Source organism: Elephas maximus, chromosome 6, assembly GCF_024166365.1.
Source record: "Elephas maximus indicus isolate mEleMax1 chromosome 6, mEleMax1 primary haplotype, whole genome shotgun sequence".
NCBI classification, from domain to species: domain Eukaryota; kingdom Metazoa; phylum Chordata; class Mammalia; order Proboscidea; family Elephantidae; genus Elephas; species Elephas maximus.
The window spans coordinates 5,826,940-5,969,247 of NC_064824.1; the positions used below are offsets into that span (position 1 = coordinate 5,826,940).

General features: G+C 44.9%; 1 protein-coding gene and 1 non-coding gene across 2 annotated transcripts; one reads left to right on the forward strand and one right to left on the reverse strand.

The window, feature by feature from the left end:
- Window positions 1-32,435: 32,435 nt before the first annotated feature.
- TFCP2L1 (transcription factor CP2 like 1) lies at window positions 32,436-120,736 on the reverse strand. The gene is made up of 15 exons (XM_049889061.1): window positions 120,599-120,736; window positions 116,996-117,147; window positions 74,674-74,750; window positions 73,407-73,512; window positions 72,408-72,514; window positions 71,209-71,361; window positions 66,219-66,329; window positions 63,469-63,560; window positions 54,088-54,136; window positions 53,907-54,000; window positions 50,131-50,221; window positions 48,950-49,053; window positions 45,532-45,674; window positions 40,746-40,797; window positions 32,436-39,541 (listed from the first exon to the last, which is right to left on the reverse strand). Exons 1-15 carry the CDS (start codon window positions 120,658-120,660, stop codon window positions 39,495-39,497), a joined length of 1,440 nt encoding a protein of 479 aa, XP_049745018.1. The 5' UTR covers window positions 120,661-120,736; the 3' UTR covers window positions 32,436-39,494.
- LOC126078614 (U6 spliceosomal RNA) lies at window positions 95,355-95,460 on the forward strand. The gene has a single exon (XR_007518099.1). It is a non-coding gene; the product is annotated as a U6 spliceosomal RNA (small nuclear RNA).
- Window positions 120,737-142,308: the final 21,572 nt, after the last annotated feature.

Here is a 142,308-nt window from a genome sequence, read left to right on the forward strand (position 1 = left end):
TGTGAAGTCGCTCTCCTTGCTCTCCTGAGGCCTTCCAGCAAGTCTGGAGAAGCAGCGGTAACACCTTGTACTTCATTCCTGCTGGATGCTTTTCCCAGGAATTTCCACATCCTTCATGAGCACCTATGAGAGAGTGAAGGCCATGTGTGGTTGAAAGACCAAGGTCAATGTCACCCAGCTTTCACGGACTGCAGCTGCTCTGCCCTGCCTGCGGCTGTCTGGCCTGACCCAGCCAGGGGCTGAACTAGCTCAACACCATGAGCCTGCTGGTGGGGAGGAGGAGGGACAGCGGGAGTGGTGAGAGGTGGGGCCGTGTGGGGAACAGATCTCATTAAGCTAAGTCCATCCACAGGAGGTAAGCCCACAGTACGCCATCCCCAGAGCAGCATAGTCACAAGTGCAGAGGGAGTATTTGTCTGAGGAGAACAATGGGCATTGATGACTCTGGCAGCAGCTGCTGGCAGGCTCTGGAGGTGGTTCGGTCTGTGGCTTAGGTGTTTTTCACTTGGACACCAGAGCACAATTACTCATCATCCTTGCTCTACCAGGGCCCCTGGGCTGCTGGAGGGCACAGTGGGAACAGCTCAATAGCCCAGGGCATGTGCTGTTCCCCTGCCATCCCCTGCGGCTCCTTGGAGTGACCAGGGGTAGTGCACTGGCTGGACCCAGGCTAGCCCGACACGGCCTGTTTTAAGACTGGGACAGGGGCCTGGACACCCTGGGCCTGGGGATCCAAGGCCTGGGGGTCAAGCCTCTAGAGAGGACTGTATCCGCGGTCCATTTCCTAGCCATCTATGCCTCACTGCAAGCACATACACACTCACATAAACACTCTCACAAACCAACATATTCTCACAACACTCACAAACACTCACATACACACACTTACACACTCATACTCTCACACATTCACACACACATATACACACTCACATACACACTCATACTCTCACACATTCACACACACGTACACACTCACATACACACTCTCACACACATACATACATACGCACTCATAAAACTCACAAACACACACATGTTCACTCACACACATACTATCACACTCACACATATACACACATGCACACACTATCACACACACTCACTCTCTTACACACACACACTGTCTTACACACAATCACACATACACACTATCACACACACACTGTCACTCACACTCATACACACCTCATACAATCACACACACACTCACACAGTCTCACTCACATACACTCTATCACACAACTCACACACACACACTCCCTATCACATACACACACTCATAGTCTCACACATACACACACACTATCACACACACTCACACTCTGTCTTGCACACGCACACACACAGACTCCACTATACACAAAAAGACCAGGCCATCCCTGCCTCTCACCAGCATGGTCACCTCATCCATCTGGTCTGGGAATCAGGTGAACTCGAGCAAGTCCTGGAATAGCCCTCAGTCCCTGGCATATCAAGTCCCCTTTCTAGCCTCAGTGTCCCCAGCTGCAAATAAGGAGAGTGGACGAATCAGCCACTGTCGATGCACCACGTTGGACCCTCTTGCTTTACCACCTCTGCAGGGACTAACTCTGTACCTGCTGACTAGCTTCAGGCAGGACCCCCAAACACAACTTACCTGAGGCCCACGCGTATGCAACCTGGAAGGGGCGGGGGACAGCTGAGTAGGGGCAGGAAGGTGGGTAAATCCTCCTCTTTTTTCCCTAGGAGGAATAGTCCTGAGCCGCAGCTTGTGCGTGTTCTGGAGCTGGCCCAGGGGTTGCTCACTAAACAAGATCTCACACAGACACCAAAAGCCTCAGGCTCTGTTGGCTGCAGGCCAAAACAAAGGGCTATAGGACCACTGAGGTCTCATTCTGTGACACAGGAAGGGTGTTCTTCTAACCCTTTGGTGACCCAATTATTTTCTGCTTTGACCTTTCTGTTGATACCATGTGTTTTCATTAATGGAAGCAGGCTGAGTCATTGAGTGTGTCTGAATTTTTGGTAGATTATACGGATTTTTTTTTCTTGTCCCCTCCCACAAGCCTACCCTAAGCATTTTTATGAAGTACCCTAAACCAAACCAAACCAAACCTGTTGCCCTCGAGTTGATTCTGACTCACAGCGACCCTATAGGAAAAGTAGAAGAACTGCCCCCGTAGGGCTTCCAAGGAGCGGCTGGTGGATTCAAAATGCAGACCTTATGGTTAGAAGCTGAGCTCTAATTATACCCCAGAGTCTCCTCCCGGGTCTGTTGGTACATATGTGCAACAAATGAAAATTTTCAAAATTTCTATTTTTCCTACCAAAAATTCAGACACCTCATACGATACCCTGAGAAAACAGTACTTTGCGGCACACGCCCATTTCTTCAGTTTCAGACAGTCAAAAAGGCCCCTGCCTTGCAGCAGCATGGACTGCCAGTGGTGCAGCAGCTTCCCAGTGAACTCCAGAGGCTGAAAAATTCACGGTCACTGTAAGTACCACTGCACATGAAAGGGTTAAGGAACAATGGCAAGACCTGGGTCGTACGCATCTCACACCTGAGTTTGCACCCCTGCCTTCCTTGCTCACTGGATAACTATTCTGCCTGATTCTCAGTTTATTCCTCTGCAAAATGGGGCTAAGCCCTTGCAGAAGTGCTTAGAGGATTCTGTGAAATAATGGATATGATGCACCCTGCACAATGCCTGGTGCCAGGCAAATCTGAGGCTTGCCTGGACATCCCTGAGGCAGCAGTAGCTCCAGGCAGTTCCCCTGGGAGGGTCCAGCTGTCTCAGGCAGCACTGCCTTCCCTGGCTGGCAGCAACAGCAGAGGAGCCCCATCCACCCAGAACCACGTGTGGAGCTCCAGCCTTGGCCCCCTCCTTCCCTCACCCGCAGATCCAGGTCCACAGTGCATAGCACATGCCTTGGGTAGAGAGCCTGGCATCAGAGTCAAGATTCCGGCAGACACTCAAGATCAACAAGCTTCAGTCTTCGCAGTGGAAGTTGGGCACATAAAACACGTTCCTTCTTTCCAGAGGGGGGAGCAGCTAAACTCAGTCCTCATGCTTCTCCGACCCCCTAAACCCCAGCCCACCCCTCTGCCCTCGGTTTCCCCTTACTGCCTCAGCTGTGCACCTGAGCAAATGGAGCGGGCTTGGAAGCACCTCCGTGTAGCTCTGGAGATGACAACCAACTGCTTGCCTGGCGCCTGCTCTCCTGCTCAAACCAGTTTCTCATCCTGGCATCACACAGCCCCAGGCTTCACTCTGATGGGACCGCGGCCAGCATCCCTGTCCATTCATCTCCAGCTGCACAGGAGGTCAAGGCAGGGCTGGAGCCATGGGGAGGTGGGATACTGGTGTGTAGGCAGAGGCTCAGGGCCAGCTTCTGCTCTACAGGTGGCACCAAGCACTTTGCCAGGCTGTCACGCCTGACAGTGTCTTGGCTGTCTGCCTGAAAGTACAGTTTGCCCAACACAGCCCTCTACAGCCAATGACCCACACTACAAATTCTGCTACAGCCTGCACATGCAGCTCCCTAGGAGGTCCTCCCAACACTCCTCACTCTCCCCATCTTCACTCCCAGCTCTTGCCCTGAGGACCCATAGCCGGAGCCTTTAGAGGTCAGTGCTGCCATTTCTCACACTTTCAGCGGTCCTCTCCTCTCACTGCCCTGGGACCCTCCACAGGAATGCCAAGACCCCAGCCTGCCCACTGCAGTGCACCCTCTATAAGTCTCCAGAATGAAAGTTCTAGAACGCAACTCACATCAGGTTGATCCTGTGCTCAAAATCTATGTGAGCTCCAGTGGTCGTTGCAGCACTGTTTACAATCGCCAAAAGGTGGAAACAACCCAAGTGTTCATCAGCAGATGAGTGGGTAAACAAAATGTGCTACATGCATACGATGGAATATTATTTAGCCATAAAGACACAGGAAGTCCTGATGCGTACTACAATATGGATGAGCCTTCAAGACATTATGCTCAGTCAAATAAGTCAGACCCAAATGGGCAAATATTATATGATCCCACTTAAATGAAATATCTAGAACAGGCAAATGCATACAGATCAAAGCTTGTTAGCAGTTACCAGGGGCTCAAGGGATGGAGGAAAGAATAGAGAGTTATTATTTAAGGGGCACTGAGTTTCCGTTTAGGGTGATGAAAAACATTCAGAACTAGATAGTGGTGATGGTTACACAATATGGTGAATATAATTAATGCCACTTAAATAAAGTTAAAAATGATATGCTGATGGCAAATGTGTTTTATACATATATTTATAATAAAAAAGAAGCACAGATTAGTGGAGGAGGGAATGATACACTGAAGAAATAGAATCTTTTTTTGTTGTAGGTTGGTTTTTTTAATATGTTTCGCCACAGTAAAATAAAAAAAAAAATCTTTTTGTGGCTCCCTTGGCTTCCAGGATGAAGTCTCCAGGTATGGCATAAAAGGCCTCCACCATGTCCTCTTGCCTACAAGGCTACCAAGCCTCACCTGCCCCTTCACGCTCCCTGTGCCCACCTTGTAGAGTTCCCCAAAAGTTGCACCATGCCCTGTCACCATGGATCTTACTCATTCTGTGTCTTCTGACCAAGATGCCCTCCCCCTTTTCTGTGACAAATTGATGCCTGCTCACCTTTCAAGACTCAAGCTTTGTCCTTAGAAAAACTTCCCAGATGCCTACAGGCTGGTCTGGGTGCTTCTCTCAGGCCCCACAGAACTTGAGCTCCTTTCTGTCCCATTATACCGATTATCTGTTTGCTTTTCTGACTCCTGAGTTCTTTGAAAGTAGCCTGCACGTCTCCTTCAACACCAGTGGGCCCAGCAAAGTTCCCTGGACATAGTAAATATGAAAAAATGTTTCTGAAATGCATAGGTAGATGGACAGGAGGATGGACGGATGGATGGACGGATGGGTGGACGGGTGGGTGGGTGAGTGGATGGGTGGGTGGACAGATGGATGAGTAGGTGAACGGTTGAATGGGCAGGTGGATGGATGGATGAGTGGGTGGGTGGACGGGTGGGTGGGTGGGTGGACGGGTGGGTGGGTGGGTGGACGGGTGGGTGGGTGGGTGAGTGGATGGGTGGGTGGACAGATGGATGAGTAGGTGAACGGTTGAATGGGCAGGTGGATGGATGGATGAGTGGGTGGGTAGACGGGTGGGTGGGTGGGTGGGCGGGCGGACGGGCAGGTGGACGGGCGGGCGGGCGGGCGGGCGGGTGGGTGGACGGGTGAGTGGGTGGGTGGACGGGTGGGCGGGTGGGTGGGCGGACGGGTGGGCGGGTGGGTGGATGAAGGATAGATGCCTATAAGCAGCAACCACCACCATCAGTTTCTATTGAGTGGACTCCACCTCATGGTGACTCCATGTTTATCAGAGTAGAACTGCGCTCTATGGGGTTTTCAATGGTAGATTTTTGAAGTAGATCACCAGGTTTTTCTTCTAAAAAGTACTAAATTTCTTTATATCCTCTTCAATCAAAAACTTGGCAAGTAATTGGATTTAAATAATTGAGTGGAGAAGATCCCATCAGAGGAAGAGTTCTGCCCTTGGATACCATCTATCATCTTCATTCTCGTGGTCAGCATTTACTGCAAGCCTCCTGGCTGCCCAGAAAGAGAATAATGTCCAGTAGATGGAAGGCCAGGCCCCTGCTCACAGGAAGCTGGTGAAATCACAGAGAGAAGACACAGCTGGGGATACTCACAAAAACTAGCAAGCCCTCTAATGATGAGTAGTGCTCAGTAAGTGCTGAGAGATGTGAGGGGGCAGGTCAGTGGGCAGCAGAGATGGTCCCCTCAGAGCTGCCCCCTGGTGAGCACTCAAGTCCTTTAAAACTCTGAATCCTTTTCAATTCCTTCTTCCACACCCCATCGGATGCACAAAAACATGACCCAAAACTTTGTAGCTGACGCTTTAGCCCTGGCTCTAATATTATATCTAAACCTTAACCATATCTTGGAGGCTAAATCTGGTCCTGACCTTAACCTAGACCCTGACCTAACCTCGAGAAACCCTTTTTTGGCAAGTAGCCATGCTGAACGCAGAAACTCTCTGAGAGAAAAGCCTTGGCAAATGCAAAGAAGATTCAAAGGGCGGCTCTGTTGAAGAAAACCTGCCTCCAACCCCTTACCACAGCCCAGGCCCTGTGCCAAAGACTCAACTGTCCCAGAGCGAAGCATCCCTTCACCCCTTCAGGAAATGGACTGAGGGTCACTTTGGGCACCTGGAGCCAGTCAAATTATCTAGGAACACCAGGGAAGGAGCAATGTCATTGCTATTCTCTGGGTGCCCCCTTGTCCTTTTAAGCCTCCCCATCTACCTGCTGACCAATTATTTATTTATTCCAACATGTATGTTGAGGAACTCCTACATGTGCCAAACCCCTGCTGGACACTCAGGCTGTAAGGGACCAGCACATGCAGACCTTGCCCTCAAGAGCCCCACTCTAGTTGGGAGGCAAGGCTTACCCACCCATTCATTCAGCATTTACAGGACATCTTCTATAGCTCCCAAGCTCAAAAGATGAGTTTCCCATAGTCCAATGGTTTAGAAGCCTGATTTAGGGGACACTCCAGCTGCAGCTCCATCTCTCTAGGTGGACTCATGTATAAAGCCTCCATGCTGATCTACTCACTATCATGAGCAGTCCTGGAGACATGGATGGAAACCACTTGGCCCATGACTGACACCTTCTCCCCCAGAGGCAGACCTTCAACAGAAATTCACAACCACCCATAGGCTGCTCGGTGAGCATGGTTGTGGAACACAGAGAGCTGGGTAAATTGAGCGGTGCTGCCAGTGGGCCCAGGACTCCAAAAGCGCATCGGCTAAAATGCTTTCCTTTTGTGGCCACTGCCAGTATTTGCCTCTATGGCCCTCCCTTTCTCAGTAGCAATGACTGAAACATTCCTTCTTTAGATGTTGTAGCAGGTAGGAAATACATCTAGCTTCAAAAACTATTACAGCCTTTTCCCTTACGCTTATTGACACATGGTGACAAGATGGCTGCTGCCCCTCTATGACTCACAGTCACATTCCAGTTAGAAAGAAAAGGGAAGGGCAAAGAGGTCAAACAATTTTTTCCTGGCAAAGTTTTGCCCTTCCCTGGGAACTTTTGCCTGTATCATTTGTCCAGGACCGTGTCCCATGTCTACTCCTAGCAGCAAGGGAGGTGGAACAATTGAATAATTTAGTCTTCTAGCCTCTGTATAGAGGAAGGCAGGGGGAGAGGGCTGCAGGTCGTAGCTGGGCAAACAACCAGCAGAGTCTGTCACAGATGAGTTATTACCTTGGTCAGAGTATAGCGGAGCGTCTCTTGTTTGGGAGCAACTTGTCCCCTTCAAGGGACTACTCTCTCCTTCCTGATCAGTGCTGTTTACCTGACACGTCAGTGCGGAGGCTGGTCTGCTCCCTCATTTTAAGTCTTTATTGAGGTACCTTACTAGAGATCTCAGGCATCTAAAGCAAGTCCTCTGGGCAGGTGCCCCTGCTCAGCTTTCAGGTGAGTGATGAACAGGTCTCAGTCTCTGCCTTTCCCAGGAACGAGTGTTCTCTGCTTGTAATTCTAGCCATTTGGTCTCTCCTCTTGCAATGCCCCCTGCTCCTGGCTGTGCCTGTGCAAATCCACTCACCCTTCCCCATTCACCCATGCCCCCTCCTCCATGAAGCCTGCCGGGATGGCCCTGCCTCTTCTCTCGACTCCCTTCTCTCAGCCCCTGACTGCCCACCCACAGCCAGGCCTGCCTCTGTCCTGAGTCTTGCTTCCACAAGCCTCCCTAAGGCGACTGAGAGTTTCTGTGGGCAGAACTCCAGGACCCAGCTGGGCAGTAAAACCCGCTCCTTCCCCACGTGCTGCCATACTGATTAGCCAGCATTTTCTTTGACTCTTCAAATGGCACAGGCTGAGGGGACAGAGGCTGCCCTGGGTAGCTCCTGGGCCTGGTCCCCATACAGCCTGCGTCATCTCAGGTGGTCTCTGAAACACAGCCTGGGTCTTAGCACATTCTCTTCTCCCTAAACCCTCTGAGAGCTCCACCTAAAACACCCATAACACAAGGCCACCCATTCCTCTGGCTGAGTGCCTTCAACTAGCCCTGCTGGCCGCCCCAAGAGTTCTGCCCAGGCCTTTTCACCTTACTTCATCGGTAAAGAAAGCCGGCTCCCATGTGTGTTCATCCCCACAGCAGGGATAATGGAGAAGTATTGGAAGGAGCCAGAGTAATACCCTGAAGTGCCAGGGAGGGAAAAGGGCCTGTGACCGTGGGGAAAGCTGTCCCAGAAAAGCTGGGAGGCAGTTATAGAGAGAGACTGGCCTGAATCCAGGGTGCTGAAGTGTCTCCCATGATTAAAGGGGCTTTATAAGATCTGCTCTAAATCCTTCTCAATGCATTTGGCCACAAAAGGTCCTACTGAGCACCCCCTGCCTACAGAAGGATGTCCTTGGCCCCGGGGGAGTCCAGGCTTTCACAGAGTTGCTCTCACTCGCTTCTCTTTTAAGAGTTATGGTTCCCCTCCTGCCCTTCACCCAGATCTCCTGACTGCAGGGCTCTCACACTCAGATTTTCAGGTTAAAGCAGACGTCCTCAAAGGGTTTGCCTTTTAACACTGGTGCCTGTGAGCTGTCAGAGTGGTGGTGGGTTGGGAGAAAACTCTGGGAGATTGAACGGGGTGAAAGCATCTCTGCACTGCAGACCTTTTCAGAGTCTTTAATGTGCTCTAGCATGCAGTCCTCTCCAAGGGGAGACACAACAGGCAGTGTTTCCCAAACTGACTCGGACTATGAAATGCCAAAGGACACCCCTGGAGCACAGTTTGGGAAACTCTAGAATAAAGTAATCCACTCATTCTTTCGTTCACCCAACTAATATGTGTCAGGCCCTGCCCACTTGCAGGGGATAGTCCTATCTACATACTATTTCTTTCGTTCAATACATACTGAGTGCCCCAGGTCCCAATCCAGTGCTAGACACTGGAGACAGAAATGGGTCAGACATGATTCTTGGCCCGAGGAATTTGGTAATTGGCCAAACTAAGGGACTCTTTCACTGGTATAAAATACAGGAGGTATAGTTTTTTGCAAAGGAAGTTTCATGTCTTTTTCCCTAATCCAAGCCACACCAACATTCTTCCCTGTTACTCCTTACACGCTCCTTGAGCCCCTCCACTGTGGACCAGGCACCCCTCTGAAGGCATCCCACCATAGCAGAGAGGGCACGTCCACCCGCACCTCTGGGCAGCCTGGTAGTGTTCCCTGATGGGCAGCCACCAAGCCTAGCTTTCTAGCCTCCTAGAGGCTCTGAGCTCCCTAATCTCTTTAAACCAACTAGGTGAGCTAGGGTGCTTGTAACCAGGCATCTGTCTCTCCTGGGCTCCCCAGCAGCAGCTGTGTGGTGGGAGATGCTCAGGCAGTACATTGATGACGGAGCACCCTAGAGTCTATAAGTGGCGGTGGGCCCAGTGGGGCAGCAGAAAGCAGGGCTGGGCAGAGGGAAAAGCTGGACTGCGGTGCAGTTGCAGCGGAGGTCTCAGCAGACCGCAGAGGCAGCTCTGGAGCTGGGAGGGCCCTGCCGAGCCTAGGGGCCTCGTGGTCACTGGATGATGGAGCTGGGAGGGCCCTGCCGAGCCTAGGGGCCTCGTGGTCACTGGATGATGGAGCTGGGAGGGCCCTGCCGAGCCTAGGGGCCTCGTGGTCACTGGATGATGGAGCTGGGAGGGCCCTGCCGAGCCTAGGGGCCTCGTGGTCACTGGATGATGGCTTCTCCATGCAGGCGGGGAGGCAGGGCCTGGGTGGGCCATTCCAGTATCCCCACATACCCTGACTGCAAGAAGCAGTGTGGCAGATGGAGAAGACCACGGCTTCAGGGTAGCCAGGCCTCCAGCCAGGCCCCAGCTCTCTGCTCTACTAGCTACTCTGCTCTCTGAACCTCAATTTCTTTGAAACTTTCAGGCTTTGGTGAGGTGAATCACGTCACAAGTGTGAACTGGAGGTCTCCTTGGAGGAGGCGATGCCTGAGCTGAGTGGCAAAGAGAAATGGGAGGTAGGAGTTGACCAGTCTGGGTGGGAAAACTTGCTCCAGGCAGAGGAGGATTGTGAGATGCTAGAGGCCTAGAGGGCTCAGGGAAGCTGGATGTGGCCAGAGTGGAGAGCGAGGGGGTTAGAGATGAGACTGACCGTGGGCAAGGGCCAGATCACGAAGGACTGGAGGGTCAGGCTCGGGGAGGCTGTCTCATCCCATCTTTGGGAGGGATCATCGAATGTGTCCTCATCCCATCATCATGGCTCTCATTTGTGTGGGGCACACAGTGTGTTGGGGCTCTTCTGAGCACTTTCCTGCATTAGTTCATCTAACCTTCACAACAGTGCTAGAAGTAAGGATTGTTATCATTCCCATTACACAGATAAGACAAACTAAGGCACAGAGAACTAAGTCCATTGTCCAAGGTCACACAGCTAAGTAGCAAAGTGAGGATTCCCACCAGGCCATCTGGCTCCGGAGTCCATGTTCCCCACCTCTGCACCATTTGTCACAGGCACACTCCTGGTGGCCCTGGGCAGTGATGTGACCACTCGGATTCTGTTTAACACTTGTTCAGGCACCTTCCCCTCTGCCAGCCAGATGGAGATTTTGGCCACCCCTGTGCCCAAAGCAGGTCCTCAGCCCTCAAAGGCAACCTCTCTTCCAGGCACAACACTGCCGACTCCAAGCCCCCAGGGGCTGGGCAGTAGGCCAGGGGCATGGTTTGGCTCCAGAACATCCCAGCAACTTGCAACCCTTCAAGCCTCATGGAGCAGCCGAGACAGGTGATGTGCAGGCCTGTAGGAGGATCGTCAGGTGTCGGGTGACTCCCCAGGGCATGGGCAAGGACCAGGCAGGAACAAGGGCCACAGCCAGAACTTCCAGCCAGCACACCTGCATTCTGTGCACTGCCAGGGCCCCCGCATTTGGGTAGGGTGTGCAGCCTGGCCCACCCCAGCCCCTTCAGCACCCCGTGTTGGTGCCCTGCTGCAGCCCTGCCTCTGACCACCTTCCATACATGTCAGTCATTTCTGCACCTATGGAGCACACACCCCCTGAGGGTGAAGATGGCCTGGCCTGATCTGCCCTGAGCTCCGATCAGCATGGGTGGGATAATTGACCAGGGCCACTGACCTCTCAGCGGATGAAATGGGTCATTCATAACTCTGGACAGCCAGTGCTCACTGTGGGCTGCCATGTGCCAGGTACTGTCATGGGTTTATCTTCCTTGTGGCTTCTGCAAACATAGTCTGAACTACTACGTGCCATGTACCCCGACAAGAGTGTACGGGTAAGACCCGGGCCTGCTGTCAGGACCCTCACAGTAAAGTGAGGGCCGCCTCACAGGCAGGGGAGAGAAGTCCCTGGGAGCTAACAGGACTTGCCTCACTCTGATTCACATGGCCAGTGAGTGCCTGGACCAGGCTTGCACACTGAGCTTGCTTCGTGCAAAACGTGCCATCTCAGTGAATTCCCCCACAGCCCTACAAAGCATGTATTGTCATTGCACTTTAGAGAAGATGAAACCAAGGCTCAGAGAGGTCAGGCTGCTTGCCCAAGTTCACACAGACAGCTAAGATGGGATTTGAACTCAGTTTTGAATGACTCTGAAGCCCGTGTGCCTTCACTCAACCCTGGGAGCATGTCCCAGCAGGTGGAAAGCTCAGACAGAACACAGCGGCTGGAGCAGGAAGCAGAGGTGGGAAGTGGACATGAGAGAGGCAGCCCTTTGAGAAGCAGGGTGACTCACCAGAGACACTGTGATTACAAAACAGGCCGGCCCGTGCCAGCCCTCAGCTCTCATTTCATGCTTTCCATTCCTTCCCTGCCCTTCCACTCCCTGTTCTGAGGCTCTCGGAGTACATTCTGTTCTCACTGAACTTCTTACCCAACAAGGCAACTCGGGTCTTCTTCGGAGGACAGAGGGCCTGTGCTGACTGGGATGACCAGCTCCTGCACAGGCCTCCACACAGGACGTGAGTGAGACTGGCTGGAGGGAGCGTCTACACCTGACACTCCCTGGCCTGCTAGTCTGCAGGGTCTCCAGGACCTTCAGTGTCAAGGTCAACCCTCTGCTTAGCTCCAGGCCTTTATGGTTAGTGATGTCCACTCTGCAGCCTGGTCTCCACTATCCTTCACCTACCCTCGGCACACAAGTGCTTCACAGCTCTCCTGCATGCTAGCCTGGCTGTGGGGGCCCAGGTAAAAGGTCTGCAACTGAGTCGGAAAGTTTTTAGAAAAAATTTAGATAGGTAGATCCATAGATAATAGATAGATGATTGATAGATGATAGATGGTAGAGAATAGATAGATATTTAGACAGATGGCAGAGGATAGATAGATATTTAGATAGATGGTAGAGAATAGATAGACAAACAGGTGATAGAGGATAGATAGATGATAGATGGTGGATGGATGGATGGATGGATGGATGGATGGATGGATGGATGGATGGATGGATGGATGGATGGATGGATGGATGGATGGATGGATGGATGGATGGATGGATGGATGGATGGATGGATGGATGGATGGATGGATGGATGGATGGATGGATGGATGGATGGATGGATGGATGGATGGATGGATGGATGGATGGATGGGTGGGTGGGTAGGTGGATGGGTGGGTGGATGGATGGATAGATAGGTAGGTAGATAGATAGGTGGGTAGGTAGGTGGGTAGATAGGTAGACAGATAGGTAGGTAGATAGGTAGACAGACAGGTAGACAGGTAGACAGACAGACAGACACATGGTAGAGGATAGATAGATAGGATAAAGAAAGGGAAGGGGAAAGGAGAGGGAGAGAAAGAAAGCAAACATGATAAAATGTTAACATTTTGGGGAATCTGAGTGAAGGATAGCAGAAATTCTTTGTACTCTTTTTGGAACTTTTCTGTAAGTTTGGAATTAGTTTCCCAAAAACTTTGCAGAAAAGTGGAGGAAAAAACCTCCAAGCTCACACCTCATCTCTAGAAAGCCCCTGTGCCCCATGGCTAGGAGAGGATTTTCTTGGAGGCACATCCCCAGTGCCTCCCTTACCTGTTTAGGTCCCATCACACTTCATGTGAGTGGTCTGTGTCCCACATTAGACAGCAAGCATTTTGTGGACAGGGGTGGTGTCTAATTCATCTCTGTGATCCGGATGAAGAGTGTGTGTCTCTGGTTCTGTTCTCAGAGCTCTGAAAAATAGTGCAGCACAGCACGAAGTTTACACTCGAACAGAGAACTCAGATGTGTGTATATGAAATGAAGGGGCCAGCGGTGGTTCAGTAGTAGATTTCTTGCCTTCCATACGGGAGACCTGGGTTCAATTTCTGGCCAATGTGCCTCATGCACAGACACCACCCATCTGTCAGCAAGGGCTTGTGTGTTACTATGATGCTGAACAGGCTTCAGCAGAGCTTCCAGACTAAGATGGACTAGGAAGACAGGCCTAGCAATCTACTTTTGAAAATTAGCTGATGAAAACCCTATAGATCACAATACAACATTGTCTGATTCACTTATTTTGGAGATTTCATCAGGAAGGATCAGTCAATGGAGAGGGACATCATGTTTGGTCAAGCAGAGGGCTGATGAGGGCGAGGAAGATCCTCAGTGAAATGGATTGGCACAATAGCCACAACAATGGACTTGAGAATGCTAGCGATCGTGAGGACGACACAGGACTGGTCAACGTTTTGTCCTGTTGTACTTATGGTTGCCATGAGTTGGAGATGACTGGGCAGCAGCTATCTATCTCTCTATCATCTATCTATCTGTCTATCTATCTATTACTGTATTTATTTTCCCTTCAGATTTCAAAAGAAATTAAAATTAAAACATGTTCATGGACAATTCAGAAAAGGAGGGTAAGAATATTTACACACTTGAAGAATGTAATCAATGTCACTGAATTGTACATTGTACGTGTAGGAGTTCTTGACTTGGTTATGCTCTGCTGTGTATATTCTCAACAACAAAAATAAAATAGACTAAAACAAACCTGACAAAAATCCATGTTCATGGGCTCCTAAATATATCGCAGGCCCTCAGCAGGCACTGTACCGAGTGGGGAAGCTGGCCTGGGTTTTGTGTCTGTGGCAGAGTATGGAAGGAGTGGGAATTGGTTAAACCTCCAATGGAGATGTAAGAGGAGCCAAGGAAAAGAGACCAGGCAGCCCGCCTGCCCTGTTCTGACCCTTTTCTTGTTCCCATGTCAAGGTCTACTGGACTGTCAGTGCCATGAAGATAGGAGCAGTGTCTGTCTCCATCACCGGGTCTCCAGAGCCTGGAAGAGCCCTGGCCCTAGAAGCCCCATTGGCTTCCTGCAGGGCTGCAGTCACCCCCACTGCTCCAGCTACTTAGAGGGCCTCCTTGTTCCTTGAAATCAAAGGGCTTCGCAGACCACCTAGAACTGGGCCATGAAGGAGGAGGAAGATGACAGGTGACATGGAAGACAGGAGCATGTCCCAGGCAGAAGAAATTCCATCACAAGGCCTGTCCCCAGGGAAATACTTGCACACCCTTACCACAGTGAGAAGAGGTGATTCTGTTAGTGGGAAATAGGGAGCAGATAAGGTGTCGGCCAGCTTCTAGGGCTAAGCAGATTCGGCAACAGTGGCCTCTATCATGGAAACAGCCAGACCCCTTTCTCAAGTTGCCTCCAGGAAGCTGGTGCTGGGTGAGCCCCCCTGCCTCCTTTCTCTTGCCATTTGCCTGGAGGGAAGTCACATGGGCCTTTTAGCACCCCTGGCCTGCACTGATATGCCCGCTGCCCATGAAGAAGAGGTCTTGGTTAAAGGCCAAAAGGGATTTCAGCCATGTAAGAGTGGACCTCAACTGTAGCCTCCATTACTGTTCCCAGCCTCCAGGATTGTCTTCTGCCCCCCATACACACACGCACACACAAGATCACTGATCCTCCCCAAGGTCACAGCCAAGGTCAGCTATAAGCATGGTACTTTGCTTAGTGGACTTGGGGGCTCCCGCTCTGCCCAGCATTAGCATAAGGCACTCAGAGAGCCATCATGCAGGATCAGAGAATAAAGCTGGGAGGAAGGAAAACGAGTCACAGACCAGTGTTTCAACTCTGACCCTCCATGATTTGTGACCTTGGGCCAGCCTTAAAACTCTAGTTACATCATCTGTAAACTGGACATGAACCAACTGCTCTGCAGGGTAGTTAATGAGTGTGAGCAGTCACCCCTTCCAGATGCCTGGCTTAGGGAGTCTCTCAACAAATGATGGCTGCTTTCACCAGGAGAGGGCTCATCGCAGTGGTTAGCAGTGGTTTGTTTCCCATCATTATCTTCCACAAGCCCAGGAGCCCCCCAAGTGTCTTACTGACCCAGTGTCTCCAGTGCTAAGCACTGCTCCTGGTACACCATAGGTGCCCAGTGTTTGTCATTAAGGCCCGAGTGTCCACCCAGCTTCCATTCTGCAAGTTGGCACTTGCATTGGGGATGTTTCCAATGGAACCTAACTCTACCCAGCTCTGACCCCATCCTCCCTGGAAACAGGCCCCTAACACAAGCCTTTCCTTTGTCAGGTGGTTTTCCTACCCTGTAACCCTTGCTTGTCGGCTTCAGAGGGGCCTCCGCCTAGATTTCACCCCTATCCACCAAGATCAGGATGAGTGTGCTGGTCAATAGAAAAACCTGGCCCCATGGGCTGGATTCTCTGGACAACCCTTCAGACCTACAGACAAGTTAGAGAGCTGGGTGGCAGAGGTGGTAAGGACTGCATGTGCTAGATGGGGAGCTAAGCAGCAGCATCAGTTCTGGGCACCTCTTCTGATTATCATCTTTCACCTCTGTTTGCTCATCTGGAGAATGGGTGCACTGACACTCATGAGGGTATCCTGAGAGAATGAGTGTGAAGCACCCACCACAGTGCCTAGCACAGAGTGGGTTCTCAAGAAATTTGTATGTGATGGGAGTGGTAAGCCCTGGTGACAGCCCAGAGGCCCCTTCAGAGATGAAGGACTTACTCCCCAGCGGCTGGGGGCACTGCAGTCGGGCCTCAGCTGTCCACACCTAGAAGAGTTGCCTCAATCAAGGTCATGCCTCTTCCCCAGTGGCAGGCACCCCATGACTGACTCACATCTAAAGGACTGTCCCAGCTTCAAGGTGCCCTATGCTGTGCACTGAAGCCTACATTGAGAAGATGTCACAGCTCAGCTGTCCCGCGTGCCCACACCTGCTTCCTGTGCCCTCACTGCTGTCTCAAAGGCTGCTTCCTGGGGAACCCAGTTCTCCACCCAATTCCAAAGTCTGAATTTATAGAAGGGAAAAACAGACTTTGTTACCTTTCAAAGGAATTCTTTACTCTCCAGAAGAGCTAACTCATCTCAGGCTTTCTGTAAATAATATGAAGAATCAAAGAAATCTAGCAGAGGGGTGGGGATTGCTCTGGACAGCTGGTCAACTGCTGTCAATGTTATGCGGCTTCTGGGCCTCCGGGATTTCATTTATCCCAGGACCACGGATCATTCCCTTACTGTGCCCAGGTCCTGGGCGGGTGCTAGAGCACCTGGAATACAGCAGAGTCAGAGGTGCCTGTGTTGCGGGGGCTTCCAGGCCAGTGAGAGGACAGAGGACGCTGAGCACCATGGCTGGAGTGAGCCCAGGACTGTAGGAGCCAGAGGAGGGGTGCTGTGCTACCTGTGTAGGAGGAGGTAAGGAGGTCTCCTTGGAGCAGGTGGAAGAGCAGCATGGCCAGGTTAGTGTTTAGACAGCTTCTCAGGTCTGCAGATGGGAAGGCAACCCTGGGCAAGGAAACAACAATGACTGGGCCCTCTCCAAGCAGGCACGGTGCCACGTGCTTTCCATGTGCCATTGCATTTAAGCCGCAACAGTCCTGGGGAAGTAGCTGTGATTATCCCTGTCCTACGGGCTGAGAAGCCAAGGCTGAGAAGTTGGCAGGGCGGATCTGCCAAGTCCATCCAGGTACCAGCTGGCCCAGGTGTGAGCAACTGGCACTTGTCCCGAACACCAGGGACTCTTGGGGACTGGACTTCCTGACACAGGTCGGGGCAGACCTGTCTCTGCCCCTGCACTACCAGCAGCAGTGGGCCTGGAAGGCAGAGGCCTGCTCCCACCCATTGTTCAGACACCCCATTCTTCAGAGCACAGAGGCAAGGTGGCACAGTGGGCAAGGACAATGGGAACCACCCCATTTTGCCTGGCATGACTGCCCAGGGCGTGAATGGGGCTGGGAAAGCCCTGGCAAGGCTCTGCATGGGGCTTCATGCGAATGCCAGGCACGTGGACCCCACCAAGCGCTGGAAACCCTAGTTTGTGGAACAAACTGGAGGGCAGGCAGTGGGTAAAGAGGAGAAGACAGAACCGCCCATCCCGGATGGTGGCCCTCCAGGGTGGGTCCTTGCACTGCAGAGTGACGCATTGCATTTACTGAGCATTCCTTCTTGTTTTTAAACATATTTTATTGTGAAATGTAAAACATCTCAGAAAAGGTGCAAACCAAACCTACAACTCCCTGACTTGTCACAAAGTGAACTCCCATTAAGTCACCACCTGGGCCAGGAAATGGAGCTGCTGGATGCAGACCACCTCCCAACCTCATGCCCCCTCCTCCCTCCCCTCCCCCGAAGTTGACCACTGTCCTGACATTTATGGTAGTGCTTCCTTGTTTTCTTCCGTAACCTTACAACCCTGGCACACATCCCTGAACATCAGTTGGTGCTTGCCTGCTTTACCCAGCAAGGAAATCCTACAGCACACAGTCTGGTTCCTGGCTTCTTTCACTCACTGTCCTGTCTGAGGCTCACCCATCCTGCAGTGTGGGCTGTCACTGGCTCATCACTGATGATCCCTACTGAGGTTACATCTAGACTATTGGTTCAGATGCCATCTCTGGAGCCCAGCAGCTTTCCCTCCCCAGCCCCTCCAAGGATCTTTGTCAGTAGATGACCAGGTTGCTGAGCCTCTTCGTGCTTCAGTTCCTCATCTGTGAATGGTTTCCAACTGCTCTCTAGGATCGCCAGGTGTTGGTCTGGCACAGGAGAGCATGGCTGTCTTAGCTTCTTAGTGCTGCTATAACTGAAATACCCCAAGTGGGTGGCTTTATCTAACCAAAATTTATTTTCACACATTTTGGGAGGCTGGAAGTTTGAATTCAGGGCACTGGCTCTAGGGGAAGGCTTACTTTCTCTGTGGGCTCCGGTGGAAAGTCCTTGTGTCTTTTTAGCCCCTGTTCCTCAGTCCCTTGGAGATCTTCATGTGGTATGACATCTGTCTCCCCCCTCTGTGCTTTACTCTGAGCCTAATCTGCTCTTTTTATATCTCAGAAATGATTGGTTTGAGACGCACCTACACTGATATGGCCTCATTAACATAACGAAGAAAACTCTATTCCCAAATGGATTACATCCACAGATATAGGGGTTAGGATTTACAGCAAGTATTTGTGGGGGGACACAATTCAATCCATAAAAGTGGCCCAACTAAAGATTTCCAGAGCTAACTTTGAATCCATGCTCCACTGCTGTCTAGCTCAGTTGTTTTAAGCAAGATGCCCACTTTCTCTGAGACTCAGTTTTCTCATCTGTAAAATGGTGGTAATAATATTAACCTTGCCAGAGGGTTTTAAGAATTACAGATGCTTGAGTTAAGTACAGGTGCATGGTAAGTGTCATTTCCTACAGCTGTTAGTATTCCCAACCAGATCAGCAACTGCTTTCAGAGAGGGACATATTTTCTCCTTTGTGTTTGACAGCATGATACCAAAAAAAAAAAAAAACCAAAAACACCCAAACCCATTGCCATCAAGTGGATGTGTTACTTAGTAGAACTGTGCTCCACAGGGTTTTCTTGGCTGTAATCTCTACAGAAGTAAGTCGCCAGACCTTTCTTCTGTTTTGCCTTTGGGTGGGTTTGAACAGCCAACCTTCAGGTTAGTAGCTGACAGCAAGCCACCCAGTGACCTTGAAAGCACCATAGTATCAGTGAAATGCCCCCCTCAGCAACTGTTACAAAGGAGGCCACCTGCAAACATGCTTTCTGCCCATACACATTTCCTGGGATTGAAGTAAATGGGAGTAAAAAGCCTACCAAGTCCTGTCCCAACAGAAGCCCCCCTTTGCCCTCTGAATTCCACTCCCTTGGCACTCAAAAGTGCCCACTGAACATGTTACACAGCCCTTTGTGCTCTGCAAGTGTGGCTGTTTCACACTGACCTGAGCGCTGGTGTCAGAAAGAAAGGCAGAGAGGGTGATGTGCCTAGACAAGGCTGGAAATTGTGGAAAACAGGGGGCTTGGCAGGACTCTTCCTTCCCCACCAATCCACTCTTCCCCACTGAGGCACCTTCTGATTAGAGTGCCAGGCCACCTGGGAATGGGTGCGCCCTTGGTCCTGGCCCTGGCCCAACCCCGGCCTCTGAGTTTGTCCTCAAGTCAGCCAAGATGCTGCTTTGAAGTCACAGTGTTGGGAATCATGGCCAGGTAGAAATGAATTTTAAAATACAGAGGACAATAGTAAAAATAAAATAAAGCGAGATGAAATACAACGTACTCTTTTACACGTGCAAGCTCCAATTGCATTGCCGACTCTGCTTTACAATTTCATTCATGGATGAAGGTGTTCCACCAATGAAGAGAAATGGAACTGGCACCCTGGTCCCTACATGTCCCTCTGGTCCTGTGCTGCTGCTGGACTCTGATGAAGATGGGCTGGAGAAGGCAGGCCTGGGTCACTTTCCTTAAACTGGAGATGGGCGGCATAGGCCTGGACCACAAACACTAAGCTAATTTTCTCCTCAAGTCAGGAACAGTTCTAAGCAGCTCACTAGCCACGAGTAGGAGGGATAGGGCGGAAGGGTGGGAGCCAGGGCTCTGCAGCCAGAAATCCCTCATCCAGATGTTGGTCCACACTGATATTCTTACTGCAAGTGATTGACAAGGAACAGGACAAGGATGATAGGCCCTAAGTCACAGGTGTTGCAAAGATTTGGTGATCAACTTCTGCCATGTCCTTAGGGTGATGCCTGGACTGTGGTAAAAAGTCTCTGAAGTGGTCTCCACAGTCCTAATATTCCTGTCACTCCTCACTAAAGGGCAGCTGCCCCACTGCAGAGGGAAGTTGGGGGCTTGCTCCCCTCCAAGCCAGACCACCTTATCAACTGCCGCCATCAGGCAGGTACGCTGGTCCCCTGGGAACCATCCGTAATGTTCCACCTCCAGCTTCCACCACCTCAGCCTTTCCAGCTTTGCCCTGCACCCCTAATTCTGGGAGGCAGCCCTCTCTGCCTGCTCTCCCAGGTCCAATGCCACTGCCTGTGCCAGCTGTAGCCCTCCTCGTGGCCGCACCGCCCAGGAATCACTCATTCTGCACATTCCTGATAACCTCGACGATTTAGGCTGCCCCTGGTGTGTTAGGGCCTGTGTGTGAAGGACCCTTGGCTTAGGGAAATGGGTACTTGGTTCCTTTGAGGCTTGGGTGGGCCACAAGTCACCAGGGGACCTAGGCATGTTGCCTCCTTTCTATGGGCCTCGATTTCCCCAGCAGCAATGACCATGACAACCAAAGAGGTTAGACAAGCTCCAGGTTTTTCTAACCCTGAACCACAGAGCCCTGGGGGTCCGCAAAGGCCCCTCCCTTAGCTCTGCAGGGTCTTGCCCTCCCACCTCTCAGGCAGTTCTGGGTTTTGAATATGCTGCCACATATTATTTCCTTTAATGAAGGTTGAAGGGCAAGTTTGCACACTCCTAGTCTGTAGGTTTCCAAGCTTCCCTGAAGCGAGGCTCCTCCAGGGCCATGTTAGGCTGGCTGTGGCTCAACTGTGCAATGTCACAGAGTGTCATCTGGGGAGCATCCTCTGGCCCACCTCCACCTCCTTTGGTGCCAGAGACTCTCAGGGTTGAAAACAAACCTGGGAGCAACTAGCCTTCCCAACAGTGGCCCTCTGTGTGCCACTTGCCCCAGAAGCCATCCTCCAGGCTCAGCCTCTGTTTTGTACACAAAGACCCATGGTGGGGCATTGGCGCCTGCAGGCCAGTTTTGTCTTCCCAACAACAATGCACTTTTTTTTCTTAAAGGCTCCTGTGCTCACATTTGGGTTAGGGAAGAAAGAAGACACAATAAAAAGGGTCTAGAGGAGGTGAGTGGCTACCATGGCCCTCTCATTACTCCTGCACCCCCCACACTGCACCCACCCCACATAGCCCAATACCTGACCCACCAAGGGCTCAGATGACTGTTGGCTTAAACAATGAATGAATACTTGGGGAGGAACAGCTCAGAAAAGGAGGGTGAGAATTGCTACATAACTCGAAGAATGTAATCAGTGTCACTAAATGGTAGTGAGACAGATAGGGTTAACTGTGCTGGCAGAACAAAAGAGCTGTTAAAAGATTACTATCAAGAAGTTGGGTAAACAGGAACCACATAAGGTTGAAACAACCCATGAATTATTATCTCCTTCTTAGTGTTTTTATAGTCCCTTCCCCCTTTACAGGCTTTCCATGAGCAGAAGAACAAAGTGTGAGGGCTGTTTCCATCTTGGATATCAGCGGATCCCATCTTGGATTCCAGAAGTGCCCACAACCTAATTATCATGCACCTCCATTCTGAGAAGTACCCATCCCTTGAAAGAAGCCCACTAAATATTCATTCCACCTAACCCATATAATCCCTAGCCCTACTTCCCTTTTCGAATCAGGCTTTTGGAAAGGCTTAGTCCCCCACTGACCCCTTTTGCTTGACTCAAGCAAAATAAAGCTTGCTGAAGATAGTTTGTCTTTTCGTGTGTACTTTTACTGAGGAAAAGACAAGGACCCTTTGTGTCAGATTGACAATTGGTAACAAAATTTGGTGACCCAGCCAGGAAACTAGAGGCTCAAATTAGCCCCCGGTTAGGGGACCCACACCAGAGGGACTGAGCCTCTGGAACAGACCTCTACTCACATACAAGTGCCTGCCCAGACCTTTTTGTCTGGTGTCTCTTCGAAGTGGTAACTTCAGGCGACTCTGCCCCTCAGTCCTCCTACCACCTTCAGCAACATTTATTATCCTCTTTTTTTTTCTGCGTACCTTGTCTCCATTTTTTTCTCTCTCTTCTTTCCTCTTTCCACCAAAAGGGGCATGAGCCCTAACAAAGGGGGGTTCACGGAGTGTGTTCCCGTCACTTGCCTTTCACGAAAGGAGAGTTGGGAACAAGGAGTGAGTCCTTGTGAGGGCCTGATCACCCCATATCCCAACGGCAGGTTGCAGATCTTGGACAGAGCCATGGAGAGCGCCCACCAAGTGGGTCTCGAACCCCACCAGGGGGCCGCGGAGAGCATCCCGGTAAATTGAGTGTGTTGCAAGACTCCGATAGGAGGAGGCCAAGGAGGGTTCTCTGGAGCGGGTCACATACCCCCAGGGGGAGGTCGTGGAGAGCACTCCAAGAGTCTACTTCCTTGACTTTTTTTCTTTCCTTTCATTTTTCAACTATTCTCTCAGGAGGCCCTTCTACTGGTGTCTATTGCTCCAATTTTTCCTCTCTTCTTCTTTCCTCTCTCCACCAAATGGGTCACAAGCCCCAATGAAGGGGGAGCAAAAGGAGAGTTGGGAACAAGGAGTGAGTCTTTGTTAGGGGCTGACCACCCCATACCCCAAGGACAGGTCGCAGATCTTGGATAGAGCTGTGGAGAGCACCCACCGAGTGGAACTCCACCAGAGGGTCGTGGAGAGCACTGTGGTAAATTGAGTGGGTTGCAAGCCACAGAGTGCTCTGGAGCAGGTTGCATACCCCACTGGGAGGTCAAGGAGAGCACACATATAGTCTATTTCCTTGGCTTTTTTGTCTTCTTTCCTTTCATTTTTTAAACTATTCTCTCAAGAGGGACTCTTGGTCTTGGGTACTGTAGAGTTTGGGCAGGCATATAAGTGGTGGCAGCCATTGTTTTGTGTGTCCAGATGTTGTCTGTTTCTGGTTGGTGCACCCTGGTTCTGAGGAATAAATGTAGAAACCTCTATCTGTTTAGATTGGGAGGTTGAAGCCCCTCCATCTGGTATTGGAGATAGGAGGTATCTGGAGGGTTGAAGTGGAGATTCAGATATTCCTAGTAAACTGTCAGACCTCACTAAGATCAACTTTGCTCCCCCTTTCCCTTTCTGGCTTGTCTGGTTGAGCACTGTTTGTCTGTTCGTCTTACGTGTAAATCTTATGTGTGAGTGGGATTTCTGGGAAGTTGAGATTGCAAGATTATCTCAGTCATCTTTGTGTGTGTCTTACGTGTGATACATAGAAATTAATCGGTGAAAAAATTTCAGGTTGAATTAGAACATACTTATAGAGATTCATGAGAATTTATTGACTGGGCTGAAGAAAAAGATAATTTTGTCTTAAAAGTAAAAGTAACAGTTCCAGAACAGTAAAAGGGAAAGAAATTAGTTCTCTTTTGCCTTTCAAAAATGTCTAGGTTGACTTAAACATAAGTAAATTAATTAGAATGACCTAATCTTGTCTTCCACCATGAGTTAAAAGGTAGGTAAGGGTGGGGAAAGATCAGGCCTTCTCAGCCCCCAGCCCTAGTCTCCAAGGTATAGCTCCAGCAAAGCTTTTAAAAGACCGTTTTCAACTAGGCGGAGACATTTTAAAAAAAGATAGGGAAAACTGCTGCTTTACTATAGTATCAGAAATTGGGTAAATCCTAATCCTAAAAGAACTGTAAACAAGTTCTCTCTATTGTAAAAGCACTTTAAGAAGCATATATGTGTGCATGTGTGTGGGTGCGTGTGTGTGTGTGTGCGTGTTTTGGGTGTGCTAATAAGTTCATTTTTGCCATTTAAAGGGATGTACTATAAGAGATATACAACAAAAAACGTTTAAAAGGTTTATTGAGAAAAGAAATTTATTTGATAATGGTCAAAAGTTTTATCCACCTGACTAAAGCTTAATAATTTATGAGATATTTAAGAGCTTTAATGTTAAATAGCATATAAAACAAAGAATTAGGTTTCTTGCGGTTAAAATAAAAGTTTCTTTGATTATTGAGTTGAAGAGTTAATCTCTTCTTTGTGTAATCTGCCTCTCTCATTAGAATAAGATTCCTGAGCCAAGCCACATGGCTTTAAGAAAAAAGAAAAAGCTAAGGTTTTTATTTTAAGATCTTTGGTTAAATAACTAAAAGTACTATTTCTTGGTGAGACAGATAGGGTAACTGTGTTACCATCTAGAAGTTGGGTAAACAGGAACCACACTCTGTCAACATAAGGTTGAAACAACCCATGAATTACTTTCTCCTTAGAGTTTTTCTAGTCCCTTCCCCCTTTACAGACTCCCGCATGCACCGCGCAGAACGAAGTGTGACCGCTGTTTAACCTTCCTTAGCCCTCTGAAGATGGCGATGAAGTGCCAAAGATCCGTGCACTTGCACTATATCCCATAATAAGTGATGTCAAGGGCTGCTGAGAGGACTCCTTCTTGCATGTCAGCGGGTGCCATCTTGGAATCCAGATGCGTGTGCAACCTAATTAACATGCACTACCACTCTGAGAACTACCTGCCCCTTGAAAGAAGCCCACTAAATATTCATTACTCTTGTTGTCCCCACCGAACCCACATAAGCCCTAGCCTTGCTTCCCTTTTCAAATCAGCCTTTTGGAGAGGTTTAGTCCCCTACTGACTCCTTTTGCTTGGCTCATGCAAAATCAAGTTTGCTGAAGATAAAGTTTGTGTTTCGTGTGTATTCTTACTCAGGAAAAGACAAGGATGCTTTGTGTCAGATTGGTAACATTGGTAACTTATGAAAAACTGACAAGTTTGAAAGTCACAAAAAAATTTTTTATTAAAAAAATTGCTAAAATAGTTTATTTAACATGTTGTAAATTACCTAGAACATATTGTTAAAATCAAGAGCACTATTAAGAGTTATGTTTATAAATTAATCATGGCCATATTAAGTTTTGTCATCTACAAACAAGTTTTAGCTGATTTTTTGAAAACGTTTGACCAGAATATCTCAACAAAAAAGATGGACTATATTGAAATTGTAAAAGACTGTGACTGGACTCAACCAAGATTTCCAAAACTCTCATACAGAAGCTGATGGTTTTGCAGACTGCAATAGACCCAGAATCACGTGGAACAAAAATTACCTACATAAGACTGAGTAAATGAAATGATACTGTGGGTTTTCATGTGAGAATGTTGCTAAAGTTTTAAAGTCTTTCTTTCTGGAAATAAGAAATGTTTTAAGGTTCTACATCCTGGAGATAAGAAACCATTTTCCTCTTTTCTTCTAACTCTCGAATTAGAAGTTTCTGGATTGGTAAACCTAGCAAATTTGTAAGTATTATAACCATAGAAGTGTCTGAAATTTGAGTTAAGATTTTACAAATTAGAATAGCATTAGATTTCCTGTTAGTTCGCTCAAAGAATAGTTTGTGCCTTAATAGATAAATGTTGCTGTGTTTATATGTAATCTTAGGTGTGGCAGAATGTAGTTGTTGCCGAGGCACATGAAAAACAGTTACATAAACAAACACTTCATGAGATTTGTTTCCTTGCTTCAAAGACCTTAGGATCATGGTTTCATTTATTATATCAGACAATTGGCCTAATATTATTGTTAGTGTTTTTATTCTACCTCCTGATTTACTGTATGGTGCCTGGGATCTTTAAAACCAGATGATGCCCAATTATCATTTATTGAGAATTTTTGATCAAAGATTCTATAACAAGATCATGATTCAAAGAAGGTAACCATGAGAGAGTTGTATGTAATTCTCCTAGAATCCAGATTTCTGACTTTCATGGAGGTTGGGGCAACCTACATATGCCATCTCTTTTGGGTGTCCTTTTGAACTCCGAGCTTTGAGAAAAACTGATTCCTGAAGCCACTTTGAGTCAAACAATTGTCCAGATAAACTAGCAAGGCCATTTTTCTCTGGGCATTGTGCCTTTTTTTTTTTTTTTTTTTTTAAGAATTCAGTCTGTTTTGAGAAGATTGGACTGAGAGTTATATTTAAGGTAACAGTAATTGTTTTAATCAGTCTTCAAGACAATGTTGTAAGAAATACCCATCTAATGTTTGTATTCAATCTCTCACCCTCTTGCTATACAGAAAATTATGTATCTTAAATCAGATTCTAGGAAGAGATTGATCTCATGGGTCAGATTCCATTTTGTCTCAGGCTCCACTTCTGTTTCAGAGAAAGTGACCCATGACTGTTAATAGGTAAACCAAGAAGGGGCAGCTTGCCCTTGGGAAAAACACTTAGTATATTTTAGACAGATTAACTAGAGACCTCCAACAGGAGAAGTCCATCCTGTATTATTTTGTAATCATGAATTCTCTAATGAAAACTTGGTTGTCACATGTAAGCTCTTCTATATTTTCTGTTTTCTCTAGACAAACTGTGTGTTCCCTCTAGATATGTTTTTATGTGATATATCCACCTATACTAGTTTAGATGATCCCTTTCCAACTGGTAGTGAATTTACGTGGACAATTTCATGTTTAAATTCCTGATAAATGCATACACAGTACACTTTGGGAACTTTAGGGTTATCTTTAGATATCCATAGTAAACATTAGAAAGGTAATGTTAAATTTGTTACCCATTGTAAAACAAGAGTCAGAAGAAACCCCACTGGTCCAACAGTAAGGGTATGTTTGGTAACTTTAATTCCTACTTATGGTATATTTGAACTGGAGAAATCTTTAAGAAATTTATCAATCACTTTGGGACAAATAACAGACAAAGTTGCTAGTCGGACACAACATTGATCTCTGACCTCATCAAGCCAGGTGACATGAGATAACAAAATAGCCTTAGACTTTTATTTACTGGCCGAAGAAAAGTGTAGCCTGTGCTGTAACAAATACCAAACCAAACCAAATCCAGTGCCATTGAGTCAATTCCAACTCATAGTGACCCTATACAACAGAGTAGAACTGCCCCATAGAGCTGTAACAAATAAAAAATACCTCTTGTTAAATAACACAAGAGAAGTAGAACACAAAGAATTGGACAACAAGCTACTTGGTTACACACTGGAACACCCTTACAAACACCAGATTTATTTGGTTGGTTACTATCAAAAATAAGTACATGAGCTAGATCACTACTGCAAGGGATAGTCCTGACAGTATTAGATGTATTACGATTTATCCTCTATTGTCTTACACACACTTAAAAGGCAAAAGAAAAGCCTCGGGCTAAAATGTTGATGTACATTGAGTCTGCAATTGATGAGAACTTTGTTCTTACTTAAGATCCTGGTGAAGAACCGGATGGTATCCAGTAGAAAGCCAGCACCGTGAGTTTAAAGGGCCTGCAATGGCCACCATCTAGGAGCTCAACTAAGTTCAGGTATTGATCATCGATGTGTTCCCTGTCCTTGAGCATGGAGAGTGCGACCCAGCTGGAGCTGGGCTCACAAGGACTCACAAAGACACGTCAACTGAGCCCTGAGGTAAAGACAATAGATGGGACAATCTTGAAAATTACCTTTTATGGAAGAAAAATATCTTTTAGGGAACTTTTCACATAAAGCCAACCAAACAGAACGCAAAAGACTTTCCACTCTTATCTCTTTTCTATTAGTAAAGAGGAAATTTGTTGGACCAATGAAGACTCCTAAAATCCTGACAAACTGTCACCTAATAACCCAGTCCCTGGAATTGATCCAGAGCGGGACTACTATTCGAAGGAGGGTATGAGTAGGCTAAGGCATTACTGAAAGTGCTTACTAGAAGGCCTTAAAACTGGGGTACAAAAACAGAAACGCCTCTCAAAAACTTAGGAAGTAATTCAGGCACCTAAAGAAAACCCCTCTGGGTTTTGCAAAACAATTTTTCAGGCCTTCCAGAGACACACTGACATAGATCCTGAAGCTACTGAAAATCAACAAATGGTTAATATCATCTTCATAGGACAAAGCTCTACAGATATCCAGAAAAAAACTCCACAAATTGGATGGAGGACCAGACTGTAGCTGGTGAGATAGTCACGTACCTCCAGTCACGGGCCCTGTGAACAAGGAAAAATACAGGGACCTGGTTTGTCAGTCAAGTACTTGAGTGTTATCTGGTCGGGTAAGATGTGAGTGAAGCAGTGATAAGGTCCAAGCCTACCCCCACCCAGAAACTGCAAAGCAACCACAGGCATTTGTTGGGCTCCTAGGATATTGGTACCCCATATAGCCCACACCCTATGGCCCCTATACAGGTTAGTGAAGAAAAAGTGAGACTAAAGGAAAGAGAAACAAAAATATTGGATGAGAAAGTGATACAGGAGGATAGAGAAAAGAATGGGTGACAGAGAGAGACAAAGATTGGAGAGAGAGAGGTGAGACTGGGGAGAGTTCTAGAAAGTGAGCGTGGGAGAAGAAGAGAGAGCCCATAAGAGAGACAGAGACATAGAGAATGTAAAGAAAAAAAGTGTGAGATTGAGAAACAAAAGAGAGGGAGGCCAAGATATTTAGTGGACAGTGTGGGAGGCACTCCCCTCTATTACTTGGTTTATACACTTTCTGGGCCCCCTAGTTGCTATACTTCTACTTCTGACTTCTGGGTCTTGTCAGCTCAAGCTTCTGATAGAATTTGTATCCTCTAGGTTACAGCAATTCCAAGATGATGCAGGGTTTCCAGCCCGTTCCTGAAACTGAGACCACCAGTCCTAACAAAACTTTAGACCAGATAAGGAGAGATTTCAACTCTGCTAGGCCAAGGACCTAGTGTCAGCTTGAAAATTTTACAGAAGAGATCTCAACTCCTACACCCTCATAAAGAATCCTGACTATGAAATCTCTCAGGGGGGATTGAGACAGATAGGGTTAACTGTGCTGGCAGAACAAAAGAGCTGTTAAAAGATTACTATCAAGAAGTTGGGTAAACAGGAACCACACCCTGTCAACATAAGGTTGAAACAACCCGTGAATTACTATCTCCTTCTTAGTGTTTTTATAGTCCCTTCCCCCTTTACAGGCTTTCCATGAGCAGAAGAACAAAGTGTGAGGGCTGTTTCCATCTTGAATATCAGCAGATCCCATCTTGGATTCCAGAAGTGCCCACAACCTAATTATCATGCACCTCCATTCTGAGAAGTACCCATCCCTTGAAAGAAGCCCACTAAATATTCATTCCACCTAACCCATGTAAGCCCTAGCCCTGCTTCCCTTTTCGAGTCAGTTTTTTGGAGAGGCTTCATCCCCCACTGACTCCTTTTGCTTGACTCAACCAAAACAAAGCTTGCTGAAGATTGTGTTTTCACAACTATTCTTACTCAGGAAAAGACAAAGACCCTTTGTTGTGTCACTTTGGAGACTGGTAACAGTATAAACCATTGAATTTGTATAGTTTTGCTGTGTATATTCTCAACAACAAAATAAACTGACATACAAAAAAAATGAATGCATGGGTATTGATGCAGTTTCCTACAGATCGACCCCATTTTTTTTTTTTTTCCTCTGAGTTTGTGTCTCAGAAAGCAGAATCCAGAATCGAGTAGTGGTTTAGTGCACAGACTGGAGTCAGACCACCTAGCATCAAATCCTATCTTGGGGGAGTCAACTAACCTCCCTTGGCTTCAGTTCCTCCTTCCTAAAGTAGGGATAATGGTGATGCCACCAAAAGGGGTTGTCATGAGCACTGGTATCTACAGTACTCAGAACAAACCTGGCCCAGAGGTGACCCCGCAAATGTCAGCAATTTCTTTTTTTATGCATTCTAGTGGGTTTTTTCTTTTTCTTTTTTTTTTTCCTTTCTTAAATGCAGTTGTGGCAGAGAATGCTGGGCCTGTAGCTAGAATGGTTCCCCTCTCCCAGCAACCCAGCCAAGCAGTTGGGTGGGGCGGTGTGACTGTGGTTTGCCCAACGTTTATGCAAACTTAAGTGATGACCTGGTCTTCAAAACCTCTTCCAACCTGCAGTTTTTGTTCCTCTACAAGGAGCAAGATGTTACATGGAGGACTCTGAGGCCCTGGAAACTGGCAGAACCACTAGATGAAGGGAGCCTGGGTCCCTGAAGGACTACATGGAGCAGACAACCCTGGAAACCCACGTTGGCCTGAGACATTAGGAAAATTGAGCCTTTATTGTGTTAAGCTGCCCATTTTGTGGTATTTTGCTATGGCAACCCTAGGCGACTAAGACACTAGGACTCTGGCCCTACCGTCATAGCCCTGCTTTCTGTACTCTAAACTGACAAGTTCATCTGAGGTCCTGGAAAGGCGTGCCAGCGTATTCCCTTTGTAATACAGGTCTGCTTTTGTTAAGACCTCTGGGCCTCACTCCCTCACTGTCCATCATTCCATTGCCACCATTTACTCATCTAGCAAACCTCCTGGATAGGCTTCTCTCTGCAGGGCCTGGGCAAGACTCCAGAGCTGCAGTGACCAAGCCAACCAGACCCTGTCCTCAAGGGGCTCCACCAAATGGGAGAGACAAATTGACAGCTACAGTTCAAGCACAGAAGCCCTGGGAGCCTGGGGGAAGGACACAGAGGAAGGGCAGGGACTGGTGAGCTCCATGACTTTGTTGGTGCCAGGAAAGCACAGAGTCCATCCCTGGTGCTCAGTAAACATGTGTGGAATGAAGGGAAGGAAGGTTCTCTTCTACCCACCTTTCTCCACCCTGGATACATGTATCTGGCCCGGGCCCTTTTGGAAGGGAGAGAGGAAGAGAGGAAATGAGGGAAAGAAGGAAGGAAAAAACAAGGGAGGAAAAGAAGAAGGGAGCGAGGGAGGAAGGGAGGGAGAAAGGAGGGAGGGAGGAAAGGAAGTAGGCAGACAGGCCTTCTTCTGCCCACATTTCTCCTCTCTGGACACAGGTTGGGGCCAACACCTTCCCCCACTCCCTGTCAGCCTATAGGGGTTATCAGATATCCCAATAGCTGCTTCTGCCAATAAGCCCTCTCCAGATAACCCCTTTCCCTTGTAATTGAGTTTAAATATTGATCCACCCAATCAAGGCAGGTTAATGTTCAACACAGGCAAGCCTCCCCACCCTATTCCCTGGGGCTGAGGGAGAGGCTGGAATGGGAAGGGGGGAGGGGGAGGAGCAGCCCTTTCCAGGGGTCATGTGCACTGGGGGCTTGGGCTGGGGACTAAGTCCTGGCTGTGGACACCTCTCCAGTGTCTGAGCATGGAAGCGGCCCCAGCAGCTCCCTCAGTGAGAGGACCGGTAAAGGGACGGAAGGGCCACGGTGCTGTGGGAAGTATACAGGGCTCCAGCAGGGGAAGGGCTCAGAAGAAAAGCCAGTTCTGCTCAGTTGGGTGAACCTGTCTAGACATCTCCCTTTGGGGACTCTGCTGTGGTTTTTTGGTGTCCACAGGCTGCCTGGATTCCTCAGAGCCATGCAGGATGATTTTCTCCTGCACACAGGGGCTGCCAGACAGCTGATCCTCAAGGATTGTAGGGGTTTGGTCCTCATGAGTCATCTTCCAAGGCCCATCCCCAATGACACGCGGGGCTGAGGCCAGATCCCACTCTGCAGGGACTTGGCTGGAGGGGCTGGGAACTTTCCCTGGTCCCTCCCACAGGTCCCTCCATGGGGACTGCTAGTCGGTAATCTGGGAGCCACTGTGCCCAGGATTTCCCAATTTGGAAAAAATGCCATGTTTGGCTGCCAATCCTGGGCTCAGAGCAAACAGTGGGGTGGAGGGCTAGTGACCTCCATGTGGCACCCAGGGGGTCCCTCTGCCTCCTCAGGGGCTCCATCAACAGCTTTCACAACTCCAATCAGGTAACCCTGAAAATGGGTATGGGAGGGTCCTAAAGCTTTGACCAGCTCCTCAGGAGCCAGTGGCCTCTGTATCACCTGGCCCTAACATTCTCCAATCCTCCTTCCCACTCTCAGCCTTGGTGCATCCTAGGTCCCACCTCAAAGCCTCTGCCCACACTGTTCCTGCTTCACTGGGAACCCTGTCCTGTGCCAGCCTGTGCTCACTGCTTCACAGGCCCTCAGACCACCTCACAAACTTGCAAGGCAGGCAGCATTCCCATTTTACAGATGAGAAAGCAAAGGTTTAGGAAGGTTAAGTAGCTTGCTCAAAATCATGCCGATCTGGATTCCAACCCAAGGCCCTCAGCCCCTCTCCCTGTCCATACCTTTCCCACTGCTCCTCTGGCAGGAAGCACAGGCAGGTTGGAAGGAGAGGGAGCACCTTACCAGCACGAAATGGGAAAGCAGGACGTACTCCACTAGGCCTGGAGGATGGGGGACAGGGACAGGAGACATGGGGGTGACTGTGTACACAGCCACGGAGGAGTTACAGCTCTGGGCACAGCAGGCATGCAAATTTTAATGGAACAGGACACTTTGGAAGGCGAGGTCTGGGGAGGGGGTTTCTGAGCAGGGGAGGGACTAGTTTAGGAGGGTCAGTGAGTGGCTCACTTGCAGAGGCCTGCAGCCCTGACCCCATTAGGAGGTGATAAGGGACCAGGGTGGTGGCAGGGCAAACACGTGAGACATGCATGCAGCACAGCCCACCCACTCATCCAGTTTCAAAGACCCAGACCCAAACCACGGGGGCTTCTTACAAACAGTTTTATTTGCCCTCTGACTCAAGCACAGATCCACAGACAGGTTTCTCATCTGCACACCAGTACATACAGTGACAAGTGCAAAATATGCTTTATTGCAGGTACAAAAATGTGGCAGTATGACAACTTCAGTGTGGAAGCCCACCTCCCCCAGGATGTCACATCCACTTCCCACACCCCAGGGCCACACCATCCTAACACATGCTCCCACCACCTTCTGAAAAAGAATCACCCAATCTGAAGACACACAGGGCAGGTGCATTCCAGAGAAGAAATCACTTTAAATACACAAACATTCTAATGAACACAGCAGCCAAGATTTCACATGGCAAGGAGGTCAGGGGAGAGGCACAAAACAATCCTTTCTCTTCCGTCTTTAAGCCTGAGAGCCATTTGCCGCCAGACACACCCACCCAGAAATGAAGCAAGCAGTGCAGCAGACTCAGAGTCTGCGTCAAGGCCACGGCACAGCTAGGACGGATGCCCGGGTTCTCATCTGGGCTCAACCATTTTCTAACTTTCAAGTCTTGATGCCTCGCCTGGAAAACTGGGCCCTGGGGCTGGGTGAGGATACATAGGACAAGGTAGGAAAGGAGAGGCCAGTCAGCACCAGCTGTGATGGCTACTACCTATAACTGTCACTAATGGGGGCTGGATAGCAGCCTCCACTGTCTACATGTGGTGGGGGCAGTGGCCCACCAGGCCAAAAGGAGGGTAAGGCCATCAGCTGGAAGTGGGACCACAGCACACAGGATTCACTGTGAGGCTGGGATTCAGGTTCCCTCTAGCTTGTTCCAAGGCATCCCAACTTGCAAGGGCAGAGCCAGATATCCGGGCACATGAAGCCCTTCCAGAATCACCAAGCTGAGGTCAGCACATGTGGTTCCCTTCCTAGGACGGCCTAGTCAAGTACCCCTGAAAGAGCAGCAGAATGTGTAAAGAGGGGTTTGTGGGGGCCCAGAGAGGCCCAGAGTACCATGGCCTTCACTGCACTAACAACAACGACAACAAAAAACCCATTGCCGTTGAGTCGACTCCAACTCATAGCAACCCTACAGGACAGAGTAGAACTGCCCCATAGGGCTTACAAGGCACGCCTGGTGGATTCCAACTGCTGACCTTCTGGTTAGCAGCTGAACTCTTAGCCACTAGACCACCACGGTTTCCCACAACACTAGCTGGAGGTTAATTCAGGCTGCACCCTCTGGGGACAAGAGTGTTCAAGTAACCTAAGTCAGGGAGCCACTACCAACTGCAGTCAGCGACGCTGTCAATACCAGACAAAAATCCTTCTTCGAACCACTTCTCTCCTCAACTCCCAGGAGCCAGTTCAGGTCAATGGCCCAAGAGGTCTCCAGGAGCCAGAGCAGGAGGGAGGAGCTATACGCCCACTCAGAGGCTAGGGCGGACTCCAAAAGAGCAAGCTGAAGGACCAGAACCTTCCAAGGTGGACTCGCCAGCTTTCACAGAAAATGAAAGATACACGACAGACAAGGGTATCGCAAAGACATCTCATCCAAATGCTTCTCTTGCTTCAAAGCTCAAAACAAAACTGTGTTTGCTATTATTTGAAACAGCTCTTATTGTCTGGGATTTTCTTCAGAATAATCCGCCAGGGCTAGAAGGTAATGGCGCTCTAGATCGCCATTCAACAAGCTCTTTTTGTAAAAGGCTAAATTGTAAATATTTCAAGTTTTGATGGCCAAGAGACAAAACAGCTACTACGAAGGTAGTAGAGGAAAAAAAATTCCAGAAACCTTTTATTAATGAAATTCAAAATATAATAATTGAGCACAATTTTCCATAACAGAGGTCTACTAATGAGAATGGGTTTTTTTGGCGGTGATGGGGATAACACTGCACTTAATTGGGCTCAAGAATAGTGTTCCTTGTCACCAAATCCACTGCAAAAACAGACAGTGAGCTAGGTTTGGCTGATGGGTTACAGTTTGCTGACCCCTGGTGACAGTGGACCTGGGTGGTTAATGCTTTTGGTTGCTAACAGAGAGGTTGGAAGTTTGAGTCCACCCAGAAGCACCTCTGAAGAAGTCTGGCAATCTACTTCTGAAAAGCTAAGTCACTGAAAAACCCTATGGAGCACGGTTCTACTCTGACACACGTGGGGTCACTGTGAATCAACTCAATGGCAATTGATTTTGCGGGGGGGTATCTTTATCCAAACCAACTTTGTCAATGGCACACTCTCCAGGAGTGTCACCTAAGGTAACCAAAGATAAAAAGGGAACCATTGTCTCCTGAGGCAGTTTGTCTCCCCCAAAATTCAGTAGAGGTGCATGCCCAGATAAAGGAAAAACCACACCTCGCTAAGCCAAGGCTCTTTGGGGCAAGCCCATACCAAACACGGGGCAGAGGAAGGGTCCCCTGTGCACAATTAAGCAAACATGCACACTCCCACGTGGGCATCTATGACATAGCCACAAACCCGGCTGATGCTGCAGCCAATCTCAGACTGGCAGACAGCTCAGAAGGCCACCCTGCACCTGCCCAAAGGATGGCTGGCCAGTTGTGAGATGCTTTAGTTCTCAGACATGGCCAAGACAATGACTCACACTGAACATACCTTGCAATGGGATTGGCCGAGTGAGAATATCAGGGTTACTACGTATAACTGGGATGAACAAACCTCCATCCATAAGCTGCCTGTTGTAGGATTGTGACGATGGGAACATCAAGAAAGCTGGGCCACCTCCAGTCACCACAAGACTCCCAAGGTCACCCAGCTCTTATTTTTAAGGGGAGAAGGCAGAGACACAGAGAGACAAAGTGACTTGTGCTGAGGGCAGGTTTGGGGGCCTAAGGCCCCTGGTTCTTGTTCTTTCCTCCTCCTGCACCTCTGGCAGTGCCAAGGTTTCATTAGTTTTTCCCCCTCCCTACCACACCCATCCTCTGCTTTTCCACCTTCAAGAGCCCAAGGGCTTTCTCCCTCTGTTCCACTGACAATGGCCAAAGAGGCTTTTCCATTTTTCATCAACTTGTTAATGATTTTCAGACCTTAAGTAACTCAGGCCAGCCCCTGCAGCAATACTGGACTTGGAAGCTTGTAACAGGCTGCTCAGCCGGCTCCAGTCTGTCCCCTGTAAAGCCCTATCTAGGTTAATGGCTCTTCTTAAGGGGGTAGGGGCTGCCTGGGCAAGAGGTCACTTGGGCAACCTCTGACCTTTGCTTAGGACTTCAAGGTAAGCCTAAGCTCCCCACCCCCAACCCCAGCAAATCCTACTGTTCCCCCACTCAGAAGTCTTTGCCTCTTTACTGTAAAGTTGTAATTTGGTAAACAGGAAAAGGTTTATCACAACCTTGCAAACAGACACTTAGGGTCTAACAGCAAAACACCGGGCATAGGCCTGAGCACATACATGTGTATCTTTTCCTCCGAGGTTCACTTTAATATGCTGCTGTCAAGAAGCCACAGCCTAGTATCTTTTTCTCTGAGGTTCACTTTAATATGCAGCTGCCAAGAAGCCACAGCCTAGAACACAGGGGTGAGGAGGAAAGACCTGGGGGGTAGAAGTGGAAGGGAGACTGACCTGCCCAACAGGTCCAGGCCTCTGGACTCAGAACTCACAGAAAAAAGAAAGGACAGGAGGGGAAAGGGTTATATAGCTTGTCCATACTTTAGTAAAATGAAAAATAAAACCTACAGCTTTAGCTCACCTTACCCCTTTGGAGATGACATCCTGCTGATATTTCAGGTACCCAATTATCATGTATAAGCTTTTTGGGTACTTATTATTTTCTACATCTTTGTAATTGGACCGGGAAGCATATTTATATACCTAAGGAATCATGCCGTAAGAGTTAACTATAACCATTATGAAAATGCAAGAAGAACAGACTCCAGCGGATGGTGTCACAGAATGGAAGATTCCACTAGCAGAAAGTTAAGGTGCCAGACCTTTATTAGACTCTGTTTCAGAATTAAGAAATAAAAAAAGGTAGCCCACATTTCTTTGAGTTAAGAAAATTTAGCCTGCCATTGTTTGGCTTGGATAATGGTATCACTTAGGTATAGTGACTTGAGGGACTGGAGGCAAAAAGACCAAGCAAGGTTCCAGGCCAGGTGTACCCTTGAGCACATTAGTCCACTTCTCCATGACTCAGCCTCTTCATCATCATTCAAGAAAAAAAATTATTGGTCCTGACCTTCCTTAGCATGGGTGTGTGGAGCTGGACTAGTGCACCAAGAAAGATTGCAGAGTAACATCATTCAGACAGGTAAAGGGGGAAGAGAGCAAGAAATAAAATAGAAAGCCAGTTGTAAGAATGCTGGAGCCAGGCATGGACTAAGTAAGAAGGTGAGCTTTCCAATGACAGCACTATGTTCCAGAAAAAAAAAAGTCTCCATGAGAATTAGGGGACTTTAACAAAGGTGCTGCTCAATGGAGAAATAGTCTTTTCAACAAATGGTGCTGGGGCAGCTGAATTTCCACAGGTAACAGAATGAAGCTGGACCCCTACCTCACACCATATACAAAAATAAACTCAAAAGGGTCAAAGACTTCAATGTAACAGGTAAAACAATAAAACTCTTAAAAAAAAAAAAAAGAGGGGTAAATCTTCTTGACCTTGGACTAAACAATAGTTTCTTAGATACGACACCAAAAGCATAAGCAATGAAAGAAAAAATAAATTGGACAATTTCAAAATTAAAAACTTTCATGCTCCAAAGGATGCCACCAAGAAAGCAAAAAAACAACCCCCCAAAAAGGGGGAAATTTTTGTAAATTATACATTTGATAAAGGACTTACATATAAAATATGCAACTCATACAATTGAAAAAGAAAAAGACAACCCGATTACAAATAGGCCAACTAGCACATGAAAAGATGTCCAACATCATTAAATATCAGGAAAATGCAAATCAAAACCACTTCACACTCACTAGTATAATCAAAAAGACACAGAATAAGTGCTGGCAAGGATGTGGAGAAACTGGAACCCCCGTACACTGCACGTGGGAATGTAATATGGCGCAGCCACTTTGAGAAACAGTTTGGCAGCTCCTCAAAAGGTTACCATATGATCTAGCATTTCTACTCCTAGGTATATTCTCAAGTGGAATGAAATCTTATGACCACACAAAAACTTGTGCTCAGATATTCACAGCAGCATTATTCATGACAGCCAAAAAATGGAAACAACCCAAAGGTCCATCAACTGATGAATGGATGAACCAAATGTGGTATATCTGTATGACAGAATATTATTCATCCATAAAAAGGAATGAAGTACTTACGCATGCTACAACGTGAATGAACCTCGAAAACATGCTAAGTGAAAGAAGCCAATCACAAAAGGCCACATATTATATGAATCCATTTATATGACAGGCAAATCCACAGAGATAGCAGATTTTCCGTTCCCAACAACTAGTGAAGTTAGGAGAATGGAGGGAAGGTGATTGCTAAAGGGTAGAGGATTTCTTTGGGGACTGATAGAAATGTTCTAAAATTGATTGTGGTGATGGCTGCACAACTGTGAGTATACTAATATATTAAAACCAAAGAACTGTACACTTTAAATGGATGAATTGTACAGTATGTGAATTATAGTGCAATAAAGCTGTTACCCTCTCCCCACCAGAAAGACAAAGAATCAGGGGCTGACCCTCACTCTGTAGGAATGCCACACTTGTTGTCCCAACATAATTATTAATAGAGCCTCCTTTCACTTTCAGAAGCGTCCTGGCTTGTAGGCTAAATTTGAGTTCCCCGTCACCTTACCACGTCACCCTATGACATTATCCCATCACTGTGACATCAGGCAGATGCCTCGCCTCTCTGTAATACAAAGTCTACTCAGTTCTGATCACCTTTGAGCCTAGTACTCTATTCCCCAAAAACTCCACTGCAGAAGCTGTAAGAAACTGCTCAGGTGGTCAGAGGGTTCACCACTCTTTGGAAGATGAGCCTAAATTAGCAAAGAGCCGAAGCCTGGGGCCAGTACAGATCACTGGATCCTAGGAACCAGAGGCAAGACAAAGACTAATTTTGGAGTCTACCATTTTTTTTTTTTTTTTTTACCATACTCAGTGATACTCGAATTGCCCTGTAGCTAGGCCATGAAGAAAGGTGGTCCGACTACCTTCTACAAATGAAAAAAGATAAACATTTAAATGTGGGGGGGGGGCGGAATATAATGTCCCTAGGAAACTTGGCAAATATAGCAGTGGTAACCAAACATCTTCTCCAAGTGGGATTTTGTAAATTCATCCAAGATGGTCTTTCCTATTCATGAGAATGTGCCTGAAAATGACTCATTCTCCCTCTGCCATCTATGTGGCTAGTCCTACATGCACATCGTGGGGGCTACCACACCAATGCAGGGATATGAGCCCATATCTGGTTTTTACAGTAGCAGATCCTTAGGACAAGGTCAAAGTGAAAGAAGCAGAAGGCACAGAAGTAACCCCATTCCCATCAATCTGGCCAAGAACAGGAGGGATGCTCACCAGGGCCACTAAGAACAAAAACAAACAGGATGACAGGAGAATGGTGACAGATCAGCCACCTCCATCCAGTAAGTAGGCCTGGTCATGGAGCCAGTCAGCAGAGAGGCAGCTGAAGGTACGGGGTGAGGCAGAGCTTTCTCTGGGGGCAGAAGAGGGGTCAAAAGGAGGTAACACAAATGGGACCCAGATAGATACCAATGACTCAGCCTTCAACGAAGGGGGCAAGGGGTCTCAGGGAGCATGCCCCCACTGTTTGCTTCTTTGAAACGTCAGGGTTGGGAAAAAGAACAAGGAATAGTTCAAAAGCTGAAGGCCAGGAGGAAGGGAAAGAGGAGCCTTTAGCTTCCTATAGTCCAGCGACTGTACGTCCGTGGGTGTCTGCTGGCTGACGATCTGTAGCTGTCAGGGTCTGTGCAAGGTTCCTCCTCGCCTCCGCTAACCAGGCAAGCTGCCGTTGACAGTGGTGCGACTTCTACATCCAGGGGTCTGTGGGGCTGGGAGTCGGAGGCAGGTGCACATCTGGCCTCTGCTCAGAGTCCACATTTCAGGATGACATGGTAGCCGTCATTGCTCTCAGCTACAAGAGAGAAACACTGGGTGTTCGGCAGGAAGAGAAGAGCAGCGTCGTGGCATTTGAGAGTCAAGGAAGACATGAGATTAGGGTACTGGCAGCCACCCTACTGTGCATATTGGCAGATACCACTAAAATAAGACTGTGTACAGCAAAGTGTGCTGGTAAAAGCTGGGACTTCAACCCACACCTTAGCCTCTATCTACTAGTTTCTTTTTCACAGTGGGCCCTTCCACCACAGCCCTTGGTCCAAGGACTAAAGGATGAATGTCCAGAGTGGCTTTGGACAACCTGTGGTTCTTCGGGAGGTTACAGCCCTCAGCCCCTGAGGGCACTTGTCTAAATCCACAGAGCAAGAGGGCCAGTGGTCTCATTCATGGCTCAGGGTCTAAGACCTGGTTAAAAAAAAAATCAGTTGCCGTCGGGTCAGCTCCGACCCATGGTGACCCAACATGTGTCAGAGTAGAACTGTGCTCCACAGAGTTTTCAAGGACTGATTTATTGGAAGTAGATCACCAGGCCTTTCTTCCACAGCACCTGAGTGAACTCCAACCTCCAACCTTTCAGCAGTTAGCAGCAAGAGCATTAACTGTTTGTACCACCTGAGAACTCCTATTGACAGGATGAGAGGGCTTTAATTCTGACACAACTCACGTGCCCAACCTCCCAGCCCTAGGGAAGGCCATCGCTTGTCTTTCCTTTCTCTACCTTCTCCGAATGAACTTGCTTCTGTCACGCATGTCCCTCCTTCAGGAGTGCAAACATGCTGATGCTCCTCTCACACCTTCCTCAGGTGGACCCTGTGCCCCTTCCCAAGTTCCTACCTGCTCTGACTCCAGACTCAGCTGTTGTACCCACCTTCGGTCTCCTAGGAGACACACATTTTCAAACAGCTCCAGGGCATCGTACTTCTACTCCACACTAGGTGACCTCACAGAGAGCACACTGCCTGGCCCAGGACTTCCCTTTCGTAGAAGACTTCGGGGTCAATTTCACAAAGCTCTAACATTTTAGGGCTGGGTTTCACAGGAAGCTCATGTCTGCTTTTCCCCAGGGGATCCTCCCAGCTAAGCATTCCCTCGAGGTGCCACCGTGCAGGCAGGCAGGCCCACCTCCCCCATCCAACTCTGCCCTCCTTCCTTCACTCCGAGGGGCATGGCCAACAGACTTCAATGAGAGAGAAAAAGTAAGAGAAGGCAGTGGTCTTTACCTTTTAACGTGCTGAGGATAAAACAAGATTCGTCTTGGAAATTCTGCACCATCTAAAGGGCAAGAGAGAGAGAACACATGCCCTCAACAACGAGTCCATACAGGAAAAGCCACTTGCTGAGTATGACACGGCTGTCAGAAGGGACACCGTCCCAGCGCTCACACAAAATAGGAACATGTTCGTGCTGTATCATTCACTGAGAAAAGGATGATACAAATAAGTGCACAACAGGATTGCCATTTAAAGCTGCAACTAAAAATGGAGCATAAGGGAAGGAAAGAAGCCTGGAAGGGAATCAAGATGCTAGCACTTTCTGTGGGACTATGGATGGTGCTCCTCCTCCCAGTTCCCCCGAGTCGACTCCGACTCATGGTGATCCCATGTGTGCCAGAGTAGAACTGTGCTCCACAGGGTTTCCCATGGGTGATTTTTCGGAAGTAGATTGCCAGGTCTTCTTCCTTTCAAGGCACCCCTGGGTGGTGCAAATAATTACTGGGCTCAGCTACTAACCAAAAGTTCGAGTCCACCCTGGGGCACATTGGAAGAAAGGCCTGATCGTCTTCTGAAAATCAGCCATTGAAAACCCTACGGAGCACAGGTCTATGCTGACACATGGGGTCGCCAGGAGTCAGAATCGAATCAATGGAAACTTTCCCTTTTTTAATGGTTGATGAGTGTTTCATTTGCTTGTTTCTGTTTTTCCTTTTTCTAATTATACCATGTATTTCTATTCCTATAATAAACATTATAGGAATGCGTATTTGTATAACAAATCAAACCAAAAACTGTTGCGTTGAGTTGATTCTGACTCACAGAGACCCCACAGGACAGAACAGAACTGCCCCACAGGGTTTCCAAGGAGCAGCTGGTAGATTCCAACCGCTGACCTTTTGGTGAGCAGCCGAGCTCTTCACCGCTGCGCCACCAGAGCTCTTGATAATTAGCAGTATCTGCATACCAGAGTCCAGGGGGGCAAAATGTAAATAGAGAGTGCTACTCCTGTGTCCGCATATACGGCAGGAATCTCAGGGTTACTCATGAGCCTCTTTGAAGATCTATCTAATTTTAATTGACCACCCAGTGAGTAACTTTGGACAAGTCAATGTTTTTTTCTTCCTCCATGGGTCTATCTGTAAAATGGGACTATTTCTATCACAAAAATAGAACTGGCAAAATTTTTCAGTCAGCCAATACCAACATTGCACAGGATGCAGGGCAAGGGTGGTGGGACTATCAATTTATACATAAGAGTTAAGATGACCAGGAATTAATACAAAGTTCAGGCTAGCAGTTTACCTGGGGTGCAGGGCTGGGATATGAAACAGTCCACAAAGGGGCTTTTAAAGAAACAGAAAACATCTATTTCTTAACTTGATTCTTTAGAATGTACAGATAAGCTTAATAGATGCTTTTGCACATGTACGCTGTATTTTGCAACATAAATTTAAAGAATATTAAAAAAAAGTACACATAAACATACCCACAAACCAAAATGACAGCAAAACCTCTTTCCAAACTACAAAGTGCAACGAGGTTGTATTATTGCCTGCTCTGGATTATTGCTCCAAATCTTTCGAACCCCGCCCCCCCATGGAGCCCTGCCCCTCCCCGAGGGACCTAATGATGCATGCAGTACATTTATTCTATGTTGCTGGCCTGCTCCCTCCAGGACTCCTGGCAGCCTAGCCACCTGGGCATGAAAAACCCTAAGCAGAGCCCACTCGGGCTTAATCAGTAACTCCCTTGTCTAATAAAGTGCCCTTGCACCCCAGGAGCCGGCTCTACGGCCGGCCAGGCTGCTTCCAGTGCTCCAGGCAATTAAGAACCAAAGGTTTCCAACTGATTCAGGGTTAGGAGACAAGGAGACCCTGGGGAATACGAATCGCCTATTTAAGCTGAGGTGGCATTTGAGCTCTGTTCTCAGCTTCACTTGCTTAGCTGCCTACTCTTCAGGGCACAGGGCAAGCCGGGAAGGAACTTCCTTAGGGACCTGTGAAAATACAAGGGTTCTGCACATTCTTACTTTCATCTTCACAGAAAGAAATTCATCCTTAAACGCAAAGTGACTACTCTCCCCTGCCACTACGACTGTCCATTGCTCTGGGCACTTTAACCTTCCTGGCTATTTTCTAAGACAAGCACTCAGTTCAGGGCTTCATTTTCCTTCTCTGTAAAATGTGGGTCAAAAATAAATAAATAAAATAACCGCATTAGATTTGAATTTGATAGTATGGAGGGAATTCCAATTTGGTAACAAAAATAGCAAGTGGCAGATAAATACATAGCCTGATCTTCATTGTGTGTTTTAAAAACCCACAAAACCACTGGGCCACATCTACCACGGCCTCCGCCAGACAACTACATGGTGCCTGGCCACCACCGCTGACTGCTCTGACAGGGATCACAATAGAGAGTCCTGGACAGAGCTGGAGAAAAATGTAGAACAAAATTCTAACTCAAAAAGAAAGACCAAACTTGCTAGCCTGACAGAGACTGGAGAAACCCTGAGAGTATGGCCTCAGGGCACCCTTTCAGCTCAGTAATGAAGTCATTCCTGAAACCCATCAGCCAAAGATCGGACAGGCCCATAAAACAAAACGAGACTAAAGGGGCGCATCAACCCTGGGGCGAGGACTGGAGGGCAGAAGGAGACATGAAAGCTGGTAATAGGGAACCCAAGGTTGAGAAGGGAGAGTGTTGACATGTCATGGGGTTGTTAACCAATGTCATAAAACAATATGTGTACTAACTGTTTAATGAGAAGCTAGTTTGTTCTGTAAAACTTCATCTAAAGTACAATAAAAAATTTTTATTAAAAAAAAAACCCCACAAAACCCACACCTACACATAATCCCGTATACAGAACACACGTCACCTGACAGGATACATGTCACACCTGACGGAAGCTCATCTAGGAAGAGACAGTGGTGAAGGTAAGGGCCTTTCACCTTTGCTCTCTGCTGTTCCATACCAATTGACTTCTTACACTAATTGTGAATTACTTTTTAACTAAAAAGGAAGGAAAAAACTACCTTGCCAATCTCTGAGACTGAAACGAAACTCCTGTGAAATAAGGAGGTTAAACGGGCTGATGACAATCGGAATTATAAGTGGCAATAGAGTTATTACTAATAATGACAATTTGCAAAATATCCAGACCATTAAAAGCTTCACATTTTATACACATCTAATCTAAAAAGATCTGTCCCCCATGTGCTTCCAAAACAACAAGTGCCCAGCATGAACATTGGCAATTACGACAAACCAGTTGTCATCGAGTTGACTCTGACTTATGGTGGCCCTATGTATGTCAGAGAGGAACAGGGTTTTCAATGGCTGATTGTTTGGAAGTAGGCTGCCAGGCGCCTCTGGCTGGATTTGAACCTCCAGACTTTCAGCTAGCAGTCAGGTATGTTAATTGTTTACATCCAGGGAGTCCATCGGTTATTTAGTGTCTGCCAGTGCCTGACAGTATTTTCCCATTTATCCTTACTACAACCCTACCTTGTGTGGAAACTGAGGCCCAGACAGGTTAGGTAAATTTGCCCAAAGTCACTCAGCTACCAGGAGGTGGTACGAGGTGGGGAAGCCAGTTCAATTCTAAAGTCCACATTTTCTTTCTTTTTCCCAGTCACTACTCTTGTACCCAGTCTCCTCTATAATGCTCTTGTTAGCTGCTCACGCATAACAGGATCGGACCTTTGGGACCCATAGGGTTTTCATTGGCTGATTTTGGGGAGTAGATCACCAGGCCTTTATTTCTATTTTGTCTTAGTTTGGAAGCTCTGCTGAAACCTGTTCAGTACCATAGTAGCACTCAAGCCCCCACTGACAAATGGATGGTTGCTGCATATGAAGTGTACAGTAGAGAACCGAACCTGGGTTTCCCACAGCAAAAGTGAAAATCATACCACTGAACCACCAGTACCCTCCTAGTGTCCTCTACACAGAAGCTTTCAGAGTGCCTGGACTTGCTGTAGACTTAAAAGCTCCATATCCTGGTGGCTCTGGCTCTGCAGCCTACCTGCCTGGGTCCCACCATAGGTCCACCCCACAGCACCTGTGCATGTATAATAGCCCCCAGCTCACAGGGAGGCTTTTAGGGCTAAGAGTGTACTGAGAACACTAGCCGGAACACAGCCAGCCCTCGATAAATGCTGGCACTCATTTCTATTGTTTATAGGAGGAAGGGTGACGTGGTCAAACAAGAGATTAAAGCCTCTCTCTAAATATGCAAGGGATACCTAAACTTGCCACACACCTCTTCAACAGCCCCCTCCTTAGCCATGAGTGGGGTCACATCACTCGGGCACAGTTCCACCAGGTCCTCAATTCTTGTGCCCTTCTGTCAGCAGCTGCTTTGCCCTGCACAGGTCTCTGTGGTACCAGGGACAGACCAGGAAGGCTGTGGCACCTTTACTGCTCCTGCTAGCCATGTCATCTACATCACCTAACCCCCAGTGCACTTTTCCTCCTCCCTTCTATAGCTTCTGGAGGGCAGAGGGAGAGTTTGTGCTCCTGGTTTGCCATAGCACCTATCCCAGGTACCGTAAAGAGCAGGTGCTCACCAACTGTTCAGAGCCCAGGGGTGTCCAGAGCACTATCCCTCTCCAGCTCTCCAGGAAGCCACTGCAATCGAGAGCAGGGGCCATGCAGATGAAGCCTGCTGCCATTTTTGTAAAGTCATCCCAACCCCCACTGGGTGCATCTCTGGTCCAGGGCTCTGCTGTTTCTCTCCAAGCCCAAAGCCCCAGACTGTCAGAAGGGGGTGGACGATGACCCTCACCTCATTGTTCACCACCACGTGGATACCTGTGGGTCCCTGCCGGTAGACTCGGTGAATGTGCTGGGGGGAGATGCTGTACAGATTGGCAATCTTCTCGATCAACTCCAAGGCAGTCAGCTCTTCCAAAAAGATGGCATGGTACACTGAGGAGGAAGGAAAAGGTCCTTTCTAAAGACCAAGTGCCTGGTTTTTAAGTAGTCATTTAAATCAGCATGAACATGCCTGCCTCACCCCCCACCTGAGAAATCAATACTCATTTGTAAGAATGCCATGCCCTGTTTCAGGGGACATCTAGGTCAAATTGGGATAACAAACTTTATTAAGAAAATGCACTGCATTTCACTTTGGTGAGTGGCAAGCAGGGTCTTAAAAGCTAGCGAGCAGCCATCTAAGATGCATCAATTGGTCCCAACTCACTTGGAACAAAGGAGAATGAAGAACACCAAAGACACAAGGAAAATATTAGCCCGAGAGACAAAGGGGGCCACATAAACCAGAGACTCTGTCAGCCTGAGACCAGAAGAACTAGATGGTGCCCGGCTACCACCAAAGACGGCTCTGAGAGGGAACACAACAGACAGTCCCTGACAGAGCAGGAGAAAAGTGGGGTGCAGAATTCAAATTCTAGTAAAAAGACCAGACTTAATGGTCTGACTGAGACTGGAGGAATCCCAAAAGACACGGCTCTTGAACTAAAGCCATTCCTAAAGCCAACTCTTCAGACAAAGAATAGACTGGACTATAAGACATAAAATGATACTCGAGAAGAGTGTGCTTCTTAGTTCAAGTAGATACATGAGACTAAATGGGCAGCTCTTGTCCGGAGGTGAGATGAGAAGGCAGAAAGGGATAGATGCTGGTTGAATGGACATGGGAAATCTGGGGTGGAAAGGAGGAGTGTGCTGTCACATTAGAGGGAGAGCAACTAGGGTCACATAACAATGTGTGTATAAATTTTTGTATGAGAAACTAACTTGAGCTCTAAGCTTTCACCCAAACCACAATTAAAAAAAAAGTCATGCTCCAATCGATCAGGTGGAATCTAGCTGCCCTGGGTGCTTGCCTAGAAGTCATACAGCTGAGGGTGCTGGTACCAGGCCCCAGGGCAGCCACCCACAGTGAAAAGATGCTGGGCTGTGGTTCTTATGTCTGCTTTAGTCTCTCTTGGAGCTCTTATGTAAAATGTAGGGATTCCTGGACCCACCCCAGGCCCAATGACACCCATCTGGGGATTGGGCTGGAGGGAGAAGGGCTTCCGGTGAATCTGGGATGAAGCCAGGTGTGCAGCTCACTGCAGGGAGGAAGGAACTCCCATGCCCCAGGATCTTTTTCATTGTTGAAAGGGGTTAGTGATGGCCTCAGGTGGAGGGCAGTAAAACTGAAAGGTGACTGCTACTTGACTCCAAAGACAGTTCCCCCCTCACCCCTTCCCCACCACATAAGCAGCACTCACTGGCCTGGGCCCGCTGACCACAAAGAGAGGGGGCAAGGGGGCGCGGGGAGGAGGGGCACCAGGAGTGTGTGCGCTGTCAACACGTCAGAAGGTAAAGTGTTTTCTCATACAAAACCCACACCAGCAGGGTATGAGCAACCTCCCCAAGTGGCCTGGGGTGGATAACACAATTCACGGGGAGCCTCAAGTTTCCAAAAGTAAAACACAACTGGATTAAATTAGAGGTTCCCAACTTCTTCCTTAACTAAGGAACCCTTGGTTGAAAAATTTCATCAGAAATCTAATATTTTAAAAATAAACAGAGTGGCCCCACAGTTAGAGCCACAAAACAGATTTGATTTTCCAGGATTTCAAACAGGATGACCCACACTTAGATTTGTGTTCAAAGAATATGGTTACTGCACTGTGTGCCTCCCAATACTAACACCAGCTATGAATCCCAGGCCTCTTTTACAAAGCTCCTTTTTATAACAGAATCCTAATTGTACTTCCTTTTTTCTTTTCCAACTTTTCAGAGCCAGTTCCACTTTTTCTGTCTTTACTCTAAAACAAATAGGACTGCTGGCAAAAAGAATCCGAAAGACCTCAGGCTGGCACTGGTGTAGTCTTTCATCACTGGTCTTTCCTGCCCCCAGCTGAACTTGGCCACCCAGAGGTGCCCAGAGCACTCTGGAAATGCCAAGAGGCCCCAGAGCAGACCAGGCTGGGTTCAGATCCTGACTCTGCCCCCCACTGGACACAAGACCTTAGACAGTCTCTCCACCTCCTGGAGCCCTACCCACTCAGGGATGCTGCAAGATCAACTCATTCGCTGGGCATCAAGTACTGCACGGAGCAGGAGCAAATACTGGGCCGCCCTCTGCATATGGGTGGGAGCCCTCACAGTCTAACAGTAGAAGAGGAGAAGCGAGGATTTGGACATTCGCCAGAGATGGACAGGGGTCGGGTGAGGACTCTGAAGCCAGATGCTGAGGTCTGAATGTTTGCATCTTGGTTCTGCCACTTACAACACTGTGACCTTAGGCCAGCCAACCACTCTGTGCCTCATCTTCCTCCACAGTAAAACAAAGACAACAGCAACGTCTATGTCACGGGGGCACTGTAAGAAGCAAGTAAGCGCATACATGGAAAACCCTTAGGGTAGTGACTGTGCTCAAGAGGTGGCTGTTCTTACTTATCTAGGGGAACTTCCATTCCAGAGAGGTAGACAGGCAGGGCGAGCTCATGCTCTCTCTTTCGCACTCTCTGCAAATGACACACGGAGTGCTTGACCACTCAGGCGTTGCAACAGGGCAGCCCATCAGACCTGCAGGACTCACGGGGCCTCAGAAGCAAAGAGCTTTACACACATCACCTCATTTAAACCTCACACCTCTAGGAGGTGGGCAGTGTTATCTATCGTACACATGTGGAAGCTGAGGCACAGGCCTTAGTACCCAGCTCTAAGTCACACGGCTAGTAGGTAGCATGGCCAGCACTGATATCTAGAGATGGCTGACTCCAAAGCTTGTGTCCTGTCTCTCAAACTGCCTCAACACTGGCAACCCCAAAAAGTTGCATACTCCTGAGGTCCTCCAGGACCTCCGGCTGTGCTCCTCAAGCCCCGTGCAGCAATCTTAGTAGAGCTTCATATGGCTGGGGGACAAGTGCAGGAGGAATCGCTCAGGTAAGGTAAGTCCAGCTTCAGAGTGCACAACTGTGGGACACTGATCACCAACAACAGGGGAGAAAGCCCAACTGCCAGTTCTGCTGGAGAGTAGCTAAATGGCCTTGGGGGAAGGGGACAGGGTACATCCCCTCTAGGGGCCTCAGTCTCCCCAGGTGTAAAATAGGAGGCTGGACGGATATTCTGGGAGAGGTCTCTTGTTCTAACATTTCAATATCATGATGAGGTCTAACCAAAACTCGTTGTACATGAAGACTGCTACCTGACCCCATGGTGGAGGAGCTCCCCAATAAACCCACCACAGAGGCCACTGTCCCCACCGCCATCCCGCTTCTGTTGCAGGGGGACCCGGTTCTGCTCCAGCTCCTGGCAGACATAGATGGTCATCTTCGGCCTCACGTTCCTGGCAAAAGAGGAAAGAAATGGCAGGTGGGTGGACCGGGCTCCAGGAACAGAGCATGGAAACAGTAGTAGGAGGGACCAGAGGAGCCAAGAAGGCTGTTCCAGAACTAAAGGAATGCGAAGCATGCTCCTTGGAGAGGAGGCGGGGGCATCCCACCCAGGAGGACCTTCATGGTTTCACACAGCTTGCCTGGAGGCGGAAAGCTGAACAAGATGACCCCTCCCAGATCCTGCAACTGCCAAGAGGTTGAATCTCAAGGTGAGACTCCCAGGATGGTAATGAGGTAAAACCCTCACTTGGGCTCACTCTGCCAGGCACTATCCTTAGGACTCCACGTACATAACTCATTTAGTCCCTGCACAACCTGTGAGGGAACTAGGGCCGCCCTGGCTTTACAGATGAGGAAACTGAGGCTCACAGGGGTTAAGGGCTTTACCCAGCAGCACAGAAATAAGAGGCAGATCTAGGATTCAAACCCAGGCTCTCTCACTCTAAAATTGCACTATCCACAAGTGGCTATTAAAATTTTAATCAAATGAAATTTAAAACTCAGTTTGTCAGGTACAATGGCCTCAGTTCAAGTGCTCCACAGCCACATGTGGCTAGTGGCTATCATACTGGACAGAGTGGCCATAGAATACTTCCACCATCACAAGAAGTGTTCTCGGTCTATGCTGGTAACTACCACATGATGGCTTCCTCAGAGAGCAGGTGGCTTTGAGACAAGCATCTGAGAACTTGAGGAAATGACTAAGGGGCCATGATCCAAACCAAATGCGGAAGGCTGCAGGTAAGTGGAGAAGGAAAGGGGCCTCAAGACAGGATCTTCTGCAGCCTGCTGTGTCTCATGTCACTGTCTCACCACACTGCAATGGCCCTGACCTACACCCCACCATGCCTCCACCTGCATTTGCCCCCACACTGCAAGAAGAAGCCAGCCTAAGGAGCACCTGTCCCACCAGGCAGCCCACTAAGCGTAGCCAGCTTTCTCGAACCCAAAAGACAGTGCTCTGTGCTTCCTGCCTTGTGGGGCCAGGTGACTACCTCCAGCAGCTCCCCCAGAAACCCAATACTCACCTGCCTTTAATGGCATTGAAGAGCCGGATCCCATCAGCAGGGCCGCAGATCTGAACCAGATCATCTCGGGACATCTTCAGCAAGTCAGCACCTAGGCAGGAAAACAGGTTCGCGTGTTACATGGGACACAGAGAAACGGCTCCATCCCCAAGCACCTTGCACATCCTGCACTGGGGGTAGGGGGTGAGAGAGAGGGGAAAATGAGAACCTGCCTCACCCTCAAGGGGCTCCAGGAAGTCCACGGAGACAGAAACAACAAAGAGCTCAACAACATCAGAGGGTCACAGCCCAAGAGGTTTCTAAGCTTAGTGACAAGACAGGCACTTACAGAAACCACTAGGTCCTCACTGCCTGTTTGCTGCCATGCCTCTACTGGTGTAAATGCGTGTGTTCACTCTGAGCACACTTCTGTGACCAACACGCAGACCAAGAGACAAGCCGTCACTGGCCCCCCAACTCTAGGGTAACCGCCATCCTGACTGCTCACATCACAGTTGAGTTTTGCTTGGTTTTTGAAATTCATATAAATGAAACTGAATCATGTGTACCCTTTGACATCTGGCTTCCCTCCCTCGGAGTTATGATTGAGGGGTTCATCAGTGCTGCACATAGTTATGGAGGGTTCATTCTCATTATAATGTACTATTCCACCCTGTGAATATAGCACAACCCAGCATCCATTCTCTGTGGGCATCTGGAGCAATGGTGATTAAGGCTCCATGGAAACTCTCACATCTGCCTTCTGGTTCGTACATGTGTACATATCCTGAGCCCAGGAGCTGACTGCGGGTCACAGGGCATGTGTATTTGGCTTTGGTTGCTGTTGTTAGGTACCGTCGAGTCGGTTCCGATTCATAGCAACCCTATGTACAACTGAAAGAAACACTGCCCAGTCCTGCTCCATCCTCAAATTGTTGCTATGTTTGAGCCCATCATTGCAGCCACTATGTCAATCCATCTTGTCCATGGTGTCCTTCTCTCGGGACTGATCCTTCCCAATAACATGTTCAAAATATGTGAGATGAAGTCTCGCCACCCTCACTTTCAAGGAGCACTCTGGCTGTATTTCTCCCAAGACAGAACTTGTTCATTCTTCTGGCAGTCCATGGTTCTTCACCAACACCATAATTCAAAGGCATCAATTCTTAATTCAGTCTTCCTTATTCACTGTCCAGCTTGTATGCATATAAGGCAATTGCAAATACCATGGCTTGGGTCAGGCGCACCTTGGTCCTCAAAGTGACATCTTTGTTTTTTAACTCTTTAAAGACATCTTTTGCAGCAGATTTGCCCAATGCAACACATCATTTGATTTCCTGGCTCCTGCTTCCACGGGCATTGATTGTTGATCCAAGTAAAATTAAATCCCTGATAACTTCAATAATTTCTCCTTTTATCATGATGTTGCTTACTGGCCCAGTTGTGAGGATTTTCTTTATGTTGAGATATAATCCATACTGAAGGCTGTAGTCATTGATCTTCATCAATAGTCCTCTTCACTTTCAGCAAGCAAGGTTGTGTCGTCTGCATAAACAGGTTGTTAAATGAGTCTTCCACCAATCCTGATGCCATGTTCTTCTTCATATGGTCCACAGCTTCTCAGATTATTTGCTCAGCATACAGATTGAATAAGTATGGTGAAAGGATACAAACCTGATGCACAACTTTATTTTAAACCACACTGTATTCCCTTGCTCTGTTCGAGCAACTGCCTCTTGATCTATGTACAGGTTCTGCATGAGCACAATTAAGTGTTCTTGAGTTCCCATTCTTCACAATGTTACCCATAATTTGTTATGATCCACACAGTCGAATGCCTTTGCATAGTCAATAAAACACAGATAAAAATCTTCTCATATTCTCTGCTTTCAGCCAAGATCCATCTGACATCAACAATGATACCCCTCCTTCCACGTCCTCTTCTGAATCCTGATTGAATTTCTGGTAGTTCCCTGTCAATGTACTGCTGCAACCACTTTTAAATGATCTTCCACAAAATTTTACTTGCACACGATACCAATATTGTTTGATAAATTCCACATTCTGTTGGATCACCTTGGCTTTGGTAGGTACTGCCAGTTTTTTTTTTCCCAAAGTGTCGTATCAATGTACAGTCCCATCGGCAGCCTATGAGGACTGACCTGATGGTTTAAGAAACATAGGCAGGTGGCTCTATCAAAGGGACAGAGAATTGTGGGTCAAAGAAGAAAGAACCCAGGGTCCTTGAAAAAAGCTGTAAGCCTAAACTGCCTTTTACTCTTACTACAGAGTCTGCAGGCTACAAAGTGACCACCAGGACTTTCGAAGGGCCAAGAATGACACCAGTCTTTTGCTTAGAACCTGCCAAAAGCCAAGTGGCCTGGAGCCACTCTTTCCATCTTCTGTCTCTTGCCACCGGAAAGAGACAGCCTTAGGGACAGTTCTGTGTGCACAACTCTTGCCTTTTCGTTGGGAGTAAGCCGAGTCCTCTACAATGGCCCAATGACCTGCCCATGGCCCATGCTGCCTCTTGGCCTCCCCTCACTGCAGTCTTCAAACTTCCCCTCTGCTTGGAAAGCTCTTTCCCAAACACCCACTTGGCTCACTCCCCACCTCTGTCTAGCCTTTGCTCCATGACCCTAACCACCCTACTTAAAACCACAGCCACCTCTGCCCTCTTTCCCTGCCCAGTCCAGATCAGGTCCTCTCTGAGCGTCCTCCATCACAGATGGGTCACACTGCATTGAGGCTGAAGACTGCTGGTATATGGGTCTGTGCTGACTCAAAATTGCACACTGCTGAGGGCAGGACCACCATCTTACTGCTGCTGCACCCCCACTTCTAACAGAGAAGGCTCTTAGAAGTGCCGAGGTGACAGAATGGATAGATGCTGCTTCCCTCCACACCACTGTCCTTCCAGTATCATTCAATTTCATTAACCAAGCAAAATGTGGTTGTGCTGTGAGCAGTCGGGATAGTGATTACCGTTGAGGTGGGAGCATGGCAGGCACGACAGGCCTGGGGGCTGGATACACAGATGCTGCCAGACTGAACACACAGCAAACTGCACACACACTGCAGGAACGTGCATGCACGCTGTATGTCAATAAAGGAGCCAGGCAAGGGGAGGCAGGCCCAGGCAGTGCAGACCTATTGGTTTCTGTAAGTGCCTGTCCATCCTACTCACTTTGGTGAGCACCAATCACTGAGCTCTGACATCTCCTCCGATGTCATTTGGCTCTTTGCTATTTCTCTCTCTCTCTGTAGAGAGGGGAAAAGTGAGGCTCCTCTAGTTTTGATCAAATTTTAAAACAGATGTTTCCTGTCCCTCTGGACTGACTCCATTGATGGCAAGGTGCACTGCTCAGTTCACCATTGTCCCCCCCAGCCCCTGGCTCAAGGACCATCAGCAAGGGCTTCAAAACCTTTCCAAGGGGGGGAAGAATCACCTTGCCTCCTCATCTGTGGCTTTACCTCCATCTCCCAGTCGTGACTCCAGAGACCATGCGATGAGCAACATTTTGGTTGAAGTGTGCAGAAGCCTCACCCAATGTGCATTAGGCTGCTTGGCTAGTAGGGGGGCTTCCCAGATCCCACCTACTTAGGTAAGAGTTACCCAGACTGTCTTCCTAAAGCCCCACTGGACTGGGGACTTCTAGGGACAGGATCTGTCTCTAACACTTGACTGAGGGGGCTACTCTGTGTTCTGTACAAAGCCACAGCCCTCAGAGCCATGAGGCAGCCCATCAGGTGCTCCTAAACCTCTGTGGCTCTCGACACAGTTGGAAGGTGCTCACCCGAGAAGCTGGCGAAGAGCCGGCAGAACTGGGAGAAGCGGTTGCGGTGGAGCCACTGCTGGGCATCCTGGATGGAGGCAGACGGGAGGAGGTGCTGCAGGGCAGAGAGAAGAGGGCCTGAAGCAGCTACATGAGGACCCAAAGGAACAGTTAGCCCCAGAGCCTGACTGCAAACACTTACGTCAATGCCAAGGGGCAGGGCCTCCACTGGGTGGGTTGGAGAGCTGTTGCTGCAAAGGAAGGAGACCCACAGTGAGAAGACAGGACCCTGCGAGGCTGCCCTCATCACCTGCTAGCGCTGTCCCTGCCCTGCAGGTGTGTCATACATTATTAAGTAGGACTTGTTTTAAATAAAGTGGGTTCTCAAGAATTTCCCGTCCCTAACTAGCACTTTTGAGTGGACGGGAAGCTCTGAAAAATGACACTGCTCCAGCCAATGACAACCCCTCCATCTCTGAGTAATCAGATTACAGCCAAAACTGCACATGTAAAAACTGTCAAGCAGGTGTCTGTTTAGTTGTACATATTTTCACAAATATAAAAGATTACAGCCAAGAAAACCCTATGGAACAGATCTACCGTGTAACACATAGGGTTGCCATGAGTCATGGGGCAACTTGATAGTAGCTAAAAACAACAACCTCCTACTCGGAGTTTCTACCCCCAGGCCCAGCCAAGCGATAGGCAACCTGACCAACAGGACACAGGTGTTGAAAAGGACACAGTAACTCAGAGCTTGAAGAGCTACAGCCAAACCAAGGGTCATAACCCCAAATATTTCTCTAACTGGAATCAGAACAGGTCACAGGAATCTCACAGGAATTATTCTTCAGTGAGTAACCACCCACGGTTTGCTACCCATTATCAAGCTGACAGTCTCAGTTTTTCCCCAAAAGAGAGGCATGCCAGTCCCTGCTATGAACTGACTCATGGGGTAGACACAGACCTCAGTGCCAGGGTTGATAAGCTGAGAGAAAGATATACTTAAAAAATAACCGTCCCGACAGGGAGCACAACAGAGAACCCCTGAGGGAGCAGGAGATCAGTGGGATACAGACCCCAAATTCTCATAAAAAGACCATACTTAATGGTCTACTGTGACTAGAGGAATCCCGGCGGTCATGGTCCCCAAACCTTCTGTTGACACAGGACAGGAACCATCCCCGAAGACAACTCATCAGACATGAAAGAGATTGGACAGTGGGTAGGAGAGAGATGCTGATGAAGAGTGAGCTAATTATATCAGGTGGATACTTGAGACTGTGTTGGCATCTCCTGTCTGGAGGGGGGATGGGAGGATAGAGAGAGTTGGAAGCTGGCAAAATTGTCACGAAAGGAGAGACTGGAAGGGCTGACTCATTAGGGGGAGAGCAAGTGGGAGTAAGGAGTAAGATGTATATAAACTTATATGTGACAGACTGACTTGATTTGTAAACGTTCACTTGAAGCTCAATAAAAGTTAAAAAAAAAAAAAAAATGTCCCAAGGACACTCCTGAGACAGTCATCAGTCAGAGCAGCGGTACTTCATAAAATGTCCACGGACACTGGGCATCTTACACACGCTCCTCCCGAACCTGCATGGAATTCTTCCTCCCTTTGGCAATAAGAGACTTAGAGAGCTGTGAGCTCCAGGAAAGTGCAGAGTTAAGGCTAGGTGTGCCTGAATTTAAATATGACACCTCTATTTCTCAGCCTCTCAGGGAGGCCTCTCTTCATCTTGGTAAAACCAAATTCATGGACAATCTCGCTTTCCCATGAGAAAAGTTCTCTGTCCACTAAGCACAAACTCTGATGAACCTACGGCAGAAACTGTGCGGTCCAAGTTCACCTGGTAGGCTGCCCAGCTTCTCCCTGCCTCCGTCACTGCCCCATGAAAAGGACACACCCGGGACAAGCCAGGAGGCTGCCTGCCAGCCCCTTGCCTGTGTCCTTCCCACATCATCGAGTAAATGAGTCCGAATGTTTTCTGAGCTGGGTAGCCAGCAGGAAGGCCAGTTTCTGTGTGTTACAAGCATGAAACCCAGGGCAAGAAAAGCCCAATCCGACCAATGCCACATAGTAAATGAGCACAAGAGAGTAAAAAGAATCAAGACAGCCCCTCCCAGCTGCTGCAGCCATCCAAACAGCTGTTTCCCAAGGTCCCATCTGTCCAGGAGGGCCATTCTGCCCTGGGGGAGGCCTGGCAGGTGTGGTCCTACCACACCTCAGACCAGCCCTGTTTTTAACAGGTGGGGCAGGGCAGCAGGTTCTGAGTTGCTGCCCACAAGACAATATTTATAGAAGTGTTTCCAAGCACAAAAGCTATACAAATGCTAGGAATGAAGGGACACTAGAACGTAATTCAAAGCTATACATAAAAAGAAAGATCCCTAATAAAGGGAAATGCATGGACAAGTATAAGGGCTAGTAATAAGGTATTCATGCTTGATAATTCTCAATGTTTTGTCCTTCATGTTTTTTTAATAACAAATATATAAAAGGCAAGAATAAAATTTTGTTACAGGGCACATGAAATACAAACGTGTAATTAGTAAGCCCTGGTGGTACAATGGTTAAAAGCTCAGCTCCTAACCAAAAGGTGGGCAGTTCAAATCCACCAGCTGCTCCTTGGAAACCCTATGGTGCAGTTCTACTCGGTCCTACAGAGTCATTCTTAGTTGGAATCAATATGACAGCAACAGGTTTGTTTTTTTGGTTTAATTAGTGACATCAACAACAAAGGTGGGTGGGGAGAGGAATGGTATAGACATAGAATTTCTTACATGTTACTGAAGTAAAGTTGGTACCAACTTACCCTACGATATGACAAATACAAGCTCTTAAATGTAATATTCATGGTAACCACTAAGGAAATATATAGAAAACATACACAAAAGAAAAGGAGATGGAGACCAAAAAGGCTCACTACAATAAATCAACAAAACACAAAAGCAAGGAGTAGTAAAGGAAAAAGGCAAAAAAGGCTTAAGACACACAAAAAACCAATAACAAAATGGCAGAAGTACATCACTTCTTATCAGTATTTGCAATGAATGTAAATGGACTAAATGTTCCAATCACAGGGCAGATAGTGGTAGAATGGATTAAAAAAAAAAAAACATGATGCAACTATACACTGTTTACAAGAGACACATCTTAAGCCCAAGGACAAAATAGGTTGAAAGTGAAAAGATGGACAAAAATATTCCATTCAAATAATAACCAAAAGAGACCCAGTGTGGAATTCTTAATATCAGAGAAAGCAGACTTTAAGACAAAATCTGTCAGAAGAAATAAAGATGGATATTATATAGTAATAAAAGGGTCAATTAATCAATAAGATTTAACAATCATAAATCTATATGCTCCTAACATTGAGGCACCTAAATATATAAAGCAAACACTGATAGAATTGAAGGGAGAAATAGATAGCACTGCTGTGATAGTTGGAGACATCAATACTGGACAGAACATCCAGAAAGAAGATTAACAAGGAATCAGGAGACCTGAATGACACTATAAAACCAACTAGACTTAGCAGGCAAATATAGAACACTCCACCCCAAAACAGCACAATCTACATTCTACTCTAGTGAACATGGATCATTAGCCAGGATAGACCACATCTTAGTTCTCAAAGCAAGTCTTGATAAATTCAAAAAGACTAAAATCATACAGAGTATTTTCTATGACCACAATGGAGTGAAGGTAGAAATTTGTAACAGAAAAAAACTTAGAAAATACACAAACATATGGAAATTAAACAACACACTATTAAACTACCAATGGGCCAAGGAAGAAATCACGAAATTTCTTAAGAGTCATATAAAAACGAAAGCACACATACTAAAACTTATGGGATGCAGCAAAGGTAACACTCAGAAAGGAACTTATAGCAATAAATGTCTACATAAAAAAAAGAAGAAAGATCTCAAATTAATAGCCTAACTTGACAGAAAGAGACTAGAAGGAGAAGAGCAAACTAAGCCTACCAGAAGAATGGAAATAACAAAGGTCAGAGCAGAAATAAATAAAATTGAAAACAGAAAAATAGAGAGAATGAATAAAACCAGGAGTTGGTTCTTTGAAAAGATCAATAAAATTGACTAACCTTTAGCAAGACAAAGAAGAGAAAAGATAAAAATAACAAAATGAAAATGAAAGAGTGGATATTACAAGAGGTCAGCATAAATGGACTAAACCAAAACCAAAGAAGTTTCCTGAATAAACTGAATGCTTCGAAGGGCAGAGTAGCAGAGGCAGGGATCTGGGGACCAGGGATTCAGGGAACATCTAGGTCAATTGGCATAATAAAATCTATTAAGAAAACATTCTGCATCCCACTTTGTTGAGTGGCGTCTGGGGTCTTAAACGTTAGCAAGCAGTCATCTAAGATGCATCAAATGGTCTCAACCCACCTGGAGCAAAGGAGAATGAAGAACACCAAAGGCACAAGGTAATTATGAGCCCAAGAGACAGAAAGGGTCACACAAATCAGAGTATATCAGCCTGAGACCAGAAGAACTAGATGCTGCCCGGCTACAACTGATGACTGCCTGCACAGGGAACAAGACAGAAAATCCCTGGTGGAGCAGGAGAGCAGTGGGATACAGACCTCAAATTCTCATAAAAAGACCAGACTTAATGGTCTGACTGAGACTAGAAGGACTCTGGAGGTCATGGTCCCCAGACCTTCTGTTAGCCCAAGACTGGAACCATTCCCAAAGCCAACTCTTCAGACAGGGATTGGACTGGACTATAAGATAGAAAATGATACTGGTGAGGAGTGAGCTTCTTGGCTCAAGTAGACACATGAGACTATGTCGGCAGCTCCTGTCTGGTGGGGAGATGAGAAGGCAGAGGGGGACAGAAGCTGGCTGAAGGGACATGAAAATACAGGAGAGAAGGAGCGCGCTGTCTCATTAGGGGGAGAGCAAAAAAAAAAAAAAAAGGTATATATAAATTTTTGAATGAGAGACTGACTTGATTTGTAAACTTTCGCTTAAAGCACAATTAAAAAAAAAAAAAAAAGTGTAGACATTACAACTGACCCAATAGAAATAAACAGAATTATGACAGAATATTATGAACAACTAAACGACAACAAACTGGATAACCTAGATGAAATGAACAAATTCTTAGAATCACACAACTTACCCAAACTGAATGAAAAGGAAATAGAAAGTCTCAACAGGCCCATAACAAGTGAAGAGATAGAATCAATGATCAAAAACCTCCCAAAACAAAACAAAGTCCTGATGGCTTCACTGGGGAATTCTACCAAACATTAGAGAAGAAATGACACCAATACTGTTTAAATACTTCCAAATGAAAGAAGGAAGGAATGCTTCCTAATTCATTCTATGAGGCAAACATAACCCTGATACTCAACCAAGACAAAGAAATCACAAGAAAAGAAAATTACAGGCCTTTATCTCTTATGAATATAGATGCAAAAATTCTCAACAAAATACTAGTGAACAGACTCCAACAATATAGTAAGAGTCATACACCATGACCAGTGGGATTTATTCCAGGAACGCAGGAATTGTTCAACATTAGAAAATCAATCAACATAATACACTACCATCAATAGAACAAAGGAAAAGAATCACATGATCATTTCTACGGATGCAGAAAAAGCAGTTGATAAAATCCAACACCCTTTCTTGATGAAAACCCTAAAGAAGAAGGGAATAGAAGGGAAATTCATCTATATGATTCAGGGTATATATGAAAAGCCAACATCACACTTAATGGAGAAAAACTGAGAGCTTCACCCTTGAAAACAGAAACAAGACAAGGGTGCCCACTCACCCACTTCTATTCAATACTATATTAGAACCCTAGCCAGAGTAATAAAGAGAAAGAAATCAAAGGTATCCAGACTGGAAAAGAAGAAGTAAAATTATTTGCAGATGATATGATCCTACATATAGAAAATCTCAAAGAATCTATAAGAAAACTTCTAGAGCTAACAGAGGAATTTGGCAAAGCTGCAGGATACAAAGTCAACAAACAAAAATCAGTCACGTTTTTAAACACTAGCAATGAGAAATCTGAAAAAGAAATTAGGGAAATGATCCCATTTACAAGAGCATCTAAGAAAAAAAATACCTAGGAATACATCTAAAGAGGGACATAAAGAACTTATATAATGAAAATTATAAAACACTGCTGAAAGAGATTAAAGAAGACTTAAATAAATGGAAACACGTTCCATGATCTTGGACTAGAAGACTTAATATCATTAAGATGTCAATACTAACCAAAGCAATCTATAGATTCAATGCAATATCAAAATTTCAAACATCCTTCTTTACAGAAATAAAAAAAACAATTCTCAACTTTATATAGAACGACAAGAGGCCCCAAATGGCTAAAGCAATGTTGAAAAAAGAGAACAACAAAGTAGGACTCACACTTCCTGATTTTAAAACATACCATATAGGTACAGTAATCAAAATAGGATGGTAATAGTATAACAACAGACATATAAACCAATGGAATAAAATTGAGAGTCCAGAAATAAACCCACACATCTATGGTCAACTGATTTTTGACAAGGTGGTAATTCCATTTAATGAGGAAAGAAGAGTCTTCAATAAATGGTGCTGGGAAAATTAGATTTCCACATGCAGAAAAATTAAACAGTGTCTGCGCCTCACACCATACACAAAACAAATTCAAAACGTGCAAAGTAAGACCATTAAATTATTAGAAGAACAAGCAGGGGCAACGCTGCCAGGCTTAGGTTTCAACAATGGATTACCTAATATAATAACAAAAGTACAAACAGCAGAAGATAAAATAAACAAATGGGACCACATAAAAATTTAAAATTTTGTTCATTAAAATACCTTACCAAAAAAAGTTTGGAGACAAGCCACCAACTGGGAAAATATCCTCAGAAACGATATATCCAACAAGAACCTAATAACTAAAATACATATAAAACTTCAACAACCTAACAACAAAAAGACAAACAACCCAATCATAGAATGGGCAAAGGACTTGAATAGACATTGCACTAAAGAGGACATTCAAATGGCCACCAAACACATGAAAAGATGTTCAGCATCATTAATCATGAAAGAGATGTAAATCAAAACCATAATGAGATACCATTTCACTAAATAAACAAAAACAAAAAAACCAAACCCATTGCCATCAAGTCGATTCCGACTCATAGCAACCCTACAGGACAGAGTAGAACTGCCCCATAGCGTTTCCAAGGAGTGCCTAGTGGATTCAAACTGCCAGTCTTTTGGTTAGCAGCCATAAGCTCTTAACCACTACACCACCAGGTTTCCCACCATTTCACTAGGATGGCTAAAGGAGCCCTGATGGCCAATTGGTTAAGAGCATGGCTGCTAACCAAAAGGTTGGCAGTTCAAATCCATCAGCTGCTCCTTGGAAACCCTAAGGGGCAGTTCTACTTTGCCCTAGAGGGTCGCTGAGTCAGAACTGACTCAACGGCAATGGGTTAAGATAGCTAAGATCTAAAATAAAAAAAAAAAATATTGGTGAAAAAATGTGGGGAAATTGGAACACTTATCCATTGCTGGTGGGAATGTAAAATGGTACAGCCACTGTGGAAAACAAAAGACTAAAAATACAACTACCATGTTATTGTTGTTAGGTGCCATCAAGTCAGTTCCGACCCACGGTGACCCTATGTACAACTGAACGAAACACTGCCCAGTCCAGTGCCATCCTTACAATCACTGTTATGCTTGAGCCCATTGTTGCAGTCACCGTGTCAATCCACCTCGTTGAGGGTCTTCCTTTTTTCTGCTGGCCCTGTACTTTACCAAGCATCATGTCCTTCTCCAGGGCCTGATCCCTCCTGACAACATGTCCAAAGTATGTAAGATGCAGTCTTGCCATCCTTGCTTCTAAGGAGCATTCTGGTTTTACTTCTTCCAAGACAGATTTGTTTGTTCTTTTGGCAGTCCATGGTATATTCAATATTCTTTCACCAACACCACAATTCAAAGACATCAATTCTTCTTTGGTCTTCCTTATTCATTGTCTGGCTTTCACATGCATATGATGCGATTGAAAATACAACTACCATATGACCCAGCAATTCCACTCCTAGGTATATACCCAAAACTCAAAAGCAGAGACTCAAAAAGAGGCCTATACAGCAATGTTTACTGCAGCACTATTTACAATAGCCAAAGGTTGAAACCACCTAAATGCTCATCAACAGATGGATGGATAAACAAAAGTGGTACATACATACAATGGAATACTACTCAGACAGCAGGAGAAATGAAGTCTTGATACACGTTACAGTATGGTTGGAACTGAAGATATTAAGCTAAGCGAAATAAGTCAATCACAAAAGGACAAATATTGTATGACCTCACTTACATAAAAAGATAAGACAAATGTATAGAGGCCAAAGTTTATTAGTGGTTACCAGGGGTGGGAGAGAGGGAAAGAAGCGGGGTTAGTTAAGGGTGATGGAAAACCGGCATTGATTAAGGGTGGGGTTGCACAGCTGATTATTGTAACGCTGTCAATAAGTTGTATACTTGTAAAAAGTTGTATTGGCAACAATGACCAAAAAAAAAAAAAAAGAGTAGCGCTGAGGCTGCTTATGTATAACCAACCACCTCATGGGATTTGGTTCCTTGGTTTGGTGGTTTAAGATCATGGTTTCATGGGACATCCCAGTTAATCAGCCTAATAACGTGTTTAGTGCTTCTGTTCTACCTCCTAGTTTGTTCCACATTGCCTGGTGTCAGAAAATCTTGCAAGGGGCCATCTAAGGCACAACATTTAGTCTCTATTTACCTGGAGCAACAGAGGAAGGAGACTCAGGAATAGGAGGAGGTAATGGGATGTGTGACAACTGTCTTCTTCAACAACTGCCTCCTTTGCTATGGGACCAGAAGAAGTGAATGGTGCCCAGCTACCATTGCTTATCATTTTGATCAAAGATTCTATGGACAAATCCTGATCAAAAGGGGGCAAATGCAGAACAGAATTTGAAATTATTACAGACCCTGGATTTTCTGGAGTCATTGAGGCTAGATGAACCCCCAAAATTATTACCCTGAGATAATCTTTAAGCTTCAAACCAAAACTATCCCCTGAAGTCTTCTTAAAACTAAGCAATAGTTTAGTTTCACCTGTAAAGAATGCCTTCAGCATTATGTTCTTTTTAGAACTATCTATATGGGATCAAATTGACAACAGCAACTCAAAAGTTTAGATAGGAACCTTAGGGGGCAGTGAGTTTATGTTAATGAGGGGGGAGCAACTCACAAAAGGCAGATGAGAATGGCTGCACAACTTGAAGAACGTAATCAATGTCACTAAATAGTACATGTAGAAACTGTTGAATTAGTATGTTTTGTTATATATGTTCTCAAAAACAACAACAACAAAATAAATAAAATTTAGGGGAAAAAAATGCTAGGAATGGTTGTTACTGCAACACCAGTTAGCTCCCTGAAGCCCAAAGTAATGCCAAGCTACAGAAAGGAAGATACAGAGGAAAGTCAGGAAGGGAACCTGCCACCGTCAGTATCCCAGGGGATCCAAGGGGAGAAAGGTTGAACATACCCTTCGCCAAGGCCGAAGCTGTTTGGAGAGCCGTTATAGCTTGGGGATGGGGCGCCGTTCACCTGGTAGGCCACCTCGGGCCACGGAGAGCACTGAGGAGAGAGCACAGGCTGCAGTGACTGGAGGGCCCGGGGACTCGTTGCCGAGGCCAGGCAGAGGGCTAAGAGCCTGCTCCTCTGGCCCTCCCAGGCAAGCATCCATTGACGCCAAAACAAGAAACCACAGACCCTTCGACACGCAACCCACACTGACCCAGTGCCCACAGCGAACCAGGGTGAGGACTCAGGCCACCCAGACGAAAGCAGATATGGTAGAGAAGAGACCTAATGTTCAGTAAGTCCTCCCCAGGACAAGTAAAGTGTGAGATGTGTTTCTCTGAGTCTCCTGAGAGTCAAACCAAACCATCATCAGTCACAAGATTCCTGGGTCCACAAGAGAAGAGAGTTAAAAACAAAACAGGGCAGTTGCTGAGAAGCTTGGCTTTCTTGGTACAGACAAATAGACAAATGTGTGTAAATACATGGTACTGAGAGCAAGGACCATGAACAACTTCCAAACAAAAAATACTCAGTAAAATATGCTATGAAAAGGTGTGTTTTTTTCAAATACAACCTGGGCTTCTCTAATAGCGTCCAAATGCTGACAGGAGCCTCGGCAGACAGAAAAGGCACCTCACACAGTCACCATGAGCAGCTCCTCTTCAGCACAATCCCACACTTATTTATTAATTTAGAACATTCTGCTAGGAGCTACAGGAGACACAGTAACACCTAAGATGTGATCTTTGTCCTCTAGAAACTTCTTGTACAGAAGTCAAAAAATGAACACATGTGGGAGTCTCCCAAAGAAAGCCACAGACACCCAGGTTTTGCCTATTGAGAGAAGTCTATGATGAAGAATTTCTCTCTGCCCTTCCCTGCAGTGCTGCCTCCTTGGAGAGTTTCAATTTGAAACATTCCTGAAGATTTACTATCACCCACCTAAGCACAGGGCTGGTAAATATTCAACTCTGCTGCAAGCGTGGGCTGGAATTTGTCAGTGCTGATGAGCTCACAGAGGTGGGAGCTTCATACGCCATCACTTCCCACCTGACTTCAGACAAGGTCACTGGCCAGGCGGGGATTTCCACCAACTGCACCACACAGTCACCAGGGCATCACGTGAGGTGTACCAGGACCTCAGGGGGGAGTCTGAGGATAGGAGGGCGTGAGACTCAGCCAAATGGAAAGGTGGGGGTGGGGTGGAGGGTGATGGGAGTGGAAGCACTCCAAGCAGGGTCTCCAGCACAAGCAAAGGTGTGGAAAGAAGAAAGTGTGGGGACAGGCATGGGGAGAAGCTGGTCTGACGTCTAACTCAGAAAACACAGGCCTCACATCCTGGTGCCCCTCTACCTGCCCAGCAATTAAAGGTCTCGCGCCGTGGCCAAGACTAGGGGAAGGCTCTTCCCACACCTGGTCTCTCTGGCCACTGGCATCCTTAGAGTCAGGTAAAATGCAGTGCACATCTGTCTGCCCACAAAAGTAGCTTTTATACTATAAAAAAAATACTGCAAATACTCTTCTGCATGTGGCTCATTACACACTCACATGTACGCACACATGTATATGTATACACACACATATGCACACACTCACACACACCAACACATGTGTGTATACACAGCTCGTCAGCAAGGACAGGCCACTGTTCTCTTAAGACACTCTGTGCCCGGGCCTTACCCTTAACCTTAACCCCCACACTCTTGGAGGGCCTCCTTCTGAGTAAGTCAAGTTATTCGCCGAACAAACACTAACACCTATTAGTTGGCCTGACTGCAAAACACAGTTGGGAAAATTTTGTTTGAAAAAAATAGGGCCTAGCAAAAGAGGAGGCGCTGGCTGTGACCTGTGACAGGAAAAGAGGAGCCTGTGACATGGGGCATCTCAGAAGTTGTACAGATGGTTGGAGCAGGCTGGTGGAGGGGCCAGGTTTAAGAGAAATCTAACAGCTATCGAAGAAACAAGATAAGTGCACATGCCCTCTGACCCTACTTCTAGAACCGAATCCTGCATATATTCTTACCTACGAGCGGAATCTCACGCACACAAGGTTATTCACTGCAGCACTGCCTGCAATGGCAAGATGCTGGAAACAACCCAGTGCTCACCCACAGGCCGTGTGTACAACCAAAGCTGCACAGCTAGATAAAGACCCAGAAAGCTCTTGGTGGACCGATAGGGAGTGGGCTCCACGGTGTGTGTTAAATGGAGAAACGCAAGCTGCAGGACACCGTGGTCAAGTGTGTTACTGGTGCAGAAGAGCAGGTGTGCAGCACACACATGTACGAGCTGGCTCTATGTGCACAGAAAGATCAGATAGAACACAGGAACTTAGAGATGTGGGCTGCCCCTGGGGAGAGAGACCGAGTGGCCGGGGACAGCAGTGGGAAGGATGCTTTTTGGAATACACCCCTGTACTTTTTCTAATTTTAACCATGTGAATACATTACCTATTCAAAAATACAAAAATCAACCTAATTTTTAAAAGTGCATTTGAACACAGCAGAGAGCTAGAAATGATTTCTGAAGCACCTCCCCAGCCACTGGGCCTCATAAGATGAACATAGGCTCCAGACACAGGGAACACACCACAATTTAATTGGAGCTCAGAAGAGAAGTACTGACCAATTTCACAACAATCTCAACCAACTGCAATGCCTAGCTCCTCACAAAAGGGCATTGGGGCTCTATCACAACAGTCCAGCCACTTACCTCTGTGAGGATGGTGGTTTCATAGGACGGCTGGTATTTCTCCTTCTCTTGGGCGGTTCTTTTCTCCATCTTCTCCCGGTCAGTTTTCTGTTTCCGGTCGGCTCCCTTTGGCTGCAATTGCAGAGCACAGAGGTACAATTAGTCCAGAGTAGGCAAAGGTGGGCTGCTGAAGGAAGACTCAATGCCGAGCAATGGCTCCACTGCCTGCAGGACCTCCTCTCTCTCTAGAGCTCCGGAACCCCAGGCAGAACCTCACAGACTAGACAGCATCTCTCTCATCTCCCAGCCTCAGACACATGTTCCGAGAACACTCTTCCCTTGGAAGCTCTACTAGGTCCTATTCACTCAGCTGCTTATGGGGTAATGCTTGGAAAAAACCTTTCCCAATGGCCACTTGCTTACAGAAAGGAACCTTTAAGACCCGTAAATCTGTTGCCATGGCATCGATTCCAACTCATAGAAATTCTATAGGACTGAGTAGAACTGCCCCATAGGGTTTCTAAGGCTGTAAATCTTTACAGAAGCAGACTACCCCATCTTCCTCCCATAGAGTAGCTGATGGGTTCAAACCACTGGCCTTTCGGTTAGCAGCCAAGTAGTTAGCCACTGTATCGCCAGGACTCTGGAGTCTTCAGGAGCCATGGCAAATCCCAATGCATCCTTGGGTGACTCACAGACAGTAAACGCAATGAAGGACTACTAGGGGCCACTGGTCAGCTTTTGGTCTACCCTTGTAGGCTATGAAATCCTGGAGACATGATGAAGGCTGCCACACCTCTAGCTCCTAGAACTCTGCCAAGCTTCAGTTTACACGGCACATGCAGGGTAGGTCTTCATCCTGACATGGCCATCACTCACATGGACCCACCATGGCTATATCATGGAGGGCACAGGCTGCCAGTCCTGGCCGCCTTGCAAACCCCAGGGACTTATAAAGGGTGTCCAGACCTTTAGGACAGTGAGGCTGAAATGAGCTTCAAGATCAGAGAGTAAGTACACCAGCGTTCACTGTAGCACTATTCACTGTCACCAAAAGTTGGAAACAACCAAGTGTCCATCAACAGATGAATGGATAAACCAAATACAGCACATACATACAACGGGATACTACTCAGCTATAAAGAGACATGAACGTCCTGATGCATGCTACGACATGAATGTACATTGAAAACATGCTGAGTGATACATCAGACATGAAAGGACAAATATTAGATGATCCCACTTACATGAAGTACCTAGAATTGGCAAATGCAGAGACCAAAGTCTATCAGTGGTTACCAGCAGCTGGAGGAGAAGTTACTGCACAGGGGCACTGAGTTTCTGTTAAGGGTGATGGGAGACTTTTGGAAATGGATAGGGTGATGGAGGCAACCATGGTGAATGTAATTTTTATCACTGAATTGTACACTTAAAAGGAGTTAAAATGGCAAACTTCATTATATGTATTTCACAATTTAAAAAAAAAAAGGGGGGCAAGAAAAAAAAAATAACAGAGAGTAAGGAAGTACTGGCAAGGGTTCAAGTGAGAGCACCCAGAAGCACGCCCACGACCAGGCTGACCCAGCTGGGCCACCAACAGGGACTTTTCTGACATCCCTGGACTACCAACTCTTGTGCATGTACCGTTCATGAATCCATGGCCTAGTTGGCAAATTGCAACAAAGACTCAGAGCACCCCGAGAACTGAGCTGTTTTACTGTGTATGAAGTAGGCTACACACATGGTAGGCAGTGAATGAAAAGCAAGTCAGTCCTCAAGTTCAATGGCTTTTTCTTCATTGTATCTTCACACCACAGGACGTTTGAGGATTTTCATCCCCGCACATGCCTTCCTCACCCTACAGCTTTTGGCTCCTGCTCAAGGGCTTTTGGAGAAATAGCTCTGAGGGTAATGCCCACCCTCAATCACAGACAGAGGCAGGCACACAGGGCTCAGACCAGGTCATGAATGGCAGAACCAGTGTCTAATGTGTGAGTCTAGGTGGAAGGCAGCAGGAGCCCAGGCATGCTGCAGCCAAACCCATGATACCTGGCCTCCCCGCTCCACCTCCAAGCCCCTGTCCCTCACAGGGAGGCCCTTCCTTCCAGCCCAGAAGCCACAGGGTACAGGAGGACCATGCCAGACTATGGCCAGGCATGCACAGGGTACAGGGCACTCAGCCCCAGTGAGCCTGCAGGAGCTGGCTGTCCCAAGAGGGACACTGTCCCTCCAGGTCTCCTGCCCCTCAGAGACTCAGGCACCCCACAGAGCTCCAGGGTGCTTCTAGTGATGGGGTGACCTGAGGTGGGAGGAATGACTCAATGTTTGGCTTTCCTCTGCCTGGCACTTGGCACTTGTTCACCCCCCGTCTCAAATGGTTCTGTGAATGGAACGGTGGACGGGGTGGGCACACCTCCTCAGGCATCTTCCAAAGCTAGTTTCAGGTGACCTGGGGCTCCTAACCTCCCTGCAAGAGAAGCCCAAGCCATCCTCAGGAAACTCACAGCAGGCAGCTTGCAGCCCAGCTCCCAGAATAATGTCTGGTGTGTGAGTGAGAAGCCTAGTGGGCATGGCCGTCAGTGTCCCCTCACTACTGAGCCTCTGACTTGGGTATAGAAAGGAGAGTGAGCAGGGGCCACGGGAAGGGCTGGGTACTGCATGAGGGCATAGGCTCCACATTGTTCCTCTGTGCAGCATGGTGTCTGACCCCCGGGGTATACTAGATTAGGAGGTGAGCCGCAGCCTGAGGGCAGAATGTGGCTGTCACGGTTCCATGGGTATGCGTCTGTCATGGGACAATGTATGACCAAGAAACATGGGAACCACAGAAACAGGCAAGACCACTGGCAGCGCAGCTGCAGACATGTCACAGTGGACCAGGATCCTAAGATCCCAGAACGGGCAATAACCAGAAGCTGAATACACACTGCACTGATGGATGTGGTGGGTACAACAACAGAGATGGCCTCATCCTACTCCCCAAAACCTGTGACTATATTAGGTTACATGGAAAATGGGAGTTAAGGCTACAGATGGAATTAAGGTTGCTAATCACCCGCCCTTGAGATAGGGAGGTTACCCTGGATTATTCAGGCAAGCCTAATGTAATCACAAGGGTCCTTATATGTGTAAGCAGGAGGCAGAAAGTCAGAGTCAGACAAAGATTTGAAGATGCTACACTGCTGGCTTTGAAGATGGAGGAAGGGGCCATGTGCCAAGGAGTGCAGGCAGCCTCCAGGAGCCAGAAAAGGCAAGGAAATGGGGCCTCTGGAAGGAATGCAGCCCTGCCAATGCCTTGGTTTTAGCTCAGTGGGACCTATTTTGGACTTCCGACTTCCAGAATTGTGAGATAATAAATGTGTGTTCCTTTAAGCCACTAAATTTTTCGTAATTTGTCACAGCAGCAAAAGGAAATTAATAGAGGGGAGACATGCTACTTCCCATGGAGGGTGATGTCAGTGCTTCATATCCTGCAGCAGGTTTCTGAAGGCTCTCACTGCTCTGGCAAGAGACAAAAATATGTTCTTACCACAACTTCGGGGGCACTGGTGGTTCAGAGGAGAGTTCTTGTCTTCCACGTGGGAGACCTGGGTTCAATTCCCAGCCAATGTTCCTCACGTGTAGCCACCACCTCTCTGTCAGTGGAGGCTTGTGTGTTGTATGATGTTATACAGGTTTCAGCAGAGCTTCCAGACTAAGATAGATTAAGAAGAAAGGCCTGGAGATCTACTTCCAAAAAATCAGCCAACTGGGTCTGATCTCATCGTGCCTGGGTCATCATGAGTCAGGGGCCAACCTGATGGCAGCTAACAACCACCACCACCTATTCTCCCTCCCTCACCTGGGCGAACACCACTAAATGGTCGTGCGTTCCACTCCATGGAGCCCGGCTGTGAGTCCCATGCCCACAATTCTTAGGCAGCCAGTTCCTGCCATTCGGGGCAGAGCTGCCAACCTGGTTATGTGACCTCTTCCTTGGTTCGCCCTACTTCTGCTGTGAGTGGCATGTTCCACAATTCACTGTGCCTACTCTCTACCAGGCTCTGAAGATGCTACAAGGAGTCAGACGTCATAGCCCACCTCCGGGGCTTCCAGTCTGGTTAGGAAATATCAGCCACCAGGATGGCGGTCTACCTGTGCATATTTCCACATCTCTCACCTCCAGAAGGTCCACACTGATGTGGTTTTCTCTCTAACAAGCCCTGTCTGAAAAGACTCACTCTTGGATGTCCAGCCCCAGCAGATGGACTTGTTCCTGAATGTAGCAAAGGGGAGGCCAGGAAGGTACTGGGGGCTAGTTACTCAGGCAACTCCTGCCAGCAGGCAGTCCACACCCTCTCCTCCACAGGCCACCAGGCAGGTCCAGCCTGCTGGCAATAGAGCTACAGCAGAGCCGCAGGCCTGCTCAGGCCCCCACCCTCACACCCGAGAACGAGGCCAGCAGCAACCCTCTCTCTGCCCGAGGCCACACTGGACTAGGAACTGGATCACAGCTGCCATCTCCAGGAAACAGTCCAGGCTGATGAGATGGAAAACAGTGATGGGCGACTACAGGGTTAGGCAAGAAAGGGAAAGAGGAGAAAATGTCTTTATCCCCAGCAGGAAGCCACTGCAGAAAGAAAAATGGCGTCAGGCCTTAAACATGAAGCTATATAGCCAGGGCCCCAGGAGGAGTCTCTTGATTTGATTCTTAGGGGATCCTTAATGTGAGTACCTATGGGCAACTAGAAAGTACTTGGGAGGACCAAAATCTAAAAATGCGCAAACCATTGTAAATTGAGCCGAGCACTACTACATCCAGAGACCCTGACATTTCCGGTGAAGGCTGAGTAGATGCCACACCTAAAAGAATATCTACAAAGGGGCAAAGGCCATCACCCCAGGACCCTGCAGCCCATCCTCATCCAGGGGTCCAGGCTGAAAAGAGTCCAGCCACGAGGTAAGCACAGGCAGGAAGTATCAACAGATGGGATCGCAGGGCTGGAAGGAGCACGTGAAGAGGTTGTCCTACCTTGAACACCTTGATCTGGCAGCTGGCAGAGTGCAAGTGCTCGGTGTATTCTCCATTTTCATTCTGCTTAAACGTATCAATCTGCACCCGGAAGGGCACACCCTTCTCACCCCCGTGCTTCCTTGGGGTGAATTCTGTGCTGATGCAGTGCACCTGGAAGGGGAGACATCGGGCAGGTAGCAAGGGTAACAGGTGGGGGGAGTGTGGGCTCGGTGTCTCTCTCCAGACGGAGGTCTCCATCCCTGCCTCACAAGGTGCAGACTTGCCTCAGCCTCCCAACTCTCCCCACCTCCGTCCCCTCCATCAAGCTGATGGCCCGTACCCTGCCTGCACCTTTGTCCCTTTACTTCAGAGACCCTGACTGACCCAATGAGGCCCACCCTCGCCCCTCGCCCTGAGACCTCTCTCTCCCTGGGTGACTCACACACATCCAAGCAGGGACACAGCTCAGCCCTTAGTCTCTCTATGGGCCTGTGTCCAGGTTACTTTAGGCAGGCTAGAAGAGTAACCACAAGACTAGAACCATTTCTGTATGTCTGTTACACAGAAGGCTCGTGATGTAACACTGACGACAGCAAGCGTCTACAGAGTAATTACAGTGGGTCAGGGGCCACATTGATGGCTTTAATTCATTATTCGATTTAGTCTTCATAACAAATCCCTATGATAGGTTCTGTAGAAAATAATACCACTGGCAGAGGGGAAATGTTCAAAGATGTGAAGGAACTGGCTCAAAGACACACAGAAGTGAGAGAACTGGGGTCCATCTAAAGCCACAACATCACAGCCAGGTCCTTCGCCAGCTCTGTCTATCACAGCATCTAGCACAAGGCTGGATACAAACCTGGTGCCCAAAACTAGTGTTGATCATTACAGACCAGAAACTACTATGAAAAAATGTTTTACTTTCCAATTATTTGTGCTACCAAGTGCCTGTTTTTAAAAAGCATATGTATTCTATAAGCAAAATCCAAGCAGACTTGGAATTCTAAAACATTCCAAGTCCTTTTCCCTAGCAGCCAACCAGCACCATGGGTCTGAGCCACACTCAGACTTTCTCTCTCTCCTTCAATTTCCTTCCCTGGAACAGGGGACAGGAGGCCACCAGCCCCCTACCCAGATAGGTTGGTTTTGAGGAGATGCAAAATAAACCCAAAGCCCTGGCTTCCCCACAGAGGGTAAAGTCCCCTTCCACTCACCTGAATGAATGCAGAAGCTCGCTTTGAAGGGTCCCACAAAAACTCAACTGCATTCAGCTGTGTCGGGCTGGCCCTGGGGTCCAAGATACCAACAGACAGTGGAATATCTGTACACACATACACACACATAAAAGTGCAATCGTCAGCCACTCCAGGTAGTCAGGAAGGACCCTCATTACATGTGCAAATTCCTTAACCACAATTTGAAATGCCAAAAGCTCAGGATTCAAAAGTTGTGTATAGTCATTTGGCAAAAAGCCTGACTTAAGCTAACATGAAGCTGTTTGTGGTTTTTATCCCATTTGGTATGAACAGTCATTTCGCCTTGCCACAGAAATATGACTGTTTGATGGTCTATTGAATACATGACGCTAGGGGTATGTTGTCGTGTACCACAGAGTTGATTCCTACTCATAGCAACCCTATAGGACAGAGTAGAATGTCCCCATAGGTATTCCTCTTTACGTACTGTTTATGGGAGCGAATCGCCAGGTGTCTTCACCCATGGAGCTGCTGGTAAGTTAGAACTGCCAACCTTTCGATTAGCAGCCAAGTGCTTAACCATCGTGCCACCAGGGCTCCTCCTATGGGTATATGTACCCCCACCCCACCCTCATTATCATTCTAACTTCTGAATTCCAACACCTATCTGATCCCAAGAGTTGTGCTTGAAGGACTATGGACCCAAATCCCAAAATTCCATTTTCATTTCCCATCTCTGTGATGCCCGCCTCCCCCTTCATCACTTATCAAAATCCTCTAAGGCATGCTTCTTGTGCAAATCCTTCCCTGACACCCCAACAGCAGGCCTTTCTTCTCCCGTGAAAAGGGGTCTCCATGAGGCAAGCCCAGGTGGCATCTTCACTCTGCAAGCTCCCACCACCACTGCACAGGGTGGGGGGCACTAAAGATCCCAGCCAGGCATGGGTACAGATGGTGTCCAAGAAGGGCCTTGCGTGACTTTGGGCACCTCATGCCCCACCTGGCCAGGCAACTCACCGATGTCCAGGATGCGGTCCCCTGGGCGGCTCCAGCGCCAGCCCTCCAACTGCTGGTGCTCCATGTACTGCAGCCGGCGGTCATGGAACACCACCCGGATGATGCTCTGGGGTGGGGGGTAAGGGAGAGCAGGGAGGTAGGTGAGGACTGCCCAGGAGCCTCACTTCCTCCCCCAGCCAGGGCAAGCCCTCCCTACCTTCGAGGCCCCTCCTCCTTGGGTTCCCGCAGTACTATATCTTCCTCAGAACCCCAATAATGCTCATAACAGCAGCAACGGTAATAATGAGGACTACTGTTATGGGTTAAACTGTATCCCCTCAAAATATGTGTTGGAAACCTAACCCCTATGCCTGTGGGTGCAGTCCTTTATGGAAAGGTGGCTTCTTTGTTATGTTCATGAGGCTATCTCAGTGTAGGGTGTGTCCTAAACTGAATCACTTCTGAGTTATAAGGAGCAGCAAAGACACAGTGACCAGACAACACAAACAGGGAAGACAGATGCCACGTGAAGATTGCCAAGAAGCCGAGGAATGCCGGGGCTTCGTAAGCGGAAACAGACCTGTCCCCCTAGAACCAATGACCTGGTTTCGGACTTCAAGCCACCTGAGCTATAAGAAAATAAATTTCCATTCTTTAAAGCCACCCACTTTTGGTGCTTCCGTTAGAGCAGCACTAGATACCTGGGACGATTACTAACTACTTTAAATACATTTCATATTTGTGAATCCCTTGGTACAGACGAGCGAAGTAGAGCTCGGGAATTCAGTAAATGACAAAGCCAGGACTTGGATCTGAGTCCTTCCAATCCAGAGCCCATTCCATCAGCACAAACCATGCTGGCTCTCAACTCTGACAACCTGTCCCCAGAGCACAGGACTGCATTGCATCCATGAAGTCCAAGTTGAACACCACTTCTTCCTCTGTAGTCTTCCAAGCCTTCCGGCCTATTCATGACCTCCCTTCTTCCTCTGTAGTCTTCCAAGCCTTCCGGCCTATTCATGACCTCCCTTCTTCCTCTGTAGTCTTCCAAGCCTTCCGGCCTATTCATGACCTCCCTTCTTCCTCTGTAGTCTTCCAAGCCTTCCGGCCTATTCATGACCTCCCTTCTTCCTCTGTAGTCTTCCAAGCCTTCCGGCCTATTCATGACTGCCCTTCTTCCTCTGTAGTCTTCCAAGCCTTCCAGCCTATTCATGACCTCCCACAGCAGCCCAGATGCTCAGACCCTAACCAGCACCATGTGGGAGGGGAGCAGCTCCGCCAGCCTTACCTTGACATATTTTGTGTTCAGATCTTGAAAGTCCCCCAGCTTCCGGTTCTCTAGGAGTCGGATTTCGTAAGACTGACCTAGAAGGGGATAATGGTACATTTTTCATTGCTGAATGTTCTCACATTTGGGGTTCACCCAGCTATGGGTCTTCTCAGCATGCTCAGCACCTGCCCAGGCCTTAGCCAGCTCAGACCACTCTTTGAGTTGGATACCCCCAGTTTCTATATTCAGCCTGCTCATGCCTATGACACCCCAGATAATGTGCCACTATGACAGAAGAAGAGGGAAAAGGGAGGAAAAACCTCTACAGCTTTCAAAAACATAGAATCCAACAAAATATAGTTAGCACTACAATGACACAGAACACAACTTCATCTTTCTTTATTAAAAAAAAATCTCCGTCTCCCCATACACTTGGATGGAGAAACAGGTCCTTAAATTCATATAAGGAGTAAATAACTGACCATGCCTTTCTGGAGAGTAGGCTTAAAAGCATGAATAAAAGCCTGTTAAACATTGTCTCTAATTGCAGAATGAAAAACATTTCCAGTTTAAAGAATTTCATGCATTTGAAAGGGTGTGGGTATTCCATTTGGTGACATATAACCAGCGCAAGCTGGTTAAAGAATGCAAACAGAAAAAAGACACATCTATAATAAAAATAAGAAACTTAATTTTTTTTCTATAATAACAATAAGAAACTTAAAAGTTATCTATGAATAACTGGAAGAAAACCACACACAGTTTACTGAAAGATGAAATACAGCCTAAATAAATAGGATACACCATGCTCCTAAATGGGACAACTGAATATTGAATGGTGTCGATATCAATTTTTTCCAAAATAAATAAGTATAAATAGGACTCTAAAACAACCTGGCTTATATCACAACTTAATAAAGGACACTTTACAAATAAGAGAGAATAAATTATTTAATAATTGGTATTAGAAAGTTTGATTAACGTATCTTAATTTTAATAATGATAAACTCACAAGAAGTTGTGAGGCCCCAGGCACCCTTCACTCAGATTCCCCCAGTGATGACATCTTCTACAACTGTAGTTCATTACCAACCCCAGGAAATTCAGGCTAGCACAGTACAATGAGCTATAGACAATTAGTCAGATTCTCCTGGGTTAGCATGTACTCATTTGTTTGTTTGTTACGTATGTATATACCAGTTGCTGTCAAGTTGATTCCAAGTCATGGTGGCCCCCTGTGTGTTACAGTAGAACTGTGCTCCATAGCATTTTCAATGGCAATGACCTTCCAGAACAGATCTCCAGGCCTCTCTTCCAAGGTACTTCTGGGTGGGTTCAAACAGCCAATCTTTAGGTCAGAAGCCAAGCACTTAACTGTTTGTGCCGCCTAGGGACTCCATATGTATGCATTAAAAAAACAAACAAACCAATTGCCATCCAGTCGATTCTGACTCATAGTGACCCTATAGGACAGGGTAGAACTGCCCTATAGGGTTTCTAAGGCTATAAATCTTCATGGAAGCAGACTGCCACATCTTTCTCCCGAAGAGCAGCTGGTGAGTTCGAACCACCAATGTTTCAGTTAGCAGCCGAGCACTTTAACCACTGTACCACCAGGTCTCCTATGTATATATATAAACCAAAAGAAAAACCAAACCTATTGCCATCAAGTCGATTCCAACTCATAGCAACCCTACAGGACAAAGGAGAACTGCCCTATAAAGTTTCCAAGGAGCAGCTGGTAGATTATCGAACTGCCGACCTTTCAGTGAGCAGCCAAGCTCTTAACCACTGTGCCACCAGTGCTCTCTCTCTATAAATAGGTCTATGGCATTCTTACACTTGCACGGATTAGCTATTTTTTTTTAAATCTAGATCCACATCTCATAGGAGATGTCAGTACAAGTTGCCACTGGATTAAAAAATCAATTTCTTAAGGTTTTATTTTATGTTAACATGAAGCAACTGCTTATCACTCAATAGGGATGGCCTTTGTGAGCCTAAAAATCAATGGAAAAAAAACAATTCTAGCTATACAAAACTTAAAATAGGTACATACGTGTGTGTGTGTGTGCGTATGTGCATGTATAAAACTTAAACACAAACTAGCAACAGCCACAAACCAAATGGCTAATGGCTTTAAGATAGCTAAAAAGCAATTGATAAAAAAGAAGAAAAAAATGCTCCCCGTGGCGGGCTGAATATTGACCTCCAAAAAGACCTGCCCACATGCTAGGCTCTCAGACCTGCCCACACCCTAGGCTCTGAGATCTGCTAATATAGCTTTATTTGGAAAAAGATCTCTGCAGATGTAATTAAGTTAAGGATCTTGAGATGAGGAAATTATCCAAGATTATCTGAGTGGGCCCTAAATCCAATGACAAATGTCCTTGATAGAGACACACAAAGGAGACAAACAGAAGAATGCAGCAATGTGATCACGGGGGCAGAGACAGAGTGATGCAGCCACAAGGAATGCCTGGAGCCACCAGAGCTGAAGAGGCAAAACAAGGAGTTCCCAAAGGGAGCACAGGGGAGTTCAGAATTCTGGCCTCCTGACCCGTATGGGAATACGTTTCTGTTCTTTTAGGCCAACACGTTGTAGTAATTTGTTACAGCAGCCACTGGAAACTAATACTCCGCCTGGTGAATGGTGGAATGGGCAAAGAATGTGCAATTAAATCATTCCTTCCAAGTGTTTGCTGAGAACAGCTATGCGCCCAGCACTGTGGGACCACCTCCTGAAGACAAAGGGAGAGCACAGCAGATGCAACGTGTGCGTCACAGAGCTCACTCACCCGACTCCTGCCAGGCCAGGAGTGAGGCTGGCCTCCCTTCTCAGGAGGGTGGGACCCTCCCCACCTGGTTTTTACAAACTTATCCTGCATGACCCACAAACATTGAATGAGTGCACCAGACCCCCAGCACTGCTAGGGGTGGTGTACCAGCCATCAGACAGAAGAGGCCCAAAGCCCAAACTCTCATCTTGCCCACATGCCTATTCAGAAGACGTAACTCATAAAAGGGTTTTGCTGACCTACTTGACCCTTATAAGCTTTCTGAAAAAGCCAGATTTTTTAAGATACGCTTCTGGGCTCCTGAACCAAGAGTCCAACCCTCCCTTGAACACTAAAATAAAATGGAATCTCACACACCTTAACTGTTTTTTCTGTGTCCTTTATCTGCCCCAATGGAAAATGTAAGCTGCTCTGGCATGAGGCTCAAGATCCAAGTTGTCATTACCAGAAGGTTACAGGGCCCCCAGGACACAATTAGTACTGACCCCAGGCTCTGCAGGGTAACCTCAGCTCATGCCAAGCAAGCAGCAACCCCTGCTCCATGCACAGCATTTTCCAAGCCCAAACATAAGGAGCACCTCCAACTCGAAGATCTCCTGTACCAGGCAATATGAGCAGGCAATACTCCTCCATCAGCAGCCAAATATTCTTTTTCATGGCTTCCTCTCACGCATACACTCTAGAGTTCCTCTCCAGCCATACCACACCTCCCCCCACTCAGGTCTCCACATTGGACTTGCACCTTCCTCCATACGCCTTCCTCAATGTCAAGTGCACTGTGGCCAGACTGACTTCATGACCCCACTCTCACAAGGCACAGTGACACCCAGGTCACTCATGGTCATGCCCCAGCTGTTTCATGACAGCTGAATCACCTCACGGCGCACAGGTATTTCTCTGCTTGAAGAGTACCATTTCTGGGCATGGATGGGGCTGTGGACAGTGGGCCTCATGAAAGTACAGTGGTGCCTGTCTTCTCAGAATCATACAGTCTGGGACATCAACTATGCGCTCAGCAAATCCTGAACTCTAATTTCACATTCTCTGCAACGTTATTCTAAGCTAGAACTACAGAATCTGCGAAAGTAAGACACTTCCCTGCCCTAAAAGGGTTGGCCATCTTCTGGAGTACATCAAACAGTACAGGAAAAACGCTAACATATGGTAGAATATGAAAAGTTCCCTGGAGAGACAGGAGAGCCAAAGGCTGGTAATACTCACCCAATTAGGAGTGGGGAGGAGTGAAAAGTGAGGAAAGGCTTAAACAAGGAGACAACAAGTGAGATAGGCTTGGAAGAGTGGGCACGACTTCTACAGTCAAGGGATAGAATTAATAACAAAGCAATCCAAACCAAAGGTACAAGCAAAGGTGAGTGGTGGGTAGGGAGAGACATGCCTCTAGAGAATAATAGCCGTAACATCTTTGGATGCTCAAAAAACAAACAGTTGCCATCTAGTGATTCCGACTCATGGCGAACCCACGTGTGTCAGAGAATTGTGCTCCACAGGATTTTCAATGACTGATTTTTTAGAAGTAGATCACCAGGCCTTTCTTCTGAGGTGCCCCTGGGTGGACTCAAACCACCAACCTTTGGGTTAGCAGCTGAGTGCTTGACCACTTGTGCCACCCAGGGACTCCGTTTGCATGCTTACCCTATAGCAAACTCTGCTTCTGTGCTAGCTCACCTTAATCGCAGAACAATCCTATAGCAGCAGTTACACTGACAACAAGCCTCAACTGACAGCAGGAAGCAGAGGCTCAGAGAGGTTACCTGACTCGGGGCAAGCTCACACAGCTCACACATTTCTCCTTTCTGGAGAGCCTCTGCCTCCACTGTGTAGACCAATCAGTTTTCCTACAGCATCCTATGGCATATAAGCATATAGATGGCCCGACCCCACCATCCCTACCCTGAGTTAAAATGGTCTTGTTCTTCCTTCTTGCCTTCAGGACTAGCAGTGAAGATGATGCCCAGAATGACCAGCTCAACTTGTCGGGTGACCCTGGACGAGGCATGTTGGCTCCAGTCTCTCCTTCTCTGTAAAATACTCTGTTTACTATGTTCTAAACAATGATCATGGAGGAAAAACAAAACACTACAGGAAGTGATGGTAAAGCCTGTTCCGATTTCAGACTTGTGAAATGCGGAAAAAGAAAAGGTTGTTCTTAGAATCAAGGAAGTAGGGTAAAAAATAACCAAAATTCATTTGCTGTCCAGCTCTGTACCCCAATATCGCTAAGCCCCTTACATGCACTATTTTATTTAGTGCTCTCAACAATCCAAAAAGGAAGATCCATGTTGCTCCCACTTTACAGATGAGGAAATTAAGTTCAGAGAGGTTAACCAACTTGTTGAAGATAAACCCAGATCTGTCTGCCTCCAAAGGCTGAGCACCAGCCGCTGGATTATCCATTTCACATTTGCTAAACTACTGCAAAGGATATCTGGTTGCTTCAAAGGTCCCTCCTAGCGCTAATATTCAGAGTCTGTACATTGTATTTCCTAATTTCCTGATATTCATTTTATTTCATGACCCTCTTCTACACACCTAAACTTCCCCCTTCCTTTAATGCTAAAATTCCTAATACCTCGTGAACTTGGTTCTCTGAATCAAGGTAGACCACAGAAAATCCGATCTATAGATTCAACGCAATCCCTACAAAAATTCTAACAGCCATTTTTGCAGAAATGGAAAAGTTGATCCTCAAATTATATGGAATTGCAAGGTGCCCCAAACAGCTAAAACAATGTTGAAAAAAGACAAAGTTGGAAGGCTAACACTTCCTGATTTCAAAACTTACTACAAAACTACAGTAATCAAAACAGAGTGGTACTGGCATATGGACAGACATATAGATCAATGGAATAAAACTGAAAATCCAGAAATAAATCCATATATCTATGGCTAACAGATTTTAGACACGGGTATCAGGTCCATTCAGTGGGGAAAAAATACTCTTGTCAACAAATAGTATGGGACAACTAACTGGTCACCCACCTCATATCATACACAAAAATTAACTCAAAATGAATCAATTGCCTAAATCTAAGAGCTAAAACCATAAAACTCTTAGAAGAAAGACTAGGGGTAAATCTTCATGGCCTTGGACTTAGTGATAGATTCTTGGATACAATGCCAAAAGTACAAGCAAAAAAAAAAAAAAACTAGATACTTCATCAAAATTACAAGCGTTTAAGACCAGACTTACTGGTTGGACAGAGACTGGAGAAACCCCAAGAGTATGGCCTCTGGATGCCCTTTTAACTTGGTACTGAAGTCACTCCTGAGGTTCACCCTTTAGCCAAGATTAGACAGGCCCATAAAACAAAACAAGACTAAGTGGGTACACCAACCTAGGGGCAAGGACGAGAAGGCAGGAGGAGACAGGAAAGCTGGTAATGGGGAACTCAAGGTGAAAACAGGGTGAGTGTTGATACATCAGGGGGTTGGTAACCAATGTCACAAAACAGCATGTGTATAAAATGTTTAATGAGGCACTAATTTGCTCTGTAAACCTTCACCTAAAGCACAATTAAAAAAAAAATTGTTAAGACCTTGAAATTTCCAGGTCAAAAACAATTGTGATTAATTATGATGAATAAATGTATCTACCCAACCAATTACAAAAAATTACAAACATTTGTGCATCAAAGTACATTATCAAGAAAGTGAAAAGACAACCTACAGACTGGGAGAAAGTATTTGCAAATCAGATATCTGATAAGAGCTTAATATCCAGAATGCATAAAGAACTCCTACAACAAAAAGACAAACAGCCCAATTAAAAAAATGCACAAAGGGCTTGAATAGACATTTCTCCAAAGAAGATATACAAATGGCCAATAAGCACATGCAAAGATGCTCAATGTCATTAGGAAAATGCAAATCAAAACCACAATGAGATCCCACCTCACACTCATAAGCCACCCTACAGGACAGAGCAGAACTGCCCCATAGAGTTTCCAAGGAGCAGCTGGTGGATTTGAACTGCTGGACCTTTTGGTTAGCAACCACAGCTCTTAACCGCTGCACCACCAGGGCTCCTCACACTCACTAGAATGACAATTATTAGAAGAATGAAAAATAAAAAGTGTTAGCAAGGCTGTGGAGAAATTGGAACTCTTATCTACTACTGCTAGGAATATAAAAGGGTGTAGTGGAAAACAGTGTGGTGGTTCCTCAAAACGTTAAGCGTAGGATTACTGTATGATCCAGAAATCCTACTCCTAGGTGTATACCCAAAAGACTTGAAAGCAGAGACTCCAAGCAAATACTTATATACAAGTTCACTGCAGTATTATTTACCATGGCCAAAAGGTAGAAACAACTCAGGTGTTCATTGACAGACAAATAGATGAACAAAATGTAGTATGTACATACAATGGAATAGTATTCAGTCATTTTAAAAAATGAAGTTCTGATACATGATATAACATGGATGAAACTTGAAAATATTATGGCAATTGAAATAAACTGGACACAAACATTGTATGATCCCACTATATGAAAAATCTACTATAGACAAATTCATAGAGAAAAAAGTAGATTAGAGTTTACCCAGGACCGGCGGAGGGAGACAGAGGGAGTTATTCCTTCACGGGTAGAGAATTTCTGTTTGGAGTGATGGAAAAGTTTTGGAAATAGAGGTGATGGTCACACAACACTGAATATACTTCATGCCACTGAACTACCTGCCCAGTTTAAAATGATTAAAATTGGCAAATCTTATATAATTTTTAAATATACGTGTGTGTGTGTGTGTGTGTATGACGCACCTTAGGGGGCTGATCAATATATCATCACACTATAGAACCACCAGAATGGAAATAAAAATGAGAATGTTCATGCATTGTGAAGGATGTAACCAGTGTCACTGAGCAATTTGTGTAGAAATCATTGACTGGAACTAAACTGCCATGTAAACTTTCACGGAAAACTCAATAAAATATCATTTCAAAAAAATAATAAATCAATAAATCTCCACAATGTGGCATAAGGTTTGATATTCAATTCCAACTCATAGTGACCCTATAGGACAGAGTAGAACTGCCCCATAGGGTTTCCAAGGAGCACCTGGCAGACTTGAACTGCTGACCTTTTGGTTAGCAGCCACAGCACTTAACCACTACGCCACCAGGGACTCCTAGAAAGAGTTAAACCAGAAGCAAATTTGGCAAGGCTGAGAAATCTGTGTATCGGGCACATGGGTAATTCTATTAATCTTTGTGGTATTCAATAGATGTGAAATTAAAATATTCCACACACTCAAAATAATGAAGTGGAAGAAAAATACTTGGAGCCAGTTGTCACTCTGCTTTGCACTATGGTTGCGTGTTTTTGACTTTCCGGCCCCACCTTATGGGCCTGGGCTCCACTGCTCAGCATTCGCTGGACAAACTCCCACCTACCCCGTGTCAGCTACTTGGTGGGTGCAGAACATTCCAAGCCACTAGCTGGAGCAGCGTTCACCACCCTCATTCACTCATCATCCATGATTCTGTCACATCAAGAACCAGCTCCACGGTGATGAACCTTTAAACTTTTTAAACTTACTTTTTTTTAATGTGTATCACACCTACCTATTGAAAATCATAATCATATGCCATAAGTAAACAGTCATAAAAATTACACAGATATTCAGATACCAAAGTTCTTCTACATACCCTAAAACTATCTTGGGTACCTGGTTAAGTGCCCAGGGTTGGGGCCTGGGTTTACATCTGGGCTGCACTACTTACTGATGGTGTTAAAACCCACTGGTGTGGAGTTGACTCATGAAGACCCCGTTAGTGTCAGAGTAGAACTGTGCTCCACAGGGCTTACAATGACTTTTTGGAAGTAGGTTGCCAGGTCTTTCTTCCGAGGTATGCCTGGGTTAGCAGCCTAGTGCTTAACCACTTTCCACCACCCAGGGACTCCACTGATGGTGGTGGTGGCTGTTATTGTAGTTGCCACGGAGTCGATTCCAACTCACGGTGACACCAAGCACCCTTGGATAAATCACTCTGTTTGGGAGCCTCAGTATTCACAAAAGGTGGACAATATTAATACTTAGCTCATAGAGCTGTCGGGAGTATTAAAGGCACACCTAGCAGAAAGCCTGGCACACTGGGGTCTTCTACCTCGCCCTCAAAAACCCCAGCCCAGTTAGGTGGAACCAGACTGTGAAGGTGAAACCCCCCCAGCCCAGTGAGGTGGAACCAGACAGAGAAGGAGGCCTTGCAGAAAGACATCCAAGGCAAGCTCCCACCCAGATGGTAATTCCGACCCTCCCAAGGTCAAGGTCAGGCTGCTAAAGGCCTTTAAAGGAACATTCAGCCAGGCTAGCAGGGAAGGAACCCCAGTATCAACACTTTGTGATGTAAACTGGCCCTTGGCAGGCAGCCACCACCCAGTCCAGAGGAACCAAGGTGACCCAGGGCCACACACACACTCAACCCCCCCTGCAGGGCCACAACCCTCTACCCTACCCCCATAGGGCCTGGCCCAGCACTATCAGCAGGAGAAGGGGCAGGAGCTCCTGGGGCACCCATGGGGACTGCAATGCCACACCCACTGGCATGGACCTGAATGGGTGCCCAGTCTTCCTTCTACCCTCACCTTACGGCTGTTCAGACTCCATTCTATTGCCTTTCCTCACCTCCACTCGACACAGGGTAGTAACAGAAAGGAGACAGGGGGCAACAGATAGAAAAATAGAAGAAAGACTAAATAAAGGATGCCTGTTAGACATTCTACACTGTGCCCAGCCCAAGGCAGGTGCTGGACAAACCTGTTTCCTTCCCCTTCCCCCATGCAATCCACAACACCTAATAAGTTCTAGCCCCAAACCCAAAACCAAACCCGCTGCCGTTGAGTCAGTGCCAACTCATAGCGACCCTACAGAACAAAGTAAAACCATTCCATAGGGTTTCCAGGGCTGTAAATCTTTATGAAAGCATACTGCCACATCTTTCTCCCAGGGAGCAGCTGGTGGGTTCCAACTACTGACTTTTCAGTTAGCAGCCGAACACTTAACCACTGCGCCACCAGGGCTCGTTTTAGCCCAAGGATCAACAAACTTTCTGCAGGGGCCTGAGAGTAACAGTGTTTGACTTTCTGGGCCATAAGATCTCTGTGGCAACTACTCAACTCTGCCCTTGTGGGGAGAAAGCAACTAGACAATAGAGAATAAATGGGTGTGGCTATGTTCCAATAAAACTTAATTTATGGACACTGAACTATGAATTTCACATCATTTTCATGTGTCATGAAATATTTTTCTCCTTTTGATTTTTCCCCCAACTGTATAAATATAAAAATCATGCTTAGCTAAAAAAAAAAAAAAAAAAAAAAAAAAAAAAAACTCATACCAAACCCTCTGCCGTCGAGGTGATTCCAACTCATATCAACCCTATAGGACAGAGCAGAACCGCCTCATAGGGTTTCCAAGGAGCAGCTGGTAGATTTGACCTTTTGGTTAGCAGCCGTAGCTCTTAACCACTGTACCACCAGGGCTCCGTGCCTTAAAAACAGGCAACATAAAAAAATTAAAAAAAAAAACAGGAAACAGACTTACATAAAATATCTAGGATAACTAAGTGTATAGAGACTAAAGTTTTTTAGTGGTTACCAAGACTGGACAGGAGGATGGAAAAAAAGGGGTATTTGGTGTTCAGGGGACATTAAGCTTCTGCAAGGGTTCTGGGGAAATTTGGAAACAGATAGTGGTAACGGTTGAACAACATGATAAACCACTAATATTACTGAACCGTACAAGTGAAGAACATTAAGATGGCAAACAATTTGTTATATATAGACCTACTCTTCATTTATTGACTATTTTGTTATCAGATATTTTGCATTTACGATGACAGTAAAAAAATCTACCATCCAGCTATTTGGCACATTAACAACGTATGCCTGGCAGTAATGAATGCGAAGGTGTGAGGCAGGAGTAACACTGGCTGTAATGGTTAATGTTATGTGTCAACTTGGCTGTGCCATAATTCAATGGTTTGGCAGTTAGTAATGACGTAGTTTGGTAGCTATGTAATGATGTGATTTTGCAGTTATGTAATGATGTAGTCATCCTCCAATTTTTGTGATCTGATGTAGTCATCCTCCATTTTCACATAACACCAATTTTAGCATAACGGCCTGGTCTTAACCATGTCAATAAGTGAGGAGTAAGTGTATGTATTTACCACAATTAAGAAAAAAACAGGAGGTGGGCTGATTGTGGATCACCCTCTGTTCTAGGTGGTTGGGGTGTGGTTCCACCACTCCCTGTTACTGGCCCAGGGACTCTCCAAATCCTTCTTCTAGTTCAGGGAGTTCCTGAGGAGTTTCTGTCTCCAAGACTCTAACTCCTGCTGATCTCTTCCTTCCTCCCAACTTCTTGCAGTGCTTGGTGACTTTGACTCCCAGCATTCTTGCACAACTGTCAAGTCACAGCTCCTCCACCAAACATGAAGCTCTCTGACAATAGACCTGCTACCAGTTCCTGAACCAGGTTCACACACACACCCAGCCCCTCATACAGTACTGGCATATGACAAGTTTTCAGTTAATGGTGGAAGAATTTGATATTAAATTCCCCAGAACAGTTAACTGGGCAAGGAGGGACAATTTGAAGAGTGAGAACGGTTGCACAACTTGAAGCATGTGATCAATGTCACTGAACTGTACATGCAGAAACTGTTGAATCAGTGTACGTTCTACTGTGTATATGCTCAACAACAACAAATTAACTAAATAAATAAATTCCCCAAAGCAAATAACAGAGCTGGAACTAGTCAGCCAAACCAAGAAGCACGTCAAAAGATGCTCAACCTTACTAGTGATTAAAGAAATACCAAATAAAATAATGCAATGCCAGTTTCATCTAACAGATTGGCCAAGATTGAACAAATGGCTAACATCCTCTGAGTACAAAGATGTGTGGAAATGCACCCTCCCACATGCTGAAAGTGGGAGATAATGTCATAGCCTATTGGGTATTTTGACAATACCCATCAATATTAAAATGCACATAGCCTATGACCTTGTCTCCAGAACTGCCAACACATGTGCTTAAAAATATTTATATGTGGTACAACCACTTTGGAAATCTATCTGGCGTTATCTTAAACTACCATACAACCCAGAAATCCCACTCCTCAGAATATACCCTAGAGAAACAAGAGCCTTCACACAAACAGATATATGCACACCCATGTTTATTGCAGCTCTGTTTACAATAGCAAAAAGTTGGAAGCAACCAAGGTGTCCATCAACAGATGAATGGGTAAATAAATTGTGGTATATTCACACAATGGAATACTACGCATCGATGAAGAACAGTGACGAATCTCTGACACATTTCATAACATGGAGGAACCTGGAAGGCATTATGCTGAGCGAAATTAGTCAGAGGCAAAAGGACAAATATTGTCTAAGACCACTATTATAAGGTCTTGAGAAATAGTAAAAACTGAGAAGAACACATACTTTTGTGGTTACGAGCGGGGGAGGGAGGGAGGGAGGGAGAGGGTTTTTTATTCCTTAATTAGTAGATAAGAACTGCTTTAGGTGAAGGGAAAGACAACACTCAATACATGGAAGGTCAGCTCAGCTGGACTGGACCAAAAGCAAAGAAGTTTCCAGGATAAAATGAATGCTTCAAAGGTCAGCGGAGCAAGTGCGGGGGTCTGGGGAACATGGTTTGCGGGGACTTCTAAGTCAATTGGCAAAATAATTCTATTATGAAATCATTCTGCATCCCACTTTGAAATGTGGCGTCTGGGGTCTTAAATGCTAACAAGCGGCCATCTAAGATGCAGCAATTGGTCTCAAACCACCTGGAGCAAAGGAAAATGAAGAACACCAAGGACACATGACAACTAAGAGCCCAAGAGACAGAAAGGGCCACATGAACCAGAGACCTACATCATCCTGAAACCAGAAGAACTAGTTGGTGCCCGGCCACAATCGATGACTGCCCTGACAGGGAGCACAGCAGAGGACCCCTGAGGGAGCAGGAGATCAGTGGGATACAGACCCCAAATTCTCATAAAAAGACCAAACTTAATGGTCTGACTGAGACTGGAGGAATCCCAGCGGCCATGCTCCCCAGACCTTTGTTGACACAGGACAGGAACCATCCCCGAAGACAACTCATCAGAAATGAAAAGGACTGGTCAGCGGGTGGGAGAGAGACGCTGATGAAGAGTGAGCTAATTATATCAGGTGGACACTGAGATTGTGTTGGCAACTCTTGTCTGGAGGGGGGATGGGAGGATAGAGAGAGAGGGAAGCAGGCAAAATTGTCAAGAAAGGAGAGACTGAAAGGGCTGACTCAAGAGGGGGAGAGCAAGTGGGAGTAGGGAGTGAGATGTATGTAAACTTATATGCGACAGACTGATTGGATTTGTAAACGTTCACTTGAAGCTTAATAAAAGTCATTAAAAAAAAAAAAGCAAGCTGTGGAATAGTATATGCACAGTGTGATTGCACTTCCATTTCCAAATAACTGTTATACACATATCTCTATATCTGTGGAAGAATAAAGAAAAGTCTAGTATGTGCATCTAAAAGTATGGAGAGAAGGATCTTTCTCTTTTAAATTATATAAACCAAAATGAAACCCATTGGCATCGAGTTGATTCCTACTCATAGCGACTCTACAGGACAGAGCAGAACTGCTCCAGAGGGTTCCCAAAGCTGTATATCTTTACGGAAGCAGTCTGCCACATCTTTCTCCCACGGAATGACCAGTGGGTTTGAACAACTGACCTTTCCGTTAGCTGTGGAGCACTTTAACCACTAGAAATATATTACATGTGAATTTGAAAAAACATACAAAACAAAGAAAAGGGAGGGGAGAGTCCCAAATACTGGTCCAAGCATATAACAGGCACTTGCAATAATAGTGATTGGGATTTATTCTTCTAATGTCAGGCTGGTACCCGAAAGTCAGTCAGAAAGATGGACATTTGGGCAAGAGTCTTCATCCAACAGAACGCTAAACACATGCAGACTATGCCAGACATATAAAAGTATTCCAACTCAGGGTCTCACTGGGACTGTGTCCATTCTAGACGGAAGGAAAGAAAGGTCCAGGAAGGTGGTGGCATGCAGGCCACACTGCTAGTTAATGGCAAAGACTCAGCAGCAAGCATCCTGGCCCAAAGCAAAAGGGGAGAGGGGAGCTGAGGTCAGGCTAGATACGGTGGGGTTGAGTCCCGAACTTCCTGCCTCCCGGCTGCCTGACTGTGGGCAAGTTCTTGAACCTCTCTGCATCTCTTCATTTGGAAAGTGGTGATAGCCACTTTGCAGACCTGTTGTGAACATTAAATGAGATTGTGGACTTCAAGCCTGGCATGTAATAAATACTCAACAAATGTCAGTTACCATTACCATTACCACTTCCAAGCAACAATAGTGTTACATGAACTGTTATCCGGCACCAACCACACACTGGTCACTGCGCTCAGAGCTCACAAATAAACTCATCCTCCAGCCCTCACAGCAGCTTCCTGCACTGAGTGGCCTACTTGTCTGGCCAAGGTCACCATGTCACAGGGACAAGAGCAGCTGTGCTACCTCCTCTGGACCACCAGCTGTCCTCTGGGGGTCTGCTGCTGCCAACACAGCAGTGCCCAGGGCCAGGCCTGCCCCTCCCTCCTTCCCCTTGGGCCATGCCCACCAGATGCTCTGCATCGCAGTGTCCACAGGCCAGCACAACTCTGCCCACCTAGTGGAACTCACACAGGGCCTCCTGCCCAGATCACGGTGTTCCCAAGAACAGGAGGCAATAGCCCGGGCCAGCAAAGATTTACAGGTTGTTTAGTCTCCAATAGCGATTAGTTTTGGTAATTAATGCCACATAAAACATAATGGAGGCCATCATTACCCCAGAGAATGGCTGGCTGAATGCCAGCAGTCCTGTGATTCCAGCAGATGGAGGAAAGCATAACAGTGCACTCTCTACGTCCAGCACAAGCCAGTACCGTCTTGTCACTTGCGTGTGTGCAGTGCTATGTGACAGGACAGAAACTGCATGCAATGGACACAGCATGTTGACACAGAACCCCCCACACAGATGGCGCACTGCAGGGAGACAGCTTTGCAATCAACACTCATGTCCTGATCCTATGGACCACAACCTGTGTGATCCTGCCCTCTCATAGCCGCTTAGGGCCACTGTGGACTAGGCCTGTGCCTGGCACCCAATGGATACCTAATCAGTACTTGAAAGCTTGCATGTATGTGTGTGTGTATGTGTGTACAGAAACAACAAAAAAGGGTAAAACATATTCTGGAGGTTCCTTGGAGAAGAGGCTGTATACAGGGCTGGAGCAGGGGAATACAAGATGAGCAGTAAACATCTTACAGTGCCAAAAAGTGAGAAATGCTCAAAAAAAAAAAAAAAAGAAGGGAGCATGTCAAGGACCACAGGAGCCAATCTGAAGGAGCTTCCAATCGCCTAAGCTGGAGGATTTGAGCAAGAAAATAAATAACAAATAGCATGAAATTTTAACCTATAGAATAAAAATAATATTCCTGAGCCCACATTGATATAATAAGTGCATAAACTAATAGCAGAAAAAGGAAAGCTCTTCCTTGCAGTAGAATTCCACTTAATAAATGCAAAAAAGAAAGGGGAAACAGAAAATCCCCATTAGGCAAACACTACAGTGCTCATTGGTGCCGACGGGAGCCCCCAATGGATGGTAAAATTATTGGGCAAAAGTTTGAGGAAATTCAGGATATCAGCACAGTCTCCAAGTGTTACCACCCCCCCCGATATTTATTAATTACAAAAAAGGAAAATAGTAACTTTACAGAGGACAAACCTGGCAGATATTATCTTAAGGAAATGATCAAATTAATATCACCAGTGTCTTAGCCATCTAGTGCCGCTATAACAGAGATACCACAAGTGGATGGCTTTAACAAAGAGAGATTTATTTTCTCGCAGTCTAGTAGGCTAGAAGTCCAAATTCAGGCCATCAGCTCCAGGGGAAGGCTTTCTCTGTTGGCTCTGGAGGAAGGTCCTTGTCATCAATCTTCCCCTGGACTAGGAGCTTCTCTGCGCAGGAACCTCAGGTCCAAAGGACATGGTCTGCCCCCAACACTGTGTCCTTGGTGGCATGAGGTCCCCAATTCTCTGCTTGCTTCCCTTTCCTTTCATCTCTTGTAAGATAAAAGGAGCTAGAGGCCATATCCCAGAGAAACTTCCTTTAGATTGATCAGAGATGTGTTCTGAGCTAGGATGTTACATCCCACCCTAATCCCCTTTAACCAAAAGCAGAGATTATGATTTACAACACATAGGAAAACCACAAAATGGAACATAGCCTCACAATAGTGGGAATCCTGGCCTAACCAAGTTGACACGTATTTTGGGGGACACAATTCCATCCATGACACTCAGCAATAAGAAATATGGGCATCACATATCCAGTAGGGTACACTGACAAAAACACGTCAATATCCTGTGGCATCCTTGCCATTAATACTAGTCGCTGTTGTTCGCTATGAGTCAGAATCAACTTGAAGCCAGTGGGTTCGGTTTTGGTTTGATTGTTGTTACTGACCTCAAGTTGGACCCTGATTCATCATGTCGACCCCATGCACAATGGAACAAAATGCTGCCTGATCCTGCGCCATTCCCATGATCTGTTGCAGATCGGACAGCTGTGATCCACAGGGTTGTCACTGGCTCATTTTCAGAAGTAGTACCAGGCCTTTCTTCCTAGGACATCTTTGTCTGAAAGCTTCACTGAAACCCGTTCAGCATCATAGCAACACACAAGCCTCCAACGACAGAGGGTGGTGGCTGCACCTGAGGTACATTGGCCAGGTCCTCCGCATGGAAGGTAAGAATTCTACCACCAAACCAATGTCCTCCGACAATGCATAACTGCAATCCAATGATTTAAAAAATCAGATAATGCTTACACAACATGGTGTCACTGAATTGCATACATAAAAATGGTTGAAATGGCAGCCATCCAAGACACAACAGTTGGTCTCTATTCCCCTGGAGCAACAGAGGAAGAAGGAGAGTCAGGAATAGGAGGAGGAAATGGAATGTGTGGCTAATTGCCTCCATCAACAACTGCCTCCTTTGCCAACAGACCAGAAGAACTGAATGGTGCCCTGCTACCTTTAATGAACATTTTGATCAAAGGTTTTATAGAAGAATCCTGATCAAAAGGGGAACAATGAGAACAGAATTTCAAATTCTCAGGGACTCCAGATTTTCTGGAGCCATGGAGGCTGAAATTATTGCCCTGACATAATCTTTAAACCTTAAACCAGAAATACGCCCCGAAGTCTTTTTAAAACCAAACAATAATTTAGTTTAACTAGTAAAGAATGTCTGCCTTGAGCATTATGCTCTTTTAAGAACTATCTATATGAGATCAAACTGACAACAGCAACTCAAAAGATTAGATAGGAGACTTAGGGGGCAGTGAATTTATGTTAAAGGGAAGAAACAACTCAGAAAAGGAGGGTGAGAATGGTTGCACAACTTGAAGAATGTAATCAATGTCACTGAATTGTACATGCAGAAACTGTTGAATTGTATATATTCTGCTGTGTATATTCTCAACAACAACAAAAATAAATTATTTAAAAAATGATGAAAACCCTATGAAGCAGAGTTCTATTCTGACACACACAGGGTAACCAAGAGTCGGAGTTGACTTCACGGCCATTGGTGATGGAAGCTGGACTGGTCTTATGCAAATCTATCACCACTTCTGGTCACTTCAGTGACCCAGTCTCCTATCTTGACATACCACTTCTTTTTTTTTTTTGTCTCTTGGTGTTCTCACTTTCTTTACTCCAGTTCAATACCCCATTAAAAACATGTTCACAGTAAACTAAAAAAAAAAAAGGTTGAAAGGACAAATGTCATAAAAAACAAGAAAACAAACCCAAATTGAGAGGCACTCTACAAAATAACTGAACAGTAAGTATTCTTTAATTCTGAAGGTTGTGAAAGACAAGAAAATACTGAGTCATAGACTGAAAAAGGCTAGGGAGACATGACAACTAATGCAATGTGGGATCCTGGAAGAAAAAAAGTAATAGAAAAGCTGGCGAGATTTGAATAAAGACTATAGGTAATATTACTGAAGCAATGTTAATTTTCTGGTTTCAAATAACTACTATGGTTATATAAGATGTTAGCATTAGGGTAAACTGGGTGAAGGAACTCTACTATTTTGACACTTTTCCTTAAGTCTAAAATTATTTCTTTTAAAAAGTGCTGGGTTCCCAAACCCCAGCCCCAGAACTGTGGAGAGCAGACCTAGGTGGGGCCCAGGGATCTGCATGTTCATAAGCACCCCTGAAATCTTGGTGGTGTAGCAGTTAAGTGCTACAGCTGCTAACCAAAAGGTCAGGAGTTCAAATCCACCAGGTACTCCTTGGAAACTCTATGGGACAGTTCTACTCTGTCCTACAGGGTCACTATGAGTTGGAATCGACTCGACAGCAATGGATTATTGTTTCTGAATCGGGAATCTTTGGACCATGCTTGATTTTCTAAAATTCTCCGATTTGCTCTCAGTACTGGTAATGGTACCCGCTTTTCCAGTTTTATTTATATACACAGTGACTGCTGGTACATAGGTGTCTGGGTGGCACAAATGGTTAAGTGTTCAGCTACCAAGCAAAATGCTGGTGGTTTGAGCCCACCCAAAGGCACCTCAGAACAAAGGCCTGGTGATCTACCCTTGGAAAATTGGCCATTAGAAACCCTGTGGGGTTGCCATGAGTCAGAAGCAACTCAACAGCAGTTGCTTTGGTATTTTTTGTATGTTGATCTTGTATCCAGCAATACCACTGAACTGAATCCTTAGAATCTAGTAAGTTGAAGGATGTGAAGCTGTAAATAATCAACCCATTTCTATTTACAAAATGGCAATTTCATATGATTCAAACTAAGATAATGGTTCTTGCAGATCAACAAGTAAAAGGCCAACTAAAAAAAGGAGACTGGGCATAAACGGTCAGTTTTTAGTAAAAGGAATACAAAGAAGGAGAAATGCATGTCTGGATTCACCAACAAGTGCCTCTCTTCCTCTCTTCCTGCTGTATTTGACACCCTCATTCATTGTGGTGGTTTTTTGTTATGCAAAGAATATCGTTTCTTCATCAAAAAAGAGGGAGGAAAAATACAAAGGGCTTATAAACATGAAAAGATGCTCAACTTCACTTATAAATTATCAGAAATTAAGTACATGAAGCTAAAATAAGATGCTAATTTTACCCACTTTTTTTTTATACTAGAAAAGACTCAAAAGGTTAATAATATAGAATCTAGGCAAGGGTATCAGAAACAGGTACCTTCCCAGCCAGGGGTGGGGGCGTAAGTAGGTGCCATCTCTTTAGAGGTGATCTGGCAGCATCTACAGAGATCTTATATGTATCTCTAAATGGCATTGATAACTGCTATTTGTGTGCACGTGCATGCATGAGTGTGTGCTTTAGAGGAAAGAACAGATATACACCTTTTACATATGCACAGCTGATAATATGAGCTGTTATCCTACAAGCAACTGATAATACCAGCTGCCTTTGAGGAGGGGAACTGGGTGTCTGGAGGAAGCAGTGAAGAGGAGGCTTTTACCATACATACCATTTGAATTTTGAACCAAGTGAATGTATTATCTTTCTAAAACAATCAATTTCAAAACCATAAAAACAAAACAAACAAAAAACCCTTGCCCAGTAAATAAATAGGACAAAGGATGGTAAAGGGTAGAAAACCAAATCTCTGAGATAAGGTCCGAACTATGACTCACACAGGCACCTCCCATCTACCCTCTTTCCACCCCCCTTCCCCACCCCAGCCCACAAAGGCTGGAGGCTCTGCCAGGAGGAAGAACCATGTACTGGGCCAAAGCATTCATGTGCCCATGATTGGCCAGGCCTCAGAGGTGGGGCCAGACCACTGGTCACCACTGTCTGCCTGCCCCCCCCCCCCGTTTTCTGCCCTGGCCTCTGGGGAGAAGAAGGACTTGCCCTGCAGTCCTTGTTGAGCACATAGGCCCTGTCAGGCTCCTGTAGCCAGAGCCCTGAGCCTCTTCTTCTCCCTCACACCCAGGCTTCCCAGAGGCGCAGACACCTACAGCTCCTCTACAGGACTGCCCTCCCCACCCGCGATGACAGGGTAGACAAGAGGGAAGTGGGAACAACCAGGCCGACAAAGAGCCCTTGGGCCACATCCCATCCAGGTGAGCCAGGTCAAGATCCAGGAGACAGGGAGTGAGGACAGCAGCCTCTTCAGGTGGCTGGGTTGAAGCATGTTCTCAGGAGCAGTGGGCAACCTTCTGGTCTGCTCTGTGGCCACAGAGGCAGGGAAGATGGTAAGCCATGAGCACAGTGCAGGAACAGAACTGAGTCAGAGAAGCCTCGGAGTCCCTAAGCCCCTGTTTCAGTTTGTTCCTGAGGTCTAGCTACAACATGCATTGTGTGACGCCAGCAGGTGTTCAGCAGTGGTCACCAGTAGAGGCCCCCACCACCCATTCCTCCTCCATCACATCACAGTGCTAATGGAACCCTGTGTAAAGATGACCAGTGGAACCTCTCAACTGTGTCAGATACTGTACTAGGCTCTCTGCCTTGGTTCCCACTTAACCCTGGTGACGTTCTATTGTAAGAATGATTACCCCCATTTTACAGGAAGGATACTGGGCATTGAGTGATGAAATAACATATCCAAGGTCACATGGCTACAAAGTCAGCTTGCATCCTGCCAGCATAGGCGAGATGAAGAGACAGAGGCTCCAGCCCAGTTCTGGCCCTGGCACGGCCCCTCGCCCTCAGCATGTTCGGAACATTCGGCCTCTGTTTCCTCCATCTATAGAAAGGCTACAGTTGCAACCTGATATTCCTTAAGAAAAAAGATGCTGGGTGCTCACTTTAGCAGCACATACAATAAAATTGGAATGGTACAGAGAAGATTAGCATGGCCCTGCGCAAGGATGACACGCAAATTCTTGAAGTGTTCCATATTCTTACTGGGAGTTTCTAAAAATCAAACACTTATGCTCATCCAAACACTTCACCAAAACAGTGAAAAGACGATCTACAGACTGGGAAAAAAAAAATTGGCTATGACAAATCCGATCAGCGTCTAATCTCTAAAATCTATAACATACTGCCACACCTCAACAACAAAAGACAAACAACCCAATTAAAAAATGGGCAAAGAATATGAACGGGTACTTCACCAAAGACATTCAAGCTAACAGACACATGAGGAAATGCTCACGATCATTAGCCATTAAAGAAGTGCAAATCAAAACTACAAGGAGATACCATCTCACCTCAACAAGGCTAGCATTAACACAAAAAGCACAAAATAATAAATGTTGGAGAGGTTGTGGAGAGACCGAAATACTTATACACTGCTGGTGGGAATGTAAAATGGTACAACCACTTGGGAAATCGATTTGGCCCTTCCTTAAAAAGCTAGAAATAGAACTACCATACAACCCACTCCTTGGAATATATCCTAGAGAAATAAGAGCCCTCACACAAATAGATATATGCACACCCATGTTCCCTGCAGCACTGTTTACAACAGCAAAAAGATGTAAACAACCTAAATGTCCACCAACGGATGAATGGATAAACAAATTATGGTATACTCACACAATGGAATACTACACAATGATAAAGAACAACGATGAATCTGTGAAATATCTCATAACATGGAGAAATCTAGAAGGCATTATGCTGAGTGAAATTAGTCACAGAAGGACAAATATTGTATGAAACCACTATTATAAGAACTCAAGAAAAGATCTAAACACAGAAGAAAATATTCTTTGATGGTTACAAGGGTGGGGAGGGAGGGAAACAGGTATTCACTAACTAGATAGTAGACAAGAATTATTTTAGGTAATAGGAAGGACAAAACACAATACAGGGGAAGTCAGCACAACTGGACTAAACCAAAAGCAAAGAAGTTTCCTGAATACAACCAAACACTTTGAGGGACAGAGTAGCAGGGGTGGGTGTCTGGGGATGATGATTTCAGGGACATCTAGGTCAATTGGCATAACAAAGTTTATTAAGAAAACATTCTGCATTCCACTTTGGTGAGTGGCGTCTGGGGTCTTAAAAGCTAGCTAACAGCCATTAAAGATGCATCAATTGGTTCCAACCCACCTGGAGCAAAGGAAAATGAAGAACACCAAAGACATAAGGAAAATATGAGCCCAAGAGACAGAAAGGACCACATAAACCAGAGACTACATCAGCCTGAGACTGGCAGAACTAGATGGTGCCTGGCAACCACCAATGACTGCCCTGACAGGAAACACAACAGAGAGTCCCTGATGGAGCAGGAGAAAAGTGGGATGCAGAACTAAAATTCTAGTAAAAAGACCAGACTTAATGGTCTGAGACTGGAGGGACCCCTGAGGACATGGCCCCCCAGAATCTCTGTTAGCCCAAAACTAAAACCATTCCCAAAGCCTACTCTTCAGACAAAGACTAGACTGGGCTATAAGACATAAAATGATACTAGTGAGGAACGTGCTTCTTAGCTTCAGTAGATACATGAGACTATGTGGGCAGCTCCTGTCCAGAGGCAAGATGAGAAGGCAGAGGAGACAGGAGCTGGTTGAATGGACATGGGAAATACAGGGTGGAGAGGAGGAGAGAGCAAGTAGGGTCACATGACAATGTGTGTATAGGTTTTTGTATGAGAAACTGACTTGAATTGTCAACTTTCACTTAAAGCACAATAAAAAAAGACAAAGATGCTGGGACACTCAGTAAAGATTATGGCCCAAGTGGTGAGACACCCTGAAAACAACATGAAAGCTTCTGAGTGACTGCTTCCCTCCTGGGTGGGTCAGCTTTACCCTCCTGCCTGGAGAAGCTGTGAGACTTCACCTCAGCAAACCCCACAGGAAGTGCCCCTCTCTGCAAAGCAGGCAGAGGCGAGCCTCACAGTGGGTGAGAATGAGTCTATCTTCTCTCCTCCTCCCTTAGGAAGACTCTGCAGTAACACAGGCAGGGCTTAGTGTGTTCAGCCCTAGCAAGGGATAAAAGGACTTTTTAAGAGACAAGGAATAAGGGAACTGGAAAATCAGCAAAAAATGTTTAGAATCTTCCCAAGGCCTCAGGAGGTAAGGCAAATGGGGAATATGCAGAGCTGGGGAGAGATAGATGGGGGAGAGGGGTAAAGGACAGGAGGGTGTGAAGGGGGAGAGACCAGCACTCTTACTGAACAGAAGACCCTAAAATCCCACATGAGAGAGACAAGGAATTCCAATTACGGAAGGGCATCTGGTCTGCTAAGTGAATCTGGTTAGTTTTCCACCTGGAAGTTTCCAGATGCTCCCATGCCACTGATATCCCTATACAGTCATGCGTTGCTTAACATTCACTATACGTTCTGGGAAAAGGACGCTATGTGATTTGGACCTGATGGGAACACCTGGGTGTTCACAGGGTGCGGGGCTCTTGGGCCCACGGGCTGCTGTGCAGTGGGGCCGAGGACGCCTCAGGTGAGTGCTGGGCTGGGTCCCATCTGGCTTGCACCCTGTAGTCCTGTGAAGGTCACAGTGGGGAGGCTCCCCAGGGGCAGCAGGGGAGTAGTCTCAGCAACCCAGTGCCCCTGCCCCCAGCCCAGCCCTGGAATGCCTGCTGACTTAGGTGCTCCAGAGCAGGTGGGAGCTGCAGGGGTGCCTGTTACCACAGGTGGAGGGTGGTGGGGTAGGCTCCTTGCTGACTTGAGTTGTGGGCATCCCCTGAGGGTGCACGCCAGACCACAAACATATATACTGTTGGATGTTGCCTGAACATACTTAATGCAGCACATGACTGTACAGGCAAAGTTACCTCTCCTCTACTTGCTTTCTGGCTTCTCCAACATAACAAAACCTAGCCTCCAATCCCCAAGGCTCAGCACAAGTTAGGTGCCGGAAAAAATGTATACCAAATACTAAGTGCAAGGCCCAACGAACCTGTTAAAATATGGTTTCATCAGCCCCAGCTTTGCTTCTGGGTTTAGAAGTTAGAAGATATACTGGGGGAGGTAGAGAGGCTGGGCACTGCAGGCGACCTGGCTTCTGTCTGTTCCTACAGGTTGTCTTAAGCACATCTTCTCATTTCCCCAAGGCTTGCTTTCCTCTACTTTGAAAGGAGCAGGATACTCCTAGAATACCACTGGCTGACAGCCACCAGATCTCCCTCATTAATCCATTGGCCCCATGTGGAAACAGATGGTCAGAGCTAAGTAGTGTGCCCAAGTAACACAGGTAGTAAGGAGCAGCTGATAAGAGATGGGACATAAAATCCAACATGTATTTGAAGACAGCAGGGATGGAAAAAGAACACTAGACCAGCGAGACAAAACGAGCAGATTGAAAACACAGGAATAAATCTTTGTGATCTTGGGTTGGGCAATAGTCTCTTAGAAGCAACACCAAAAGTATCAGAGACAAAAGAAAAAAATAGACATATTGGACTTCATCAAAATTAAAAAACTTTGTGCTGCAAATTATGCCATCAAGAAAGTTTTACAACCCACCCAGAAGGAGTTCCCAATGGCCAAAACTGGAACCATTTGAGGAACATAATAAATGACATAGTATTAGATTATAAAACCAAAGTAAAAAATAATTATCCACGAGTATAACAGAAAAAAAATATACTGACATAAATTAACAACTGAATAAATAGGACAGAAAAGACAAATTTCCCACACAGAAGAATTCCTGATAATTTATGCAGATACCCATGGTCAAGGAGGTGGAACAAAACTTCTCATCCTGTAGATGTGGGCTTCGAACGTGACTTCCTCCAGATAATACACCTGAGAAAGGGCGGGGGCCAGCAGGGTGAGAGTAAATTCACGGAGGGGAGTCTGATAAACAGCACCTCAGCCAAGCGATTAAGGTCAAAATCAACAGTGACAAGAAATGTGGATATAATGTTCTCTTGATTATGATGTGAAGAGAATGGCACTTTCTCTCTGTGTTCTTCTTTGTCAAAACCCAAAACCTCAGTCAAATCATGAGAAAAAAATCAGATAAATTCCAACTGAGAAGATTATACAAACTACCTGACCAGTAATCCTCAAAACTGTCAAGATTATCAAAAACAAAAAAAGTCAGAGTAACATCACAGTCTAGAATCTACACTAGCTAAATGTAATGTAGTACCTTGGATGGACCCATGGAAGAGATAAAGGATATAAGGTAAAAACTAAGGAGCTCTGAATAAAGTACAAGCTTTAGTAAATAATAATGTATCAATACTGCTTCATTATTGTGACAAGCATACCATACTAATATAAGATGTTAATAATAAAGGAAACTGGGTATGGGGTAGAAACCCTGGCAGTATAGTGGTTAAGAGCTATGGCTGCTAACCGAAAAGTTGGCAGTTCGAATCCACCAAACACTCCTTGGAAACTCTATGGGGTGGTTCTACTCTGTCCTATAGGGTCACTATGAGTCGGAATCAACTCGACGGCAATAGGTTTGGTTTTTTTTTTTTGGGGGGGGGTACAGGGTATATGGGAATTTCTGCACTATCTTTGCAACTTTTCTATAAATCTAAATACAATCTAAAATTAAAAGTTTATTTTAAAAAAGTGAAAAAAAAATTTTTTGAAGACAACCCACAGAATGAGAAAAAAAATTAAAAATAATGTACCTAATAAGGCATCTATATCTAGAATATAAAAGAACCATACAAATCAATAATAAAAGACAAATAACCTAACTGAAAATTGGCAAAGGAACTGAAGACATTTCTCCAAAGAAGATATATGTATTGCCAATAAACCCATGAAAAGACACCCAGCATCATTAGCCATTAAAAAAAAAAAAATTTTTTTTTCTTTTTTTTTAGGACTAATGCAAATCAAAACCACCATGAGACACCACTTCGTTTTCATTAGGATGGCTAGAATCCAAAAGATGGAAAATAACAAATGCTGACAAGGAAGTGGAGAAAACAGAACACTCATACACTGCTGGTAGAAATGTAAAATGGTACAGCTGCTTTGGTAAACATCCTGGCAGTTCCTCAAAAAGTTAAAACAGAATTTCCATATTACCCAGTAATTGCACTCCGGGGTATATACCCAACAGAAACAGAAACGTATGTCCACACAAACACCTGTAAACAAATGTTCACAACAGCATTATTCGTAATTGCCAAAAAGTGGAAATGACCAAAATGTCCATCAACCAAAGAGTGGATAAATAAGATGTATATGTACACACAATGGAATATTATTCAGCAATTTTAAAAAATGAAGTACTGATATATGCTACAACATGGAGAAACACTGAAAACATGATACTGAAAAAAGTCAGTCACAAAGGATCACATTTTATATGATTTACCATTTTATGATTTATATAAAATGTCTAAGAGATTACTGGTTGATTTGGGCTGTGGGAATGGGTAGGTAAAGGGAAAATGGGGATTGACTACTAATATGTATGAGGTTTCTTATAGGGAGGGACTAATATGTTCTAAAATTAGATTGTTGGGATGGTTGCACAAAACCATTGAACTATATACTTTAAATGGGTGGACTGTATGTGAGCACAATCTCAAAAAGCTGTTTTAAAATTTCAAAACATAAACAGAAAGAATATTTGAAGAACTAATGACAGAAAATATCCTCAGTCTGATGAAGGACATGTATCTACAACTCCAATAAGTTCAAAGAACCCCAACCAGAATAAATCCAAAGAGATCTACAACAAGACACATCATAGTTAGGCTCTCAAAAAGTAAAGATAAAGAGAATCCTGAAAGCAGTGAGAAAGAAGCAAACAGTCACATACAAAGGATACCCAATAAAATAAAGGCTGATTTCTCATTGGAGCCCAGAAGACAATGGAATGCTGTATTTAAAATGCTGAAAGAAAACAACTGTCAACCAAGAATACTATACCCAGCACAACTGTCCTTCAAGAATGAGGGTGAACAAGTTCTCATAAAAAGACCAGACTTAATGGTCTGACTGAGACTAGAAAGACCCCGGAGGTCATGGTCCCCAGGCCTTCTGTTAGCCCAAGACAGGAACCATTCCCAAAGCCAACTCTTCAGACAGGGATTGGACTGGACTATGGGAAAGAAAATGATACTGGTGAGGAATGAGCTTTTTGGATCAAGTAGACATATAAGACTATGTTGGCATCTCCTGTCTGAAGGGGAGATGAGAGGGTAGAGGGGGTCAGAAGCTGGCCAAATAGACACGAAAAGAGTGGAGGGAAGGAGTGTGCTGTCTCATTAGGGGGAGAGCAATTAGGAGTATGTAGTAAGGTGTTTATAAATTTTTGTATGACAGACTGACTTGCAAACTTTCACTTAAAGCACAAAAAAATTTTTTTTTAAAAGAATGAGGGTGAAATTAAAACATTCCCGGAAAAACAGAAGCTGAGAGAGCTCATATCCACCAGACTGGCCTATAAAAAATACTAATAGGAGTTCTGCAAAGACACTAGAAAGTAATTCAAGACCAGGCATAAAAAAGAAAGATCTCTAATAAAAGGAATTACACAGACAAGTATAAGAGCTAGTAATAAGGTATTTATGTTTGATAATTCTAATTGTTTTGACCTTCGTGTTTTTTAATAACAAATATATAAAAATAAAGGATAAAACTATGTTACAGGGCACATGAAATATAAATATGTAATTAATGATAAGAATAACAGAAGGGGGGAGAGGAATGGTATAGATATAGAATTGTTTGTATGTTACTGAAGTTAAGTTGATACCAACTTACCCTAGGATGTTATAAATACAAGTTGTTAAATGTAATACTCATGGAAACCACTAAGAAAATATCTTTAAAAAAATACACAAAAACAAAGGAGAAGGGCATCCAAATGACTCACTGCAATAATCCAACAAAACACAAAATCAAGCAGTATAAAGGACAAAGACAATGAAGGCTTAAGACACCCCAAAAACATAAATAAATAAATAAATAAAATGACAGAAGTAAGTCACTTCTTATCGGTAATTACAGTGAATGTAAATGGACAAAATGCTCCGATAAAAAGGCAGAGAGTGGCAGAATGGATTTAAAAAAAAAGAAAGAAAACCATGATCAAAATATATGCTATTTACAAGAGACACACCTTAGACCCAAGGACACAAACAGGTTAAAAGTGAAAGAATGGAAAAGAATATTGCATACAAAACCAAATAGAGAACCATGATAACCAAAAGAGAACTGGGGTGGCAATCTTAATATCAGAAAGAGTAGACTTTAAGACAAAATCTGTTGGAAGAGATAAGGATGGACATTATATAGTGATAAAAGGGTCAATTAATCAAGAAGATTTAACAATCATAAATATATATGCACTCAACATTGGAGCACCTAAATATATAAAGCAAACATTCATAGAATTGAAGGGAAAAATAGTACTATAATAATACTTGGTGACTTCAATATACCACTTTCAAAAGTGGACAGAACATATATAAAGAAGATCAAAAAGGAAGCAGAAAACCTGAATAACACTATAAACCAACTAGACCTAACAGACATATAGAACACTCCACCCAATGACAGCACAATATACATTCTACTCAAATGCACATGGATCATTCTCCAGGATAGACTATATGTTAGGTCACAAAGCTAAGTCTGGATAAATTTAAAAAGACTGAAATAACACAAAACATTATCCCCGACAATAACTTAGCCTTGTTAAGATGTCAATTCTACCCAAAGGGATCTATCCCAAAACCAAACCCACTGCTGTCGAGTCAATTCCGACTCACAGTGACCCTAAAAGAGTCAATATAATCCTGACCAAAATTCCAACAGCCGTCTTTACAGAAATGGAAAAACCAATCCTGAAATTTACGTGGAATGGCAAGAAGCCCAGAATAGCTAAAACAATACTGAAAGAGAAAAACAAAATAGGAAGACTCACACTTCCTGATTTTAAAACATACTACACAGCTACAGTAATCAGAACAGCCTGATACTGGTATAATGAAAGACACAAAGACCAAAGCAATAGAGTTGAGAATCCAGGAATAAACCCACACATCTGTTGTCAACTGATTTTTGACAAGGGCGTTAAGTCCATTTGATGGGGAAAGAAGAGTTTCTTCAATAAATGGTATTGGGAAAATTGGATTTCCACATGCTGAAAAATGAAACAGAATCCATGTCTCACACCATACACACCAAAAAGAAATTTGAAATGGATTAAAGACCTAAATGTGAAGACTAAAACCATAAAATTCTTAGAAGAAAAAACAGGGGCAACATCATCAGGCCTAGCTTTTAACAATAGATTATGTAATATAATAACAAAAGCTCAAACAGCAAAAGACAAAATAAATAAATGAGAGCTCATAGAAATTTAAAATTTCTGTTCGTCAAAAGACTTTACCAAAAAAGTGAAAAGACAAGTTACCGACTGGGGGAATATCTTTGGAAGCCATATATCCAACAAGAATCTAGTAATCACCATATATATAAAGCTTCTGACAATTTAACAAAAAGAAGATAAATAACCCAATCATAAAATGGGCAAAGGACTTGAAAAGACATTCAAATGACCATCAAACACATGAAAAGGTGCTCAGAGTCATTAACCATCACAGAGATGCAAATCAAAACCACAATAAGATATTATTTCACTCCCGCTAGGATGGCTAGGAAACCGTGGTGGCATAGTAGTTAAGTGCTGCAGCTGCTAACCGAAGGGAGGGCAGTTTGATTCGTCCAGGCACTCCTTGAAAACTCTATGGGGTAGTTCTACTCTGTCCTCATAGGGTCTCTATGAATTGGAGCCGACTTGACAGCAATATGTTTAGTTACCGAGTTTTGCGACGGCTAAGATTTAAAAAAAAAAGAAAATAACAACTGTTGGCGAGGATATGGGAAAATTGGAAGCCTTATGTATTGCAGCTGGGAATGCAAAATGGTACAGCCATTTTGGAACACAATGTGGCGCTTCCTCAGAAAACTAAAAATAGAACTACCCTGTTATCCAGTAATCCACTCCTAGGTATAGACCCAAAAGGCTTGAAAGCAGAGACTCAAACAGAGACTTATACATGAATGTTCACTGCAGCACTATCCACAATAACCAAAAGGAGGAAACAACCTAAATGCCCATCAACAGATGACTGGATAAACAAAATGTGGTACATACATACAATGGCATACTACTCAGTAGAAGAAATGACGCCTCGATACATGCTAAAGTATGCATGGAGCTTGAGGACATTATGCTGAGAGAACAAGTCAATCACAAAAGGACAAATATTGCATGACCTCACTTATATAAAAAGATAAGAATAGGCAAATGAAAAGAGACCAAAGTTTATTAGTGGGTACCAGGGGCAGAAGTGAGGAGGTGAGGGGGCTTATTGCTCATGGAGTACTGAGTTTCAGTTTATGGTGATGGAAAAATAGAATTGATTAAGGTAGGGCTGCACAGTCTATTACTGTAAGAGCTATCAATAAAGTAAACCTGTAAAAGCTGAATTGGCAGAAGACTTAACATTGTAAAAATGTGTATTCTACCAAAAGTGATCTATATATACAATGCAATTCCGATCCAAATTCCAATGACATTTTTTAATGAGATGGAAAAACAAATCACCAACTTCATATGCAAGGGAAAGAGGCCCTGGATAAGTAAAGAAAAAGAACAAAGTGGGAGGCCTTATGCTGCCTGATTTTAGAACCTATTAAATCACCACAGTAATCAAAACAGCCTGGTACTGGTACAACAACAGATACATAGACCAATGGAACAGAACTGAGAATCCAGACATAAATCCATCCACACGAGCAGCTGATATTTGACAAAGGCCCAAAGTCTGTCCAATGGGGAAAAGATAGTCTCTTTAACAAAAGCTGCTGGCATAACTGGATATCCATCAGCAAAAAAAAATGAAACAATATCCATACCTCACACCATGCACAAAAACGAACTCAAAATGGATCAAAGGCCCAAATATAAAATCTAAAACAATAAAGATCATGGAAGAAAAAACAGGGACAATGCTAGGAGCCCTAATACAGCCATAAACAGTATAGAAAACATTACTAACAATGCACAAACACAAGAAGAGAAACTGGATAGCTGGGAGCTTCTAAAAATCAAACACCTAAGACTTCACCAAAAGAGTAAAAAGATTACCTACACACTGGGAAAAAGTTTTTAGCTTTGACATTTCCCAATCGGCGTCTGGTCTCTAAAATCTACATGATACTGTAAAAACTCAACTACAAAAAGACACATAACCCAATTTAAAAAATGGGCAAAGGATATGAACAGGCACTTCACTAAAGAAGACATTCAGGTAGCTAACAGATACATGAGGAAATGCTCACGATCATTAGCCATTAGAGAAATGCAGATCAAAACTACAATGGGATTCCATCTCACTCCAACAAGGCTGGCATTAATCCAAAAAACACAAAATAATAAATGTGGGAGAGGCTGTGGAGAGATTGGAACACTTATACACTGCTGGTGGGAATGCAAAATGGTATAACCACTATGGAAATCGATTTGGTGCTTCCTTAAAAAGCTAGAAATAGAACTACCATACGACCCAGCAATCCCACTCCTTGGAATATATCCTAGAGAAATAAGAGCCTTTACACAAACAGATACATGCATAGCCAAGTTCACTAGAGCACTGTTTACAATAGCAAAAAGATGGAAGCAACCAAGGTGCCCATCAATGGAAGAATGGATAAATAAATTATGGTATATCCACACAATGGAATACTACATATCAATAAAAAACAATGATGAATCCATGAAACATTTCACAACATGGAGGAATCTGGAAGGCATTATGCTGAGTGAAATTAATCAGTTGCAAAAGGACAAATATATGAGACCACTATTACAAGAACTCAAGAAATAGTTTAAACAAAGAAAACATCCTTTGATGGTTACAAGTGTAGGGAAGGAGGGAGGGAGGGGGGTTTTCACTAATTAGGTAGTAGACAAGAACTAATTTAGGTGAAGGGAAAGACAACACACAATACAGGAGAGGTCAGCACAACTGGACTAAACCAAAACCAAAGAAGTTTCCTGAATAAACAAAACACTTTGAAGGCCAGTCTAGTGGGGTGGGGGTTTGGGGACCATGGTTGCAGGGGACATCTAGGTCCACTGGCATAATAAAATCTATTAAGAAAACATTCTGCACCCCACATTGGAGAGTGGCATCTGGGGTCTTAAACGGTAGCAAGCAGCCATCTAAGATGCATCAATTCGTCTCAACCCACCTGGAGCAAAGGAGAATGAAGAACACCAAAGATACAAGGTAATTATGAGCCCAAGAGACAGAAAGGGTCACAAAAATAAGAGACTACATCAGCCTGAGACCAGAAGAACTAGATGGTGCCCGGCTACAACCGATGACTGCCCACACAGAGGACACAACAGAGAACCTCTGAAGGAGCAGGAGAGCAGTGGGATACAGACCTCAAATTCTTGTAAAAAGATCAGACTTAATGGTCTGGCTGAGACTAGAAGGACCCCAGTGGTCATGGCCCCCAGACCTTCTGTTGGCCCAGGACAGGAACCATTCCCAAAGCCAACTCTTCAGACAGGGATTGGACTGGACTGTAAGGTAGTAAATGATACTGGTGAGGAGTGAGCTTCTTGGATCAAGGATATGTATGAGACTATTTGGGCAGCTCCTGTCCGGAGGGGAGATGAGAAGGCAGAGGGGGACAGAAGCTGGCTGAATGGACATGGAAATACAGGGTGGAGAGGAGTGTGTTGTCTCATTAGTGGGAGTGCAACTAGGAGTATATAAAGCAAGGTGTATATAAATTTTTGAATGAAAGGCTGACTTGATTTGTAAACTTTCACTTAAAGCACAATAAAAATTAAAAAAAAGAAAAGCTGAATTGGCAAAATTTGTTTGACAGATATATTTACAACAATGACAAAAAATAAAGTAGCTGTTGAGGCTGCTTATGTACAACCAAACAAGTCATGGGATTTCATTTCTTGGTTTGAAGGTTTAGGCTCATGCTTTCATCAGACATCCCAGGTAACCGGCCTAATAACATGTTTAGTGTTTCTGTTCTACCTCCCCCTTTGTCGCTTGCTTCTGTTCTATCTCCTAGTTTGTTGCTTAATGCCTGGTGTCTTAGAAGCTTGCAAGCAGCCATCTGAGGTAAAACAATTGGTCTCTATTCATCTGGAGCAACAGAGGAAGGAGTCAGAAACAACAGCAACTACTGCCTTTGCCACAAGACCAGAACTGGATGGTGCTCAACTACCATTATTGAAAAGTTGATCAAAGATTCTATAGCCAAATCCTGATCAAAAGGGGGAAAATGCAGAATAGAATTTCAAATTATTATAGACTCTAGACTTTCTGGAGCCATGGAGGCTGGATGAACTCCCAAAACTACTGCCCGGAAATAATCTTTAAACCTTCAACCAAAACTATCCCCTGAAGTCTTCTTAAAACCAAACAATAATTTATCTTAACTAGTAAAGAATTGGAGCCCTGGTGGCGCAGTGGTTAAGAGCTTGGTGCTAACCAAAAGGTCAGCAGTTTGAATCCACCAGCCACTCCTTGTAAACCCTACAGGGCAGTTCTACTCTGTCCCATAGGGTCACTATGAATAAAGAATGTCTGCCTTGAGCATTGTGCTCTTTTAAAAACTATCTATATGGGATCAAATTAACAACAGCAACTCAAAAGATTAGATAGGAACCATAGAGGGCAGTGAGTTAACTTTAATGGGGGAGGAACAACTCAGGAAAGGAGGGTGAGAATGGCTGCACAATTTGAAGAATGTAATAATGTCACTGAATTGTACACGTAGAAACTGTTGAATTGGTGTATGTTCCGCTGCATATAGTCTTAATGACAACAACAAAAATAAATCATTAGAAAAAAAACCTCCTGAATCCACCACAGCACAGATCACCTGTGCTGGGCACAAGAGAGGTCCTCCACCGGCAAAGCATAGACCCAAGAGTGAAAGAGTGATGATGCTTTGTTTTCAAGGTCCAGCTCTCTTGGCCCAAGGAAAGAAAGGAAAGGAAGAGGTACAGAACAGCAGCAATTAGAAGCCTGTCACACCCTGAATGCAAGGGCTAAAAACACTCCTCATATACCTAACACTCAGTCACCTGGGGGACCTACTGAAAACAGATTCCTGCCTCCCCCACCAGCCCAATTCTAGTGAAGCAGGAACCATGAACTCCTAGAGACCGATGCCAATGGTCCAAGGACCACTTTTGAGAAAACACTGTCCTAGAGCCAACTGAGAGAGAAGACAAGGCTGCGCTCCAGGAGACTGCCAGGAAGCCACTACACATTCTTCATGCAGCAGAGAATCTATATTTATTCTTTCAAATAGTAATTCCAACCACAGTTCTATGGCCCCTGAGACCTGACCCAGGCCTTTCCTAAATGAGACATCCAACACAAAAATAATTATAGTAAAGACAAATAAGTCTGATCACAGAAACTTATAAAAACTGTTATTATGTAAAAGAATAAGCAAACAAATGAAGAAACTTAAATAAGAAAGGAAGAAAATATTTATAACATGTATTATCATATCCCAAATAGGCAAAAAGCTCTTACAAATAAGAAAAAGATGAAAATCCCACTTGAAAAAATGAGCAAATCTCAGGAAAGGCAAAAAGAAATAAAATAACCAAATAAAATGTGAAAAAATATTCAGCATCATTGAAGAAGAGAAAGTTAAAACAGGAATGTCCTATTACACTCCCCTCAAATTACCAAAAAGGAGCCCTGGTTGTGCAATGGTTAAGTTCTCAGCTGCTAACTGAAAGGTCAGCTGTTCAAACCCCCCAGCCACTCTGTAAGAGAAAAGACCTAGCAATCTGCTCCCATAAAGATTAAAAAAAAAAGATTACTGCCTAGAAAATCTTATGGGGCAATGCTACTCTGTCCTATAGGGTCACTATGAGTTGGAATTGATTCAGTGGCACACAACAAGATTACCAAAGGATTCATCTGGCTTATTTTGTGGACATGTTATCAAAAGGGACCAATTCCTGGAGAAGGGCATCATGCTTGGTAAAGTAAAGAAAGCAAAAAAGAGGAAGACCCTCACAAGATGGATGGACACAGTGGCTGCAGCAATGGCCTCAAACATAACCAACGATTGTGAGGATGTGCAGGACCAGGCAACACTTCGTTCTGTTGTCCACAGGGTTGCTATGAGTCAGAGCTAACTCAACAGCACCAAAAAACAGATTACCAAAGGTTAAAAAGCACTGGCAAATGTATGGAAAAAAATAGACATAATTCATTCATTTAATGAAGCTAAATATGCCAGGCACTGGGTTTGTATGCTAGGACTAGCAGTGAACAAGATAACCAAGGTCCCTGCCTTCAATGAGTTTGCATTCTAGGTGTAGTAAAGATAAGAGAACAGATGATAAGGGAGGAAATAAGCAAGTATTCAGAAGGTTGTTGTTGGCAAATGTCCTTTATTGAAGGGCAATATGTCAAAATTTTGTGCTGGTAACTCTATTTCTGGATATTTATCCTACAGACACCCTCACTCTCACTTAAAACAAAGACATGTGTAGAAGGATGCTCACTGCAGAAGTGTGTGTAACTAGAATAAAATGGACACAGCCCTAATGTTACTCAAAAGGAAAATTATGCAACATCCATACAAGAGATCACAATGCAGCCAGTAAAGACCAGTTCAATTTTTATTTTTTTAATGTTCCCACATGGAAAGACATTGAGGATATTTTGTTAAAAAAATAAATAAAAATAAAAGGAAACTGTTGAACAGTTTGTATAATATGATCCCATTTCTCTTTTAAAAAAAAAGTATATATATATGGAAACCCTTGTGGTGTAGTAAAGAGCCTCAGCTGCTAATCAAAAGGTCAACAGTTTGAATCCACCAGGCACTCCTCAGAAACCCTATGGGGAGAGGCTTTATGTATGTGTATGTGTGTGTGTGCTTCTGTATATTTACATATAGATGGGTTAGTATATGTCTAAGAAAAATCTGGAAGGTAAGATTATGGAAAACTTTCCATAGAGTACACATTTCTGTACTGTTTGGCTGTCCTGTTTTATAAGCATGTACCATTTTATATTCAGAAAAAAATATAAGGGAAAAGCATTAAAATACATAATGTATTTTAAAGCCGTTTGTTTTACTCAGCTTATTTCAAACTTCAGGCTAAAAATTAATTTGGAAAAAAGCTTCCGCTAAAGAAAAAGAATAAATTAACAGAGTAACTAACTAATCTTTTGCCTCATTCCTTAAACTCAAGAGTCACTGATGTAATTGGAAGGAGAGAAAAAATAATACTGTGCTTACTTGTTATTCACTTAATTCTCAAGGCAACCCACAAAGTGAATTTCACCCAGTTTTACAGGCAAGAAAACAGAGGCTCCGAGAAAGATTAAGTGACTTCCCTGGAGCAAAATGTCAGAGCTCCTAAAAGACAGAGCTGCAGTTCTGCCTGCCCTCTAGAAGGAAGACAGGATATCCCAGCTGAAGCTTTTACCTGGATGGCCATTCCATTGGGTCACTGGGTGGCGTGTGGGCATTGGGGAAGGGTAGGAAAAGTTTTGTTTTGTTTTGTTTCTTCAAGTTTTCTCCCCAATCCATTTTTTCAAGGTCCTCTCTGCAGCAAGCCTCATCACACACACCCTCCTTTAGAGCTGCACTTCAGATTTCCTTCAAAGAAGCGCCCAGCCTAGTAACCTGTTAGGAGGAACTCCCAAAGAAAAATGCCTAGGCAACGGGTGACCCCTCTTCCAGGACCCCCTGCAATGTAACAGCACAGCTCAGTCACTCCCCAGGCTAGCCTGGTTGTGTGACATGAGGAGGGGAGGTCTCAAAGGAGAACACTGGAAAGTGCTTCGTAAATTCTAAATGAATAAGTATCTCCCTGGAGGCTGAGATCCCCATCTCTGGGCCTTATTCCTTAACAACAGCTCACATCATTTAAGAGACCAGTACTTGTGTAATCACATTTTTTAAACAGTATTTTCTTTAAGAAAGGTGTCCTCAGGGTCTATGTCTATTATCTGGTTGTGAGGTGAAGGAACAATGAGTAGAAAAGTAAAGCAGGCCTCCCTTCCTTTAATCTGTGACAAAGCCAGCTCTTTTCAATTCCAAAAGGTGCTGTTTTTAGTACTGGGGCTAACCAGGTACTAATCTTTGAACTGGGGAAAGGATAAAAATAGTAAAAATGCTCAAAGCCTCAACTTGATGACCTTGTTAACTTCTAAAATAACATTAGGGAAAATAGGGAACTACACATCTCCACCTAAAAATATTAGTAACAATGGCTAACATGATTGTACACTACATGTCAGGCACGTTTGCAATGCTTTCCATGGATACCAGCTACTTTGTAAGCTTTGCTTAGCAGCTGTAGCTCTTAACCACTATGTCACCAGGGTTTCCAGCTACTTTGTAGAGATGTTATTTTCCCCATTTTACAGATTAGGAACTGAGAGGTTAAATGACTTGCTTAATCAGCAGTAAACATAACCATATAAAATATGCCTCAGCAGGGCAGTGAGAGCTCTTCTTGGTCATCTGGTCTACTCTCTGGCCATATCATTCACATTCCTTGTGTTCCAAACCCTAGTCATCCTGAACAGCTTAGGATTCCTAGGATAGACAGTGCGCTCATTTGCCCCCGCCTCCCACACACACACCTCATTCTTGTACTTTGCACAAGACTCTCTCTACTGACTGAACCACCCTCCTCCAGGAGATAGGAAATTGTATCCCATGAATGAATGGAAGTAAGACTTTTGTGAAAATTCATTGGTATATTTAAGACTCAAGCATTGTTTTGGTAGAATATACCAAAACTTTCTAGATCAGAGGCCCCCTTGCTAAGCCCTTCTTATCTCAAAGCCAGTATTGCCTGGGGTTCTGCTTTCCCTGATTCTGCCACCACCATCACCACCCACCTACCCTGTTCCTCCCCTCAGGCTCCAGCCGTCAGGAGAGATCTGTCCACAGTGACCTTTGGCCACTGACAAAGAGATTATCTGAAAGTCTGAAAACTTCTTTTCAACCCTTAGGTAGTTGGCCGCCATCTTTTTCGTTACTTGAACCATTTTAGCCAAGTTCAAAATTAGCCATCGGGCTGGTGTGGTGTGGTATATGGAACGTGTGTTGTCAACGTATCCACCTGGTACTGCACTGAGACATGGGCATCCAGTGGTTTAAATGATCCTTTGACTTACAAAGCATCCCTGCAAGTTTCAGAGAACTTTAAACTCATCATTAGATAAGAAGGAAGATGTAAATGGCCTCAAGAAAATAAGGCAATAAGCATCAGTCATGCAATAAATATCAGATACTTAATAACAAATATTTCAGCTAACCACAAAGGTCTTGAATGATGTGTCAAAACTACCGTTTTTAATGGAAAGAATCAACTCCTATAAGCTTTGTCACATTGTCGTTGTATGCCATCGAGTTGATTCCAACTCATAGTGACTCTATATGACACAGCAGAACTGCCCCATAAGGTTTTCTTGGTTGTAATCTTCACAGAAGCCACGTTCTTTCTTCTGGGGAGCCACTGGGTGGGTTTGAACTGCCAACATTTTGGATAGCAGCTGAGCACTTAACTCTTTAGCCACCAGGGCTCCTTAAGCTTTGTCATTTGTTGTTGCATGGCATCGAGTTGATTCCACCTCATAGCAACCCTATAGGACAAAGTTTAACTGCCCCAAAGGGTTTCCTAGGCTGTAAATCTTTACAGAAGCAGACTGCCAGGTGTTTCTCCCATGGAGCTGCTGGTAGGTGTGAACCACCAACCTTTTGGTTAGCAGATGAGTACTCACCCATTGAGTTACCAGGGTTACTTAAGCTTTGTCACAGACTTAAAAAAAAAGACCACTTTTTACAAGGTGTCCAGTAAAACATTACTGATAATAGTAATAAAAATATATATACTAATTACATATAAAAATTATATAGATATATATTTTTTAATGTAAATAAAATAAAGATGTTTATAGGCACCACGGTCATGGGGATACAATGGTAAAAAGTTAGATAGGCTTGGCCTTGCCTTCATAGGGCTTGTATTCTATTATGAAAGACAAGACACTAAAATAATTACATTGTATGTTTTCTTTCAGCAGTTATGGCAATATTCTGTCCTAAATAACAAGAAGAAATACTCAGTGAGACAATATGCAGACATTTTAAACAATGTGTGAGATGTTTTAGTAATAATGAAATAGTATTTAACAAAAAGCATGGTCTCATCAATAAGCTTTTTTAAAAAAGGTACAGAAATAATTCTCAGTGGTTGTAAAATTTATCTATAAAAATAGATATCTGGGAATGGTTAAGAAGAATGGTAAAAGTAATGTCTATTCCCATATTTCCAAACTACAGTAATCAGTTCAATAAGTAATACTACAATAATCAATGGACATCAAGGGTACAGGAGAGAGAGCCATTCACGGGACTGTTCCTGGCCTAGCAGCTTAGATCATGGTTTCTGAAAAGTCTTAAAAATGGGATTTTAAACCAGTGAGGAAAAGCTACATACTAGGCAATAACAGATACTAGGTAAGAGGTTAACAATTTAGAAAAAAGAACAGACTTACACTGTAAATTCCAAATGCACGTGAATGTTGAAATTTAGAAACCATTAAAGAAAATTCAGGAAACTACCAAGCTGACCTGGGGGTGGGCAGGCAGTTGGCAGCACAGAAGAAAAACATTTTAAAAATGAAAGATTTGACTGTAGTCAATCAGAATAAATTTCTAAACATAAAAAATTTGACATATTCTATACCATAAATGTAGGTATCACACCAGCAACTAATAAGGAAAAATATTTGCAACATATGACAGCTAAAAGGTTGACCGTCTTAATATAAGGATACTCTAAGAGACAAACACCTCAATAAAAAAATGTAACATGGACATAATTCACAGAGAAATAAAGATGGTTAATAAACGTATTTTAGAATGGTCAACATTAAAAAAAAAAAAAGTCAACATTAGCAATCTTAAAAAAACCCACTGTTGTGGGATTGACGTCATGGTGACCCTATAGGGCAGAGTAAAACTGCCCCATAAGGTTTCCAAGGAAAAACTGGTGGATTTGAACTGCAGGCCTTTTGGTTAGCAGGCGGGCTCCTCTCCATTGCGCCACCCGGAGTCCCTAACAACCATAAAAACCAAACTCATAGCCGTCGAGTCAATTCCGACTCACAGCAATCATAGAAATGCTTAAATTCCCGGTTTAGCTCATCATATAAAAAATCACAAGACCCAATATTGGCAAAAAAGACAGTAAAATATATAGGGCAGTTCTACTCTGTCCTACAGGGTTGCTATAAGTCGGAATAAAAACAGACTACTTAAAATGGTGCACGCTGCTGAGGTCATTTGGTAATATGTGTTAAAGGCTTTAAAAATGCTCACACTCTTTAACCCAGTAATCCTACTTTTTGGGTATTTATTTTTTTTAAAAAATCAACATTTCACACAAAGATTTATGTACAAGGATATTCACTACAGCAGTGTTTAACTTCCAACAAATATGAAGCTACGTGTCAATAACATAAATGACTTAGTACACTGACTGCTAACCGCCACTGTCCAAAGTTGGTTGACTAAAAAAAGGTGTATGTGTGGTTGGGGGGCAGTGAGTAGGGAGCACAACCAAAGGCCTTACCAACTGACTGGGGTACGGTGGAGATGCAGTATATTTGCCCAGCAGCAAGGCCTCTGATCACTCACTCCTTAGCACCATAGGATGTGGCCATGGACAAGAACCACATCAGAGCTCAATGGACTCTAAAAATCATCTAACTTCCATGCTTTAGGCAAGAAAGCAGAGGAAAGAGACTGCTCAAAGGCACACAGCAAGTTGGTAGTATCTAACCTTCCATGAAAAAGAAAGGAAAATGGTAGAAGCCCTTCCATAAATAAGCATACACACAAACAAGCATACACACACACAAACAAGCATACGCACAGAGACATTCTGTTGAACCAGGCACCATTCAGTCATGAGGCCAACAGAGCTACCCAAAGGGATAAACCATCATCACCTTCTACCTGAGTCGCATCAACAATGGGGAAGGGCTGTCCCTACCTAGAGGCAGACACAGAGCCACTTGCTAGTGCTTGAGCTAGCTTCTTGGCCCAAAAGCTGGCAAATTCAGCAGCTGGAGGAGAGCTTGATGACCAGGGTGGACTTCTATCCCCAGAGGGCTCCCCAAATTAAGGAAAGTTCTGTAGAGAGGAGATCCCGCATATAAGACAAACTGCTACCCCCTTTAGTTCTCAGGTAATTTGGTGCAACCCTACAGAATGTGCTTCCTCTGCCCCTTGCTCTTCTCATTTAATACACAAGGGCAATGAATCTGCTCTACACCAGGTATGGATGAAGTGACCCCGGAAGAAAGTGCAATAAACACATTCACACTGTTGTTATAAAAACCACAAAAATACCATCCATCAGGACACTGATCCATGTGTTCTGGAAAAGGGAACAAGCAACTGAACAACTACTATCTCATCAGGACTTCACGTAAGCTCATTCTTTTAAACAACATGAAGTCATAATCCTCATTTTACACGTGAAAACACTGAGGGTCAGAGAAAGAGGAAAAGCAGCTCAAAGTCACAGACCTAAGAAGTGTTAGAGTTGGAATCCAAACTCTTAAGCCCATGCCATTTCTCTCAGGACACAAAGGGTGTCAGACTACCACGTGTGGTCCTTTAGGACATGGTCTCCATGTTCCCAGCCAGGTGCAGCTCTAGAAAGAACAGCTGGCCTAGTACACCAAAGGTCCAGGAAGAACACTGTGATCAGGGAAGTAGGCATGGTGATACACCTACCAATTACTGAGGATCTACTGCTGGTGGGCCTATATGAGGAAATGCATCCCATGAAACCTGTGAGAGCCAGAACTCGAAAGGATTGCCTTGTTTTTCCAGGTCTCGCGAGTTTTCCGTCTTTGACAGGATGCGGTCTTACCACTTTTCTGTCACTGTCTCTAAGTGTTTTCCTTCTGACAGGTTTCCGTCTTACACAGTTCTCACTTTCCCAGGTTTTACTGTACATATTACCTACATATCACCTATGTAATAACATAGTTGATATCTCGGTTTTTCAAATGAAGACACTGAGGCTCAGAGGAGTGACACACCTAAGAAATGGAACCTGAACCTAAGTCTGACACCACAGCCTATAAACCCAGTTAGCACTGAGCGCATTTTGACTCATGAAGACCCCATGTGTTTCAGAGTAGAACTGTGCTCCATAGGGTTTCCAATGGCTGCTTCTTCAGAAGCAAATTGCCAGGCCTTTCTCCCAAGGCACCTCTGAGTAGACTTGAGCCACCAACCTTCAGCCAAGTCCGTTAACTGTCTGCACCACCCAGGGATTCCTTCCCAAATTCTACCCTGCCCATTGTGAAAATGTAATGAAGCCCAGATGGGTCTTTCAGGCCAACTCCCCACTCCTTCTGGGTGGAGGGGCCCCCAGTTTCCAGCCCTAGCCCAGAGCTCCAGCCACTACCTTGGTTGAGGTAAGTCAGTGTCTCTTCATGCAGCTTCACAGCTGGGGACGTGGAAGCACACAACACATACTGCAGGGGCGGCAGGCGAGCCTCGTTCTCAGGAGACAGCTGGGGCTCCTCCTGCTTGAATATGGGCAGAGCGAGGACATCACTGCAACACACAGGGGAGAGAGGTCAGGAGCAGGGCAGGAAGGAGCCACCTCACAAAGACAAAGCAAGGTCGGAGAGGTGGCTGCAGAACACTGGCACCAACTGCAGTACAGCCGGGAGCTCAGTTTAGTCCTCGATACCTCAAGTCACAAATACTCTAAGGTGTTTTAAAACGAGTAAACCAAGCCTTTGTGATTCTGTGTTCACCGAACTGCCCTCAGGAGGTTTATTCAATACAGTCCTGGAGAAGATAAAAATGCAAAGTTATCTAAGGTGTCCAAATTACAGAAGTCTTTAGAACACAGGGACCAGCAGCAGTGGTTTCTATTCACGGGCCTCACTTTTACAATGAAAACCTGGTCTGGCAAATGAAAAAGAACAATTTTGATTTTTTTAATAAAGTAGCATACTTATCGGACAATTCTCAGACCAATACACCTATGTGTGCCCCAGGGGCTCCATAAACTATGCAAACGCAGAAACCGTTTCCCTCTCCTAGCCTGAGACATCTACTAAACTTACTAGCCATTCTAAAACAGTACAACCCGCTGATAAACCACCACCTTCCCCGCCCCTTTTAAGGGTCACACTAATCTCTCCTAAATGTAAATCAGGAAGGAAGGTTTCAATTCTGTTTTCTTATCCAAATGGAAGCTCTTGAGAAGCCCAAGGATTAATCAGCATTACATCAGCATGCGACTAAGGGAACTTATTTCTAAATCATATTTTTTAAATGAGCTCACAAGGGGGAAAAAAAATCCTTGAGAACCTGAATGTCCCGCGAGCAGGAGAGACTTCAGACCTATAAATTATAAGCAGTACGGAAACAGGTGCCAAAAAAATGCCAGTGCCTTTATCTTGATCAACCTCCTCCCTTGGTGTGTATCCTGGGTCATGGATCAGATTAGCTGACCCCACTTCACTGTTTAAACAGCAAAGTCACCGGTACAATCTGTTCCTCATACAACACAATAAATGAGCGTTTCTAAAACACAAGCCTGGCACACACCCCAACAATGTCTAACCAATTCTCAAGGAAAAGCCTGGCCTCGGGCACATTTTTGGGACAGTTGCCCACGGGGGCCTCCTCAGCCAGAGCCCTGCCTGCGTAACGCTGTCTGGGCTTCCCAAGCACCGTGTCTCCTTCCTCCAAAGAGGGGCACACTTCCCACCAGTGTGGTTATCTAGGAACATGGAGAAGTCAGTAGGCAAGCCTGCTCGCCTGGGGATTGCATAACATCATGTTTGCCCAGACCATGTTAATAATCCATGAGCTGCTGCCTTTAAATAAAAAAAGGGGGGGTGGGTGGCTAGAGCCATCACTCAACAGTAACCTGTTTCAGGACTGGCATCCTTATTTGCCAAGGGATAAACGTCATGAGAACATCAAACCGAAGGGGGAAGAGAGTAAAGGCCGCTACCCTGGTGAGGTCAGACATCATGTAGAAAGACATTTCACAGAGTGAGGACAGGGCCAAAAATAAGACACAAAAGTCAAGGAAAAGGACCAGATCTTCACTCCTCCAGTCAGGGCATGAGGAGCAGCCGCATATTCGCTGTGCCCCTCCCAAGCCTTGGCCTTCACTGAAGCAAAAGCCCCAGCTTCCAGTAAGTGAAATAAAAGCCACTTCTCTATCCATGGTCCCAAAATGACCTCAGAAACTAGTATGGCTTTAATAGCACCTTTCACTCCAACTCAATACTTTCTCCTCTCCTCAATGCAATTCCAAAATCCTAAAAGGCATTTGAGATATTCCAAAAATAAGTTATCATCTCAGTAGCAGATGGCGAAACTTCCTCCCATGCATCAAACCAAACCCGCTGCCGCTGGCTCTATCACATAGCGACCCTACAGGACAGGGTAGAACTGTCCCATAGGGTTTCCAAGGCTGTACACTTTTACGGAAGTGGACTGCCACGTCTTTCTCCCACAGAGCAGCCAGTGGTGTGAACCCCTGAGCCTTCAGTAACCAGGTGAGCGCTTTAACCACACACCACCAGAGTACCTCCCTTCCATCCCCAAGGAGGGTCATTCCCTAGCGGCATCACATTTTAAATACACTCACCCTCAGCCCAGGGTCACCTTCAAATTCATTTCTGAGGTATGGCCACATACTTAACGGCCACAAAGTAAGATTTCCGCAAAACTAAAACTCTAGCACACAGATGAACAAAAATAAGTGTCAGTGAATGGACGCCTGCATCCTCACCCTAGACTTCTACCATCTCCTAAACCTCGGGCTGGCGAATAAAAAACAGACACATCAGGGAAATCCACTCATTACTTTGCTTTCTGGAAGGAGGATGTCTTCAGGGGGGACTACTGAACCAATACTTATCAGAAACCAGGATTCACAAGTATCTTTTGGGGGCTAAAAAAGATCATTGTGGATGGCTCTCACCTTGAGGCCCTCGGTGCCCTGCGACTCCTTCGGCCTCACCAAGCACTTTCCCAGAGCCCATACCAAATGCCCTTTGGGTTAAATTAGGCACATTTAATAAACTGTGACTAGGATGGAAATAAAGACAGGCTAAAGCTGGTCCAGGCAAGTTCAAAAAGTGAAACGACTGCCCATTAGTACCCAGCCAGCTGCAAAACACGCGAAAACAATCTTCCAGGAACTGAATCCAACGGGGGTCCTACTTTCTTAAAAGGTAGATTCAGGGGATCGGAGAAAACTTTGCAAAACAGGCAGGACTTACTTTTCCCTCTGAAGAGCACTAGTCAAATCCCTGCAGAAGAAGAAAGATTTCTATCAAGGGCAATAAACGTGCGGCCCTCAGGCAAATACACGCCAAGACCACCTCGGGGAGGGGACGGGAGCCTCTGGGTCGGCTGCTAGGTCTGGAGGCCAGGGTCACGCTCGGTACCCACCGCCCCTGGGCCCGCCAGGGGGCACAGGACAGGGCCCCGAGGGAGTGGGCCAAGAGCAGGGGACTGGATTCCCCGGACAGGCACCAGACTGAGGGCCGAAGCTATCTCTTCTCCGACACGAGAGGGAAGAGAGCCGGGAAGGAGGGGAAAGAGCTGGGGTGGGCTATAACCAGCAGGTGCGCGCCCCGAGCCCGCCCGGGGTCGCCGGGGGAGCAGCCCAGGGCCGGCGCTACACTCTGCGCGCCCGCCTCCCGGGCATGTCCCGAACTCCGGGCTCGGGTCCCGCCGTGGTGCGTCTGTCCGTCCCCAGAAGGCACTGTGTGTTGGGGGACCCTCCCTCTGTCTCCCAAGGGCCGAGCCCCGACGCCCCGAGAGAAAAGCGGACTCCAGCGACCTCGCCGTCGCCGGGGAGGCGAGAGCCCAGCACCGGAGCCCCTGACCGGGGCCCGCCAGCTCCTCGCCCCGCCCGGGGACCATCGAGGGGCGCCCAAGCCGTCAGCGAGTGCGAGTCACCCCGCCGACCTCGCTCGGGCCCCAGGGCTGCGCCCCGTCCGGCCCCGGCGGCGCAGGCCCTTACCGCAGGTAGCTGCCGGAGTTGTGCTGGTTGTAGTGCTCGGGTTGCGTGTGCCAGAACAGCATGGCTGAGCCCCGGGCGCCGCCGACCTGCGCGCGGGCAGCACGTCCACCTGAATACCGCGCTCCAGGTTGGCCTCGCCGGCCGGCAGACACATTTATGGGCGGCCCGTGGGGCGGGGCCGCAGCGGGCCCGCCCCCAGAAAACGCCGAGGGCGGGCGGCTCTCCAGTGGCCGCTGCACCTGAGCTAACCTGTGTGCCGCCCCTCCTCAGAGCGAGCGGGTCCTCTGGCCCGCGGGACGAGAGGGGCGGTGCAGCCGCGGGCTGGGGCCGGCTCCTCTCTCACACCCTAGGGGCACCCAGGTGACACTCCCGCAGCCGTCCGGAATAAGAGAAGCTGGGATTTTACTTTAAATATGAAGGGAAGCCCCTGAAGTGTTTGAAGCCCAGGAGTCGCATTTCCAACTTGGGTTTTGGAAAGATTCGGCTTGCAGCAGTGCTGACAATGGGTTGGAGGGCGCAGGAGTGCAAAGGGGGCCAGTGAGGAGGGAGTGGCCCTCCATGAAGCCATGGCCCACACCCAGGTGATATCCGGATCCCCCTTTCCATACATAGCACAGCCCCGGGACAGAGGAGACAGACGCACTGTTACTCTCGCTGTTAATTGACTCGAATGAGGTCCCATGGAGATCCGGGCCCAGAACCCCCAGCTCCCTCAACCATGGACGTGGGCAAAGCCCTTCCCCACCCTGTCCTCCCAGCTCCGGTCCCTCCAGGTACAACTTCCAACTGGCTCCTCTAAACAGCTTTCAAGGACTACCGCTTCCCACTGCCTTTCAAGGAACATGGAAATGTGCCGTTCTGATGCCTTTTGGTGGAAGGACTTTCTGCCCTAGCCGCAAGGAGTGCTGTCAGCAGACAGTCCTAAGCACCCTCAGGGAGTGCCTCTGCTGCAGATAGCCACTCCGTCTAAGGCCACACCCTTCCTCCTGTGGCCCAAGACCCAATGATATCCAGGTAGGATGACTATCGAGGCAGGAATATAAAAGTCTGGCCATTTCAGCCTGACTGGAGACAAGGCAGAGCCCTGATGGCATAATAGTTAAGAGCTGGGCTGCTAACCAGCTCGAATAGACCAGCCGCTCCTTGGAAACCCTATGGGCCAGTTCTACTCTGTCCTCTAAAGTTGACTCTATGGCAACAGGTTTGGTTTTTTGGGGGGGACAAGGCTGATAAGCCATTTCAGCCCATGGGCTCCCGGTGGGACCAGTCAAAGCTTTCACCACACCTGCATGTACACTCCCTCAGTCCACTCCTGCTTCCTTCGCTTCCCTTGGTCTAAAGGGCACTATTATGGATTGAATTGTGTTCCCCAGAAAATATGTTTTGTAAATCCTAACCTCTAAACCCTGATGGTGCAGCAGTTAAGAGTTGAGCTGCTAACCAAAAGGTCAGCAGCTTGAATCCACCAGCTGCTTCTTGGAAACATTATGGGGCAGTTCTATTCTGTCCTATAAGGTCACTATGAATCAGAATTGACTCAATGGCAATGGATTGTGCCTGTGGTTATAATCCCATTTGGGAATGGGTTGTCTGTTATGTTAATTAGGCAGGATTAGCGTAGGGTGTACATTTGAGATATGAAAGAGGTTACACAAACAAGCTAGGGAGCAGAGGTGTGGGAAGATAAATGCCAAGCCACATGAAGATCACCCAAGAGCAAAAGCTCAAAGAGACAAGGACCTTCCTCCAGGGCCAACAGAGAGAGAAAGCATTCCCTTAGAGCCAACACCGTGAATTTAGAACTCTAGACTCCTAAACTGTGAGGAAATATATTTCTGTTTGTTAAAGCCACCCGTTTGTGGTATTCCTGTTATAACAGCACTAGGTAACTAAGACATGCACCAACATCCTGTTTCCCCTCCCCTTCAATCTAGGCTTGCCACATGGCTTGCTTTGACCACAAGATGCAGCAAAAGTGATGCTATCCCAGTTCAGGGCTAGCCTCTAAGAGGCCTAGTGACTTCTGCCTTTGCTCTCCTGAAGCTCTGGATCACCATATACAGTGAGGCCCAGGAGGCCCTCAGGTGTTCAAGCTTGGATTTCCAATGGGCCTGCTCCAGCAGACACCACATGGAACAAAGATGAGCAGTCCCCACCAAGCCCTACCCAAAATGCAGATGTATGAGCAAGTAAATGGCTGTGGGATAGCCATTTAAATTGTGGGATAGCTTGCTTCATAGCAACAGAGAACTGATACTCTGGTCAAGTCCCTTAGTCCTTTTCAGCCTTAGTTTTGTGACCGGTAAAATGGGTGACATTAAGGTTTAGTTTCAGGATTGTGATGAAGCAGACGGGTCAGATGAGTGTTGTTATCTGCTGTTGAGTCAACCCCCATGTAGTGCAAGGGATTTCCTTTATATATGGCCTTTGTGGCCTTGGGCTTATAGTTCTGCCAAAATGATTAGCTAGGCCACAGTCTTGTAAGGGATTGGTTAGTCTACTATGCAAATAAGATGCATAAAACCACCCAGTAGGATTAAATGACTTTGCAGGGGTTAGTTGATTGCTATGCAAATTGAGTGATTTGTGGTTTACCGGGGGATTGGTCAATTTGTGGTTTGGGCCATGCATTGAAATTGAATGTAAGGCCAATCCCAAGGAGGTTGAGGAGGACCTTACTATCATCAAGAAGAGTCTGGAGCATAGTGCATCCTTTGGACAGGGGTGCCTGTGCTGAAAACCTCCTAGACACAGAAAAGAGAGAGCTGTAATACTGAAGACTGTTTGAGACAGCTGCAGTGGGCTTGTCAAGCTTGAGAAAGCTGAGCGCCTTTCGGCAGGAAGCTTGCTGGTGGAGTGGGGTGCCTCCGGGCACTTTTCAGCAGAGCTAAAGAGCTGTACCACTCGCCCAAGCAGGGCAGAAGCTAAGAGAAGTCCTGGCAGCAGGCTCAGTGGGGAGAAGGCCTGCCTCAGGCACAGCTGAGAGAAGGGCTGCCTGCCTGTGGGCATGGCTAAGAAGCTGAGAGCTGTCTTGGTTAGAAGCTGCTGTGTTTGAAGAACTGTATCCTGTCTCCTGAGTTGTATCCTGTACTTCCAAGCTGATCCTGATCCTGAGTTGTAGCCTATTATTACCCTAATAAACCACATAATCACAGGGTCTGTGAGTTCTGTGTCTTCAAAAATCCAATGTTTGTCTTTGGGAATTGGAAACATTACATATAAACTTATGAATATATTTTAATACACACATACATTAAAAAACACACAAATCATAAAAACTTACTTGCACAATGAAGAAGAGTTGGATGACATTGGCATTTTGTCAGTTATGATAATAACTCCATATGTGGACAGGTCTGAATCTTCTGGATTATTCGTGTTAATAGGCATGGAGTTTCTAGTCAAAACTGGTGCAAGTTGTCTCTATGGTCCTTTTCTTTTTTTCTTCATATATTTTGCAGTAACATCTCACTGCTTCCTGAATCTGCCTATTGACTTCAGAAAAGTGGTTAGAGTTTAGGTCCATGTTTTCAAGCAACTGAAGCCCCTAATTTAGTTTAGAAACTAAATCTATATGGCAGTGTTTTGAACAGTAAATCATAAAATTGAACATCTGAGGGTGATAACATCAGCACATTATGCACTGCAACTTTGTATGTAGCACGTATTACTAATGATAAGATGCAAAAAAAAAAAAAAAGAACAATCCTAAGTGTGGTTCACTATAACTCGAATACGTAAGTCAGGGACTACCTGTAGTTGATCAAAAACTCCATGTGCCTGTTAGGGTTACATTCTGCAGGTAACAGAAAAACCCAAATAAAAATAGCTTAATCAGGAGGTGGGGCCAAGATGGGGGAGTCAGATGCTTCCAGTGATCCCTCTTACAACAAAGACCCAAAAAAACAAGTGAAACGATTATAATTCTGATAAGCTAGGAGCCCTGAACATCAAAGGCAAAGTTAGAAAACAGACTAGGCAGAGGGGGGAGGGAGAGATGGCTCAAAAGTGGCAAGAAATTGCCAAACTTGAATCACCAGGAACTCTCAGGCACCATTCCCTGGAGAGACCGCGGCGGGGCTGGCGATAGCGTTCTGGGAGCAGCTTCCTCAGGGAGAGACAGCTAGCCGCACAGCCTACTCACACCTCCAGAACAAGAGAAGAAGAACGCTCTTGGCAAAAGCTAAGCACTTGCGTTTATTTTACCATGCCCCCAGTCCCCAAGCTGGCTTCAGTGGCTGTAGATTTCCCTAGGCCTGAAATAGGTGCTGCTGTATGCCCTGAGCCATTCTCCCAACCTTGGAGAAGGAATAAATTTACAACTGGGGAAAAAGGTAACCTGCCAGCTCCACTAAGCTGGGTAGCTGAGGATAGAAGTGGCTCCTGACCAGGCACAAATGATCCATGGGCTTTGAATACCTTTTACCACTCCATGGACCTGTGTGGGCCCATTTCAGGAGAATAGGCCCTTGTTGGCAGACTGCAACTGTTTCAGCTGTGTGGTGGAGAGGTGGGTGCCTATTAAACAAGGTCCTCACCTACCCACATCAGGGGCCTAAGGACTGGTGGCTCCACTCAGGTCACCCAGCCACCTGCAACTGAGGTCCAAGGATAAGTGGTACCTCACAGTCCTTACAACCAAAAGCATTGGGTACCCATGGTCCATCTGCAGAACACACCCACCTGTGCACTCTAGGGAAGAGGGACACGCTTTCCTCACAGACACTCGGGGGGCAGTTGTCAGCTCCCTACCTTGTTCAGAGCATGACCCCTGGCTGCAACCAGATACCTGTACCTACAGCAATCACCTCTGCCTCCCTAAGACTGTGGGACAGAGTCTGTACCACGCACTTGAAGACCAACTACCTGGACACCTGAGCTGAGTCCATACAAGAAAAGTGAATGGAAACCGAGGCTCATATGCCTAGTAACAGCTCCAGCCATCTAGTGACAGGACATTAGAGCTTCAAAGGTGAAAATAATCAAGCTAGCTCACTCAAGCAGCCTATTTGGACATATCAAAACAAAACAGAACAAGAAGCTACGATACAGTAAGCAAACATAAAATAAACTTATACAATAACTTGTAGATGGCTCGGAGACAACAGTCAATATCAAATCACATAAAGAAGCAGACCATGATCAATTCAACAAGCCCTCAAAACAAAGAATCAAAGGAATCCTCTGGATAAATGTGCCTTCCAGGAATTACCAGATGCAGAATACAAAAGATTAATATACAGAACTCTTCAACGCATCAGGAAGGAGATCAGGCAAAATGCAGAACAAGCCAAGGAACACACAGATAAAGGAGTTGAATAAATTAAAAGCTACTCAGAAACATAGCAAAAAAATTAATAAGCTGCAAGAATCCACAGGGAGACAGCAATCAGAAATTCAGAAGATTGAGAATAAAATTACAGAATTAGACAACTCAATAGAAAGTAAGAGGAGCAGAATTGACCAAGTGGAAGGCAGAATTAGTGAGACAGAAGATAAAACAGTTGGTACTAATATATTGGAAGAAAAATCAGATAAAAGAATTTTAAAAAATGAAGAAACCTTAAGAATCATGTGGGACTCTATCAAGAGAAATAACCCACAACTGATTGGAGAGCCAGAACAGGGAGGAAAAACAGAAAATACAGGGAGAATTGTTGAAAATGTGTTGGCAGAAAATTTCCTTGAAATCATGAAAGATAAGAAGATATCTATCCAAAGATGCTCATTGAATTCCACATAAGATAGATCTCAAAAGAAAGTCACCAACGCATGTTATAATCGAACTTGCCAAAACCAAAGATAAAGACAGAATTTTACGAGCAGCTAGGGAAAAACGAAAAGTCACCTACAAAGGAGAGTAAATAAGAATAAGCTTGGACTACTCGGCAGAAACCATGCAGCCAAGAATGCAATGAGATGACTTATATAAAGCACTGAAGGAAAAAATTTGCCAACCAAGAATCATATATCCAGGAAAAATGTCTCTCAAATATGAAGGTGAAATTAGGACATTTCCAGATAAACAGAAGTTTAGGGAATTTGTAAAAACCAAACCAAAACACCAAGAGATATGAAAGGGAGTTCTCTGCTTAGAAAATCAATAATGTCAGGTACCAACCAAAGACTAGAAGACAGGACTGAGCAACCACATGTCAACCCAGATAGAGAGATCACAAAAACAAATCAAGATAAACAAATGCTCAAAACACGGAAACAGACACGACATTACGTAAAAGAAGACAACATTAAAACAATAAAGAGGGACTAAGAAATATCATCATAGATCTTCCATATGGAGAGGAAGTCAAGGTGATATAAAGAAATAAAAGTTAGGTTTAAACGTAGGAAACTAAGAGTAAATATTAAGGTCACCACAAAAGAGACTAACAATCCTACTCATTAAAATAAAATACTAGAAAAAAATAAAGACTCAGCAGAAAAAAAAAAAAAGCAATGAATAAGAGAAAAAGACAAAATACAAAGACAAACTAGTCGGCACAAAATATTAAGTGGGAAAAAGAAACTGTCAACAACACACAAAAAAAGACATCAAAATGACAACACTAAACTCATACGTATCCATAATTACGCTGAACATAAATGGACTAAATGCACTGATAAAGAGACGGAGAGTGGCAGAATAGATTAAAAAAAAACACTATCGTCTATATGCTGCCTACAAGAGACACACCTTAGACTTAGAGACACAAACCAAAACTCAAAGGATGGAAAAAAATATATAAAGAAAACAACAATCGAAAAAGAGCAGAAGTGGCAATATTAATTTCTAAAAAAATAGACTTTAAAGTTAAACCCACCACAAAGGATAAGGAAGGACACTATATAATGATTAAAGGGACAATATACGAAGATGATATAACCGTATTAAATGTTTATGCACCCAATGACAGGGCTGCAAGATACATAAAACAAACTCTAACAGCATTGAAAAGTGAGATAGACAGCTCCAAAATAATAGCAGGAGACTTCACCACACCACTTTTGGTGAAGGACAGGACACCCAGAAAGAAGCTCAATAAAGACATGGAAGATCTAAATGCCACAATCCACCAACTTGACCTCATAAACATATACAGAACACTCCACCCAATGGCAGCCAAGTATACTTTCTTTTCTAGTGCACAAGGAACATTCTCTAGAATAGACCACATATTAAGGTATAAAGGAAGCCTTAGCAGAATCCAAAACATCGAAATATTACAAAGCATCTTCTCTGACCATGAGGCCATAAAAGTAGAAATCAATAACAGAAAAAGCAGGGAAAAGAAATCAAACACTTGGAAAGTGAACAATACCCTGCTCAAAAACGACTGGGTTATAAAAGACATTAAGGAAGGAATAAAGAAAACCATAGAACCCAAAGAGAATGAAAACACTTCCTATCAGAAGCTTTAGGACACAATGAAAGCAGTGATCAGAGGTCAGTTTATATCAATAAATGCACACATACAAAAAGAAGAAAGGAAGGCGGAGCCAAGGTGGCGGACTAGGCAGATGCTACCTCGGATCCCTCTTACAACAAAGACACGGAAAAACAAGTGAATCCATCACATACATAACAATCTATGAACCCTGAACAACAAACACAGATTTAGAGACTGAGAACGAACTAATACGGGGAAGCAGCGATTGTTTCCAGAGCCTGGAGCCAGCGTACCAGTCAGGTACGGCACAAGCACAGAGAGCTGCTCCACCCCCCTGAACTAACCCTGGGAGGGGGATCAGCCGGTAGGAGAAGTCCCCGGGAGGCAGTGACTGGTCTTGGAGGAGGAAGAGCAGCGTCCCAGCCAGGGAACCATCCCGCCGGGATTTGGACTGGACGCAGCGGATTTTCTGGAAAAACTAGTTTCCCAGTGATGGCTCGGAGACAACAATCCATATCAAACCACTTAAAGAAGCAGACCATGACAGCTTCTCCAACCCCCCAAACAAAAGAATCAAAATCTTTCCCAAATGAAGATACAATCCTGGAATTATCAGATACAGAATATAAAAAACTAATTTACAGAATGCTTCAAGACATCACAAATGAAATTAGGCTAACTGCAGAAAAAGCCAAGGAACACACTGATAAAACTGTTGAAGAAATTAAAAAGATTATTCAAGAACATAGTGGAAAAATTAATAAGTTGCAAGAATCCATAGAGAGACAGCATGTAGAAATCCAAAAGATTAACAATAAAATTACAGAATTACACAACGCAATAGGAAGTCAGAGGAGCAGACTCGAGCAATTAGAATGCAGACTGGGACATCTGGAGGACCAGGGAATCAACACCAACATAGCTGAAAAAAAATCAGATAAAAGAATTAAAAAAAATGAAGAATCCCTAAGAATTATGTGGGACTCTATCAAGAAGGATAACCTGCAGGTGATTGGAGTCCCAGAACAGGGAGGGAGGACAGAAAACACAGAGAAAATAGTTGAAGAACTCCTGACACAAAACTTCCCTGACATCATGAAAGACGAAAGGATATCTATGCAAGATGCTCATCGAACCCCATTTAAGATTGATCCAAAAAGAAAAACACCAAGACATATTATCATCAAACTCGCCAAAACCAAAGATAAACAGAAAATTTTAAAAGCAGCCAGGGAGAAAAGAAAGGTTTCCTTCAAGGGAGAATCAATAAGAATAAGTTCAGACTACGCAGCAGAAACCATGCAGGCAAGAAGGGAATGGGATGACATATATAGAACACTGAAGGAGAAAAACTGCCAGCCAAGGATCATATATCCAGCAAAACTCTCTCTGAAATATGAAGGCGAAATTAAGATATTTACAGACAAACACAAGTTTAGAGAATTTGCAAAAACCAAACCAGGGCTACAAGAAATACTAAAGGATATTGTTTGGTCAGAGAACCAATAATATCAGATATCAGCACAACACAAGGTCACAAAACAGAACGTCCTGATATCAACTCAAATAGGGAAATCACAAAAACAAACAAATTAAGATTAATTAAAAAAAAATACACATAACAGGGAATCATGGAAGTCAATAGGTAAAAGATCACAATAATCAAAAAGAGGGACTAAATACAGGAGGCATTGAACTGCCATATGGAGAGTGATACAAGGTGATATAGAACAATACAAGTTAGGTTTTTACTTAGAAAAATAGGGGTAAATAATAAGGTAACCACAAAAAGGTATAACAACTCTATAACTCAAGATAAAAGCCAAGAAAAACGTAACGACTCAACTAACATAAAGTCAAACACTATGAAAATGAGGATCTCACAATTTACTAAGAAAAACGCCTCAGCACAAAAAAGTATGTGGAAAAATGAAATTGTCAACAACACACATAAAAAGGCATCAAAATGACAGCACTAAAAACTTATTTATCTATAATTACCCTGAATGTAAATGGACTAAATGCACCAATAAAGAGACAGAGAGTCACAGACTGGATAAAGAAACACGATCCATCTATATGCTGCCTCCAAGAGACACACCTTAGACTTAGAGACACAAACAAACTAAAACTCAAAGGATGGAAAAAAATATATCAAGCAAACAATAAGCAAAAAAGAAGAGGAGTAGCAATATTAATTTCTGACAAAATAGACTTTAGACTTAAATCCACCACAAAGGATAAAGAAGGACACTATATAATGATAAAAGGGACAATTGATCAGGAAGACATAACCATATTAAATATTTATGCACCCAATGACAGGGCTGCAAGATACATAAATCAAATTTTAACAGAATTGAAAAGTAAGATAGATACCTCCACAATTATAGTAGGAGACTTCAACACACCACTTTCGGAGAAGGACAGGACATCCAGTAAGAAGCTCAATAGAGACACGGAAGATCTAATTACAACAATCAACCAACTTGACCTCATTGACTTATACAGAACTCTCCACCCAACAGCTGCAAAATATACTTTTTTTTCTAGCGCACATGGAACATTCTCTAGAATAGACCACATATTAGGTCATAAAACAAACCTTTGCAGAGTCCAAAATATCGAAATATTACAAAGCATCTTCTCAGACCACAAGGCAATAAAACTAGAGATCAATAACAGAAAAACTAGGGAAAAGAAATCAAATACTTGGAAAATGAACAACACCCTTCTGAAAAAAGACTGGGTTATAGAAGACATTAAGGAGGGAATAAGGAAATTCATAGAAAGCAACGAGAATGAAAATACTTCCTATCAAAACCTCTGGGACACAGGAAAAGCAGTGCTCAGAGGCCAATTTATATCAATAAATGCACACATACAAAAAGAAGAAAGAGCCAAAATCAGAGAACTGTCCCTACAACTTGAACAAATAGAAACTGAGCAACAAAAGAATCCATCAGGCACCAGAAGAAAACAAATAATAAAAATTAGAGCTGAACTAAATGAATTAGAGAACAGAAAAACAATTGAAAGAATTAACAAAGCCAAAAGCTGGTTCTTTGAAAAAATTAACAAAATTGATAAACCATTGGCTAGACTGACTAAAGAAATACAAGAAAGGAAACAAATAACCCGAATAAGAAATGACAAGGACCACATCACAACAGAACCAAATGAAATTAAAAGAATCATTTCAGATTATTATGAAAAATTGTACTCTAACAAATTTGAAAACCTAGAAGAAATGGATGAATTCCTGGAAAAACACTACCTACCTAAACTAACACATTCAGAAGTAGAACAACTAAATAGACCCATAACAAAAAAAGAGATTGAAACGGTAATCAAAAAACTCCCAACAAAAAAAAGCCCTGGCCCGGACGGCTTCACTGCAGAGTTCTACCAAACTTTCAGAGAAGAGTTAACACCACTACTACTAAAGGTATTCCAAAGCATAGAAAATGACGGAATACTACCCAACTCATTCTATGAAGCCACCATCTCCCTGATACCAAAACCAGGTAAAGACATTACCAAAAAACAAAATTATAGACCTATATCCCTCATGAACATTGATGCAAAAATCCTCAACAAAATTCTAGCCAATAGAATCCAACAACACATCAAAAAAATAATTCACCCTGATCAAGTGGGATTTATACCAGGTATGCAAGGCTGGTTTAATATCAGAAAAACCATTAATGTAATCCATCACATAAATAAAACAAAAGACAAAAACCACATGATCTTATCAATTGATGCAGAAAAGGCATTTGACAAAGTCCAACACGCATTTATGATAAAAACTCTTACCAAAATAGGAATTGAAGGAAAATTCCTCAACATAATAAAGGGCATCTATGCAAAGAGAACCTGAAAGCATTTCCCTTGAGAACGGGAACCAGACAAGGATGCCCTTTATCACCGCTCTTATTCAACATCGTGCTGGAAGTCCTAGCCAGGGCAATTAGGCTAGACAAAGAAATAAAAGATATCCGGATTGGCAAGGAAGAAGTAAAGTTATCACTATTTGCAGATGGCATGATTATATACACAGAAAACCCTAAGGAATCCTCCAGAAAACTACTGAAACTAATAGAAGAGTTTGGCAGAGTCTCAGGTTATAAAATAAACATACAAAAATCACTTGGATTCCTCTACATCAACAAAAAGAACACCGAAGAGGAAATAACCAAATCAATACCATTCACAGTAGCCCCCAAGAAGATAAGATACTTAGGAATAAATCTTACCAAGGATGTAAAAGACCTATACAAAGAAAACTACAAAGCTCTACTACAAGAAATTCAAAAGGACATACTTAAGTGGAAAAACATACCCTGCTCATGGATAGGAAGACTTAACATAGTAAAAATGTCTATTCTACCAAAAGCCATCTATATATTTAACGCACTTCCTATCCAAATTCCAATGTCATATTTTAAGGGGATAGAGAAACAAATCACCAATTTCATATGGAAGGGAAAGAAGCCCCGGATAAGTAAAGCACTACTGAAAAAGAAGAAAAAAGTGGGAGGCCTCACTTTACCTGACTTCAGAACCTATTATACAGCTACAGTAGTCAAAACAGCCTGGTACTGGTACAACAACAGGCACATAGACCAATGGAACAGAATTGAGAACCCAGACATAGATCCATCCACATATGAGCAGCTGATATTTGACAAAGGACCAGTGTCAATTAATTGGGGAAAACATAGCCTTTTTAACAAATGGTGCTGGCATCACTGGATATCCATTTGCAAAAAAATGAAACAGGACCCATACCTCACACCATGCACAAAAACTAACTCCAAGTGGATCAAAGACCTAAACATAAAGACTAAAACGATAAAGATCATGGAAGAAAAAATTGGGACAACCCTAGGAGCCCTAATACAAGGTATAAACAGAATACAAAACATTACCAAAAATGATGAAGAGAAACCCGATAAGTGGGAGCTCCTAAAAATCAAACACCTATGCTCATCTAAAGACTTCTCCAAAAGAGTAAAAAGACCACCTACAGACTGGGAAAGAATTTTCAGCTATGACATCTCCGACCAGCGCCTGATCTCTAAAATCTACATGATTCTGTCAAAACTCAACCACAAAAAGACAAACAACCCAATCAAGAAGTGGGCAAAGGATATGAACACACATTTCACTACAGAAGGTATTCAGACAGCCAACAGATACATGAGAAAATGCTCTCAATCATTAGCCATTAGAGAAATGCAAATTAAAACTACGATGAGATTCCATCTCACACCAGCAAGGCTGGCATTAATCCAAAAAACACAAAATAATAAATGTTGGAGAGGCTGCGGAGAGATTGGAACTCTCATACACTGCTGGTGGGAATGTGAAATGGTACAACCAGTTTGGAAATCTATTTGGCGTTATCTTAAACAGTTAGAAATAGAACTACCATACAACCCAGAAATCCCACTCCTGGGAATATACCCTAGAGATACAAGAGCCTTCATACAAACAGATATACGCACACCCATGTTTATTGCAGCTCTGTTTACAATAGCAAAAAGTTGGAAGCAACCACGGTGTCCATCAACGGATGAATGGATAAATAAATTGTGGTATATTCACACGATGGAATACTACGCATCGATAAAGAACAGTGATGAATCTCTGAAACATTTCATAACATGGAGGAACCTGGAAGGCATTATGCTGAGTGAAATGAGTCAGAGGCAAAAGGACAAATATTGTATAAGGCCACTATTATAAGATCTTGAGAAATAGTAAACCTGAGAAGAACACATACTTTTGTGGTTACGAGGGGTGAGGGAGGGAGGGAGGGAGAGGGTTTTTTATTGATTAATCAGTAGATAAGAACTGCTTTAGGTGAAGGGAAAGACAACACTCAATACATGGAAGGTCAGCTCAATTGGACTGGACCAAAAGCAAAGAAGTTTCCGGGATAAAATGAACGCTTCAAAGGTCAGCGGAGCAAGCGCGGGGGTCTGGGGAACATGGTTTGAGGGGACTTCTAAGTCAATTGGCAAAAAAATTCTATTATGAAATCATTCTGCATCCCACTTTGAAATGTGGTGTCTGGGGTCTTAAATGCTAACAAGTGGCCATCTAAGATGCATCAATTGGTCTCAACCCACCTGGAGCAAAGGAAAATGAAGAACACCAAGGCCACACGACAACTAAGAGCCCAAGAGACAGAAAGGGCCACATGAACCAGAGACCTACATCATCCTGAGACCAGAAGAACTAGTTGGTGCCTGGCCACAATCGATGACTGCCCTGACAGGGAGCACAGCAGAGGACCCCTGAGGGAGCAGGAGATCAGTGGAATACAGACCCCAAATTCTCATAAAAAGACCAAACTTAATGGTCTGACTGAGACTCGAGGAATCCCGGCGGCCATGCTCCCCAGACCTTCCGTTGGCACAGGACAGGAACCATCCCCGAGGACAACTCATCAGACATGAAAGGGACTGGTCAGCGGGTGGGAGAGAGACGCTGATGAAGAGTGAGCTAATTATATCAGGTGGACACTTGAGATTGTGTTGGCAACTCTTGTCTGGAGGGGGGATGGGAGGATAGAGAGAGAGGGAAGCAGGCAAAATTGTCAAGAAAGGAGAGACTGAAAGGGCTGACTCAAGAGGGGGAGAGCAAGTGGGAGTAGGGAGTGAGATGTATGTAAACTTATATGTGACAGACTGATTGGATTTGTAAACGTTCACTTGAAGCTTAATAAAAGTTATTAAAAAAACAAAAAAAAAGAAGAAAGGGTCAAAATCAAAAAATTATCCCTACAACTAGAACACATAGAAGGAGAGCTACAAAAGAAACCCTCAGGCCCCAGAAGAAAGAAAATAATAAAAATTAGAGCACAATTAAATGAAATAGAAAACAGAAAAACAATTGAAAGAGTTAACAAGACCAAAACCTGGTTCTTGAAAAAATCAACAAAATTCGTAAACCATTGGACAAAAGAAAAACAGGAGAGGAAGCAAATAACCTAGATAAGAAGTGAGATGGGCGATATCACAGCAGATCCAACTGAAATTAAAAGAATCATATCAGACTACTATGAAAAATTTTACTCTAACAAATTTGAAAACCTAGAAAAAATGGATGATTTCCTAGAAACACACTACCTACCTAAACTAACACAGAAGTAGAACAACTAAATAGACCTATAACAAAAGAAGAGATTGAAAAAGTAATCAGAAAACTCCCCCCCGCCCCCCCGTCCCAGCCAAAAAAAAGCCCTGGCTCAAAAAGCTTCACTGGAGAGCTCTAGCAAACTTTCAGAGAAGAGTTATCACCACTATTACAAAAGGTATTTCAGAGCGTAGAAAAAGACAGGATACTCCCAAAATCATTCTATGAAGCCAGCATATACTGATACAAAAACCAGGTAAAGACACCACAAAAAAAGAAAATTACAGACCTATATCCCTCATGAACTTAGATGCAAAAACCCTCAACAAAATTCTAGCCAACAGAATTCAACAACATATCAAAAAAATAACTCATCATGACCAAGTGGGATTCATATTAGGTATGCAGGGATGGTTCAACATTTGAAAAACAATTAATGTAATCCGCCACATAAGTAAAACAAAAGACAAGAATCACATGATTTTATCAATTGATGCAGAAAAGGCATTTGACAAAGTTCAACACCATTCATGATAAAAACTCTCAGCAAAATAGTAATAGAAGGAAAATTCCTCAACGTAATAAAGGGCAGCTATACAAAGCCAACAGCCAACATCACCCTAAATGGAGAGAGCCTGAAAGCATTCCCCTTGAGATCGGGAACCAGACAAGGATGCCCTTTACCACCGCTCTTATTCAACATTGTGTTGGAGGTTGTAGCCAGAGCAATTAGGCTAGATAAAGAAATAAAGGACACCCAGATTGGCAAGGAAGAAGTAAAAGTATCTCTATTTGCAGATGACATGATCTTATATACAGAAAACCCTAAGGAATCCTCAAGAAAACTACTGAAACTAATAAAACAGTTCAGCAGAGAATCAGAATACAAGGTAAATATACAAAAATCACTTGGATTCCTCTACACCAACAAAAAGAACATTGAAGAGTAAATCAGTAAATCACCAAATCAATACCATTTACAGTAGCCCCCAAGAAGATAAAATACTTAGGAATAAATCTCATCAGAGACAGAGACCTATACCCTATACAAAGAAAACTACAAGACACTACTGCAAGAAACCAAAAGAGACCTACATAAGTGGAAAAACATACCTTACTCCTGGATAGGAAGACTTAACATTGTAAAAATGTCTATTCTACTAAAAACAAGCTATAGAGACAGTGCAATTCTGATCCAAATTCCAACGACAATTTTAATGAGATGGAATAACAAGTCACCAACTTCATATGCAAGGGAAAGAGGCCCCGGATAAGTAAAGCATTACTGAAAAAGAAGAAAAAAGTGGAAGGCCTCCCACTACCTGATTTTAGAACCTATTATACCACCACGTTACGCAAAACAGCCTGGTACTGGTACAACAACATAGGCCAGTGGAACACAACTGAGAATCTAGACATAAATCCATCCACGTATGAGGAGGTGATATTTGACAAAGGCCCAAAGTCTGTTAAATGGGGAAAAGACAGTCTCTTTAACAAAGGACGCTGGCATAACTGGATATCCATCTGTAAAAAAAAAAGAAACAAGACATACCTCACACCGTGCACAAAAACTAACTCAAAATGAATCAAAGACCTAAATATACAATCTAAAACTATAAAGATCATTGAAGAAAAAACAGGGACAACGCTAGGAGCCCTAATACTTGGCATAAACAGTTTATAATTCATGACTAACAAAGTACAAACACCAGAAGAAAAAATAGATAACTGGGAGCTCCTAAAACTCTAACACCTATGCTCATCCAAAGACTTCACCAAAACGGTAAAAAGATTACCTAACAGACTGGGAAAAGTTTTTAGCTATGGCATTTCCGATCAGTGTCTGATGTCTAAAATCTACATGATACTGCAAAAACTCAACTACAAAGAGGCAAATAACCCGATTAAAAAATGGGCAAAGTATATGAACTGGCACTTCACTAAAGATGATATTCGGGTAGATAACAGATACATGAGGAAATGTTCACGATCATTAGCCATTAGAGAAATGCAAATCAAAAGTACAAGGAGATTCCATCTTACTCTAACAAGGCTGGCATTAATCTAAAAAACACAAACTAATAAATGTTGGAGAGGTTGTGCAGAGTCTGGAACACTTATACACTGCTGGTGGGAATGTAAAATGGTACAACCACTTCGGAAATCGATTTGGTACTTCCTTAAAAAGCTAGAAATAGAACTACCATAGGATCCAGCAATCCCACTCCTTGGAATATGTCCTAGAGAAATAAGAGCCTTTAAACAAACAGATACATGCACACCCATGTTTATTGCTGCACCACTTACAATAGCAAAAAGGTGGAAGCAACCAAGTTGCCCTTCAACGGAAGAATGGATAAATAAATTACGGTATAGTCACACAATGGAACACTACGCATCAATAAAGAAAGATGATGAATCCATGACACATTTCATAATGTGAAGGAATCTGGAAGGTATTATGCTGAGTGAAATTAGTCAGTTGTGAAAGGACAAATATTGTATGAGACCACTATTATAAGAACTCAAGAAATAGTTTAAACTGAGAAGAAAATATTCTTTGACGGTTATGAGTGTGGGGAGGGAGGGAGGGAGAGGAGTTTCACTAATTAGATAGTAGATAAAAGCTATTTTAGGTGAAGGGAAAGACAACACACAATACAGGAGAGGTCAGCACAACTGGATTAAACTAAAAGCAAAGAAGTTTCCTGAATAAACTGAACACTTTGAAGGCCAGTGTAGCAGGGGCAGGGCTTTGGGGACCATGGTTTCAGGGGACATCTAGGTCAATTGGCATAATAAAATCTATTAAGAAAGCATTCTGCATTCCACTTTGGAGAGTGGTGTCTGGGATATAAATGCTAGCAAGCAGCCATCTAAGATGCATCAATTAGTCTCAACCCACCTGGAACAAAGGAGAATGAAGAACACCAAAGACATTAGGTAATTACAAGCCCAAAAGGCAGAAAGGGCCACATAAACCAGAGACAACATCAGCCTGAGACCAGAAGAACTAGATGGTGCCCGGCTACAACTGATGACTGCCCTGACAGGGAACATAACAGAGAGCCCCTGAGGGAGCAGGAGAGCGGTGGGATGCAGACCTCAAATTCTCAGAAAAAGTCCAGACTTAATGGTCTGACTGAGACTAGAAGGACCCTGGAGGTCATGGTCCCCAGACCTTCTGTTAGCCCAAGACAGGAACCATTCCAAAAGCCAACTCCCCAGACAGGGATTGGACTGGACTATGGGATAGAAAATGATACTGGTGAAGAGTGAGCTTCTTGGCTCAAGTAGACTATGTGGGCAGCTCCCATCTGGAGTGGAGATGAGAGGGCGGAGGGGGTCAGAGCCGGCCAAACGGACACGAAAATAGAGGGTGGAGAGAAGGAGTGTGCTGTCTCATTAGGGGGAGAGAAACTAGAAGCATAGAGCAAGGTATATATAAATTTTTGTATGAGAGACTGACGTGATTTGTAAATTTTCACTTTAAGCACAATAAAAATTAAAATCAGAAAAAGTAATAGCTTAAACAAGACGGAGACTTGTTTCTCCCTCTAGATTTAAAAGTCTAGAGTTAATGCTTTCCGAGCACTTGAAATATGGCTAATCCGAATCTAGATGTGTGTAAGTGTAAAGTATCTACCAGATTTCAAAGACTCAAATTAAAAAAAAAAAAAAAATGTAAAATAGCCTGTTGACAAATTTTATATTGGTCACATATATTTTGAATATACTGCATTAAATACAATAAAACCAAAACCAAACCCATGGCAGGCGAGTCAATTCCACTCATAGCGACTCTATAGGATGGAGTAGAACTGCCATGTGTGGTTTCCGAGAAGCAGCAGGTAAATTCAAGCTGCTGACATTTTGGTTGGCAGCTGAGCTCTTAACCACTTCACCTGTTTATTTTTTACTCTTTTTAATGTGACTACTAGGAAATTTTAAACTGTATTTTTATATAGGTCTCACATTTATGGCTTGCATTATATTTCTATTGGACATCATTGGTCTAGAGCAGTGCCTATCACCTGAGGGTGACATTTGGTAATCTCTGGAGAGATTTTTGGTTGTCACAACTGGGGGGCAGTAGGAGGGAGGAATGTTTGCTGTTGCCATCTAGTGGGTAGATGCCAGGCATGCTGCTAAACATCCTGCAAAACATAAGACAGTGCCCCACAACAAAGAATTATCCAACCAAAATGCTGAGGTTGGGAAGACCTGGCCTAGTGGTAGTTCATGGCACTTTACTGTGTGGACTTCTGATAATGCGATAGCATTGGGGTGAGAGGTTTGGCCTGGCATCAGACTGTAAAAATGTTGCACTAGAGAAGAGGTTTTAATCTAGGATAAACTTTTGCCACCTTATTCTACTCTGATATGGCCTTTTGATATCGTTATCTACTAATATGCTGCCTACCTCTCATGAATGCCCTGACAGGGAACACAACGGAGAATCCCTGATGGGGCAGGAGAAGAGTGCGATGCAGATCTTAAATTCTTGTAAAAAGGCCAGGCTTAATGGTCTCACTGAGACCAGAGGGACCCTGATGGTCATGGTCCCTGTACCCTTTGATAGCCCAAGATTGGAACCATTCCTGAAACCAACTCTATAGACAGAGATTTGCCTGGACTATAAGATAGACAATGATGCGGGTAAGGAGTGAACATCATGGCTCAAAGAGACACATGAGACTATGTGGGCAACTCCTGTCTGGTGGTGAGATGAGAAGGAAGAAGGGTACAGGAGCTGGTTGAATGGACATGGGGAATACAGGGTGGAGAGGAGGAGTGTGCTGTCTCATTCAGGGGGGAGCAGCTGGGAGTGCACAGTGGGGTGTCTATGGCTTTTTGTATGAGAGACTGACTTGATTTGGAAACTTTCACCTAAAGCACAATAAATAAATTAAAAAAAATGAAGGACAGAACATTTAGAATTATCAATCATGAATACCTTATTACTAGTCCTTATACTTGTCCATGCTTTCCCTTTATTGGGGATCTTTTTATGTATAGCTTTGAATTACTTTCTAATGTCTGTTCCCTTTCTTCTACAGAACGCCTAGTAGCATTGTTTTTTGTAGAGCTGGTCCGGTAGCTATGAACCCTCTCAGCTTCTGTTTGTCTGAAATGTTTTAATTTCACCTTCATCCTTAAAGCATAGTTTTGCTGGGTATAGTATTCTTGTTTGACAGGTTTTTTGTTTTTTTAGCACTTTAAGTATGTTGTTCCATTCGCTTCTGGCCTCCAATGTTTCTTAGGAGAAATCGGGACTTAATTTTATTGGGGATCCTTTGTATGTGACCATTTGCTTCTCCTTCACTGCTTTTGGGATTCCGTCTTTATCTTTTATCTTTGAGAGTCTAACTGTAATGTGTCTTAGCATAGATCTCTTTGGGTTTATCCTCATTGGGATTCTTTAAGAGTTTTGGATTTGTACATTCATGTCTTTCATTAGATTAGGGAGATTTTCTGTCATTATTTCATCAAATACTCTTTCTGTCCCTTTCTTTCTCTCATCTCCTTCTGGAATTCCCATGATGCGTGTATTAGGTCTCTTGTCCCATAATTCTATTGAACTGTGCTCAGCCTTGAGCATCTGTTCTTGTTGCTCTTCAGCATCTGTAATTTTAACAATCTTATGTTCTAATTTGCTGATTCTTTCTTCTTCCTTATTAAATCTTTTGTTAAATCCTTCTATTTGTGTTTTCTCATTTTAGTCATTGTCCCTTTCAGTTGCACTCTTTTCTTTTTAGATCGTCATATTGTTTTTATTGTTTTCCTAATTTTTTATGCCTATGTTTTCCCTCAGTTCTTTAATTATGTTTCATGTTGTAAAAAAAAAAAAAAAAAAAAATTTTTTTTTTTTGTTGTCGTATTTCTGTATTTTTTTCATTATTTGGTCATTCCTAGTTTTGCTTTCACTCTCTTTTTTATGTTCATTTGGATGGGCCATTGTTTCTCTGTTCTTTCTGTGTCTTGCAATTTTTTTGTTGGAGCACTGGAATTTTTGAGGGTGCCAACTTTCTCTATTTTCCCCAGTATTTGGTGTTTTTACCACACTACTTTCTGCAAAATACTCTTAGGTGGGCAGAGCCATCGGTCTTTGCTTACCATTTTCTCTCCCTCTCTGCGATAGCTCCTTCTCCCTCCATGGTTTAATTGGAATTCAGAAGTTTCAGATCTCGTTTTTCAACTTTCAGTCTCTCCTAGACACACCAGAGAACACACTGTGCTCAGTCTATCCACCAGTTGGCGCCACCACTCAGGTGAGATATCATGTATTAATCAATCTGTCCACCTGGGGGTGCAGTCCCCTTTTTATGGTTATTACTCCTTTCTCTTTTTCTGCAAGCACGTTTTTGGGCAGAAAACCCACACCCAGCAAGCCTCCTTTGGGTCTGGGTGTTGCCCTCTGGTTTTGACTGAAGTTTTCTTCCTTGCTCTGTGGGGACTGGTTATATCTGAGCTGCCATTCGGAAGAAGCACAGGTAGACTCCATCATTTCAGGTGGAGAAGGGTCTGGTACTCCCCAGAAGGACTTCTGAGAAATCTGTCTTGGTTTCAGAGCCCCAGTGGCCCTGTGGTAGTTGGGGGAACAGTCTCTACTTAGGTGACCCACCTCCTGACTTCACTGTAGGGAATCATTTGTAGGAGTTCGTATCAGTTCAGCAACCAACAGTTACTGGTTGGGAGAGGGGTAGTCACGCTCCGAACAGACCCCCAGGGAGGTCTGCCTTGTTGCTATCAGAGCCCACCCCATAGTATGTTGGCTGTGTGTGTAGCTTCCACTCAAGATGCCTGTTTCCTAGCATGCAACAGCCTCAGTCTGCAGTCTTCACTGTTGACTGTAAGGGGGAGCAGACAGACCCAACTGATCCCCAGAGAGACCTGTCCTGTTGGTTTCAGAGGACAGTGCACAGGGAGACTGGTAGAGTGCTGACTGGGAGTAGACTACATTGTGGGGGCCTTCTGTAGCAATTTGCAACAACATGGCAACCAACAATTACCTTGCAGGGGAGGAGGTGTCATGTTCAGGTCAGATCACCTTGGAGGTCTTCCTTATTGCTATCAGATTCTCTCCTCTAGATTGTTGGCTGGAAGTCAAGACTCCTGTTTCCTAACCCACAGCAGCTTCAGTCAGCAAACCTCAATGCCAACTGAATT

Excerpts from the sequence above, each read along its gene's own strand:
- TFCP2L1 (XM_049889061.1), bottom strand. The coding sequence starts at position 120,660 with ATGCTGTTCTGGCACACGCAACCCGAGCACTACAACCAGCACAACTCC. Across the intron at positions 66,330-71,208 it reads GCCAGATCAAGGTGTTCAAG|CCAAAGGGAGCCGACCGGAA; the intron begins GTAGGACAACCT and ends CTGCAATTGCAG. Across the intron at positions 54,137-63,468 it reads AGCTTCGGCCTTGGCGAAGG|CAACAGCTCTCCAACCCACC; the intron begins GTATGTTCAACC and ends CTTCCTTTGCAG.